Source organism: Trichoplusia ni, chromosome 4 (genome assembly GCF_003590095.1).
Source record: "Trichoplusia ni isolate ovarian cell line Hi5 chromosome 4, tn1, whole genome shotgun sequence".
Lineage (NCBI taxonomy): Eukaryota > Metazoa > Arthropoda > Insecta > Lepidoptera > Noctuidae > Trichoplusia > Trichoplusia ni.
In genome coordinates, this window is record NC_039481.1 from 4,320,821 (window position 1) to 4,464,999 (window position 144,179).

The window sequence follows — 144,179 nt, forward strand, 5'->3', positions numbered from 1 at the left end:
CCTAGGAGGTCATTCCGTGCTCCCTGGATGCAAACTGTAACAATATTAGCGAGGAATATTAACAATATTGCAAGTCCGGCACGACAGCGACGCCAGGTGAGCACTCGGCTATGCATATTACTGGAACCAACTACCCTTTGTAACTAAAACTAACTGTGAGCACAATTTGCTGAATTGCTACTAAGTTTGTGCACGAATTTCACAGACACCTAGGTTTCTTCGTTTCAGAGTATTCCGAAACATTAAATCTATTACTGCAGGGAGTGACTATACTATTGTGCTGTAACAATGTATTGTACGTGTCAGAGCTGTGTGAAATTCCAACGATAAAGCACTGGAGGCACCTACTAGAACACATTCATAGTACGTCTATCTGGTTTAAATTCATATAATGTTTTGACTTTTTCATTTCCTGTTTTTTGTTCGACATGTTTTAAGGACAGAAAATGATCTAGCATTGTTATAAAACAAATGCACATCATGTTTGGATTGCTTGCAGAATACTTTGCAGCGATAATTTCGAAGTGCAGAAAAAAGGTAAAAATATGCTAATTAATTGCGAACAGATATTCTTGCTGGTTCCTCTTCATGAGAATGGCTTTCGTTGTGTGGATATTATTTTTCAGCAAAAAGGTTTGAGTACTGTTTTATCATCGGAATATTGAAAATAAATTAATATACGAAGAAATGTACTGAAAGTTTTTCATTGTATTAAATTGTTTTTTTTTTTATATAAATTCTATAGTGGTCTGTCGACTGCTGGGTAAACAACATATCGGCTTTGCGAGTATCAATCATCGGTCTCGTGACACTCGATGTTTTCACGTCACACCTATGATTCATGCCGACATGACAGCTTGCCTATACGCCGCGTTTTACGACGTCACTTCGGCTTTTTACGATGATTATTTATATGTTCGCGCTTATATACTAGCAAGTAGTTAGAGTTCGTCAGAGTCTTATATTTATAAAACTCAATTAAATCTAGCTGTTAGATATACATAACTCTCCAAATTTATTACGTAATGCCCAAGTGGATTAAGGAGGTTAGATAATCAATCGCTTCTTGCAAAACACTGGCACAGAGCTGCATTCGGTTAAAAAATGCGAAAAAACTAGAAAGATGATGATGATCTTTAATTTCGCAGAGACAAACGTTATGTCACAGCTTCAAACTTTGATCGCTCGAGTATGTTGTTAACTGGCTTCTTAGCGGCCAGCCACTTTTATCTAAAGTAGTATTGCGGAAGCATCAACGGCAAAAAGTTCTTATTTTAGTGGTAGTCGCCTGCGCAAACAAAGTGCGGACTTACCATGAACAAGAAACATCAATATATTACAATCAACCTCCTTCCAAAAACGCACACAATTTGTAACCAGGCAGTTTCATATATTATAAGCAAACACGAACAATTATATACCGACTTTTTGATTAATATAAAAGTTGTTTGCGCGCCTCTGATCCAAACCAGGTGTCTCCCGCCAAATTAAATTTCTTTCAAAGGGGAACTTTACATTAATACGTTTTGTTTGCCTGCATATCTTGACATTTGCGTAAACATGCCTTTATGAGTAGAAAGGAAGACAACGCGAGTAATTTGAATGTGAAAAAGAATAATAATTTAAGGGTTTCTTACCAGAAGGTTAAAAACGAAATTAGGCTGTATCTTATCAACAGAGATAGCAAGGGAGTTCAAATTTTCACAGATTATGTATTTCTGTTGTCGCTATAACAACAATAATATTAAATACTGTTCTGTTTAAATAATGTTCTTTCGAAAACTTATATTTCCTTAGCCTTTCTATACGGACCCCTTAGTGTCACAAGACTGACTCGCTCAACACCGGTTATACTTTGTGTTATTTTTGGAAGAAATAGGTTTATAAATTACATAATATGTCATTTCTTATTTGCCTCCGGTACATTTATATGTTCAAAGTAAAAAGTCATGTACATATAATACCCACACAAAAATTAGTTCTTCATACACTCAATCTTTTATGTCACTATACTCAGACTTTAAGTGAAATTGATGAACTGAAATTCTGGGTACGAAATACCTCTGTCTTTATCTTCATTGTATAAATTAATACGGACTTTTTGATTATTGATACTTATATAAGAATTAAAAGAGAAATACATCTATATTTAACGTCATCCAAAATTGTTATCAAAAACAGCATATTCATTTAGAAAAAGTACAAAATCACATTTGTTGTAAAATGATTATCATGAAAATTTTTAAATACCTACCATATACACTATGACCAAAACATGCCAAGTTAACCTTAGTATAACCACATTACTATTATACACCACAATAAACAACACCGCAACTAGACAAATAACATTCAATACCAATCTTATACCCCAAATAAAGACACAACAAAACGCCACGCAACTGGAAACAATCCACGATCGGGGAATCGATCACAAAGTAGCACAAACGTAATTATTTCGAACAGAGAAATTGACCTCCAATCGGCTGTGCGGAAAAACAAAAGGAAGAAAAGCAAAAAAAAAATATTTTTTGAGAGAAAATGTCGATGTTAATGATCAATTTAGTCAGCCTACGCACTTTCCATAGCAATGTTGATGTTGGCTTTCAGTAGTATCACTAAAATCAATTGAAATACCGTCTTACATGTGAAGCTCCTGTCAATTTGTATTTCCAAAATCATTTTACTAGAATAACTCTATGAGTAGACACTAGAATTACAACTAGGCGCTAGGTAAAAGTAATACGAAATTAAATAATAAGTCCTTTTGTAATGTCTATCTTCTATACTAATAAAGCTGAAGAGTTTGTTTGTGTGTTTGAACGCGCTAACCTCAGAAATTACTAGCCCCGTATCAGTATTAGATAGTTATAGGAGCAGAGCAGTAAAAAACAAAATCAAAAAACGGGAAGAATCCGAATCCGATTTACAAAAATCCTACCGAAATTGTTCATAAATACGCTTTTGAATCCGCGCATACCAGCTAGTCGTATCATATTTTATTAATATAGCCTTCTGTCATACCTAATACAATGGGTAAAGGACGCTAAGATACCGAAGTTATTGTCAGCGTAAATTACCCACTAAATTCTATCTGGAACGTTTTACGTTCAAAACTTCATACGGAGGAAGCATTGTTTTGTAAATTGATGTTCCTTTCTACACCTACACGTATGCAATGTTCTATTGTTAAACAAATGAATATTATTGCTGCTTACGAAGCAGTTCTTATGAAGTTTTCCTTATAATACATGACTTGTGTCAATGGAACTTTTTTGAAAGTACCGAGTGGTTGTAATCATCACGCCCAACCCACTATGTGCGATGCTACGTTACGAATTCGATCATCGCATAGAACAAGCGTTTGTGCGGCTAACGAATATATTTTTTTTAACTTGACTAGTCATCCTGTTCTTTAAGCTTCCTTGGTAGGTATCTTTGTTGCTTAAAAAAAAATGTTTGTGAAACTCAACGGGACACATGTATAGCATTAGTGTGGGGGTCATTTAAAAAAATAATCTTGTATCATTAGAATATTTTAAGAACATACACGTGTCCCGATTATCTAAGATCAAAAGCATGACAAAGTAAAGCTTATGGATAACAAGATATCCCCTTAAATAGTTAATACAAATCCCTCTGTTACCGACAGTACCGTTTAGCAAAGAATCCTAAGTAATGAGAGCTATTCCAGTTGATTATCCGATTAGTAAGGGCAATTAGAAGTGATAAAGGAGGCAGAACACGAAGTTATCGTATGGTATCTCTCGAATTATGGTTATGTACCTCGCATTGTATGTAATAATATTTTCATTATGTGATCTCTCTCTTTTCCTGTACCAAATGTACGACGTGCTCTTAAAGCAGGACCCAAATTCTGCTATCTACAATGGCCGATGAATGAATGGCACTTGAATTAAATTTGAAATTATTAATTATTACTCTTTAATTAAGCATTTTGCCAATACAATAATGGGAAGTTGAGTGTACCGTCCCATACTGAATTTCCAATTATTGTGTAGAAAAATGCTTATGAGAATACGAAAATTGGCATTTAAAGCCAAATTTCATTCATTCATCGGGCATTATAAATAGCAGAATTGGGGCCCTGGACCATAGTTGTAGTGACAGCAAAAAACAATTATGTGTCTTTTAGCACTGTTTTGCTTCTTCATTTACGAACTTCAAATAAAAACTACTAGAACTAAATGATATTATTTAATTTTGGGAACAAATGTCGTACAAAAGAATGAAAAAGAAAAACGGTTTATCCAGAGTCCTGAGATAGCAAACCTAAAAGAAATACTGACAAATTGAGAACCTCCTCTTTTTTGGAGTCGGTTGATATAGAGCACGAATTAATATACCTAATTTTAATTCAAATATGCTGATAGCAGGCAATCTAAAGATTTTATTAACAGTTGAGCCACTAAAAAACTACTCCACAAATACGAAACTTGAAACCCGAACCCTTATCCACCATTAAATATTAGTTTTACATACATATCACTAACACAACGCCTTTTTTGTCTTACTTCAAACATTCACCGAGACCAACGATCTGAATCACCAATAAATTAAAACGGTATGAACAAGAAATCTAGAACGCGAACGGTCAGGGTAATAAATATGTGGAAAATGTGAGCGATTTTATCGAAGGATCCAGAATTTAGGACACAATAGTTTTCCGCCGGTCGAACTAGCTTTTCTGCTGTGCTCAGCACAGTAAAGCGAAATCATTTTCCTTTTACATTAATGATAAATGCTGAATAAAATAGATGCTGACTCGGAATCTGATAAAGCAATTTTGGTAGATATAAATATTTGATAGAAAGCTGTTTATGGAAATATTATTTGCTGTAAAGTCAAAACTGGTAAGAAGTTTCAATGAACATTGTACCTAGATTTTTCTGTGGCGAACGTAGACGTTTTATTTTGCTCCTTAATATGGTCACGGTACAAACATTATACAGCATCTCGACCCGACCGAAACTTCAGATAGGAAATAGCTATAAATCCTAAAATGACTAAACTCGAACTAGACTAGAACGCTTCATCCTACCCGTTAGAATTTAATAGTTTAATAATCTAGATTCAACTAAGCAGAAACCCTTAACTAAGGTCAATCTAGTCGACTAGACAACCTGGTTCGATAATAACATTGTAACAATAATACTGGCAACACGTAAATGTAGATACTTAATCTAGCTGCCACTACATTTCATATTTATAACTAGCTGTTGCCCGCGAGTTCGTCCCCGTGGGTAGAAGATATAAGTTATGATTTATACCTGCCCTGTTTTTTTCACATTTTCCATTGTATCTTCGCTCCTATTAGTCGCAGCGTGATGGTTTATAGCCTAAAGCCTTCCTCGATGAATGGTCTATTCCCCACAAAAAGATTTTTTCAATTTGACCAGTAGTTCCTGAGATTAGCGCGTTCAAACAAACTCTTCAGCTTTATATATTAGTATAGATTATCAAAATATATTTACACTTACATTTTGATATCCAAATGCTAGTACAAAGTAAAAAATGAATGGAACTGATAGTCAACAGAACCTTTATATTGCGTCAGTTTCAAAAAAAAAGAAGAAAAACAAATTCTAATTTTAAATGCCAAACTTGCCGGCCAGTGTGTATTTAAGAAAAATAAATACGCATTTTAAAATGTTTCAAATAAGCATCTAAATGGAAGGGCAGAATATAGAAGTCTATGTTTTATATTGTCTATGCGTGGGCGTTCACGAGGTGAGTGACAGGATAATGTCTCGCATACCTGCGATTCTTTAGATAAACAACTCGGGGACATAGTTGTATGCGTTAGATAGCTTTACAGATAGTTCTAGAAAGTTTGGCTTTAGTTTGTACCAGCTCAGAACGAACTGATTCAATCGATATACTTACAGTATGTTCAATCAGAGATAATCTAGATACAAATTCATGTATCTTTAATGAAACGTCATAGATGGCAACATTATTTTTTCTATCCTGAAATATATATTTTGAAGTATCATTATATGAATTATCTTACGGAGAACATGTATATACTTTCAAACATTTACTTCTTCAACCCTCAACTCAAAGCTCCCCTTCGATTTGTCCCCTCCGTCCAGTATATTGCTCGTTCCGTCCATTTTTTGTAGTTTACATCTCGATCGTCGCACCATCTTATTCAGGTACGTCGTCTCTTTACGTTGAACGGAACCCAATGGTTATTACTTTGGCCGGCCCATTCCCATTTCAAACCAACGTCAGCGAATTTGAGATTTGGAGCGCAGTAAACTGTTCCGTATTTATGTCTGCCAGTTTAATTCCTAATATTCTGCGCTCCATGTCCCGCTAGCAATCTCCAAAGAGTAGTCTTCTGACGTTTCGTCAAAAACTGTTTTATTACGCACCACGTTAGAAAAAGAAGAATACGTACGTTCATGAATAATATAATATTTTGCATACAGTAAGTTCCTGTCGACATAAATATAAGCAGTGTAAAATTTTCGCACGTCCCCGCAACCTTGCCGACCTTTTATCCTTTCCAACTTAAAGTAAAGGGTTTGGTATTCGATTGAATTTTACGAAGAATTTGTAGAAAGGTGTCCTGGACATTTCCATTAAAGTGATCCTTGAATACCAAGTAGGAGAATTAGAATTTTTAAACGCAATTCTGAATGATTGCTTTTTTTAGAAGAAAGTTTTGTTGATTTACGTTTTTATTCGAGGGTTTTAACAATACCTATCTTATAATAGTAGATATATACAAGTTGGCGTGTATTTGAGTTTGCCAATACTGCATCAATTTATATGTATATATATAAGTCATCGCTTTCCATTCAACGGGAAAACTTCATGGAAAAATACCCAGTCCTTCTTACAGGCGTACACGGGGACACAGGTCCAACATACGCAGGCATTGTTGAAAACTTTAATCTTAATTAAGATCCTATCCTATCCATCCTTGAAAGATAGAAGGCACACACAACTTACACTAATGAGCTTAATAATAACGCGCTTATCTAATCAACAATATATGTGGCAAATAACATATTTCCTTTTTACAACCAGTAATTATTATTAACAATTTTAATGCCCAGACGTCCAAAAAGTCATTCCAAATTATTTAATAAACCACTACTTCTTCATAATAAGCGGCGAGCCAGAATAAATTACGAACATAAATAAAAATATCAAAACTATAAAAGGTTTACTTTCTGGTGACATTAAACATCCAACAGTTTAATCTTTTTCAAACCGAAGCTGTCGTGTACAAAAGCTCTTCATTTTTTAAATGTTATTCTAGTACGAAAATTTAATTAAAACACGGAATGGGTCGTTTAAATAAGGCGAGCGGCAACAACAGGCTGAAACCACTTTGGATTATAATATCTTTATGCAAGTAGTGACACGTATTTTGTATTAAACTATTTATTTAGTCGGGAAGGGAATTTCATTGTGAATAAAGCAGGGATCTCACGAAACGTTGTGAGATGAAACATCTGCGAATTGCTGGGATGAATTACTGTTAAGCTTCTCTTCGTTTGATAAATGATTAATAGGATTAAGAAATGGGAAAATTTTGTTTTTCAATTAAGATCAGGAAATATGGTATACAGATTATCTAATATATAAAATTCCCGTGTCACGATGTTAGTTACCGTACTCCTCCGAAACGGTTCGACGGATTCTTATGAAATTTTGTATACATATTGGGTAGGTCTGAGAATAGAACAACATCTATTTTTCATACCCCTAAGAGTTAAGGGTTACTGACACTAAAAAAAAGATTTAATTTCTTGGACGAAATTTTTTACAAACACATACAGCTAGAAATAATTTATTAGGCAAAACAACGTTTGCTGGGTCAGCTAGTAATTTTATATTATTTGTAATGGATGTTTAACAATTTTACTGCTGACATGCGAGGAAGTACAGAGTTTTTGGAGCCATACAGTTGAAATATAAATTGCTTTCTTTTATTTAACTTAAAAACTACCTTTTCAAGACATAATCAATTTATAGTAATCCAACTCACCGGTATCAACTCCAAAGACCTCAAACCTACTAATGAGGTACTTTTAAATTCGTTCCAAACGTTGTCCATTATTTGAAACGACATTACGCTACGGAAAATCACAGAATGGACAGTAACTAGGAAAACAGCATGGCTGTGTTCCGGGAATTTATGAGCACGATGGCTAATTTGACCCTGAAACCACTGGTTGTAAATCGAAGCTGACCGGGGCATTAATCACGGGAGAGAATTTAAGCCCGGCTCTACGATTTAGCGTTGGTCATTGTGAATATCAATGCAGGAACTAGCGCTGCGTTTTATACGTATTAGCTGTGATTGACCGTTTCACTGCATTGCTTCAAATGTAGGTCATGTTTTTATTAGTGGTATAAGTAGTGCAATATTGCATAGTGTAATAGATCGGTGAGGTTTGTTTGCTATGTTTGTTAATATTTATTTTTCTATAAATTATAATAATATTCATTTATCTGCTGAATGCTGCCTTGAGTTTTTGAAATAAAAGTCGAGTATTTGAAAATAATTTGACAGCTTTGACGACTTCACAGACATATATTTGTACTAGCTTTTCGCCCGCGGCTTCGCCCGCGTCGAGGTCGGTTATATCGCGTTTCCAAGAGAACTCTTCAAAAGTCCGGGATAAAAACTATCCTATGTTCTTTCTTAAGCTCAACTCTATCTCTGTAGCAAATTTCATTAAAATTAGTTCAGTGGTTTAGACGTGAATGCGTAACAGACAGACAGACATTTACTTTCGCATTTATAATAATATTAATATAGTAGGGATGGGTCCGTACCCAAAGGTCTTTTCGTCTGTCTATAACCATTAATTTTCCATAAACCCTGCATTATGTACATTCCTGTTGGCACTATAAGAATAAACACAAAAATGGGGTTAAGCGTTGCTTATGATCATAAATAAATGGATGGTTCACTATTTTTTTTTTCAAATAACGTTTTCTATAGCCTATTTGTAGTGTGTTGTGTTGCGAGTTCATTTTATTATATATATTTTCATAATTTTTTTTTTGTTACTTACCAATGTCAATTATAATGATAGCCAAGTATTATTTATATTAGAATTATTTATTTTAAACAAAGTAACATGTTCATATGTACTTAATCTTCAGGGATTGCGATATTTATCGAAGAGTCTTCTAACGACTTCTAACAACTGTTCTTTTAGAGCTTCGTCATCCAGTTGTGATGATCGTCGTGTATGAGGCGCGGGGCCGAAAGGGTCCTCATCCAACAAATGCAGAGACTTGAACTGTGCCAGTTGCAGCATGAACACCAGAGCCATTCCCGTCTTATAGCATTTGTTTAGCGGCTGAATAGTTACGTCTGTGGAACAAAGATGTACAAATATGATCTTAATTATCCCGGGTATTAGTACCCTATCACAAGCTCTATCAAGAATAGAATAGAATAGAGTATTGAATGGAATTTGCGGATTTTATAGCGATTTAATTCCTGACGTTTCGACACCTTTGCAGGTATCATGGTCACGGATAGTGTGAGATGGCGTTCTACTTGACAGAAGATGTTGCTCGCCCTTGAAATTAGTAAGAATCTTTTTGAAAATTGCCTCTCGTGGTAGTATGATATCGCACGACACGTGTCTAGCTTGCACCATTGTAATGTATTATGGGATGGTGTTAGGCTCCCAGTAAATATTGTAAGGTAAAATGGTGACGCAACCAGCATACAAAGTAATATTTAAAGGGAGGTTTAAAAACTTTTTTGTACGTTAACCATGCGAAAATATAAAAAAACTTACTCAATCCAGTAGTACATGAGAACAAATCAATGTGACAATGGTTTATCATCATTCGATGCGAGGAGTCTGATTTAGATTGCCGATCCCAGATTTCAGCACAAGCAGGTTCATATGCGTCTGTGCAGAACGTGGGGCAGACGTGGTTGCAGGCTTGTATAGCACCCACGGTGCTGTGGTCGACTGCACGGCGGCCATTATACGACTCTAGTGCATCTTCTTTAACTTCTTCCAAACCGCAATAGTCATCCGATACTTGACTTATTTCTGTAAAGTAATGAGAGTAACAAGTAACGAAAAGAAAAGTGGCATAGCCGTGTGTAGCCGGTCACCACGACGCGCGACGCCTACTGTGCGTGACATGTCGCGGCTTCGATCTTCGCGCAAGACATGTATCTGTGAGATCCGTGAGTGCTTATTCTAAGTCTGGGTGTGCTTGTGGATATGAATAGATTTTTTGAAATGTATGAATATTTCGCGATGCAAGAATTAAATTCCTTCGGGGGTCGACTATTAAACAACGTATTTTTTTACTTTCCAGCTGAAGTCAAAAGCCAGCTTAAGGTTACTTTGAAATTACATATATTCAAACTAATCTGTGTACAATTGCCTTGCTGATTCTTACCTTTAAAACGAATTCTTATAGGAAGAACATGGAATAATTTAGTACTACAGACATTTAGCATTAGAAGTAATTAAAACAACAAACCGATTATGTATTTCTCTTCACACTCCTTCTTCCTCATATGACAGGTGTTATGAAACCTCATTGTAATCTTAACATTGAATACTGTAGTCGCCATTCCACAGACGCGGTCGAAAATATTCGAACATTTTATATGGTCACAGTTGTTTTTTTCTCCTAATGCGGAGTATAACCATAGCACTGAAATCAAGGAGAAAATCATTTCTACATCTACATTTTGTACTATAATCTGTGAGGTATATAGTCTGTCGGAATAGATATTAAGGAACAGAACATGCGCAAATAGGAATTTAATTTAGTCTAAGAGTTTGTTGCACTGAAAAGCCTGGTTCGTTTAAATGTTAGATTATATTTTTCATTAAATTTTACGCGTTTTTAATGCAAACCGTTTGTAGAGGATTTTCTGCATACTCAAGTTTTGTACAAAAAAAGAAATCTTGCTTTGCTCCTGGTTTCGTTAATCAACGGTAAATTACTAGTACTACAAACAAAGAATGGCTAAAGATTATGAATAAGTAAGCAGATATATCTTACCGTTCATACATGTTTAAGAAATAAGTAAAAGCACTTACTTGATAAGAAATATAAAAAAAACATGTTTTATTTCATTTATATTTGATCATTTTGAACATAAGCTATTTAAATACCTTTACGGTAATATGAACGTGGCTTAGAGTTACCGTTTTATTGAAATTACTTTTTTATGTGGGCACGAGAGATTTGCGTCAAAATTTAATTAAAATAGCAATTCGTCTGCGTGAACGCCATGATAACACATTTATTTGGCAATGAGAGATTTGGGGGACACGATTTTGTGTCGTTAGTGCGTCCGTATATATTTTGCGAGAGTTGGAAATTATTCGGTGATTCCGTCGTGTGGAGGCTCGCGATGGCCAAGGACGCGCTGATTTATGGCTGGACGTTAACTCCGAGGCCGGGACATTAGCGGGGAGTGATTGCCGTTCGCGTGTCGCCAGTGGCCGCTGCGCTGCCGACATGCCCGAACTCGAGCTTGCTAATTTCTGATACGTATTCATGTAATAGGTGGATTTTAAAATCTATTTAAAACTGATAGATAGTTTAGAAGTACAAAATCAAAGCTACCGTTTTGAAATGAGAACTTTTTGCGTGACGAGTAGTTTTTTTTTTAATTTAATGAAATATTTCATTTGATCTGTTGCTGAAGGTCGTTACAAAGATATTTAATTTCTACAGTTTTCCAAATTCAAAATGTGTATCATATAATAAATAACATGACATACATCCAAACGTCTTTATACCGAACAGTTTTTTAAGGCAAACATAAAACTGAATTACATGCAGACATTGCAATGGCTTGCTGCTCAAGTGGTGTCGCTAGGATGTATAACAGCCATTGTGTGGCCAACAAAAGTCTCTTCAACATTTTGTACTCTATAAACAATGTTACTAGAGTATAATTTTAACCAAACAAAAAGTCATATAAGAACAACATCAGTCGCTTTTAATACATGTATGTCATTATAACCCAGAGCTCGTTAAATTAGGGTACAAGATGAATACCACAAAATCTTAAAGTAACAATTTTCCATTTGCTAAAGAGAGACGCCGCTATACTCTCTAGTGCTCCATCTCGCTCCACATTATCAACAGTCTTACCTTAAAGACGTCGTCGTACAACCCTAGATTGTTTCAGTAATAGCGCTCATTTGCTCACAATTATTTACTTCACACCACAGCGGTCCATTCATAAACAGTACGAGATGAAAGTGTCAAGAAACTGTGTTCCGTCTACAAATAGAGTAGGTACATACGAGCACGTAAGTCATTAAGTTAATAAGCAAATAAGGCCACTTGGAGAATTAACTCGGAATGTTACCTTTGGAGCACTAAGAGCAATGTGCGCCAACACAGCGCGTTGCTTTTATGCCGACCGCTTTGAAACCTAACTGCTTCACCTAAGCTCTGGGAAATACGATGCAAAAATACTCTTAACACTGAGACTACGAATGCAAGTGGTCAGAAGTTTTTTTTTTTCAAGAAACTAAAGAGTTTCGTAATGTTCTTGAGGTTTGTAGGTATGAGAGGAAAATGTGTGTTATATTTATCTAACTGGAAAATATAATGTTACTCTCCACTTACTATATTTATCGGTAATAGTAAGTAATAAATAAATTGTGAATATCAAAAATGCCAGACTATATTTCTTAGAAAGCGTTCCCAATATTAATATTGTATAAAGTATTTTTACTCTGCGATATAGAGATTACTGTAAGATTCCATATTTTATTACAGATACTAGAGTGGACCCTTCAATATCATGTTATTGCTACCAAAATAATAGTTTGGAAACGTTCTCAATGGAAACTGATAGGCGTAGGTGGGTTCTCTGGCTGTCTGAAAATGACATTGACATTGACACTTCAATGGCAAGTCTGATGGGAAAAGTGCTGAGTGAGAGAACGTATTTATTTATAAAAGGACCGATAGTGATATTGATGTTTCGGTTTTGTTTTGACAGCTTTTCGTATATACATGTGTCTAGTATATTATACTGGTATCATCATCGGCCTAGCCTTATCCCACCTATGTTGGGGTCGGCTTCCAGTCTAACCGGTTTCAGCTGAGTAACAGTGTTTTACAACGGAGCGACTGCCTATCTGACCTCCTCAACCCAGTTACCTGGGCAACACTATGTCCCTCGGTTAGACTGGTTGTCAGACTTTTCCAAGCTTCTGACTACCTGTAACGACTGTTAAAGATGTAGGAGTAACAGCCGGGACCCACAATTTAACGTGCCTTCCGAAACACGTAGGAACTCGTTATGACAAAGATGGTCACCCATCTACGGACCAACCGCGTCAAGCATAGCTTAACCTGTGATCGATTCACTTATAGCTTGGCCACGAGCTCCTCTGGTATATAGTACTAAAATGCGATTTTGCTCTTCAGAAATAAAGACCAACAAATGGCAATGGTTCTATAAGAAAATCTTTTGAGCACTTTAATATTGACGATGAAAATCTATTTTTTAATGTCTGCCATTCAATGAATAAAAATCTTTACTTTTTTGTCATCTATGTTAAACTATGGTACGAAGAAGAATCAGCGTCCGCGAAAAAAAAAATACAAACATTTTCTTCGTCCAAAAGTTCTTGAAATACCGGCGTCATTATCCCCAGATGTTATTTTAATTCTGAACATTAACGCTGGGATGCCTCCAGCCTACTCATTAAGACATTAATAGAAATCTTAAATACCCAGTGGGAGTAATTAATTTTGATTCAGCAACCTTAAAGTATATTGGAAATGTAGCTTAACAATACATGAGTAGATTATAATAGGCATATATACTGCCATATCCCCAAGATATTAACGGCAAAACAAGGAAAAATATATAATAATTGGACCTTATTTCATGGACGTCCTACAGAAGTTGTAATTTTCCATGAGTGGAAGATTTAATGATCTCACTAGCAAAACGAATATCCCGTTGCCGCATTAGCTCATGATTATAGACTCCAGTCGGGTCCGAAGCTAGTCGGACAACTCAGTCAGTAAATCGTTACATCATTTAAATAAGATTTTATTACAATTACAGTTATTAAATTATGTAACGGTTTACTTACGCGTATTTATCGAGGGTGCCCGACTAGTTGCGGACCCAGCCGGAGTCCTTAATCATGAGCTAATGCGGCAACGGGTTCGTGAGATTTTTTTTTTGTCGTGAGTCAAACAATTACAGTTTCATAAAAATATTTTAGGCATCTTTAATTTCCTATACATCTAAGTAACTAGCAGCGAGTTCTTACAAATAGATTCGGGAAAATATAGACACAAATGTTATAGCACGTGTAAACATTCAAGGTTGTTGTTCAGAATTCCTGCCTCAGAGTGAACACAGAGGTTACCTCAACAAGTACATAGCTCTACACACTTCACGCCTTCGATTTATCCGTGCTATCTAAAAGCCACACCTCTCCTACTAGTTGATAAATAAACTTACATCACTGTTGCAAGCGCTTTTCATTTTATACAAATCCTGAAAATTATATAGAATGTTGACCTTTTGTGTAAAGACGTCTTTTTATTGTACTTAATTACTCTTTTTTTTCTTCTTATTTATTAAATTGGTTGACAGCTGTTAATCAAAATCCAGAAGCGAAAGTTACAAAAAACAGTAGGTTATATTATATTTATATTGACACATCGTTATTAGGAGATGCTTATTAGCAAGGAATATATATTAATTAAAAAATACAATGAATTTCTAACTTTTTCTAATATAATAACATTAAACAGAACTTGTAAAATAGTCTGGAAAGAAATAGATTATTTGCAAAAAGTTAAATCTCCTTTTATTAATTACCATTTAAATTTGGAACACATTTCGAGTGCCTGTGCCCCTCCAGTCTTCGGTGTAAATCTCAGTTAAAACGATGATACAAATATCCGTTACCACCAGCAAAAAACAGATAAAAAAAACCAGAAAGGACATTCTATCAAAACCGTTAACAAATACGGTTTGTTGGACAGGCTGACTTTGTAAACTTCGACGTTTGCTAGTAAATACTCCGCTGTGAGTGCGTTTACAGACATGCATTCTCACATGCACGAGCGTTCTGACTCGGAACAAATATTTTAAGGAGGCGAACACGCAGCTTTCAACTTCGCAAAAGCCGGCAGCAAACGTGGAATACTCAGTTCTGAAGTCGAAATAACATTCTAAAAGAAGGATTTGATTTTTGTGCTGATATTTTAAAAGGTTTTATTGTGACTGAGAATAAAAAGGACTTTGATTTGTAATTAATATATCAATATCAATCATATCTCATATAGTTGGTCTGCTGGTAGAGATTTCTTATGTAAAAAGCACCCTTGCACATCTTTTCTTTTATGTTGATGTTTTTTTTTCATTGTTCTTGTGTACATCAAATATTAATAAAAAAAGAAAGTCAAGTTTGAATTATATTAAAATTATTGTTCGATTTTATTTCAGAGTAGGCAAGTGAGTACTATAACAACAAATATTTAAAGCCTTAATTTTTCATACTTCAGTCGGAACTGCCAATCAAATTAAGAGGGGCAATTCCATCTTCAGGAGGCACGAGGCTTTAAACAAATAAATTCCATTCAGAGATCTTACGAACCTTTTTAGATCTACAAATTTAAAAAAACTCGTGGAAACATTAACACTGGCCGTAAAAGAAAAGAACAAGAAAACTTAAAAATATTACGGAGTCCGTTTGAAAGACGTATACTATAAATCGAAAGTAGGTCGACTTAAACCAAAGTGGAATTCCGTTCTTACTCGACGCTTGACGTTTGAAACATTCCTATTTTACGACGGTCATCTCCCATTAGCACTTAAAATATTACTTACTCATTCCCTCTGACTTTGTGAATTTGACTTGTTTGTTTCAATGTGCAATTCAAATGAGACAATTTAAAGGTTTTGATTTAAATCCACACTGGATGGCGGCTGTCACCACATCTTAACAAAGTACTGATGACAATGTACAAGCGAGACAACGCACTACTTTATGGTGTAGTGTTGTCTTTTTCAACAACTGCAATAAGATTAATCTGAGATGCGATGGTAGAGCTTCAGAATACACAAAGCTTTTAAGATACGTTATTATAATGAGAATTTATTGCTTAATGAACTGTTGATGATGAAAGAGACTTTACATATTCAGATTCATGTTTTAACAATGAATGCAATCAAGTAAATGTATTTGTTGACTGAGGATTTATGGTCTCTTATGCTCAGTAAATGTATAATCGTATTTTTCTAATAAACTGTATCTACTAACACTTTGTTTAACTAAATGTAATATATTTGTTTTGCTTATTATTGCTTTGTAGTGCTACGGTCATCATACCGGGATACGTGGGTCCGGTTCTTACCCAGGACATACCTATGTGTGTGTGATAAGCACGATCATTTGTTCTGTGTTTGGGTATAATAAATCTATAATATGTATGTATTTAGAAATTTTAAGTATGTCTATCAGCTGTCTAGTAATCATAATACAAGCTCTGCTTGGTTTGTCACTAGATGCCATTGCGTGTTGTAGAATATTATTATATAAAAACCAGCCAACAAACAAATTCCATAGAGAATCAATCATAATTCACGTGTTATTTTTTCTAGCACTAATAAATATTTTACATTTTGGTAAGAAGGAGTTCACATGATAAACAATTCGCATCACATAAAACAAGAGAACGCGAACCACGTCGTTACCGTTGTATACAATTAACATACCAGTGTTTCAGTCTGCTTGATTTCTGACTTAATTATTCCAATTTCGCCGCAAACGATGTCAACTGCAATCATTGAATTCATCATGTGCCATGGCGACCAGCGCGCTAGAACTGCAATTTTAATCGGATTTCAGTACTGATTCGTTCCGCCCGAGGATCTTAATAAGCTGGTCAATGCGGAGATGTGATTAAAACGTGACTATGAAACAATGCAATTAGTATGGAACACGTATACTCTATTAACTTTCACTATCAATTTATACCAGTAGTAAAGTTACCTATTATTCCCTTTTGGTTAAATGCAATTCATCATAAACTCACATTATTTCTTAATTTAAGCCATCAGTCAAAATAAAGATGTTTTCGGCTAGTATAATGGAATCTTATACGCATTCTGAGAAATTGGAATGAATGTTTATGGAGGCCATTACATGTAATTCCCATAACACAGTACCACAAGACAGAAGTAGGACAATATCCCAAGAGATCTACTTAGTTTGGGCGTTAATAACACGAGTGATATATCGGCCATATTATCTAAGTAGCCAAGATATTGTTCCGCTGAATGTTCCTCAAAGAAACTCTAATATTATTACTTCAATGCATTTGTAAGTTGAACTGTGAGCGAAGTTGTAAGCTGCACTCAAGACCGACATACATTATTAGTCGCCGGTGCAATGCTACTTCATAGTCAGACACCCAGCGAAATTGCATTTTGAGCAACGCTACATTTACAAGCGACTTGTCACCAAGCACAACGTTTTCAGGTGAAAACTTTAAATATGAATAAAGTTGCCGCGGAAAAGTACACCTTTGTAGTTTGCAGATACAAAATTGTTTGACTTAATGGAAACTGAAACAACGTAAAGTGGAAACGTCAACACTTTTGAATAAAAGTATATTTAAGACAAAGAGAATTTGCAAATGAACCAAAAGACAGACAATAGAATTTGGTTGAAAATCCACTCCCTCCTCGTGTTTCGAACAAAGTTTACCCGCTATAAATTGGTTGACATCCTATTTACAGTACATCGGCAGGGTAGCTTGTATAGGCGCAGAATGTAAACAAACTATCGACCTCAAATCCTCGAAGTGAAGCACGCCGGCTCACCTGTCCCCGGGATTATTCAAGTCCCGCATTTAGCTGGCTTTACGGGATTAGGGAACGACGCGGGATATCGCGAAAGTAAGCAGCCGGATGCTCGTTTATCCACTGACAGATCTTTACTTTGTTTTACTTTTCAAGTCACGAACCGCGGGAACACTGCTCCCTAGGTGACTGTTGTACAATACAACTCTACATTTGTAACTTTTGTCAAATTTCAAAGACTTGATATAGGAAATCGTGCAGATAGATATATTGATGAGATTCTACAGTCTTTAAATAACTTTCGTCGATAATTGATTTGTATTTTAATTGTTGAAAGTGGATTACAAAATAATCTTTCGGAAATAATCTAGTCCAATTTACTAGTCTGGTCTAATACTAGTACTAACAGACGAAGGTAAATGTTAACTCTACAATAATTCACATAGAGCTGAAAATTGTTGAAAGTCTTTAATACAACGGTGCGGTCGGAACTTTATTATGATTTAACAAATAATTGTGTATCTAACCCCCAACAATTTTCAGCTCCATGTATAATTATGGAAGGTATATTTTGAGTGTTCTGTCCCTTCCATATTTAAAGTCTCTTAAAATATAAAAATTCGATGTCTAATCTTGTGCCCTCCGTTGGTTTCACACTTGTCGTAAAGTGGCAGGAAAGGTGTCAGGAATCCTGCGACTTATCTGTAAATCGATACCGCCTCGCAAATGTTCGAAACATTTTAAAGGATTACACTACTTTTGAACGGATTTCTTATTTTGTGTCGTAAATAACTTAACAATGGTGACTTTGTTTCGACGGTTTATAAACCTAGATATTTGGAGTAAGAGCAAAACAAAAAAAAGGTTCGGTGACGATGACAACGGCAATGACGAATTTAATCCTTGTGGCGCTGAATTTCACAAATTTCTAATTCGCGTGTTAAAAGACACCCGAACTCAGAACAAGAATTTGGGATCAAACAAATGCTTGTTCTACGCGGGTACGAACTCGTGACACATCGCGAACAGCGGTTTTGACGTGGTGACTACCACTGTTATCTTTATTCATTGAACGAGGTAGCACATGGGAACACAGGAGAGCTCAATGCCATTGAATATTTGAAGCAATCAACGTCGGAGTCAACATCGACATGTAACTAGTTTTGACCTATTTCCATTTGAACAGATGTATTTGAGCCTGAAAAGTTTGCAAATAGCTACTCTCTTTATCAATACTTATTAGGAGCATAACGTAGAGGTAACTCTACAAAAACTCTACATGCCTAAAAAACTAACCTAACAGAAACACAAATGACAAATCCAGTTTGCTAGCTTCTCTTATTACAACTAAAGCACTTGGAAATCTTGAAAATAATACTTAAAATAGAGATTCTTATGAAAGTGCAATCCTTTAGCTTAATGCGGACGTTAATTACATTGTTTTTAAGACATAACTTGGGATTACCGCTGCAGATACGCTTTACCACAATGAACTGGTGGTCGGACTGTGGTCACATGAATAACGTAACCACCAAATGCTAGAGGACGATCGTTCGGTTTAGGACACTTAGAATGTATTTTTATTTCGTCATTTTAGTCGTTCTAGAGTATATTATTTGAAGGTATGTAATGGTAATAGGCAAAAAACTGATAACGTATACTTATAACCTAATTTATATTGCATTTCACTTTTCCAGCTCTATATTTTGCAAATGTGCTCAATCTTAAACTGAACTTAACATTCCACTTCTGATTTTCAGTTTAAAAATCATTTTTTCAAAAACAAAAGTGTCTAAGAGACACGGAGACACATAACACACAGACGCCATTTAAAATGAAAAGAAAAACAAAAGCATAAAGCCGACAACGGCTGTCAAACGCAGCAGTAAAATAAAGAGCATAAACAATATATTCATGCATACGAAAATACAATCTGTCTGTACGTCTTGCAAATTATTTATACATGCCGGTCGTTACCATTCCCGGCCCAATTTGCACTTGCCACGAATTCGTGTAGCATCTGCACCCAGTGACCATTAGTGGAGATCCGTAGATATCTTAATAACGACGTGAACTAAAACTGCTACGGTCCTACCAAACGGCCCCGCCACCACGTCTTAGAGTAATATCATTTCAGTTGTGAAAGAGAGATACCGCTGTACCAAGTGTAGTGCGCCGTCACGCTCCCACAACTACAATATTATCACTTTAAGACGTAGTGTTAGTCCCCAGAAACTGGTGAGCTTAATTAAATATCTCACTACATACAAAGTGTAGTTTTAGAAATGTTTTACAAAGGATTTTCATTAATTGTTACTTTAGTTTCAGTGTTTGTGCTCGTTCGCTCTACAATTACATTCAGTTGCCGTTTGAAGTACTGTTTTCAAGCATCAGTTAATGAGTAACATCACAGAAAGGTACCTAAACATTATTAATTGTTAAGGTGTTCAGGTGAACGACCATTTTAATGAAAAAGGCTTTCTAAATGTCACCAAGTCACATTGGCTAAATTGTGTGTGTGTAAAAAGCGTCTAAAATAATGTTAATAAAAACAAAAAACAGTCATAATTTAAAATTATTTTTCTTTTGTTCGAAACAAAAGATTGTTGAGGTATAAAACCGCGCCTGATAATAAATAGTTTAGAGTATGAAGGGTGGGTCACGGCGTCACCTGCAGCGGCCCGGTGCGCCTCGTCCGCGCCTCCGCCCGGCCGCGTCTCCACTTCAATTTGCGCCCAACCGCACTCCCAACAGAATTCAATTACGAGTACATGAATAAACATTCCTTTTTCCTTTGCACGCCGACTTCATTCGGGTACGTATCGAGTGTAAGTGGAAAACTGTAATTGAGTGAAAAACTGCTCTCGATTGAAATATCGTTCCTTTGTTGACGAAATGTTCAATATTCATTTTTACTGCGAGTCCTGTTATTACTTTTTACACATCGCTATAACATCGCAGAACACACTGCAAGCGGGAATATATATTCTGATAAAAGTACAATAGGAAATATAAGGTCGTTTATACCTCCATAAAAGCAACGATGCCATACATCAGGAAAACAATAACCCTGGTGTTTCACACTGAAGTAGACATATGGGAAATGGACAAAAAATATATTCGAACGGAACCGTTGGAATTCTAAAGCAATCCATTACATGAAGCAAAAGCAAATCCCGACGAACGATGCTCTATAAATCCACAGTCGATGACAGATCTGGCGGGCACGCAGCACCAGCGCAGCCTTAACACTTTATATGAAAATGTTAAATTGAACTGGATTTACAGCGGCCGTAAGTCATGTCCTCGTATTTGCATAACGTATGTATACGAGCACTCGGTATTTATGCTGAAGTTATTTTAATCCGAAATAAAGCGTACGGAATGTCTGAAACAAAGTATTGCGAAGTATGTGCTGGTATTAAGTGCAGTTCCATTATTGTAAAGCGTAGCGGACTTAACCTACATGTTAGTTTCAGGAAATGAAAATAATGTTACCACTTTTTTTCCTTTTAATGTCGTGAGAGCGATTAATGGAAGTATTATCTTGCTGTCACGTCGAGAACTACAGTTTATGATATCTTTGTTGTGAAGTATACTTAAGTATTTTTGCCACTTAATAATCCATTTATGTAATATGGTGATTCAGCAATGAATCCTCTTTGATAGTGATCAGTTTCTCATAGTGTTTTTTGTTATGCGGTATAGAAAGGAAGGCTTTTTAGAATAACTGAATATTTTCAAAAAGCTAAAACCTTCTTTCTTGTTTCTACTTGCGCTGACGAAGCAATGGGGAAACCTTGATAACCGATGCCAAGTCTGTACTTTTGAACCGGCTGAAATTTGAATTCACCGTTCTCAAGATGTCTATTCTGAAATGATTCAGCATTTTTGCCCCGATCTTTTTTACAAACTGCTTTATTGATACTTACCTACTCTTAACTTCAGTGTGTCTTTCAAATATTTCTGAGAATCCCGTCCATTTTTTAAACCCCGGCGCAAAAAGAGGGGTTATCAATTTTGCCGATAGGTATGTAGGTATGTGTGTATGCCTGTGCCACCATAGTACTTAAACTGATGAACCAAATTGGATGCGATAGTTTTTGGACATTTTCTGCCAAATCGGAACAGCCGTTTCTAGATCAGCTTTTTTATAAGAGTGTCATAAGATTGACTGTGATATACGAGTATGTCTATGTTTGACTTCCGCACTGTGACTCCTAAATTTGTAAACTGATTTATATGTGACACTATTACACGTAATTATATTGCTTACAAAGGTGCAGATGATCTTCTCATATTTTCCTCAATATTTTAGCCTTAACAACATTTGTAGACGGCCAGTCTCCAACGGCTATCACGCACTTAGCGTCGAAAATCGAAAACCAGCATCACCACTCCATCGTTACCAGTAGCTAATGGCATTCGGGCGCGGGTACTCAGTGCTCACTTAATTAAGTCACTAGCGAACGAGTTGCGAGCCACATGTTGCGAATACTCCTATGTCGCTCACACCACCGCTCACTAAGTGCGCTAATAAAGAACGTTCCACCTCAAATAGACTTAATTTGCTCAGTCGATAAACTTAATTAAAAGTTTTAGTGATTTTTCTTTTATGCGTTTCAACATATCATAGAACTATTGTTGTATAAGATCTTAATAGAACTTAGTCACTTTTGACATTAAAAAAACTAGCAAATTTTCTATACAATTGACATAGGCTGAAGCAATTTTGTTTAGGGCGACTTTTTTTCGAATCGGATTTTCTTAAGGAATATCATTTGCAAAATGCACTAAATTGAAATGCATTATTACATTATTGTATTCAAAATATGCCCATACGGCCCATACGGCCTCTATTTAAATTTGTTGTAAGAATCTGGTGTAATTGAAACAGATTCTTACCGCCATTTTATGACCCATTTCGTCAAACGCTAGAGTTCTATAAGAACCATGAAACCCGATTTCGGACCTCTGTTTTTATTTCCTTACAAATCAGTAAATCGATAGACGTGAACAACAAATCGCATTTTGTTAGTGTCAAAACCTGAAACACACGGGAAACATTTGACTTGATTTGTTAATTAAATCATTCAGTAACTAATTTCTAGTGATAATTTCTCGCGCTTTTTTAACTTCATTATTAAGAGACAACATTGAAATATTGCTTTACTACAAACACTAATCGGAAACACATAAAACTTTGTAACTCACAAAGGCAAAAATCAAATATACCAAACACGTATTGACTTGGCAACAAAGACAACTCTTAAAACAACTTCTCCACCATCCAGACATAGAGACAAGTACCTACCTAAGTATCCATTCCTAATAAAGGCCTGTCAATCTCATTAGTCTTCAGTGAAGCTCGTGTACATTTAGCCGGCAGTATTTGCAGCATACAAGCTACTAAGCCACAGAGAGCCACAGAGAGCCACGGTACTGTAGTGGCTTGCTCAGTGTCCTAATAAAACTCGCGTCAACCCTCCGAGGCAACGAGTTAATTTACTCCACTGATGATGTTTACCTTTTTACGGCTAGATGTTTTTTGAAGCCCCGTCAAGTGTGACTCGCTTTTTTAATTCCGCTTTAGTGAGCTGGTTAGGTAGTTGAGTTTAAAATAATTATATGCTGAGGAAATTATTTTTCTTATTTTAATTGGTGTGGATATAAAAAAAATTACTTGAAGTAATTCTAAATTTTACTTATACATTTTTTGGATGTTTCCTAAAACTACTTTTGTTATATTAATTTATGGACTCATTAAAGTCACAATCCTCATTAATGGACGAACTATTCAGAAAAGGAAACTGTTAAATATTATCAAAAGAGAAGAAACTAAGAAGGTAATTTTTTTACCTTGTTATGTTGCCATTTTGGGCGAAGGTTCATCAATTTACTAAAAAAAATGCATAGAGCTGAGATCATTCGTTACCAGTACAAAGAGAGGCTCATGGCGAAGTTATTGTTATACTTTTTCTAAAAAAACCATTGAAAAAATCCGCGCTATTGATCTCCTGCCCCAGCTCCAGTTTCCAGTACCTCAGCGGGTCTACAGGAGCGCCGACAGGTAGCAGTAAATCGTTCTCTTGATCAATCGGTACGTGAAACTATAAATCCTGTTCTATTTGAAGTGTTCATTTCTCATTGCCACATTAACGGTCCATTTTCTCATTTAAATCCCCCTTCCTCAGTAAATACATATCAAACCTACTTACGCAATCTTTTTCATCGTCTCTCACTTTAATTAGAAATGGGATCCAATTTAAATTCTTCTTTTATAGACTCTGGGTATTATCAATCTCTTAACTTTAGCTAATTTACTCAGGACTTACGGCTATTATTTGCTGTTTTGTTTTTACCAAGTTTGGAGAAGCTTAAGGATTTATATCGAAAAGTTAAGAAGCTTAACCTAATTTGATATTAAGGGAAAATATATGCTTAAGAATTTGTTGAAAATTTATTAAAAACCGGTCAAGTGCGAGTCAGTTATACGACACTGATGGTTTTACACAAATTCGCTAAGATATAAAATAAATGGTCACCTGGATGGGTGCCGACAATTGCTTTATTTAGATTTTTATCTTTGCACAGCTGTCTGTAAAAAAACCACTATCTAGTGGTTATCATATGTGCGGCCTGGTGATAGACAGACTGACAGACATTTTGGCCTTAGAAAGAGAGATCAATTTTGACCCTTTAAATACGGGATCATAACAAGGGAAATTATAATAATATTCTTAACGTTCATATACATTGAGCAGTTTATTTAAATTTTTGTAAAGGAAACATCGTATTAACAGGAAGCGTTGGGCTGGATATATTCGGACCCTTTCAGGAATCACATTAACTCGCGCACTCACTTACATCCTCACTTAACGAGAGCAATCTCTTCGTGGATGAGGAAGTACTTCTATTAGTTTTAGTTAAGTGTCAAAAGTGTTTACAAACATTTACCAACCAACCAATCAAATAGAAAGTAAACCAAGCTAAGACGTGGAAATTAAAATTTGGTGTCATGAACAACTTAAATAGAGTTCAATATTTGGTTACTTTTAGCCCTAAAATGAGTTCTAGACTGGTCCGCCGTCTGAGCGGCTATTCAACCGTCTGTCACTAAGCGTTATCTCATAAACCGTGACAACTTAACGGTAAAAATGTATTTTTCGTGTACATTATTCGCAAGTCCTATATTTTTTTAAATTGAGGTTAAGACATGATGGGCACAGTCATAAACTTGATGGGAGAGCTTTTTAGTGCAAAGTTTCTTTAGCCTATTTATACGAAATTCTCAGTGTTGCCAGTCTGTCTCAATTTTTTTTGATAGCCAGTTCTTACTAAGGAATTTTTATTTCCGATAGTATTGAAATTTGAATTACGTTCGCTTAAAAAGTTTGTCAACTTTGTATTTTTTTCTGCAAAAGGTTTTTGAAAAAGTTGTTTTCGTTTGTAGTCGATGGGTCTCGCGGGATGAATTTAAATAAGGCCATTTCGGTAACCCATGGACCACTTTTGAAAGCCTTAATGAAAATGGTACTTTTAAAAGCGGTTTATTACGGCTGAAAAAGTAAGAGCCAAAATACTCTCGAAACAAAGTAATAACGATAGTAATAAAAAAGAAAGATCGCCATAAATGATGGCAAGATGTTTTTAATTTATTGACTTGAAACAGGACTCCACTTTTTGAAAATAAATAACGTAGATATACTATATGTGAGGCAATAATGTATGTAATTTGGCAGATAACCTTCGTCCATTACGCAGGCCACTGTTGCTAATGTTGCAAAATGTTGTCTAAATAATGACTAGGGGTAATTGCGGCCCATTTACCTGCGTTCACAAATAATCAGGCTGCGAGGCCGACTATGCCTTCAAATATTTGCAGCAGCGTTATTCCACGCTACATGCATGGAGTAGAATTTTCCAAATTTGACTGAACGGACGTTGGTGGTTACCACGCCAAACCCGTCGCGGTTTCACAATTGTTTTGTCACAATTGACAATTATGTACGTAGATTATTATTTAATTCTTTTTCAAGGAAATCAAAACCAACAGTAGAATACTGAAAGTAGAATATGCCTCTGTATCCTTCTTCGAAAATATATAATGAGCAAACATTTTTTTCTAACGTTTTGAATGCATCAATAATCTGACGTTCTAAATTTGAAAAATACACACACGCAATCCAAACAACATGGAAATAAATAAAATACAACACATCTCAAACACTGGCATAAGTTCTTTGAGTACTAAAGTTTCTGGTTAATCTCAATAAGCCGCGATTCTTCGGCATCGCATAAAATCTCAGATGCGCCATTTGCATTTATGTCAGTCACATTCCTCGTGACCCCGTGACCTTTAACCGTTTCTGTTTTACGTGTTCCTCTGAAATTACGCAGAACTCTCGATCTCAGCTTTCTTTGCAGAAACGTACTCTTATTTAAATGTGGACAAATCCCCGGCGGAATACGACAGGAAATTAAATAGACCCAAACCTCTGTTGTTTTCGCGTTGAAGCAAGTCTTTGGCTGAAGCAGTTTCGTTCGACAATGCTATCTATGTAGTTGTAATTATTAACTTTAAATACTATTACCTGTGATTGTGAATATCGAAGATTCTTAAATTTCTGTTTTATCGCAAATCACGAAAAAAAGCGATAGTAGTTTTGTGCACGTACCCATTTAAGTGGACTTATGGGAAGAACCCTTCAAAATTATTCTGAAATAATTCTGCTATTTTAGTTAAAAGCCATACCCTTAACCCTCAACTATATGTATGTACCTCTCATATGGAAGTTCTGGCTCGGGCCCTACGAATATAGAAATGACGAGCGCCCCATATATTTGCATCTTAAAAGAGCAAAAGTTTACCCATACCCATGACTGAGTTTTATAAAGGCCGATAACGCCTGGTATACACTACCCAAAACGAGAACTTATGTTTGGGTAAAATCGGTCAAGCACGAGTCGAACTCGAACTGATATTCTCAAAAAAATAAAACAAATCGATAGTGTTTGAAATAAAATTTGAGGATGGTTAAAAAAATATTTGCCACCCTTTTCACTAATAACTTTGTTTAGGTAAGTAAGGTTTAAAGCATATCGCTTGCTATGCGCGTTATACACTGTCTTTGTAGCTTAGTAATATGCGAATGAAATTCTGAAGGAAGGATTAGTTCATCATTTTTAGTCTTACCCAAATTTCATTACTACAGAGAGGTTTTACTCTATGACACCCTATGATAGAATTTCGTCTGTATTTTATGAATAAGATTAATCAGCTGCAATTTAGTGAGTTCCAAACCTAAGGCCCAGTGGCGGGTTTGCCGAACGCAAAAAGTTACTCTGCAAGCTCCATCACGTTCGGTACCCGCGCGTCCGCACAAGTTATTATAATCTGACGACCCATTCAAATGAAAGCTGTGTCCGAAGGGGGACACGCATAAAGCTGTGAAGATCTTGCGGCCACCCGTGGGAGAACAATCAGGAGTATTCGCGACCCTGTCCCTCCTAAGATAGGCAGGTGTGTGTCGGCTTCATTGTACTACGTTATAAAAAGGTTCTTTTTGTGTATTATGAAAAACGCGAAGCCTTTTCCTGAAACGCTTAGGAGAAAGGCCCAAGAGCTTTTAGAGCGTGAATATCGGGTGGGAGATATTATATCATAGGTCTCACCTCTATCAATACGAGTCAAGAACAGATAGGTTAGTAGGTACAGCTATGTTTAAATTATAACGGCAATATACCTGGGTGGGATAGCTTGTCATGAAAATTTAATTACGCATTAATATCATGTCAATTATATTAGTAATGTGGTTAAGAAACGACAAAAAAATGTATCACTTGTAACTTAGTGAATTATGTACCTAAAGCCTAAAGGTAGGAAACATTAGTTGATAGGTTGTAAACAGTTTTGACGAGAGAGGGAATACATAAAAAGATTGTCAAAAAGAGCCAAAGTACCTTGTCAAAAACATTATTGATATCTAATATAAACGGTGAAATTTTGAAGTGATCTTTTAATTATGATGAAATCCTTTTCATTAGAAAAGCTTTTAGCAAGCGAAATTCATAAAAGTGTACGTAACTCTACAAAACTGAATGCAACTACAGTCTTTATTCAGTGTATAAGATCAAAACAGAGTTTATATTTCACCTCAATCGCGGAGGTGTCGCGTTGTGTCTGCCACAGGCGGCGTGAAAGCGCTCTCGACGTTTAAATAAAACAAAATCAAATGCCTGCACTTTTTAAAGGCTTCGACGCGGCTGGAGCGACGCGCGACGGAGTTGCCGCGGGCGTCACATTGTTGTCTATTTTTTTAAATATCCTCCTTTCAGGCTTTATACGCGTATTATCTCAAGTAGTTTTAGATATAACGAACAGAATAGAGTTTTGTGACCTACAATTTCATTTTATAAAAAGGAAATATGATGCCGCATTTTATGTGGTGGAGTAAAATGCTGGTGGAGGAATTTACACGAAATACCGCAGGGGAATGTCACCGGCAAGTTCTGATAGATATAATAAAATGTTAAAATCAATAAGGTATCATCATACCTTAGATTAATATAGAAACATCAATATCGTATGAGGTTAAATTGATTGTAATACATATCATGTCAACCGAAAGATATCGTCGCTGACAGGAAATTAATCCGCGGATCCCAAATACAATCGAACAACCAATGAATCGCTTATAAAACAAAATCTCGCAAAAAAAGTTTTTATTTCGTCGACTATTTTCTTACAAATAAAAAAGGCGACTTTGTACAGGTAAGAGAAACTACAAGTTTTCCTCTCGCGGTACCAGGGTGTCAGACAAACGACATGGTGATAGGAACTCGATCAATTGAATCCCCGGACAATGTTTCGGGGAAAAGGTATTTGTAAAGGTATCCATTTTATTGTTTGTTGTTTCTCCTTATTATCAACGTTTCATGGAAGAAACGAAACACATTGCTTTGACAGCCCTTTGTAGCTACGGCCGACACCTACGTATATTACATATGTATGTTCAGGTATGTATTATTAAAACGGAGGCTCCGTGTGGGTTTTCTTGGAAATTTTCATTTATTATCACAAATGCCTGAGGTAAATAACATGTGTTGATTTTTGGACCACGTAAATTATTTTCCAACTTAATAAAAACAGCCACTGAGGCGTACCGTTATAACGATTATTTAACTAACTAACTGACTATTTTATGAAATTTGCCCTTCTGGCAAGGGACAATTTGTAAATTAGATAATCATTTGTTCACGCAGATATAGAACCCGCAACACATCTCGCACGTGGCGTTGGCGTGGTGACCTCAGCCACTTCGCTATCCGTGCAGCCGAAACTCAGATTAAATACATTTTTTTTATCTGGCCCAAAGTGTCCCACTTCTGGGCAAAGGTCTCACCCAAATCCTGCCAATATAAAAATAAATATAATTAAGTAGTTGATAATCATTTCGTTAGTTAATAATTTGCTTACATAATATAGGTACGTTTTGCCTTACCCTTCAGTTATTTAACAATTCGTAATGTAAATAAGCTCAGACCCACAAATATTATGATTCTCAAGCCTTTTTAAAGAATCCTAAATACACATGTTTATTCATTGTCAAATAAACATGTGTTGATTGCATCGTACAGCTACAAGGGTTTCGCATACAATTAATTAGCGTCGCAAACATTGCTAAACATTATTGAATAATTATGAACCGTCATAAAAATAGAGATGTATGATTTTTAAGCACTTAATGACGTTTATATTCGTATAATATACTGTAATAACAATTTTAATTGTTATGTCACCATATTCTAGTAGTAATGCAGGATTGTTTTTGATAAAGTTTAAGTTGATATCTGCTAGATGCGGAGGCTTATCGCGGAAGTAAAATAAAATAAAAATCACAAAAATATTGACACATTCTACACAGTAAATTACGCTACAAAATACGTAATAGCATTTTTTTTAAGAATACATTTATCAATCCAATTATTAATTTTACATCCACCATCCACATAAAAAAAAACTTCATACGAACATAACGAATTCTACAGAAAATAAGATTGATTAAAGTGAGATTGAATTAATACCTGTGCCACACATGAATGCAATAACAATATTAAAATTTGATTTTTTTAAAAAGGTACTCCGGAACCCGCCATGTATTACATAAAATTGAGTACCAGTGACCCAGTGACTATCGATTTTTTATTATACAAAGTTCTGTTACAATCGCATAAATAAAACCCGAATTAATTCCATTAGTGTACCTTTTATGTTTTAATAGCGCCGAGCAAAATAAAATTACTCGCAAATGGAGAGCTAACTCAATATACATCTACCAGAACAAACACTAGCAGATTTCAGAGGCTTTTTTTACTTTTATATCGATGCTAAACTATTATTTTCATTGTATAAACTTTATTGGAGTATTTGATTTTGTTTTATTGTGACAATAAATTAGTAGTAGTAAGTATTCTTTTAAGTTTTGCTGGGTGGTTTCATAATTATTTATTTTATAACGGTTAGTTAACTCAAGAGTTTTTAATGGTATTATTCTTTAATGATACCGAGCAATTCGAATATTCGATAGCCAATTGGCTAAAGCCACAGAATAGAAAAGTTAACCTCATCCCCTGTTCCTGAACAAATGGTATTTACGGAGAGACAAACAGGCAGACAGTGGAAAAAAGAAATATTATAAGGACTCCTTTTAGGTAAGTATTCATTTTGTGGTAAGCCACCAACCCCTGTAGGAGTTTTTTTTTTATTTACCATTGACTCTCAACACAAATATTAAATGAACCGAATAAAAAAGAAACAAAACGCACTACAAACTCAGCAAGTCTAACCTGCCAACAAAAGTGAAGTACTAGGAATGCTGGCTCAACAATAGCCCTCCAACATTCGAACATGCACGTTTAGCACACGGCGTCGCCCGTCCTCTGATACAACGCGCACGTCTATGTATGGCAATCTTAGGAACGTGACGTTGTTGGAGTTGTACCAGGCTGGGTGAAATAGATCGGCCGTGACACGCTATCCTGGTGGCGGTTCAATGAAAACGTAGAACGGGTTCTTGGGTACTATCAATATTAACTTATTGGACTTTCATCATATATATGGGGATCGTGTGTGTGTTTGGTATCTGAAAGATAAGTAGGGCTACATTTTTTTTTGGTTTCTTGGAGTTTTCAACATTAGATCGGATTTCCATTTCTATCGACAACACAGATATGGAATTTCTGAAATTTCATAATAATTGTTATGTCACTTTTTTGTTCTGTTTTACTCTATATTCCTACTTAAAATGGTTGATTCGATTGCCGATGTTGCTAGAGCATAAATCTTTCACTTTACCGACTTTTATACTGATTTAAATATTCTCAAAAAGCTTCCTCTCTCTATGTTTCAGAGGAGGAAAAAGTTGACCTACTTATGAAGTTACCGCGGCAAGTGTAGCTTAACCTCGCGGAGTAGCCCTCAGCATATTAATCCGATAACAAGGTCAGAACAAAACCCGTAGATTGTGCAAAAAAGTGTAAAACTTTTTTATCCCTCAAAGTAGAAGACTATCTTACGATATTACGAAGAACACTTTCTTCGTAGAAAATATAAATATACGAAGGGATATGTAGGCATCGCGTCATTAACTTATAATGGGGTTAAGAAAAAAGATTATTTGGATATCGTATGTCTAAAAATTTTGGTAATTTTACTACCAATAATTAGTGTGAGAAGCTTAATTATGTAACGCACCTAACTTTGCCTTTTACAGAAACGCTCGAAGAGAAAGATTTCACTGACGAGACTTCTATTAGCAGAATTGCAAAATAATAAGTTATAATTTCATTTTGAAGGGAATCGTTGAAAAGACGGCTGCAGAGAAGTAATTAGTAAAAATCCTTCGGCTCAGAACCGCTTAGTGTGAATTCAGAAACTCAGTGAGAACCGTTAAAGTGTCTGTCTACTCGCAAAAATACTTGAAATCATTTTAATGTAAATTATTTATCTTCAAAGTCTTTTATTTAAGTAATTAAGGCTCAAGTCATGGCTTAGTGATCACTTCGCATAGCTATTGTGTTTAAATAATTAAATCAAAATGCATAAAATGTTAAAGAGGATCGTTATCAATACAAAAGCAAGCTTTTCTTCTTTTGTCGAACCTTTCACGGAAAAGAATATGCAAACCTTTATTTTGGAAATATTATTAATACCTGTTAAAAATACCAGAAGGAAGTAAGTAGGTCATTTTTAGGACGTTGATATTATATTATGAACTAGCTGCTGCCTGCGACTTCGTCCGCATGCTTATGAAGATAGAAGTAAAGATTTTTTTTCATCGGATTATATCCCTTTTTGTAACATTTCTCATTGTTTCTCTGTCCCTATTGTTGATAGCGTAATGTTACATATCCTTCCTCGAGAAATGGGCTACTTTACTATAAAAACTTATTTAAACCGTACCAGTAGTTCCTTAGACGAGCGCATTAAAACGAACAAACACCTTTAAACTTACTATAACAAATCTTTCTCGAATTTAAAGACTTTTGAAGTCTTTAAATTCAAGAAAGATCGGTAATCCAATTTAATAATGTTAGATAAACATCGTCCTAATCAAATAACGATTTTTGAGAAAATTTTACGAAGAAAATGTTCTGACCCATATAATGATGACTTGTAATTTTTGGTAAGGCGGAAAATCGTTACCGACAGAAAACACGAATTCCTTCCAATCTCAGCATTGGAAATCTATTTCCTTGAATTACACCATTTGTCATTCTGGAGACGGAATTAGTTTTTTTATTTCGTTCGGCTGATTGAAGCGCGTGACGTCACTCCTTTGTTTTCAGTGGATATCGACATTTCTACTTAGAATTCTCATTAACATTGAAAGTTTCGATTGATTGAAGACAAGTCACGCAAATACGGACGAATTTATTAGTTTCGGTGAGGTTTTTTGTCCCCGTGTTAAATTGGTTACAAAATTTATGAGAGTATTGCATGACATTATATAACCAGGATCTTCCCAGTAAATGGCTGTGTTGTGGACAGTCGACTTGGAACAGATAGTGACTCTTTGGTCTTATAACAATAAACTTATTTTGTGGAAACTTCAGTATCGCAGACGATCAACAATGAACACATTATTATTGTATTTAATACAAATAAAACATAATAATACCATTGAAACGTCTATATTTTTTTATTATATCACTTTATTTATAATAATTTGATGCAATGGTCCATTCATACGTCACTATCGGGATCGTCCCACTCTTATATTCTACCATCATATAACTAATATCATATCGTATAAAGATATTGATCATTCCAAAAACAGTGGGACGATCCAACTGTTTTTAAAATTTATTAACAAGGAATTCACTTCCAATTTTTTATTTATTGGTCAACTGTCTCCTTCTAAATGCAATTATCAAGAGTACATGTAGTCAAAATATTTGTTCACACAATCCCAGTACATTCAATCACACAAATCCCAGTCAAAAGAGTTAAGGTTAGCACGATGCAAACATCGGCGAGACCAACATTATGGTTCATCTATTGTCCATTCATAAACTCAAGATATAAACTAGTGCGGTCGCAATATAATTTAATCTAGAAATATTAAATTCTTTGTAGATCAAGAATTTTTCATTATAACAAAGAGATAAGAAGGGCTTGAATCGCATTTAGCGCACGCATAAATATATTAAACCCATTTTAAAGAGTCCTTTTCCACTTGAGAAAAATTTAAGAGGACTACGCAATGGTATTTATTGATGTTGAAGAAAAGGAGACAACATAGATACGTAATACGTAGAAAGAATTTAAACTAGGTTTTAGAACCCATACACACATTAAGGTACCTATCGAAAAAAGGTTGGTATTAGTTTTTGGCACAAACGTGCATAGATGAACACTCATGGATACACACACACGGATAGTGTCCATCTCGCTCTAGGCACTTTTACTTTTGCAACCGTAATGTTCTAAAAAAATATGCCTACTTACTGTAAAGCCTTCGACAAGTTTATGTGTTATCGTTCGGCCCCTTCAAACTTAACATTTTCGTTCGAGGGCCATCGAAACAGTCGCACACACACGCAAGTCCTACCCCAGCCAACATGGAAATTCCACCTCACTTTCTTCTTTGCTTTTTCATAGTATTTTTTCAATATCCAGTGAGCCCTGCTAAGTCAAGAGTTTTATCAAATGGTTTTATCCATTAAATATATTAGAGGTACAGGTAATTATCCTATAAATACCATTTTTATTTAGAAGACAAGACAAACGTGTGGAAAATTTGGATAGACATTTTGGCACCGTGCACTTACAAGGCACTAGTTCTGGAATCCAACGTTTCTTAAGCGCCTGTTGTAAGCCTACTAGAAATAAAAACGTTTTGATTTTGATGTTCAACCCCACTTCGCCTACCTACACGGAAAGGATGAATAATGATTTTACTTAGTATGTTTCATCAGTATAACTTAAACAAACGTTTCGTTATCGATCTCATTTAGCTGATTACTAATCTACAATCACGGAATGTTTTGATCAATGAGTACACTTATAACGATAACTACTGTTTAGAAAGAATAGTTTTGCTGTTCCAAGGTAGATCCCCTTGATATCACCTTTGAATGCAGCCAATTATCTACTTACTTTTTTCGCTCCTTCTTTTTAATTGAAAAGTTCTGATTAAAAAACTTGATCAAATCCCCCAAGCAGACGTTTTTTATCCAACTGAGTACAAGTTCTGAGTGCGAAGGTTTTCAACCCTATCTTGTTTTACTATAGGTACGTAGCTTCGGGCTTTCGTCTTTGCAATGTCGCTTTAATTGCTCAACTTACACGTCCAACAAATATACGGTACTAAGCAAACGCGAGATGTTGAAGTCAATGTCGAGTTGCCGTAAGTTGTCAAGTAATAAAGCTACTTTGATGAACTCTTGTCATAAGCGAGTTTTAAGGACAAAGTTTTAAAGCTTCAAACGTTTTCATCTGTAAATAATTTCTTAGAGATGTATTCTCATAACGAGGGTTTTAAAGTGTAATTCATCGAGAAAGAACGGGCTGGATGATAATTTAAGAAACTCATATTATTAAAAAAAGTTTAACGCCGGAAGGAATTTAATACTTTTGTCGCGGGCTTTCCACAAACATTCAAGTCTCATCCCATGCACAAAGACATCCAGGACAAGCATTCGTGGATCACGCAAACGCTTGTCTACTACTACTTAATTAATTCTTATAAATAGAAAGAAATCCAGTTTACAAAATGAATGGCTAATCTTATAACCAATAGACACGTGTGTAACACATTACCTCAACGCCATGACTCAGCTGAATGTGACTAAGTTTTCAGTTTCGTGACCGAGGGAACACCGCAAGACGCTGACAACCTGAGATCGCCCCGATAGAGCATGGCGCCCGTAGCGCCGCCGTGATGAAACGCGGAAAAACGCAAGTACCTACTTCACGAAAGAATACCTGCTTGTAAATTATATTACAGAAGGACTAGCTTATCCTTTACTGATGTATTAAGAACGTTGGGTGGGGGTTTTGATTTTCTTGCTATGTTTCTGAGTCTAAAGCGGTGATTTGGTGATGGAATAGCAATGTTTTTCTTAGAGATCAAAGTAAAAGATTTGTAGAAAGCATATGCTGAAGACTAGACTAATAGACTAAATAAATTGTTGCACTAACCTTCTTAGTTTTTCATAATTCAAAGAGACAAGACACTTCACCACTTGACACATATTTGATAGAATAGTTTTCAGAAATGTTTTACTTTTAATATTCGTATTAAAAACGAATATCAAATGCCCGTTCAATTGGCTTGCCATGGTTCTGACATGGCTACATATTATCAAAGTATTTTTAATAATAATATATATTCAATCAGTGTTGGTAAAGCTTACTACATCGTCGAATCCTCAAGACTGGAGAGTCATAGAAGCACTAGCAGAAGAGCACCCTTACGTGGTCGCCCTGTTAAGCAGCACCAAAGACTACATTTGCACGGGTAGCATCATCAGCAAAAAGTCAATACTCACTTCAGGCAGCTGTGTCTCTTACGAACCGAAATATGTGGTAATCAGTGCAGCCATGTACAACAAAAAGATCAATAACGAACTCGTATTTGATGTCGCCTACACCAAACTCCATGGAGATTACATATTCGATCTGAAAACTACGGATCCTAATGTCACTCGAATGCATAGCAATATAGGCCTAGTGTTTGTAAGCCGACCTGTCTTGGAGTTATTTGTTAATGCAGCGGATATAGGAAACTATTATGCTTCGGAATTAAAAGAAAAAAGGTTAGTAGCTGTTGGATATGGACGACTTGGTACTACAGATACGGTAGCACTACAACAACAAGCATACCATCAAACTCCTTGTACGAATCCCAAATGGTATTATTGTGTGTGTGGCATCGAGTACTCGACGTACACCAAGACATACACTTATGAATTTGGAATTGGAGCTCCAGTCTTATTCGGTTCGGAACTGGTCGGGATTACCGCCACACCCTGCGGCACTCTTTCAATGAAAAATTTGGGAATCAAATACAATATCTTCACAGTCATTGGCCCATACCTACCGTGGATAGACAAATCTCAAACAAATTCTACAATAGTTATCAAAATGCGCACTAACAGTAACGGCGTCGAGCGACTTACTATGAATGAACATTTTATTATATTATTAGTTATTAGTAAAGCACTTGGATGAAATAATGAATTGTTTTTTTAATCGAATTCACGTTCTTAAGAACTTAAGCAAATGAACTCTTGTTATAAAATTGACTCGCTAATATTCCGTCGGAAATGAGCATAAAGTAGTTACGGGTGGTGACTTTGGACAATACCAAGTGCATAAAAATGAAGCAAAGAATCGTCTGCAGCTCAAACTCAGATTGAACGAGAACGTGTAAGTACATTACTCCTAATACGGTACTGCACTCAGCCTTGTAGGTATAGGGTATAGATTTTATAGCTCCGCAATAATTATGTAATAACATTTATTATTGAGTTTCTTTGATCCGACAATATGTTAATTATTACATATATTATTATACCTCAGAATTCGGATTACCTATAGTGAACCTCTAAAATTGACATTTCTGACAGGTGATTGTTATCCATTAATTTTAAAGATTTCTCTAACCAAGCGATGTTACTTCGATTAGTATAATCATAAAATTAATAAAATGACGTTCTTAAAAATGTAGATGTTACCATAAATTTTAACCTCTGACTCTCGTCGGTACCGAAATGATAAGACACATTATTTTAGTCCGCTGTTAGTTATCTCAAACCGTCAAATGCTTTCGTGAACATCTTGACGTTTATTAGTATTTTATAAATATAACCAAAATGAATCTTTGTAGAGTAACTGTGCGAAAAATGAGTCAAGGAAAGAAATTGCAGCCACTACGAAAAGTTGGGATCATTGGTGTGCCGTTCGAGAAGGGTCAGAAGAAATATGGAGTGAGTGTGGCACCGGCCGCTCTCCGCGCTGCCGGCCTCATTTCAAAACTAAAGGAGATCGGTAAACAATCACTTTAAAACAGTAATAGTAGTGCATCTTAGAACAAATTTCTCACAGCAGAGGACTCCAGCTAGAATCAAAGTAAATAAAAATCATCATAATCCTCAAGACGTCACAAAATATCCCGGTGATGTACGAAATATTATTATGTCAAAATTATGACACGTGAAAATGATGTTCAATACCCAACAGAATAAATAATTTTGTTTTATGTGGGCAAACTCCTTGGTTCATCCTTAATACTCCTTTGGCCTTTTTGGTAGAGCATAAAGTATTTTTTTTTTTAATAGGTACTTGGAATAAATACCTTAGAATATTTGAGCTCACGCTATAAAATAGGCCTTTACATAACAGAGAGTAAACTTATTTGACGATATGAATATTTAGTTACATATATTATTAGCTACCTCACCCATATTCTTATTGTATCATACGTATTGTTTTATCGATTTGCTCCAGACTCTTTACCTACTTATCTCGGTCAGAACGCTTCACTGACTATGATATATTTTTATGTGAACAATAATGCGGCCCTTGATAATGTAAGTATGACCTTGACCAACAGACTCGGAGACTCCTCAAGTATATCAACGATTTGACATTGAACTACCATAAAGCTCTACAAAACGTTCTTATCCAACTTGTGTGACTATAATAGGATCATTCTAATGAACATGTCAATTTTGCGACTCATGTTTTTTTTGGTCACACTAACTTATGGCCAGGGTCCTTTAGTAACACAGTTGCCATAAGCCGTACGTATTGGATGTGACGTCACACCAATCATCTGCAGTCAAGCTCCTACAACTGCACCTGTCCTCCGGTTTTCTTTTAAGAGATGGTGGCAAGTCCGTGAAGGCTATTACCAGTAGCTAGGTACCATTTACCAGTAGGTAACTGGTAAATGGCCAAGCTTTACAATATTATAACTGCAGTTTTAACCTTCAGAGGGGCTCGACGTCAAAGACTATGGCGACATCGAAACACCGGATATTAAAGAAGTGAAGGTGGATAATATGGCCCACTTGGCTCTGGTCTCAGCATGCAACAAGAAACTATCTGAACGAGTCACACAAGTTCTCAAGGATGACAGGATCGTGGTCACTATTGGTGGTGATCACTCTATTGGTGTCGGTTAGTACTTATCGTTTTTTCCAAAACATTTGCGAAAACATTAGATATTTTCATCAAATGCTCTTAAAAGTAACTATGTGAGTTATTGCATCTTGAGCCTAATTCATTATATAAAAGATATGACTGTACCCCATCAAAAGACAAAATAGTTACTTACCTCATAATCAAATCAAAACGCCAAAATCTCAAATTGTTTAAATAATTTCAGGGACTGTCGACGGGCACTACAAAGTTAATGAAGATATGATCCTTGTTTGGGTGGACGCTCATGCAGACATTAACACTAACAAAACATCAGATTCGGGTTCAGTACACGGAATGCCAGTCGCTCTACTAGTCACGGAATTTCGCAATTACTGGCCATACCTACCCACAATGGACTGGCAAGATCCCGTGTAAGTAAACGATTATTTCAATGTTCCATATAAACATTCGGAATAATTTTCGCTAGCTATAATGTCCATGTTTCCGCAGATTCTCCATTAAGAGCTTGGGATACATTGGCCTTCGTTCCGTTGATAATTTTGAAAGGCTTGCCATAGAAAAGTATAAAGTGCCGACATTTGCGATGGAAGATGTGGAAGAGTGAGTATTGCTTAAATACTTTAAGCCTACGTTGTGTTTTAAGATATTTCTGGCCTATTTCTTCAGTAAACAGTTTAAACTAGTTTTGGTGTTAATAACATTTTTTTGCAGGCATGGTATCAAGAACTCCATACAGCATGTATTGCAAGCTCTGGATCCGACTAGCAGTAGACCAATCCACGTGAGTTTCGATATCGATGCACTGGACGCATTGGAGGCACCCAGCACTGGTACTCCAGGTTTGTATCCTCAAGTATTGATTAATTCTTAATTAGTTAGTAGGGTATGCTAAATATATTATGATATCCTGCTAAAAGTACATAAGAGGGTTCGCAAATCTTTATTCCTTGTTTTCATATCCTATTAAAAATTTATTTTTATTTTTTACTTTCAAATAGTATATATATTATCTGAAAATTAATTTAATATGTATTTAATTTCTTAGTTCGCGGAGGATTGACTCTTCGCGAGGCCATCTGTCTGATGGAGATAGTGCACGCGACTGGCCGCCTTCGTGCCGTGGACCTCGTTGAGGTTAACCCTGCCATTGGCAATGAAAAAGACAGAAATCAAACTATCGAAGCTGGCTTATGTATCCTGAAAGCAGCATTGGGTTTCTCAAGGCGAGGCACTGCGCCCCGTGGGGTATTGGATCTACCTATCCAGGATCCCAATAAGCCGGCTTCGTAATGACTGAGTAGCACGTAAATCTAAATTTCTCGATGTAAATAAATGAGTGGCTATGAAATTTAGACTTATTACCTGCATATATCTACTTGTAGTAAATGTTAAGTATAAAACAAATCTATCAAATGTGTATGTGTGTATGTGCCTATAATAGAGGGATAGGCAACTGCAAGGTGTAGATACCCACTATTATAACTGAGTACTTTTTATTTTATAGTGCTAATAACCGAAAGGTGTTCACATACCTACCTAAATAATTTTATATATTTACCTACCTTCAGTCTTACAATAAAGTATTAAAGTGAATGCCTTTTTTATTGCTATCAATCAGCATTCAAAGAGCCAAGTTTTAATCAGCGTGACGCACCTTACCTATGCATTGTAGCTGATCATAAAATTTATTTTACGAGTTTTTCTATTGAGTTTCCGAAGCATTTATATTATTCTACCCTTCATACTCCCTTATTTTTTTCCATGATGTTTTTTCTTTTGGTGAGTACATTTAAGTTGCCTAAAAACTTTACTAACTACTAGTTACTTTACCATCGTATTGCCTATTTTGTCCTTTCTGCTGTTTAGTGACTTTTGATAGAATGATGTTCAGCAACATTTGGATTGATGGTGTTCAGCGACTTTAGTAATACTAGTGCACAGATACTTTTGAAGTACTCGTGTTTAACGACTTTTGTAAATTCCTGGTGTACAGGCTATTTTGTTTCCTAGTTGCGACTGTAACTTATAGCATTTTATTGTGAACAGGTGTTTTGTAAAATTGATTCTGTTCATCGACTTTTGGCGCTGACTGTACATATTTACTCTTGACCTGATCACCATTTTTCTGCCACAAAATCAATAGATAATTGTCTTGCCTTATCGGTGCCTAAAAGAGCACGTGAAAGCATAGTGCCAAAAATTATTTAGCTTTAAATAACCTGAACCACCAAACTATGATTTACAGATGATAACGATGATCTCAGCAGTCAACTGTCTAGAACCCTTAGTAAAAACCGATATTAACGAGGAAATAAAGACCATAATCGGCAAGTACGTTCATAAGATACCAGATTTCCAATCCAAGTATGTTATAAACGAAGAACTATCGAAGATCATAAATCGGTATTTCAAAGGGAAGATGACAACATTCCCGTTGTACAAGATAAGTTTGTCTATAGATAGGAATCCTGTTAAAATTCCCTGGACTATAGACTCCATTGATGAGAACCAGGTTGAAGTGAGAAGTAAAGATGAGAAGGACGTGACTGATGGCAAGGAGAGGGTTTACAAGGTGTACGTGCCGCCGCAAGTCAGAGCTCGAAAAAGTACGACTGTGAAACCAACTAAACAAACCTCGACTGTTACAACAAGTCCGAAGGCCACCACAACTGACACAACAACCGCTGAAACAACCACTGTCACGAGTCTTACGACAACCACAGTGAAATAAAACAACAAATATTGTTTGGATCTTTTTATTTTGTATCTGTAATGCTATGACCTGGGAAGCGGGCAGGTATAAACAATTTAACTCATCTCTGCGCTTGTCGCTATGTGTGAGTAGCCCTAGTTTTACAGTGTCTTTCGATGTTAATAAACAATGGCTGTCACTCACACGCCTACACAGCACCATGTACACCGATGATTTAAACCGTCTTTGCTAAGTGAAAGCAAACATTCTTTAAACGCACCAAAGACACTACGATCCCAGATTCAAGCTGGTTAAAAGTCTTGCATAATGGATAGACTTTGTGATATATGCTTTTGTAAAATATAGACGTGCCAGTCAAACTTAACGGCTGTGGAGTAAACACCAAGAAATCGCCATGCCCTGTGTACTACCTATATGTATACAGTATATCTCTATACATTATGTAATGCCGAATATATAACATTAATATCAGTACGTAGTATCAGCTACGCATTTAGATACATCATGACATAAAAACTACACAACCAACATCGTGTTATCGTTATGGAACAAGACTATTTATAATAACAGATAAACTATGAAGTATTAATTTATTATCCGTCAGGAAAATAGTATGGTTAATTAACAATATATCATCGTATCAATTCACGTTTTGTGCGAATATTGCATAACAATTTAAAAATTATTTCTTGTAGAATTTTAGTATCTAGTTTCGTACTGGATGTGCTACTTCCCACTTGCCAAAGTAAGATGGATAGCAAGCAAAACTAAAAATTTCCATAACGAGTTAGGCATCTTATTGTCGTCACTAAATATGCAGTGTATGACTATGACATGACTTTTGTTAAATACGTATATGAAAGAGAGCCTAATATTACTCAGTTCTTATCCACTGCACTGCTGAAACAAGCAGACATGTGATTGATGATTGTCTATTTTGCAAGATCTAAGTGTTACTATTTCAAGACCATATACTTTATTGGAGCACAATCACAGCACAACAAATTTAATATTTATTCTACAATTGACAATAGTTTTTACGTATTAAAACACTTTAGAGCAATTTCGTGCCTACAGTTCCGTTATAACAGAAATTTATATTCCATAGATAAATATTGAAAAAAATAGTCAATTTTATTGATTTGGTACCCTTTATTACGAGATCGTAAAATCATCATTATTAAATAATAATAACTACAGACTGTTAAAAGGAAAGATTACGTTACGTTACATTGGATTCTTTATACCTGAAATAATGATAATAACTATTTCAAATAAAATGGAAGTTCTGACATACAATGAAAGTACAAGGATCTGTGTCGCTGTCATACTGTGTCATATTATTATAGCGGTTATTCACACAATTTACGTATGGAGAGAGTGGATTATTTAATAATGGTTATAGAAAAATCAAATCTTTACCGGTAACATGTACCTGACGCAAGACACATAATTTGTCCACGTTTGTACCCTGCTTAAGAGCCCCTCTACGACGAACACTAGTCACAAAGTATTCGTAACATGACAATTGGTACGGAGACTTAGTTCATAACACCGTTTCCGAATTCCGAATATTTTTTTAAAGAGTTCGTGGTTGGGGCTCTGATTATTTAAAAGTAACAACAGACATTAATGATTCTCTACTGGGTAATATTTATTACGATTTCAGGTAGCGTTAAGTCACATTTTTGTGAAAGCACCATGTGCAAAAACAGCGAAGATACGGTAAACATTAATTACCAAGTACGGCAATAAATGAGTTAGCAATATTGCTACAGTCCATTGTCATGTTTAAAAATAAATTATATGAGCTAAAAAAATGATTGAACTAAAGTAATGAAATTTATAACATTTCTAATATAACAACATTTCATAATAAAAGGTGAACTAGAAGTTGACTTGAGCTCGGTAATGTTTCTGGAACTTGTTTGCTTTAAGCGACAGCTTCATCTGCCACTTGGCTTGTACGCGTTTCATGAAGTGGATGTCACGGGCTTTCCTGTAAATATAAAGTGTCGTATAAGTAAAGATATAAAAAGTAACTTCTTTATAAACCACAACTTTCACACAACACCATTTAGTCTCAAACTAAGCAAAGCTTGTATGATGAGTACTAGGCAATTGGTATGATAAATAACACCCAGACACAGAAAAAACATTTGTCCTGGTTAGGAATCGAATCTACGACCTCCAATGCAGTTAGGGCCTCTAACCACTAGACCAACCAGCCAGTCAGCTAAGAATATAATGTATAAATGTGCTGAATTGAAGCCTAAACACACATAAAACAATAACATCCACACACAAAATATTTCATATGCCATCATTCTATGGGAAAGAAACATATGGCATATGATATCACAGTTATTCTAGGGATGATAATGGCCATATTGATTATATTATTGACATAAACAAAGCAACAAAATGGCGTGACTTTCAAATTCAAGGCCACATCGTGTGTAATCATTACATATTATAGTGATTATACAAAGTAAAATACGCCTTTGAATGCGTCAGCCAACTGTTGTCTACACAACGAATGTTCCATTGTTTTTAGGACTTGGTATTCTATATTAGAAAACGTTTTGTTTGAATTATCTGACTTACTTTGCTGCTAACGCTTGTTCTTTTGGCGCCCAGCCGAGAGCCCGGTATACACCGAGAAGCCTGTGTAGCTTGCGGTCTGATTTCTTTACTAAAGCTTGACTGTTTTGACTCAAATTTTGTTTGTAGTACCTGAAATTAAATAAAAAACTTGTTAGTATAAAAAAAATACATGACACTACATACGAACTGCGACTCTAAAGTCGACACTATTAAAGAGATCTCGGGACGATTGATGAAAAATTTAAAGGTTCTTTGCCAATGGACTTGACTGGAGCAATAAGCAAGGGATCGAAATTACTGGCAAAATGGTACACTGGTACGCAGTGTTTGGTCAACACTGGGACTGTCCAAGCTAATACACCAATGAATTTCATGCTAAAAGAAAAAACATCAAAAATTTAATAAATAAATTTATCTTCATGTCTGAATAAAACAAATTACTAACATAAGTACAACATAAACAGTGTAATATTGAGTTCTGGTGCAATCGATTTCCTTTAAGTAAACTTTCTGTACTGAAGGTTGCATAATTTAAGGTCATGCACACAATCCATTATGAACGAATGCAATTCACGTAAATTGTATAGTCATGTATCTTCCATGGTAATCTATACTAATATATAAAGCTGGAGAGTTTGTTTGTTTGAAAGCGCTAGTCTGAGGAACTACTGGTTCAAAAAAAAATTTTTTTTATTGAATAGACCATTCATCGAGGAAGGTTTTAGGCTATATACCATCACGCTGCGACTAATAGCAGCGAAGATACAATGGAAAGTGTGGAAAAAACAGGGAAAATTATTCATTTTCGAGGGCTTCCATTCAAAAATTCCTATCTCATATCTTCTTTAGCAAGCGGACGAAGTCGCGGGCAACAGCTAGTACATTATAAATTTCCAGTGCACTCATATCCCATGAGTCATATGTTGCTCATTATGTTAGGTTTTTTTTTATTTTATTTGACTTGATACTTCATGCTGCTATTATGTAAAAAATACTGTTTTTTTAACACGAAAAACAAATCTTATCTTCACATAAGCGGTTACAGCAACATTGAAAGAATACTACTTACTTCATAAGGGATCGGTGTCCAACGACAACACCAGAGGGAAGCACCAACTGATAGTCATCACTCTCCAGTGCTGACGGACCTTCTACTTCTTCATCAACCGACATTTCTTCATCACCATCCTTGTGATCAGGATATGATGTACTAAAAAATAAGTATAATTTCATGAATAAGTCGACATTACAGGTCTAAAATATCCTTTTATTCAATATTTTAAGTGTGTTGAATGACTTGTGACTTGAATTTTTGTGCAAGCATAGAACAGCTTAGGGCATGGCTTAGCAATTTAAAAATTTATATGAAAGTAATTTACTTTTTAACATTAAGATAAATGGCAGTGACAATAATATACACCGAAATTCACGAACAAAATAGCGAAACTGTTTTGTTCATATTAATTAACTGATAATTACAAACAAATGTCACCTGAGCACTTGTATTTATTACTCAAAAAACTGTATATTGCATAAAATAAATTGTATTATACCTGTAATCATAATAATCAGCATATTCAGCTAATGCCAGTCCTTCATGTAGCATTTTGCAGTGTCCTTTATCAACCATATGTCCTCGAACTGCTTCCATAGAATAAAATGTTTTACCGGTGTCATTGCACCATAAGCACATAAAACCACGTGAAATCTGCAAAATTAACATTAGGATTATAGAAAACTCTTTAAAGGTTGTCAATAAAATTGTCTATTGAGCTTTCCGATGCCATTTCGGTCACAAATGGGTCCTCCTAGAAGTTTCCTTGTTACTCAAAGTACAGCACCTACTTGTATCAGGTACAATTCAAGAATTAACCTTGAGCTACCCATTAACTTTTACAAATTATATTATTATATTTCAGTACCAAGATTATAAAGTCAACTGCCAGTCATCTATACATGACAAAGCAAAAAATAGACATTATTGTGGTGAAAAAGTTGTGATATGAACACAACTAACAAAACGCTGGGTACATGTTACATTAGTTGGATATCTCCTCTTGATAAAGATTTTAGAAGATACTATCAAATTGTATTACAGCCAACTTACATCATTGCTAAAATCAACTGTTGTGAACAATGGTTGTTATTGCTTTGAGTATGTTGAAAATCTATTTATTAAAATTGTTTAACTATACTAAATGGAATAAAAACAGAACAGATCTCACCTTTTCCCCTAAATACAAAAGAAGGTCTTTAATATTAACACAGTATTCTACATCTGGTATGAAGAATGAATGGGCCTCAGACATATGTTTGAGATTCTTGACCATGTTTTTGCTGTGGTGGCCGCAGAACAGACAGTCTTGAGGCTTGATAAGAGAATCACTACCCAAGATACGACATTCCTCCCACTCATCTGAATCAAGCTGAAAAAAACAACAGTTTTAATATAATTATTATCAATAACTTGTAATGATTTGTTTATATTGTCATTGCTATTGCACAATGTTAAAAAATGTTGAGAATATTAAAAAAAAACAGTTCTTAATTTATTCTATCTCATAAAAATCAAGATGAACATGAAATACCTCCTCAATTTCGGAATCAGTTTCAATTTCTTCGTCATCAGAATCATTAGCACTAACTACAACAAACTTGTTTGGTTCCTTTGAAGTGTTTGAACTTGGCTCAACCTTAACAAAACTATCAGTATCTGAATGGCCACTTTGCTCATCTTCTTTGTTTTCTACGTATTTCTCCTGCGATACTTTGTGCTTCTTACTGTTTAAGTGATTGTTATATGCGTTCTTTGTATTAAACATCTTAGAACAATACTTGCAGTATTCTGATTCATCACGATCGACATTCTGACTTTGTTCCCTGTGTTCCTTGGCCCGTAGTTCGAACTCTTCCAGAGTCACGGGGGGTATTGCTGCAACTTTCCTTTTCAAATTGTACCTGTGCCAGTCCTGTTTATAATGCTCACGTTGTAGTTCAGGCGTTTTAAACATCACCTGGCAGGTTATGCAAGTAAATGTGTCTGGCATCGTTTGGTTTGGTCACAACTCACGACTACAAATTATCACAGCTAAATGAACACTAGAATTGATTTAAAATATAATAATTGGTAGATTTTCTATCAATTGTACGGAACGGTGATAAGAAAAACTAAAATGAACAAGTACGATTTGCGCACGTTCGAATAGGCCCACTAGGGATGCAATAGCTGAAAACATTGGTTGTCATTGTCAGATTGATTAGTCGATATTTTAACCCAAAGTACCCAAACAGAAAATTACGTTAAAACAGAATTTGCTCGAATGAAAGTCGAAAGAAATTTATTTTTCTTGTGTCATGAATAGGTACTATAGTAATGTATTTCTTGTAATTATTATGTCAACAGAAATAGTACAAATTAAAAAAATATATATAATCATTGTAATAGTTCGACTAAATAATAAAATATTTAGTCGAATTGTAAACATTCTTCATCTCTCTCAGTATGATTCACTAGCGCCGGTTGTTTTGATGTCACTGATAACCAGAAATAGTTGTTCTGTTATTTTGACATTATGACTGTATAATATACTCGTCTTTGTGAAATATCAATTAAGCAATTTTAAAAATTAATTTTGTAATCACAGTGAAACATACACGATTGAATAAAGCTTTAGTGATCTTCAAACTCCTTGACGAACAATTTTACGCCTTTGAACCTTTTAAATACGTGAAAATGTTAGAAACCGAAGAAGTTGATGATGATTTTTTTACACCAGTAGCTGGGTAAATGCTATTACTTAAGCTAAATAATATTATTGTTGATGTCCAAAAAGCCTTATTTTATATCTACAAAGAAAACGCAACTGTCGTATTTCATTTTATTATTTATATGTACTTTATTTTAATTAATATTCTATACAATTAAAAAACTTGTTCTTGTTCATGTTAATCAGTTTAAAAAGGCTATCTTGTACTTATTTTCTCTTATTTTTACAAAATAAATTGTCTATTTCAGCACATCTCTAGCAAATATATTTGGAAATACTACAAAAAATATTGAAGAGCCAGTAAATGACACTTTAAAATATATACCTCCAAAGCCACAAAATATTCCACCAAAACCTAAGCCAGAACAAATGAAAACTACAGATGTTATATTTGCTTGTAGTCTCTTTGGACATGAGTGGTAATTAAATACACATACATAACAAAACATTATTATATTTAAACATGTACTTAATTGAACTTAATAATTCCAGGTCAAACAATGTATACACTGCAAGAGGCCAATTAGGATTTGCCATCGTCAAAATTCATAAAACTGGAGACCATAACATTATCCTATATGACTCTAATAAGACAACCTTATCCTGTGCCACAATTTCACCTAATTTGACAGTAACAATTAGAAACCTTGCCTATATATCATATTATGATAATCTCAGAAGGTACTGGAGTATATATGGCACTGAAGACAAAATAACAAAAGTAGCTGAACATTTAATGAACTTAGGACTGACTATTAAACATACAGCCAATGAAAATCAAGGGCCCCCTAATCCCAGTAACATGGAACCAAAAACAAATATGACATCTGAACTCTCTAAGACTGATAAAGAAAGTGACACAGATTCTTCAGTAAACAGAAAGACTAAGGCTTCTATCTTGAATAGAATGGCTAATATGGGTCACTCAGTGCTTCCAACTCGCGCCCAACATTCAGAAGTAACAAGTGACTCATCAGATACTATGGATACAGAAATTCAACCAAAAACTGTCAGACACAAACCAGTAAAATCGGTTTTGAAAAAATCTACTGCAGATAGTATAATATCACAGTCACAGCAATCATCTGATTCACCTGATTTAGTGGTTCTTCCCAAAACTGAGCCCATTGATAAGGTTTCAGTTTATACTTCTCATAGCAGTCAATTATTACCTGTAGCAAATTCAAGCATATTTACATGTCCCAGTAATGAGTTTGGTATGTTCATATCAGAACAAAGAATAAGTAATAGTGAGTTAAGAATAAATATGAATAGGATAAATGATAAAGTAGATTCTGTACTCAATAAAATGAGTAACTTAGAACAAGGAGGAAACACAAGTGCCCAAACTGATATACTTATGAAACTGCTTGCAGAATATGAACATAAAATAAAGATTTATGAAGACTTATTAAAATCAAGAAATGATAAGCTAAGCATAGATAACATTTTAGCCACAACAGCTATATCAAAAAATGATAAGGAGATAGAATTATTAAAAAACAAAATATCTGATCTAGAAAAGTTTAATGAGGACAAATGTATACAAGTATCAAATCTTCAAAAAGAACTTCAACTTTTGCAAAACAAGTGTGACACAGAAAAGATTGCCCAAACAAAGGAAAAACATGAGTTATGTAAAAAAATATCATGTTTCGATTCTATTGTGAATGCCAAGGATGTTGAGATAGCAGACTTAAATAAGAAATACCAAAGTGTATCAGAAGATACAAAATCAGTCAATGATCAAAATATTGGAGATAAAGTCAAAAATATTATGAATGATACATTCCAAACAATATCAGTTAATTTTGATGACAATCAAAATTACTCTGGTGATTCCGTAAAGAAAATTGTTGCAGCTGTTATAAAGAAGATAACTATTCAAACTTTAAATGACTTAAAATAAAAACATATCCTGTAACTAATGGATGACTAAACGAATATATTAATTTTAAAATGTATTAATAAAATGAGTGTAACTATTATTTTGATAATAAAGCATGCAAAAGTAATATCCTTTAAAATCATTAATGCACTGCATACTATTCTTTTTTTCTATTAATAGATCTATAGTTGTCTCATAGCCATTCACAGCGTGGCTAATATCGAGTGTTTAACACTCTTATAATATGTCCTTCTCAGCAATTTAGAAAAGAGAAGAAGAGTTTGCAAGAATTGTAGAAAACACTACCCTACCCCTTCATGAGATGAAGGGTAAATCTCCCAATTTATCCGACGACTCTGCTACAACTTTGAAAGCCCCGAGATGGTAGCAGGATATTTTATGATATATCTGTCGTGGCCCCTCGGTCCTCTGTATGGATTATTGCACGAAGTACATGATCGATCCCAGCGCAGGCAAATACCAATGTGACTTTTTCATACTTTCATATTTCGAAAGTAGAAACATTCCGGTGGCTTTAGTAGGTGAGAGCTCTACACAATCCTTGCCTTCCCCAGGGTGTAGAAAGTCCATAAAATAACACCGGATCACCAAAAGAACAGGATACATCAAATATGTCATAGAATCTGATTGACACTTGCAAGATTTGTAATCTGTGCTCTCACATTTTGTGATTGTGTCATGTCTAAAGCTGTCAAACATGAGCACAGAAGAGAAGCAGAAGTTAGGAAACTGAGCACATAATTTGAAATAATATAATTCGTCGTGCTGTCTGTTTTAACTATCTTAGTTATGTGCAGTTCTAATTTGTGAGAAAATATAACTAATTTACTTTCTGTGTACAACAATTCTCACAAGGCTTTCATACTTACTACCTATTATGTTTGCACTTGTTTAGAGTAAAGTAATTTCATAACTTTATCAAGAAATCAAACAACTATACAATAGCATTATGGAGGACTTGCAACTATCTCTAAACCAATATGAAGAGCAGGTACAATAAAAACGTGTGAGTGTATTTTGCTTATTTTTCATAATTGAATTAGTCAAAATAACTTTCGTTTAATTTTCAGCTAACTATGGTTAATACGACCCTTGAGTCTGTTACTGACGATGCAGAAAAAGAATCAATATTAACTTTACAGTCAGACTTGCAACAACTCATTCAATTAACTAAAGAGAACCTGGATGCAATGACTAAAGACAGTCAAAATGTTGACTCGGAGCCTTCTGAATCTAAGAATGAACTAGATGACGAATATGCACTCTTTATGGTAATATGAAGCTGGTACAAGTTTCAAATAATTCAAAAAAGCTTATATAAATTGTAATTTTTTCATAATATGACATGTTTCTTGCAGCAAGAGATGGAGCAAAGTGGAGCTTATGAACCTACTGATAGAGATAAGGCTGAACCAGGCCAGGGCGAAGAAGGCAATGACAGTGATATTGAGGTATGTTGATTAAGATCAAATAAACTAATGAGATATTACAGCTGATAATGCGGATATATCAAAACCTATTTCCTGATTGACAACTGCGATAATTGCTGGAATGGTTTTTACAAAACTATAGCCATGTTGTATTACTATTTAAAATCTCTGTGATTTTTGAGCAAAGTTTCTTTTCACTCTTGTAAGGCCATTATGACCATCTACTAAGAATGGTTGAACCAGCACTGTCCTGTAAAGTAGTAATTATTTATTTCATCAGCCTCATAAAATACATGTTACAAAAAACCTTATTTTTATGTTTATTGTTCTTATGGGTTAATTTTGTGTTTAGGATGAGTTGTCTACACTTTTGGGCATGAAGTGTGCTGTCTACCATACACACAAGTGGGGAGGTCAACCAGGCCTCTACAATGCCATGGTCAGTGCAATCATACCAAGACAAGATGATGACCAGTTCAAAGACCTTCAAGTTGGTAAACCCATATTATTAGATATAGATTAGAAGTAGACTATTATCAAGAATGAACTATTCTACTTTTCCATGTTGGATTAACAACCTAGCAACTACATTTTTATTACTAACTCTAGTAAAAAGAAACTACCATAAAACTCAGTGTACTTACTTTATATGAATTTGAAATACATGCATCGTAAATCTCTGTGGAAAATATATTTGATTAGAAATACATTTTGTGGTACAGGTCCGAGTTTTATTCACACATCCAACACATGCTGAGATGTTGCCTTGCCCGTTCTTCTTGGATGGTGAATGTAAATTCAGTGATGAACAATGTAGGTGAGTTTGTCACAGCTTTAGAAATACATAAATGCTCTATTTTTTTTTGCAAGTAGGTATAACTTCAAAGTAACCTAGTAATCCGTGGTAATGTAAATGAGTTGAGCTACCACAATGTTCCACATATACACATAATGTTTGTTTTTCTTATGTGGGTATTGAATTATTTTTATGTAACTTTCAGATACTCACATGGTGCTTTAGTAAGACTATCAGATTTAAAAGAAGCTATTGAACCTGATTTCAGTTGCCTTAAAGTTGGAAGTAGAATACTAATGAAATTGAAACCGCCTGATAATGAGGTAACCAGCCAGACAAACAATTTGAATATGTTTAATGTTTGATTGAATTATGAAGCTTCTATTAGTAATATTAACAATATAATCGTTATGTCTTGATTTCAGGATATAGGTAAAACAAAAAAATCAACAGAAAAATATCATTTGTGGCATAGAGGAGTAATAAGGAGCATGGATTCAGAAAAACAAACTTGTTCAGTTAAGCTGGAACAAGGAGTCCATGCTGGTGATAAACGTAAACAAGGGCCAGATGAACACATAGTTAAAATTGAAGAAATATGCCCATTGAATAGTAAGTTAAGTATTTTTATAATTGATAACCGCCGACAGACCTTAAAGGACCGTTTTTACAACATAAAAATAATGCCGAATCGGTTTAACCATTCTGGAGTTACGCGTTTACCAACATTCATTTTATTTATATAGATGTAATTACAACAAGACAACTTTTGCAACCTAATCATAACAATATCATATCACAAATAAAATAACATTTAAACATAATTTTAGCTGAAAATGAAGAAGACAGTGACTCAGATGACAGTCTAAGCGACACAGAATATCCTCAAAGTAAAATTAAATGTGAAAGCACTACAGAAGTCGACAACCGCGCACTTCTTGTGGAAAAAAGTCTCCTAAATGGAAACAATTCACGTATGGGAGAATGGGAGCGCCATACTAGAGTGAGTATGTATTAAACTTTATACATTATTGATCCTTGTGTATTTGGCCCAGATTCTGTTGAACGCAAATATAAAATATTTACAGTTTTTCATTTGGACAGAATAAAAAGAAAGATTATTTATCATCGTCATTATACGCGTGAGACCCACATGCTTTTATGCACATTTTAAACTTGATTTACTTTCTGAATCAAATAAAAGGGTAGTAAAAATGGGTTATGATTTACTGAAGTCGGCGCAGCACCCTCTCTTTCTAACGCTATAAATTAATACAGGATGGCAAGTTTTTTCAGTGACCAACAGAATCAGGGCCACTGTAATGGTCATTCTACAATTTCGTGTTTTACAGGGTATGGGTTCCAAATTAATGATGGCTATGGGCTATATTCCGGGGACTGGACTAGGAGCGGCGAGCGACGGACGGGTGCAGCCGGTTGAAGCCCGAGTGTTACCTGTTGGTAAAAGTCTTGACCAATGTATGGCCATTTCCGAAAAGAATGCAGCTCAAGATCCCTTGAAGGTAGCTTTTTTATGTTCAATTAACCTGAGATATTACAACGATCGCAAATGTTAAGTGATTGTAGTAAATTCTATAGTCTATATGTTTTTGTTGTTGTAGGTTGAGCAAAAGCTTAGAAGATTACAGAAAAGAGAAGAGGAACGTAACAAAAGAGCGTACGAGCGTGAAAAAGAGAGAGAGCGAAGAAATGTATTTAATTTCCTTAACAAAACTTTAGGAGATAAGGCAGACCAAGACAATGAGCCTGAATCAACCCTCGATGTGAAACAGTCCTCGAGTAAGGACTTAAACATCGAGCAATTTAAAATTACGGAAGATAAGAAGAGGATTGAGCGTGACATCATAAAACTTAACAGCTCTCTGGCAAAATACGCGCCTAATTCTAATGGCTACAGAAGTATTAACATGCAGATCATAGAGAAAAATAAAGAACTCGGCACCCTAACACAAAAAGAAAAGCAAATAACTAAGGAACAAGCACACAGAAAAGACAAACAAAAAATGACAGTTTTTTAACGAAGAAGTTTCTTTTAAAGTTAGGGCTATTTAAATGAATTAAAACAAATGTCGTTAATAAATTAAGTTTAAGTGTTAATGTGTTTTTATTTTAAACACTATTAAACGAGTAAGATTCATGCGAATGCTGTTCAGAGTCTGGGTGTCTGTGTGCGCGTGATTCGAATGTTTGTGAAAACCCCTGCAACACAAAGATTATATTCCTTACCTATACTACTGCGGGAGTCGTTTTAAAAGGAAAAACTGAAGACAAATAACTCGTAAAAGTAGTTACTGATTTTATATCCTTTGTCTACTAGTAGTTACTTACTATATCTTGATCATTGCAAAAAGGAGGCAAGGTCACATGGCGTCGGTGATGAGATATGTATTGCGCATTAAATAGTTGAGAGCACTCAAGCAGCAAAAGGTTATAATTGTACTTAACATACCAGACGAAAGAGTATCTTTTTAGTAGTGAAGGGTTTTCCATCACATCTTAATGACAACCAGCACGATATGTCGTCGGCCGTTGGTAATTGATGATACGCATACTACGTCCTTGATGTCAACAAAACAATTTCAGTACTTGACTGACCTACTTGTGGATGCCAATTGGCAATTATAATAAAACACTTCAATAATTACAAATTTCTATATTTACATATGATGTTTAGTTTAAAATAAGCGTACATGGCATAAAATTACAATTAATATATGACATATTTTTCTATAAATTAGATATTTGTACTATCAATCAATGTTAACAAAGTACTTAAAATGTTAATGGGCGTGTGACTAGCAAATATTATTTGCCGAATTTTATAATATGAATTAATTTTAGGTGACAGTGGGTCAAATACGTTTACCACTTACTACTCAATATAACATATAAGTATGTAGATTATACCTAAATTAGGTATGGAATTGTGGCTATAATAACCTAATTTCATAATTATTCGTTTGCAACCGTTAACACTAATGCATATTAGATATTTTTAGAAAGATACAATTTATTATAATAAAATGAGTATAAGATGTTAATTATTATAAAATTTAACTTTGCATTGCCATAATTCAAATAATAACTACTAAAACCTCTTAAAGTTGCTACGTGAGCAAGATATTTGTACTTTGCCTTTTACAGTTTTCTTAACTGATGACATCTACAGAAGCATTTGCCAATACAATAAAATTTAGTACTATCATGTTTATAATTGGCTAATAGACCCACTGTACGGACTTCCTAGGGCTAGTTGGGTGCTGAACCCACACCAGTGTCAGCCCAAGTGATGTATGATCAACGTAACGTTGTGAACAGACTTGTGCCGTCATTTTTCATTCTTAGTTGAAAGTCGAACTTCATTACAACACCCTTAACCTTGACTATTGAATAATTATACTCTCTTATATCATCAACTTGAAATGACGTTATATTCTCGAAAGTACAATCAATCTCAAAGATAAAGTTATTGTAATTAGTTATGTGTTTCACTTTCATATTCCATTGTTATTCGTTGCGTGTACCTTACGATATTATTTCTTTTACAACGTCTAACTCCTTCCTACCTGTACCTGCCTTTGCAACAATACTAATGTTATAGTTATCATCTAATTATATGCTTATGCATTGAAAGTTTACTATAAAATTTTCCTATACAAACATCACAGAGATTTGTTATATCCCATGAAGTAATTAGGAATGGAGTGATAATGTGCCAACGAAAGCCGCTTGCGACAAATTTTTATTTCAACTTAGTTTGGATTCCTATAGACATGACAAGACAAAAAGAAATTATTTATATTGTTCATGTTGTCTTTAAGGACTGAGAGTCATGGTTATTGTTAATATTTTGGTCCCCAATCTGGGTTTTTTTTTCTGGTAAACACACATAACATTCGCTCCGTTGTTTTAATAATAAGCATAAAATTACTCCACTCATGTTACTTCACGTTATACCCTCATCAAGATAACCTTATTACCGTCACCATCCATTCTCGCTCAATTATTCATTAAATTATATTTACTTTAATATCTAGATATTACATTAGACATAATGCAATAGAGAGTGATGAAGTAAAAGAGAGACATTCTTTGTACTAAACTAAACGTCTTGAAATTAATAAGTACACACTTATGAGACTTTTCGCCACGCAAGTAAAAATAATTACCCTATGATTATTTTATGATGAATTACATTTGTGATGTCTTTATTAAATGAGTTGTGATATTAGCCGCTTCTCTAAGCATTGCTGTGAAATTACGTATACGAAACGATCGCGAACAAAACGACAATGCTTTACATGAGATTCGCTTCAACTTTCGTAGTGTTCTACTAATATAAATTCGAAGCGGCGGACATTTTAACATATTGGACGTCTATCACTACCGGCTGTGAACTATCTCCGATATAGCGGTGACAAACGATATTCGAGTCCGCGTATTGTTTATCTATTTTTAACATCTACATATAATTAAGGTATAATTTAGTCCCGGTTTACTGGTGCTATAGCGTCATCCGCAGTCGGCTGACGACGCACGCCATCGTCGAGTCCACGTTATCGAAGACTGGGATGCCGGAGCGCTTCGCTAGGTCTGAGAGGTAGTGACGACCACGGTTGTAATCCTTGACGGCTGCTTCACTATACTGGAAGTCAAAGTACATAAAATTAGGTATATCGTCAAGCAGAGTGCAAAAAAATGGTTAGAATGTAAAATTTACGTTTTTTTTTTCACTAATTACTTGTTGAGTTTCACGTGTACTAGCTCTCGGGTAGCTTAAAAAAATTAGCAAAGTTTTGTCGGTGATTTACTTACATTAGGAGCTTTTTTGGGGTCCATGGGCTGCACGAGTAGTACGGTATTTGCGGGCCGCAGACCCATGTAATGTGCAGCTAGTACCATCGCCGAGAAGCACGGCGCGTCCGAGCTCATAGCGAAAACCAACACGCGCGACCCTAGTAATAAGTCCTCGTCGTATGTACCTGCAACAAATTGCCTTTGTTAATTCAGTTACAAAAAAAACGAAAACGCTAGGACGATGAGGATTCCTGCTTCCTAGGAATTTAATCCTTGTGTTTCGGGGAGTTTCACAAACATTCAAGTCATGCACAGACACAGTCAGACATGCACAAAGACACCCACCGCCCGACACCCACCATTCGTGGATCACCCAAACATTGGTCCTACGCGGGGATCGAACCCGCAACACGTCTCGCCCAGTGGGTTTGGCTTGGTGACCAACAGCTGCTGTTACAGTTAATACTATTGATAATAACGTTTGATTTCAATTATACGCAAAAATAATATTACCTTTAAAAGGCTGTGGCGTAACATCCTCAGTGACGGTATAGAAGTCGGAGGCGCTGAGGCGGTCGTTCCTGTCGTGTCGCTCGGCGTCGGGCGTGCGTTGACGCAGCTGCACGTCCTCGTACGTGTCGTGCGACTCTGGCGTTGTTTGTGGCTCCAGTAGTAAGCTAGCGGGCCGCGGCTTCTTGTCGCGTCGCGGTGACTCGGGGTGCGCGGGCGCCGCCCTCCGCGCTGGCGTTGAGAACATGCGCGTGTAGTCGTTGGCTCGTGGTATGACGTACGTGAAACCTTCTCGCCGCATTACGTCCTCCGGTCGCGTTGTATGACACTATGGAAAATAATTTGGTTGTATTTGCTGTTACTTTAAAGAAACGAAGATCGCATTTATTTTATTGTTGTATCGCGGGGTGTTTAACAAATATTAAATTGCATGCACAAAGACTACCAGAGTTAAAACAAGCATTTGTGGATCACATATTGTCTAGCGCAGGAAACTAACCCGTGCCACATTGTGTTCGGTGGTGACTAATCACTGGGCTATCAGTGCAGTGAACCTATCGTAACCTAACCTACCTAGTGAGTAAATAATTAGCCGTTTTGAGTTGTTAAGGTATTTTTTTGACTAATTTAAGAGTTGTTTCTGTCTAGAGTTATATACGTACGGGGAAGGTGCCGCCTAGATAGACGTCGTGCGTGGGCGCGCCCAGCATGGCGGGCAGGCGCTCGAGGCGGCGCTCCGTGCCCGGAGTGAACACCGAGTCCGCGCCCTCCGCCACCGGGCTGCCCACGCTGCCCACGCCCACGCCCAGTGGACTATCCGCAGCCGCGCGATGCCCACCATTCTGTCAAAAAGCACCAACATTCAGAAAAAAGTACATAAAAATAATAACGGGATACTATAATACAGAGTCTAGTTTTAAACTCGTTCAAGATGTCCATTCATGATACTCAGCTAGCATAATTCGATATTTTTCTGCAAAACGTTGCTACGCATAACTATACTTTCTTAACCACAAGCTAAATAAACAAAAACTAAAATTTATTTATATCTATCTATCTAGAATGGATATCTATCTACCAATCAGAAAACCTTTCCAAACTTTCTTCATATTCTTATAAACGGTAAAATTTACTGTTAAATGCATACCTTAGGAATGAATAAACCAAGCTTCCTCCCGTATGCCTTGAGGCGAGGGTTGACGAGTCGCAGGCCGTTGTCCCTCGCGGCGGGCTCGTGAGCGCGAGCCTCGCTGCGCGCCTCCCCTCCACTCGCCTCCGACTCCTGACCGCTACGACTGCGGAACTCTGCAAGTAAATACATTTATATTCTACATGTTATATGCTTATAATGTTAGTTATATAGAAATTTACATCTAGTAAATACGGGTTTAAAAGTGAATTGCATCCTTTTTTAGTCTGGGGGATAGGAGGCAGGGAAGCTTGTACCTACTAAGAAAGAAAAAGTTAAGATCGTCAAACGAAAGAACTGATACTTTGGAAAATGATAAAAAATAAACAATAGATTCTAAAATAAAAAGAGAGTATGTTATGAGTAAGCGAAGCTCGGCGTGGCTAATAATAAAGCCATTCACCATAAAAGCCTATGAAGTGATTTGCTGCAGCGACAGCGACATTGTTGCGGTTGGCATGATCATGATGATGTATAATATGAGCAGTGCGCACACGCACCGACAGCGGGCGGCGAGAGATAGTCGCGCAGCGAGCGGAACGCGCGCCGGACTCGCGACGCCACGCCCGCGTCCGCCGCCGCCGCGCGCGGGCTAGCGCTAGCGCTACACCGCCCTTCAACAAACACCACCCCTTACACACCCACCACCGACTCTCAAGCAACCACAAAAATACCGTCTAATATTCTGTATTAGTACTGTGCTTCTCTTATATTGTTTACGTAAATGCAACGATAAGTATACATGATCAAAATAAACAGCTGGCAGCACATAAAATATTGCTCACGGACGTACACAAATGCAGAAAACGACAGCATTTCATTGATTGTTATGGTCTTTAAAATAGAAGTACTGACCTGCGTCAGCAGCGAGTTCGGCAACTGCTGCGCAGAATGCTTCGAAGTCTATGTCAGGGGAGGGCGGCAGGCAGCGGTCAGCGAGATCACGGGGGACTCGCGTCATGTCCTTCAGAGCGTCGACGGCCTTGGCCCGCGGCAGGCGCGTGTTCCTGCCGCCCGCGGCGTCGTACGCGCGCTTCAGGCGCAGGATGGTGTGCCCGAGTGAGTGTCGCGGGTGTGTGCGCGCCCCGCGCAGTACTGCCCGCGCGCATCTTAATGCAGCAGGAATATCCGTGAAGGCGGGTAGGCCTCTCCTCTCCACTGCCTCTTGTAACGTCGCTCGAGCTCGAGATAACTCCACGTACTCACTGCAGTCATAATATTATACTTTAAAGCCAATTTCTTTGAGCAAGATACAAAAGGGATTCATTAAGGCTACGCGCGTGATTCAGTGTCTGGGCTACAGCATCTGACGTCAGTAGTTAACGAGATTGTCGTGTTTCAACCTTTATCGTCTATTACAAGCCATTTCTGTCGTGCAAATGTTTACAAAAATCGGTACTTAGCAAAGCGGAACGTGTTCAGTTACCGTGAAAAATCAATGCTCAATAGGTTTGCTATTAAGATCCATATGATGCTCTCGTTAGGTAAGTCTTTGACGTAGTTATACTGGACTACGTATACCTACCTAACAGATATTTGGTTAGATTGTAGTAGTCGTCTTACGAGGGAGATTCACGACAACGAAAATTAATAAGGTCATAAGTCAAACAAAAAATATCACTGAGCGATCAGTCACGCGTGACGCTATTGAAAAAAAAATCAAGCTAATATCCCTTACAGATTTATCATCACACATCGCTTACACCTAATGAGTCATGAGTAACAAAGGTGAAGCAGGCTGACATCAACCAGATGACTGTGAAGTGTGTAAGACATGCAAGGCATCCTAATTGTCATCACAGCTCTGATCGTAAACAGTATGTATGTAGCAACTGTGATTAGCGATCTACTATGTTAAGAACACCCTTAAGTTGCCAACTTGAATAACTTTCTTTAAGAATTAGGTGATGATTCAATTTATTACGTGTTGAAATTTCAATCAATTGTTTTCTGTACTTGCTAGGCAATGCCAAAACTCGCAGTGGCACAGAGAGTTTCAACGGCATTACATATTACAAATTTAGACAGGTTTCGGTTAAAGGGATGGGGTAAACTGTATATTTTTACAATCGAATCTGAAACAAGATGTTTTAATGTAATGTATGGTATAAATGGTATTGGCAAAAGTTACTGACTGGTCCGAGATAGCCTCGTGTCCGATGGTCTGATGGCGTGTGTAGGGTCGCAGCACCAGGAGCAGATCCCTCGGCGCTGCGGCGAGGTGCGCCGCCTCCACGCTGGCGGCCACGGCCCGCGTCTCGCTGTCCAACACGAATAACAGCGCACGCGCCGCGGCCTTCGCACGGTGCTCGACTTCCACTAGATCCGTGCTCCAATCGTCCACTTGCTACAACAATACAACAAACTATCAAATACCGTTTGTCAAGAACATATTCTCCCTCTATGTAGTCACAAACATTCGAGCATCTTACAAAAACTAGAACTTACCTAGAAGAGATATTTGCGGGGATCGAACCCGCTTCTCGTTGTGCGGTAGTTGTCGTGGAGAACTTTATGATTCAGCTACCCTTGCAGTCAAAATAGATTAATATAAAATAACATTGTCGATTGAGAGATTGATATACAGTAAGTATTTTTTGCATTTTCAGACTGCCTTATTACTTATATTAGGTATCTAAGTATGATTTATGCAATGAGTTTACCGTGGCACCATGATTGTAAATGGGTTGATTTTTACCGCTTACTAGTCACTTGTTTCTTAGAAATCGTTTATCATACACAAAACATGTCGCATAATATGGCAATTCGTACATCGCAAAAAGTAAAGAGATGGTACGTACAAAAAGTAAACATTTCATGTGTTTTTAAGTGGTTGCTCGAAGAGAGAAATGATGTTTGGTTTCGTAATAAGTTTGAATAGAACGTGTCATATCTAATTACCAAAATATGATATCTCAGGCACGTTCCATTCAGAGAAGCAGTTGATCCAACATGCGTTATCGTACACAATACATTATCTGTTATTTACGAACGATCTGGGAGAGTCTTATTGCGATATTTTAACGTCTGCACGTTTACAAAGTTAATTCCGTCTATCAACTCATTATCTGTAGCCTTTTCAAGATGTTATTGTAATCACAGCTAGCATTATAAAAATAAATGATTGCCAACACGTTGTTGTTGAAATTTTTGTACCTAGTGATCGCTACTTTGAACATTACGTCTAAATAAAGTAAACTAGTCAGAATTATCACTGTCTCTTTTCAATTTGCTAAATGATAATGTCTGTCTAAATATACAAATAATTTTCAAACAGATAAATAATACAGACATGTTGACGAACTACATCTTAGACCTTTCATTTTCTTTCACCATATACACGTGACACCATAACTTATTATTTTCAGATATTGACCACAATTTTTCTCTTTTATTGTCAATGGTATTTGTACGTTTATACTTCGTGTTGAATTTGTATAGAACCAGTATAAGGTTAACCATAAACATCGCAAGGATAAACATGTGATGAGGATGACAAATTGTCCAATTTATGAAGCTGCGTATTTCACTACCGCATATGACTAAGTCTCGGGGAAAAAATTATCTTTTTCTTCTACGTCGAACTTATCTATAAACATTCGACGTTCAATCACGCCACATACATTATATCATACAGGTTTTCAATTCCAGATTTGTTAAACAATTAATTGACTTCATATCACGTTGTAAATGGCGAACAATGTGCAATTGTTTACTGCATTTACATACACATCGCTGTAATCGTTAATTGTAGGTGACTTCGGTCTACGTATACTGAAACTGAACGTTCGAAAACACTTATCACATTATGTTCGCTATCAATGGCATACATCATCACTATTTAGTATTAATGACAATAGCTTTACAAAATTGTTTGAATTAAGTTATACGTATACTTTAGCAAGCGCAAAGAAAGTACTCACACCAACACTTGAAATACTAAGTCGTTCTTTCGAGTTATAGTTCCTGTTTATTCTTTCACTCACTTTCCATAGTAGTACAGGTTTAAGCTCAGACTTACCGGATTAAAATATGTGATGCCCATTTTCTTCAGCATCGGAATGGCTATGTCCGATCTCCAAGTTGTAGGGTTGCAGGACCCGCCCAGGAACACCTCGCAGGGCGGAGGTGGCGCCTCGCTGCCTGCGCAACACCATAGTCAGAATACGTCACATCACACTTGTTTATGGTTCAATTAATTTTAAAACAGACAGATTAATTAAGTCCGTTGTCATTTTATTTGATGAGGATTATAAGAAACACATTATTATTAGCCTAGTAAATACGACGCATCACAACATTATCGTAACCATATTTATTTTCGAAATCTATTCAGTGATTTATGTACCCGCATGCTTCGAATTGTTTCTCATCTATCAATCTATTCTAGTTGTGTACACATAATCTTATCACGTGGTTATGAGCCCACGCTTTTCATCTAACACCATGTCTAACGTGATGTCTACGTCAATAACATGAATAATTCCGTGGATATTCGTTTGAAGGACGTAATCATCAATCACTATGTGAACAGAATTTGATATGTTCTGTAGGACACAGCACATAATAGGATGAGTTGACCCTATTTCTAAGATGGGCTCGAGGCACGCAAAAGAACTACTGTTAATTGTTAACAATTGTAGTGCGGTTGAGCACGCAAGTCGCAACCAATGAGCTGAAACCGCAGTGGTTTGTTAGTTTGATGAGTGGCCTATACAAACCGGTATCTTATGTTTAAAACATGACGTCCGATAAATACGTAGGAAGAACTGCTATCTCAATAACAATTCACGAACCTTCACGTCGAGACTATTATCCGCGATACAAAGAACTAAGATGCATACCAAAAACGGTGATAACCAATTAATATGTAAATGTAATCCATCGACATGATAAATAATGGTGTGCTGTGTAGTTATGATGGTTGTCGGTATGGATACATACGGTTGGTATTAGAAAGCATCACGATATTCACGGCTAGGCGCATAGTGGCGGGTCCGTTCAGCCTCGCCAGCGGTACTCATCGTCAATGATTGATGAGTATCGACTGCGTGGGCTGCACATGTAGGCCGACTGCCGACCACCGTACTACTTAACACACCTACTTATATACTTGGCGATTAATGATTACCATAAAAGGTCGAGCATTAGGCTAAAAGGGATTGTAACTTTTTTACATATAAATATATTTCTTTAATGCTCAGAATAATTTAATCCGCCATCATTAATAATACCCTGTGTGGTATTATTCTCGATTGGATTACCTATTAGACATTACGCTTGATGATGGACATTATTCAAATGATTTTATTTACGTTCGTGTATTCGCACAAAACTTTATAACATAGAACCACACGCACAGGTAAGAATCCATTCATGTTTACACTGCAGTTTAAAAACCTGGCCAACAATCACATCAATCCAATTCGGGATCTTCGTTCAATGCCAAAACGAAAACGTAAACACAACGCCAGCAGCCAGATCAACAAACGCACTGAACATCAACTCCCTCCGCCCGCACATATTAGATTTGAATAGAATGTCCCTGAATTGTCACAACTTCCACGTGAACCTCTGAACACACATGTATCAAACTCCGTAACTATCCAACGATCCGAATTTTCTTTACGTCGCTCTTTTAAATAAGAGAAAACATCGGTGTTAATAATCACATAATATGATGGCAAATTTACAAGATATCGTTATGTGCCCAATGAGAAAAATATACAGTGGTATGGAGGGGACACTTTTTCATTTAGAAAAATAAAAGTAAAAAATGTAAACGCACAGGGCACTATCATTGTAGTCGGCGGCATGGTTGCGGATGTATCGTGCAGCAATGCCGTCGTGCACGCTGTCCACCCGCGAACGGTCGGCGGCCAACTGGCGTTCGTCCGCGTCTCACATCTACGCCCAAGTACTAGCCAATTCCGCATTTTAAAATATTCCGTTATTTCTATAGCACTACAAGTATACAAAGGCATAGCACAAAGACTTATGGTGTTAATGTTTGCCATAAGACATAAATCTCCCATAAAAATGAATTTTAATTTAATCTTATTCAGCAAAGGAATCGGGTGCACAATTTTAACACAGCTATTCATCTGCGATACTTCGAATTGCTATATCCCTACAAAACTATATAAAAACAAAATTGTAGCAAAAAAAAGAGTTGTAACAAATCATTATAGCTTTTTGAATGAAAAATAAAAAATGAAAACAAGCATAAAATCTTAGTATTTCAAAAAGATGTTAAAAAGAAAACTTTTTGTCTCTGTATTATATTTACAAAGTTGTATAAACACCATTCCATTCACGGTCGCAATTTTGTGTAAACAAAGTTTAAGTATTTACTTACAATGTCATTAATTTTACAGGTCCGTGTTAGTTAATTACTAATGGAGCTAAAGGAGCGGCTATAAAACGGTTTAAAACGATGATGTGCCGATTAAATATAAATTATTTATTTGTTTTATAGTAGTCGTATCTTGGCAAAAAAACTGTTCCGTGAGATAAGGAAGTTTACGCGGTATCGTTTGTTTACGTTCAGTTGTAGTTGTAGTCGTGCCGTGTCATCTGTATTATGTTTTCGCAGCGTTCAGCGGCCGAAATCGTGGGTGCGTAGTACACTGCGCATCGCGATCTTGCTTCCGTAGTCTGATTATAGTATGTGCGGAAGAGCCTGGAAGGCCGTGATTATAATTATTTACTTAGCGATCACTGTCTTTTACAAATTAATGTGCGAAAGCAGAACTTCTTTCTGAAGAATTATGAGACAGTCGTCTAAACACTCAATTTATTTCAATTAAACATCTGAAACGTTGTTTGTCACAAACGTTGGTTTGTGTTTTACATTAAAAATCTACAGGAGACTAATTTATGACTGTGTCTAATATTGTGGATTAGTCAGATGCACTGGGAGATTGACGCAAATTCGAGCATTACATCTATGTTTGCAGTAGGCGTAGTACATTGGTACGTACGATGACTGTTCGGCAATCGCATTAATAGCAGAACAATTAAAAACATAGATATACGTAATAAGTGATGACCACATGTCGTACGAATGTCAGTAGTTCCTATTTGTTATTATATTATAAACATGAACGTCATCTCTAACTGAGTACTTGGTTAAACAAATATGAAGACTGATAAGTCTTTGATTTATAATGATTTAGCTGTCTTAGCTGCCTTTGATGGACCACTGATCGCTGACTCTAACATATTTGATTTATAAAGGTTAACAAGTTCCTTTATAAGTGTGATAAATCAATCAACGAATGCAATATGCTGTAACGGAAAGTCGGAAGCTGTAATCTAGCAACTTATTCAGCTGAAAAGACTCGATTCTACTGAATAGAACCTAAAAAAATATTATTAATTGAAACGGTGTGAATAGTAGAGTTTTACGATTTGATAAGTTAGTTTAATGTCCGCGATCCCAATATCAGAGCCTGTCTAACATTCTGATAAGAGAAAGACAAGCGTGGGAAGAGGATGGCGACACTGAATTTATCGTGAATGAGATATTGTTGCGTAGCCATAGGGACTCCGACTACCAGTGTGTATTTCTGGATTGGTACCGTGCGGAAAGTTTAGTCACCATTTGTTTCATCACGGGACGATCGACCTTCTCTGACATGAAAGTTCGCGTCCTGCATCAAGGGTAGAAGCCTTCGGGCGTATCAAACTTACAACTTATTGTTGTTGCTTCGAAAGATAAACGTTAAATGAGTATTTCTTACCGTTTACATGTTTACAGATGTCTTTATCTCTGAGCTCCTTGTCTACACTCCATTGCGGCGACTCTGGCTTGTTCGAACTTCTGCGAACAAGATTTTGTAATTAGAAACAAAAGACGAATAATAAAACACTAAAGAGTCTGCATAGCATCCGGTTTCGAAACTCCTAATAAACAATATTTAGAGACAAATTCCCAAGGGTGAAATTTTAATAAGTTATTGTTGCAATTCACTGTATGACAAATGTCTTTTTGTTCGGCATTCAAGGGTCAATGCACGCGTCATACAAAGTCTGCAGTTCTCGGCTCAAGACCGAGGAAAAGGAGACTGATCATTTTTACGTCATCGGTAAAATTAACCTGAATGATGTGGTTACACGGACAATGAGGACATTACTCGGTGTACCTATGTAAGTGTATTTATATGAGCGAATGGGTTATATTCATTTTACCTTAACTAAGAAATCCCATGACAATTTTCTTGCGGTAGTAACTAACGAAAGATTATATAAATGGTATGAGATCAGTGAGGTTGTAACTAAACAATGTAAACTCAGTTTTTTTTCTAGACTTACTTGTCTACAAGTAGAGAACGTACTTCAGCAGTCTATAATGTTGGCATAAGAATACGTATAAATTTTAAGATACTATTAACAGCTAAACTGTGCAAAATAACATGATCTCCAATTCACCTAGTTATTTGCAGAAGTGGAAAATTTCGTGTATTTTCTTACACCAGTGAGAAAACAAAGATTCTGTGGGCGAAAGACCTAGAATAACCTGGAGCGGAAGGAAATATGGGTCGAAATGGATAATTGGCAGGAACTGACTAACGACTGACTAATTCTGTAACAAACATGTGCTTTGACGCGACTCAAGGGCTGTTTGTGTGACTAAAATTATTTTTCAACATAATTTTAACGAGTTACACAGAAAAGTTAAATATACATACATATTTGTGTGTTGTAGATATCTCAAATAGCAGTTGAACGCCCATATAATTGCGAATGTGTGCGTAAAGGGTTGTAAAGCATGCGGAAGGAAAGGAACATTAACGTTCTTAAGTCATATTTCAATAACTGGCTAACACTGAGTGTGATCAAAAGTGACCGGCGTATTGACATGAAAACAAATTGCAGCATAACTTTAAAATTACAAGTATGTATTAAAGTAAGGTTAAATATAATACTCACTGCCTGGCTTGCCTCGAACAGCGGCGCAGTTCAGCGGCGAACACGCAGAATTCTCCGAATGTGAGAGTAAGCGACTTGCGACGGGCACACTGCCGTGCACATACCAGCATCTCGAATACTAAAACAATAACAAACTAGTTTAAGAAATATTTACGCGCATATACATGACAATGAAAAAGAAATCTCAGTTATCATAAGTTGATTCTGATCAAACAAAAAAGTCATTGGTGTACATATTTCTATGCTTGATTAGTTTTGTATTTATCAATGATACTTTGGATAAGCTATCAAATATTAATGAATACTCCAATATACCCGTTCCTCGCGTACGCGGATGCTACGCAAACGTATTATGCAAATTTAATGTCCCAGAATGATAATACGGTAGTCATACAAAATTCTTGTTCTCAAGTTAACATTTCTAAGAAGGTTTAAATGAATCACATCGTGCTTCTAAATAATTGTTAATGAGAAGTCAAATTAGGATACATGGGTAAATATTTTGAGAGTGACATGTTTAAACTGCAGGTGATAGGAAATGAGGTCGGTGAGAGCCTACGCTCCGGAATACAGGTAGATACAGAGTAAGTGTTTATTATTTACACAACGATCCCACGTTAGACTCATTTCAAGCTTTAAACAACGCACTTAGAGCCATTCACGTCACCCTGCAAGCCGAAGTCCAAAATTTATTATTCATAGCTATAACCGTTACTTGGAAAAATGTGTCTTCTATTTACATATTCCCTTTAGGTATCGGTTGGGACGAAATTGTTTAACCCTGGCTTTACGCTATGACGAAGAATAAACTAGGTATTGCACAAACAATTGTTTGTAGAGCTTATACTTTTGTAATCAGTGGCACAATACTTAAATGATTGCGCGATTAGTATAAATATTGGCGTGGCCTACAGATAAGTAACTATTTGTTCAAAGATCAAGTGTTTATTTTTTTTGTACCGTCAAGCACTAATACTACTTAGAAAAGTGTGGGTGTCCGTCTATTGAAAAGTTACAAAACAATCTTCATTTATGTTACAGATTTTTTCTGACCGTAGTATATATAACTCATTATGTTAGCAAGTAATAATTTTCATAATATATGAATTAGGTATAACACTTTAAATATGACAGTGTGTGCAGTTAAAAACAATAGCATTTATTCAGGGAAACGTAAAGAGATCAGTGTAAATAATACATTTAACACGGAGCGAAGCATAACCGGTCGCTATTTATAAGAGTTTAAACACGAGGATAACAAAGACAATTGAAGTGATCCAATTATCGTGCAGTTATTTTAAAAGCAATTACATCTAAGTTAAGTGTAGTCTGAAATTGATTATAAACTATATATTTATGGAAAAGGGAGAGCTAATGTCGAGCTGTACTCCATATCTGTTCAACAAGGAGGTTTCAGCCGCAGCCTGTTTGTGTTAAAACAAATGCTTCTATACTTCCTACAGATGAACGTCAATCAATGTCACGGTCACGAATGATCTAAATATACAAGCCTTAAAGATTATTGCCTTTTAGGCAATAATCTTTAAGGCTTGTAAACAAGCATGACCCTCACAATGGGATGAAAGGACATTATCTGCGGTCCTTGTGAAGCATGTAATGCCAGTCCCCCGTCGGCAAATCAAACGTGGAGTCATGAACTCATTCGGCGGCTATTGGTCATCAGTGAGCAATAACGGTGAGATCATTGGACGCACGAGTACACCTGCCGCAATAACAATAGCGGATATCTACCGTAATTATACACGTAGTATCCTATAACGCGTAAAATAAACATTTACGTTATTAATTGTTATGATTGCCAATAAACCTTTGTGGTGTAAACAATATTTTCTCGAGTAGCTATACAATGATCTTTATGAAAGGTTTTAATGACGATCCTTAAGTGTTTGTTTTGTAAATTAAGAACAGCGGGCACACTGTCGTATCTAGAGATTGTATGGATATTTTTGTATCGAGGCGATATTCTACTTTACTTTACTCTAAAGTTGAAGTATCACACTGAATATTAATGTTTGGCCAGTAAGTGAGAACTAAAAAGCAAAAGCCAGACTGCTCAATTTTCAATCAATAAAATATTTGCATTTTTTGCACCTACGATGATACTTATTATATTGTCTTCACACTCGTACAAGTATGGTTATTAGCCTTTTATGTTTACATGAAAATTTGGCCATGCAATACCACTTCCAAAACAAGTATTGTGCGTGAAGAAAATGAAACAGCAGTCATTGGTTGATCGGCGGAGTCGCGTTATATTGCGTGACGCTGATTGGCTACAAGTACGGTGATAAATGCACTGTTTGTGTTGAGTGCAAACGTCCTTCGCTTCTTTCACCCGCTTGTTATTTATCACACAGTAATATTTGTTTCTTTAAAGCAAGTTCCAAAACATACGCTTTTGAATAGCAGAATTTCGACTGTAACGCTCACATTTGTAACTTATGGTGACTTTCAGATTCTAGATGTGATGATTTTATCTACAATCTTGTTCAAATTCAATAATGAAAACAAAACTGAAGAGGTGACCTCGTTCTACGATAACGACAATGACTGAACCAATTTTCTGTAAAATTAGTGAGTGAAAGTTTGGAAAGAGTGTCAAGCATGCCTAATTGAAGTTATTGTTACTCATCAGCACTCCGATACACGTCGCTCACAGCCTTGTATGAGGAGTAGGTACATACAGTATTTTAAAAAGTGTGAATTCAAGTTTTAAGCATATTCAATATTCTAACAAATAGAAGAGGATGCCACTTATCGAGTACGCGAGGAAGTTCAATAAAGATTGTAACAAAAGTTTTCATAGAAGACATAGTACAGTAAACAATGTTTTATGTTTGTTAGTGGTCATTAACTGTGTGACCTGTGTGTTGATTGCAGTTGTTAGATTTATGGACGATAAATATACAAAAGGGGCGAAGCTTAACGTGTCTGGCCCGTAAATTGTTTTATATGACAGATAGTAATCGTCGAATATAAATGCTCTGTGGAGATACCATCGCCGCCTTGTGAACATCATGAAATATAGGACAACATGCAAGTGTTAAAAAATAAATAATATATACTCATTACAAACTACCGTTAGTTATTGAAACAGAAATAAATTTCAATGTAAGGTTATCTGCTTGTTAGCCTCTCGATTAATAACATCCAAGTTTTTCCATACAGTTATTTATTCATGAAGACACCATTATGTTAACATTAAAAAATGAAAGGTTATTATGGAAATACATTCCATACATTCGTTGGGGTTACGATATTTTTTGGTCAAAATTATTAAGTTACTAAAAGTATTATTATTTGATTATGTCTTTTTAACTAAGAATGACACCTACAGGACCGGGCTTCTTACATCTTATTACGTTTAAGCTACTAGAATAAAAAATATATTTAAAGTGCGAGTACACATGCACGAATTGGAATATTAAGTGAAAACACAGTCTAAAGCAAAACCTTAAGTTACATTTTTACGAATTTCAGTACGTTTTACATCGATCTATTATCAGATAACTACAATCACCTATAATATCAGCTCATCGAAATTATCTCACACAAATATTCCTATTAAAGATTTGCTCGATGTTTCGAGGATTTTTTATAAATATCAAACTGCCATATTTTTTCTAACCGGACGTTATTTTAACATGACTAATAAATTTTTCGGTATGGATATATCTTAAATGTATTTACGGAACAGGTTGTGTATAGAAGATAACAAAGGAGACGATGAATCAAACGGTGTATCAGCATATTTAATTAGTATTTAAAACGCTTGGAGTTCTTTGATGGCAGATAAATTAATAAATGTAATGAATAGTATCTGATTATAATCTTTACAGCGTAAACTGACATCAAGATGATTGCAAACAACGTGTAATTTGCAACATGCGGAATGAACGTGTAATTTTTAGTTGGAGTGACTTGGAGACTGGCATGAGAATAAGCGGTTGAATAAGCCGTATGACGCCGTCCTTAGTACATTATCGCTCATCCAATAGTTTAGGCGTCATCATAGCGGGGTAATCAATTACAGTCGCTGAACATTACGTACATACACTAATCGCATTACATAAGGTCCTACGCAAAATTTTAAATTGCAATCTAGTGATGATTATTCATAACTAATCGATTCAAACCCGAACTTATTTTGGTGTTGTCAAGTAACAAACCATACACACTCGTATTTAAGCTATAAAATTAACATAACATAGTTAACTTTTATGTAAGTTTCCGCCGATTTTTCTTTATAGAAATCACATTTTGCAAAAAGAGATACGACTCTTTAGATTGAAAATGAAAATCTTAAAAGTTCAATTTTTGCAATTAACTTTTTAGATTTTACTTTTCACCCCATATTTTATGAACATACAAAAGCTCTAGACTATGAAATTGATTCCTAGTGTGTTGAACAACTTTCACTATTGAATAAATTGCTGTAAAACCGTAAGTGTCGTTCGAACTTTCTTCTGATGCAGAGATATCATAATCAATTCTTGATAATATATTTACGTCTAGTAGAATAAATTAAACTTACGGCTCTCTTTTGAAATCTACACCATGTTTCCCTAAGGTCACATTTTCTCAAGTTTAAGAGATTAAAAAATTTAATCAAAACTGTGTTTCATGAATACCTCATGAAACACAGTTTTGATTAAATTATTTATCTCTGACTTTTGAAGTAAAGGTAAAGAGGTATGGATTTTTCTATCTCTACAAACGTAAACGTATTGATAACTTTTCAAGTCTCATTCTTCGGAATCTTCCGAAAAACCTGATTAGAATGTATTCTTTCATCGAATACCAAATTTCCACTGAATCCGAGACATAAAAAGCTTTACACATAATCGGAAACGATAAAATTTATATTCAGATAAGCGAATTATACGTTTCCTAAACCTTTTCATTGTTAAGTAAAGGAGGTCAAAATCGCTTCAGGTGTTTCGTATTAAGCCCAGAACATCTTTTATTTTTGGTATTTTGCATACTTAATCATATGAGGGGCATGTGGACCTGAGCAATAGTCCACAGTATACTTATTAATGATATAAATTTGTTTGAAAATTTATTTTTTTGCCATTCTAACACGTTTTGAAAAGGAACAGAAGTTATGGTTCATGGTTAGTGACTCGTCTTGCTAAGACAGCGATAAGGATTTGTTTTATGTCATTAGTTTCGTATTAATCATATTGAATTAATTAGATAGATAGGTCAAAATAGAGACGTTTACGCAAATAGAATAGATAGTAAATTAATACGTCAAATGCGCTCATTAATAAGTCTAGAGTTGATAATAAAAGTAATGAAATACCTGTCCAATATCCAATAATGTACATTATTATTAAGTAAGTTATCTATTATTAGAAAGTATGTATCGAAGTATGGAGGGCTTATGACGTAAAAGAGCATCATATAGGCCCTTGATATACACTGTGGATAACATGTATAGCAATATAACCCAACACTTTTTCACGATAATTACTTAGATAGCGAATATGTAGGAAAATCGCACGGAGTGTAGAACCGGCAATGTTTAATTATACAAACAAATTGAAAAATAATTAGTTCCTGTATAGTCGATTTGTTATGCAAAATCTTTTGTCGTTACTGACCTCACCTAGATTCCTTATTGTGGATGACATCTGATATTATATTGGCTTATCTACTTCATCTAACCAGTCATCATGTGGACAGAACCTGACAGGTGTTCACTACGTATTATATTGAATCTCACGGCACATATTAGGTGTAACGTGTCCATTTAAGCATCACCAAATATGTCGATCACTGACAAAATAGTTCACGACAATGTTATCACATCCTGAATACAATTTATCGTCTCAGAACGATAAAGCTGAATCTTGTTAGTTATTCATTGGAAATAAATGTCAAAACAATAATACTTGTGTCGATGACGCTATCGGAGCGAACAGTACTTCCTATTTTCCGAAGTCCCGACTCTACGTAGTTATTAACATTGAGCAGTAGGAAGTTTTCATAAACAAGTATCATATAATTTTCCATGGTGACAGAGCAGCGAAAAGCTGTGTGTTAATGATAATGAGATAAAGATCTGTTTATAAAAATATTGTTCACAAATACGCACTAAAACATTCTTTAGATAAACGAGTGTAGATAAGCTTAATACATAAACCACATTTCATTACTCATAAATTATGATTTATTGCTAATAATGATATATATTTTTTGCTTTATTTAGACATTTGTTTTCGCGATTATAATAGATCGTGCTAATTTTAAGTTGCTGTATTGGAATTTGGCAAAAATATCGCAATTTTAATTCGTTTGTTGAAAGTAGAAAACAATAATATTTATTCTAAGTTACACGAAACGAGTCCTATGGCATGTCCGGTTAAATCACAGTTGCGTAACAAAAAAGGTTTAAAATAAATTAGCAAAAAGGTCGTATAACAAGTTGATAGCGCTATTTTATTGAGGTAAAGAGCTTTGTAATCTGAGCGCTAACTCTGCTGGTTAACGTTTAATAGGTTAATTGAATTGAATGACCGCACTTGTGTATTACAATGTTCTGGTAGGTCCGATGAGCCCATAACTTACGACAAAACTAGAAAATAAAATTTGGCAAGCTTTTTCATTGCAGTGTCATTCACGTAAACATACTATGGAAATGATACCCACGACTTCCCAAGACTATGTCACGACGAAAACAAACTAACAACCGTAGCACAAGCGATGACGTGTCCTAAATCACGCGACCAAGTTGTCACGGGAAGATCATACCTGGCATCGCCTATTATTATATCATGATGAAAACGATACACAACGTATAAATAAATCTTCTAACTGATTGCTATAATTTTCATATAAAATTGTGTCCTTACCCTGGGTCTTAGTAGGGTATAATTCGATGTCGTTGAAGAGGCTCTGCACGCGATCGGCTGAGGCCGGTTGGTCGGGCGGACCAACACGGCACTCCCATGCACTGGCTACCTCCCTGAAACAAAACAAAAGAACATTCAAACACACACACAACACTTGGTTGGCACTACCTACACTATTAACTAATACCACTAATTCACTGTACCTATTATGCCTTTTAAGTATCACCATATTTGCAAAGATTTCGAACAGGGATATTAAAAACTGAAACGTATAGGTATTAAACTATCATATTTATTATTGAGAAAATTTCGAAATATTTATTTAGTTTGAGAGTGCATGATAGTCAGTTACGTATTTCAAATATTGGTGGTAACTGAAGAACAAAGATAAGACGACAGAATAAATATTGTTAGATACCTAATCGGACGGGTAGTCATTCATGTGACGCCATGTATCACTATGTATCTACATACAACGTAGTGGTGAAACAGCGTGATTAATTTTAGTCAAATAAAAACAATTCCCATTGAAAGCAAAATCAACAAGTTTTAAAGGTATATAAGCTACTGTATTTGCACCACACTTTGTTTTACATAGAGACAGGGCAACATTCAATTTGTTGTAGTACGTAAATGGAAACGGCCTTCAATTCGGTATTGTGCTGTTTATATTAAACCTTACTAAAACCATGTGTACTTAATCAAATGTCAACGGACCTAACCGACATCATTATACCGCTTTAACGAACAACTAGATCACTCGACAGTCGATAGACGCACTGGCTAATAGCATATAGCTACTTGAATATGTATTAACCCATTTAGACCTACCGTACCATATACGGTACACTTGTTATATTTTTTTTTTTGCAGGTACTCGCATAATATTTTTAATATTATTTGGTATTTATGTCGAAAGAAGAATAGTGCTCATCGGAAAAATACGCCAGTGCAATTGAATGCTGATAATAGTGCAGATTTATTGAACAGTTTCGTAATTTATTTTTTCTGCGGAGACATGGCTTCCAACAGGTAAATATACTACAATTATATAATTTATACAAATATTTCCATCTTTTTATAAAACTAAAATACTTCTTGTTTCATTGTGACATTTGATATCCTAATTATTTATTTATTTTTTAGTTATTTAGACATGAATATGGTGTACCCTATTTGGTACGGTAGGACTATATGCCATTTCAATTAACTTTTTTTTGCTTTTCAGACCATTATCCCTGAATGACATCTTATCTTTATTGGAAGAGGGGGATGTTGAGACAACCGAAGGTGAAAATGATGTATTCATACTTCCGCCTGATAATGCGAATGCAGAACTGACAGACGAGGACTCTGGAGACGAAGATCAGGTCAATGTCAATAATCTACCTCCCAGCTTGCTCAGAGCGGACGCAGAGCTACGTCAACCCGCTACAGTTAGTTTGGACAACATTGGGGATCCGGACACGAATGATGAGCCCCTTCATAAAGTTTTAAAAAAATATAACTGGAGGAAACGGGATTACGAAGGCTCACTATCATTATGGCGACCTGATTACCACGTCCCTCAGGAAAAATCACCACTAGAATGGTTTTCTTTGTTTTTTTCGGAGGATGTTTTTGATTTATTGACCACTGAGACGAACAGGTACATAGGAAGAAAAAACCTTGCTGCTGATATAAAAATAGAAGAGATGAAGTGTATGATTGGTGTTCTGTTAGTAAGTGGCTATTCCTCGGTAAATAGAAGACGAATGTATTGGGAGAACTCGCCTGACGTGAAGAATGAGCTCATTGCTAGTGCTTTATCGAGAGACCGCTTTTCCTACATATTTTCAAATCTACATTGTATGGCAACCATCAGTTAGATTCTTCTGATAAATTTGCAAAAGTTCGGCCACTTATGAGCAAATTATCTGCCAAGTTTCTAGACCACTGTCCCCACAAAGAAAACCACAGTGTTGACGAAGCTATGGTGCCTTATTTTGGTCGACATGGATGTAAACAATTTATTCGTGGCAAACCCATACGGTATGGGTTCAAACTGTGGGTAGGAGCTACTGCGGGGGGCTATATAGCTTGGTTTGAGCCTTACCAAGGGGCCACTACAATTTTGAACGCCAGATATGCTGAATTAGGCCTTGGGGCTAGTGTAGTTTTGACATATTCAGATAAACTAATGAAACTTGAGCTTGGATCCAGATATCACTTATATATTGATAATTTTTTTACCGGGTTACCGTTGGTTGAAGAGTTAACAAAAAGGAATATGGGTGTAACGGACACTATAAGAGAAAATCGAACAGGAAAATGTCCTTTGATAGCTAATAAAGAAATGAAGAAGAAGGAAAGAGGAGAGTATGATTATCGTGTTAGTGACTCCATTATAATCTGTAAATGGCATGACAACAGCATTGTTACAGTTTGCTCAAATTCAACGGGGATATTACCGTGTCATAAGGCAGAGAGATACTCACAACAACTAAAAAGAAAATTAGTGTATCTCAGCCTCACTTGATTCAGAAGTATAACCAAAATATGGGTGGTGTCGACTTATCTGATCAAAATATTTCGTCAGTCAGAACTAGCATCCGGGGAAAAAAGTGGTACATGCCCCTTATTTTGCATTGTCTTGACATGTCAGTGCAAAATGCCTGGCTACTTTATAGATACAATGGTGGCAAACAAGATTTATTGTATTTTAGACGTCGCATAGCTATATCCATAATTGAATCGAATAAGTCTCGAAGCAAGCCTGGACCTAGCCGACAATCATCTCTAACTATGGATTCCCGATTTGATGACAAGGGTCATTATATAATAAAACAGCCCGATAATAAAAGAACGAGATGTGGACATTGCCACCGACAAAGCCCAGCAAGATGCATCAAATGTAATGTTGGATTGCATGTTGAATGCTTTCTTGCTTACCACACAAAATGCTAATTTAGTGTATGTTTTTCTTGTATTTTTAATAAGTTTTCATTTGCTGCGGTTTTTTTTATTCTGATTACATTTTTAAATAACTATGAACAATAAACAACTTTTTTCTCATTTTTACGGTATTTTTCTTACTCCAAATCCTACTGTACCATATGTGGTACGGCTATTTCCCAGACCCCTTTTATTTCAGGATTTTAATTTTTTAGGTTTTCCTAATATTTAGACCCCTATCAACCTATATACTAAGAAAAAAACAAACATTTTAGAAAAAAATAGTTTCAGGACTAAATGGGTTAACAATAAACACGAATTAGACTATATTTGTTGATGCTGGGCATAAACAGCCCGCACGTGAACGGTCGGGCGTTATTAATGAAAGTTCCCCACGGTTACCGAAGCATACTAAACGAACTGAACCTACGCATTAATGGCAGAGCTGTGGGAAGATGAAACAGCTAACAGTTCTGTTGCATCAGCACCAGACTTCTTCGATACGTCGAGTGTAATCGCAGCCGTAAACATGGTTTCCGGCGGTCGGCCGACAAAACATCGACTAAGGGCGTTAGGTTACCTATTACGATAGTGCCGACACTGCCGACAGTTATGTGACGTTCCCACGTGAAGCTAAACAACCGGTGACCACTTGATTAGGACCCTAGACAACTCACTTTACTGAGAAAAGCTTCGTAGTACACGATAGAAGTTAGACTAAGCGTTTCGGAACAAAATGCTAAGTTACTACGAGTTAGTTTTAGTAAATTGATGATAATAAATTTAAACACAAAATTCATATAAAACATGCAAACCAAGCTTTCAACTTACGAAAACTGTAACAATTCACATTTACAATCAATTTTAAAAGAAAATATCACTTTTGAATTTATGAAACAAATTAAAACAACACTATTAATAAATAACTTCATCATTTAAACATTGCGAACGACAAATAAGATAGGTCATGCGACACTGCACTGTATAATAAATGGCTTTATCAATGTGGCGAACAGTATTTCTGAAGTAAATATACGTATGTATGAATATTATCAGTACGCAGTTATATTAGCTAGAGTCTGTAACCTAGTGATGTCAGTATAAGAACGGGAGAAATATTCACATGACAGCCCAATAAATAGATTGCTGTATTTTTGAAGTAAATAATTATTGCATGCAAGTTTGTCTCCGCGCCTAATGCGCGCAATGCTTGGAAACGAAAGTTTGTAAACAATCTGTCCTGCTTAGCACTGAAATATGGATGCTAGTAGGGCTACTCCACAAACTTGAAGGCACTCGGCGTCAGCGACCTATGTTCAGAGTTCCTTTAGAATTATTTCAAGGATCAGAAATGAGGATATCCTTATATCCTCATTTCTGATCGAAGGAGAAGAACTGGAGTGGCCGGAATGGTTAGAAGAGTTAGCAAGGTGAAGTGGCATTAGGCTGGTCATTTCTGTCGAAGTACTGATAGCTGTTGGCGCAAAGGAGTCCTTGAGTGGAAACTACAAATATGCAAAAGCTTTAGAGCAGCTCCCCCTAGCCTGATAGACCGATAGACTGAAAAAATGTGGCACGGACTGGATGCGAAAGACAGAGGATCGGGTGTTGTGGTGCAGCTTCGGGGAGGCGTCCGTCCAGCAGAGGATTTCGATAGGCTCAATTGATTGGTTTGTGTATGAGTTAATTTTTCCCACAAGAAAAGAGAGACTTTGCCTATAGAATAGAATATATTTAGAGGAATATTGTTACAATAGGCGTTATAAATATACTCACTTATTTTGCAAAAAGAACAAAGCTAACGATGGCATTTTAAAATTTTTGGGTCAAAGTGTTGTTTCAAACTTTAGTCAGCTTGTTGAAAACTTGATGGTTGCTGTCAGTTTTTGACCTCAGTAAACTTACTACACTCGTGCGATTTTTCTATTGACATTGATTACTCATAACAGTCCTACTAATAAATATTTCTTATCACTTTGATGGGCATTTGACACATTCAGTCGCAAACTTGTTGCCTCTACTTCACTTTACAATATGAGTAATAAATAGTAGGCAGTTATTGATCGTAAAGATTGCTATTAGGGTGCGTTCAAACAACAAACATAGACAAAAGAGTATATTGTATTGATTTTTCTTTAAAAATATTATTATCATCTAGGCTATGTTTCGCATGGAGCACTATAAATGAAATTAAATCGAATAAAATTAATTTAAGTATTACATGTCTAGTTTAAGTTTCATTTGCACTGATTACTTTAAATTTCCTAACCGCTTTCAACATATTTTTATGTATATTGCTAAATATTTGGCAAATAATCGTACTTAGCTGAATCCGGTTAGACTGGGAGCCGACCCCAAAATAGCTGGGAAAAGGCTAGAATGATAATTTTGCAAATATTTGTAATACTGTCTTATTCCTATTTGTAGAGAATCTTCTAGACTTTCGTCGTATGTTTTTCCTCTAAACGCACCCTATTATTAGTCATAATGACATTTCATTGTCAGTCCCTTCAAATGAATCGGTTAGGTGTATGACTAAACCATAATCATTCAATTTGATGTTCCGAGAAGACAAGTAGGTTAAAATGCTGGTAATTTTATGATAAGTTCAATGATAAGAAATTAATATGTATATAGATGACTTCCTTTTGCATAGCCTCTGTCTATTGGTCATGATTGCAGGTTATTTAGTATACATAAAAGTGAAGAGTTCCTGACGCTTATTGGTAACTTTTCACCAGGACGTTTTTTTTTGCACTGCTGCGAAAAGGCTAAATCTGTCAACGAACCATATCCCGCGCCGCTCGAACAACCCTTGCGTATTCGGTATCAGTTTTATGTTTATTTTTCTTGATTTAGGAAAACAAACGCGATATTACAAAACGATATTACATTATATTTTAGGAAGTTATTCAGTAATGATAAAGAATGCAAATCAATGTAAATCAATCAGTTGGTTTGCTTAACAGTAATCTATTTAGTAATTGCAAGCTAGCTTAAACTAAAGCCCAAAAACATATTCTGCCAGCAACATTTCCGTAAAAAAAAATGTATTAAGCACGAATTATCCGATCTACCGCCGGAAGTTTTTAAAGCTTGCGTGATAAATCGACAAAGTAATGGAGGGAATTAGACCGCATTGCCGCATGTAAAGAGAAATGTTTTATTTACGACAATGCTAACTCACAGGACAATTGCTTTGCCCAGTCGAGGTGCGCCTACCTAATTTTGCTTAAAAAGCTGACGCATAATCATGTAATTGGTGTCTGCTTTGTGGTCAGGACTTTGATGTCATGTAATTGCGTGAATTAAAAATGAATAAGGAATTAAGTTTGTGGTTTGTATATTGTGTTACTGGAGTATTTATTATGTATAGGTTTTGTTAACCTTTTATAATAAAATCTGTCATTTTTGTAATGGGATCAGGGACCGGACAACCCCACTTTAGAGTTAAGCCGTTTGACAGGGTAACCCGTACACGGGGTAACTCATATCGCAGTGTTACCTTTTGTTCGAGTTACATCCTCGAAACCCAGCGAAATGGTTAACACCTTCATTATGGTAACCACGTGAAGGGGTTAACCCCTTCAATAACTTAACCCTTTGAAGTGGTTACCTCCACGAAAGGCTTTTATTCGTGTTACCCTGAATTACCCACTAAACTTGAGCTGCATACTTGCACCCTAGCGGCCCCTCATTGCTTTACTAAGACTACAGCTGATTTTCTTCTATCGCCGACGCGTCGCGCCGCGACTCGCGCCTCTCGGACAAACTACCTACGCGCGAAACGTCATATAGGTAACTAGCTGTTGCCCGCGACTTCGTCCGCGTGGTTAGAAGATATAAGTTAGGAATTTTTGAACGAAAGCCCTCGAAGATTAATATTTTTCCCCGTATTTGCCACATTTTCCATTAAATCTTCGCTCCTATTAGTTGCAGCGTAATTTTATATACCTAGCCTAAAACCTTCCTCGATTATTGGTCTATTGAACAAAAAATGAGATCAAATTTTTTAGATGAAATTATTTATAATAATTAAAAAAAAAATCGAATACAAGTTTTTTTTCATTTTTTGCATTTTCTGAGAAGATTTGACGGGTGAATCTTCGATTGAAAATTAGAGTGTTTTTTTATATTAATTCAAAATAAGGTGAAAAAATAAATATTTTTAATCACATAAATTACAGCGTATTTGGGACACAAAAAAGTAAGTTTTCACCAAATTTCGTTACAAAAATAAATTTTTGTAAAAGATAAAAATAAAAAACCACAATCTTGGTTTTTTAGATTTTTCACATAAATTTTGAGGTTATGTGAAAAAAATGTAAACACAAAAGTTTTAGATCTTTTTCTTTTAGAACTTTGCCATTTGACTTTTTTCGATACGAATTTTAGTTTTGCCGGAAATCGATAAAAACCGTTTTTTACTCTTCAAACGTCACTCCCACCCCCTTCCCGACCTCAGATCACCCGTAAATTATTTTTCCTTTCATTTTTATAATATTCCCCTCCTTTTCTAATGGGTTTCATCCTACTATTTTTTTTTTTGGTTTTAAAAATTATCGACCCTGGTCTACAAGTATAGATACGAAAAATATATATCACAACGTTTGAAAAGTGCGACAAGCAAAATTAAACTGTAAGATCATATCCACAATGATTTTTATTCCATGTTTACAAGTCGCTCGGTAAATGCAACAATGGCGCCGCTGGGCGGTAAGATGTCACGTACGCTCGTGGTTATACTATTTTCAAACTAATGTCTATGATAAAGAGTGCATATTGCATTGTCTTAGGTTGGAGTGGGTTACCCTGTTACAGTGTTACAGGGTAGTAAAGGGTAACATGTTCGGAACAGGGTTACAGTAATCCGTTCGAAGGTGTAACATATGTCATAGGGTTTTTTCTTGAAGCGCTTAAAAAAACCCCTTCAAAAACCCTTTCAATGAGTATCCGGCCGGTCCCTGAATGGGATACACTAACTGAAACCAATGTAACTGCAGGTCAATTGGTTTAGGTGCTTTACGTAGGTTTGTCCACGAATTGTGTTATCAAAGCTTAGACCTAATTAAATCAACAATACATCAACATACACCTTTTACACCAAGTCTTAAGTAGCTAACTAAACAACAGGAGTATTTCTGAGTTTCAACTGATATAGTTTAATTATAAAGATTAAACTATTGTAATCACTGATTTTGTTGAAACTAATACAAATAGATCTTGAACTATCCTGACATTTTGAACAATGCATACATTGTAGTAATATGTTTTGTCTAGACCTCGATTGTATTTGTATACATTACACATGCATGTTAGTACTCGTACTTAACACCTATTTTAATATTACTGTATGAATGTATTAATGCGATGCCTAATTTTAATACAATGGTGCGGAAAACTTAACGCGCTTAAATTTCTATTTACATTTAATTCCATTTTTAACGAATTATTTATAGATTTTTTACGAAAAGATGATTTTTTTAAAGTTGATAGTAATTTTCCATAGTCTTATTGTCTCGTCCCTTCTTAACTTAGATCTCTGGTTGATAAAAATATGTTTACAGTAGATACATGCAAAATTATCTGCAAGATATCTCAAAGTATCTTTAAGTCAAATTTTACGCAATAAATATGTAAAATACTGAGAATCGTAATCCTTATCTTATTAAGGTTAAGATCTTTTCTGAAAACAACAATGAAATTATTGTATTAATCTATATATATTATACCGTTGTTTGGAATAAAGATATAACACATTGGTTCATTGCTGCGCTTATAAAGTAAAATACAACGAAATTGTTTTTTCTTTTACATCACTACTTGAAACGGAAAAGTATAATGACATTAAACAATACCGATACCGATAGTAAAACTACAAACGAAAAGCGCGTGCGACCGAGTTGAGTGCTTACAAAAATATACCATGACATCATGGTGTGTGAACGAGACGGCTTGCCTTCTCGCTCGCACTGGCACGCTTATAAATACACGAGTGCATTTACTCCATTCGTGTTCGATTATGTATGTAGGTACGTTCGATTTGGCAGCCGACATCAAATAACGATTAAGAGATGGCTTAACAAAACAAGGTCGATGAAAATGACTGAAGTTATTTACAACATTAAAGTAGTCGTAGCTACATAACATAAATGGTCATGCCCCATTTCCGGACGGATAGCGGTGTTTACGACTCCTTGTTGTTTTGTTCAGCTATGAAGTGTGAGATCATATATGCCAAATTAGACATTATATTATAATGAATGACTTAAAAAATTGCGTTGTTTGTTACTGCGCCGCAAAATTACTTTTTATGATGTTCTTGTTTTGACAAAGACCACATTAGGAGGTTCAGTCACTTAATAAGTACTTACAGGTATGACACAAAGTAATTTTATTTCATATGAAAAACTGGAAATACCTGTAAGTAAAATAAACGTCCCTTAATATATAATCAGTTAATTTAAAGTTTGAAAGGAAACAACACATACAAAAATCAGTATAACTCGATGGCGAAGATTGCTAACAAAAAACTAGTCAAAATGAAAACATAAAAAGCTGACTAAACAGAGCTATGGCGTCTGACGTCATTCTAAGTTGATGACCTGGGTTAATAATGTCAGGAGTTCATACACGTGTTTGAATAAAATATATTAGGAGTTACTTACAACCAGCAACACAATTATGTAATTCTAACTAAGTCTGTTTTTCCTAATAAATAAATTTATTTAATTACAATAATAAAGAGCGTTTCTCTTACGTCATAGGCACCCAAAAGGGGAATAATATTATTTCCCTTTAGGTCACGATTATTTAATATTGTTAAGAAATACATGACAAATGGCGATGATCTCATGCCTAAATTCTGTGTTTATATTTCCATTAAGTATACGTACTGCAGCCAAAAATATCAAACTAGAAATGCTAATGAGATTTTTATTGAGTTTTTATCATTGAAGAATAAGATTAAAATTGAACGAAGCAAAATATTAAAGTGGGACATGTGCATGAAACAGAATTAAATAAAAGAGTCTCTAGCATGACAATGGAGCTAAAACAAAAAGCTCTCACTGCTCAAGGATGACGACACACAAATAAAAATGTCATTGTCGGCATATCCATCACTTCGCAAGAACATCTGTGTGTTCACAAAAAATAATACATAATCAGCGTCTAAATCAACAATTGGTGTAGAAGCGTAATTAACGACATCACCTCAACCCCACAACCTGGGCAAACAAGTTACCATGATGTCATTCTGATGTTGTTGACCTAACTAAAAGACGAGTCTGTTTCTCTGCGGTGCGGCATGATTTGTAGCTACAAATTTTTCAAAAGCTAATGAAGTGCGTGATTTTATCGCAAAAACAATGAGGCACAATATTTATGACATAATTTTATAAACGATTAGTATTGTTGTTACATCTGCCGCATGGCGGTTTATTTGTCCAGATGTTTTACTATTAACTTTTAAGTACGGTTAAGTACCCAAGTCAATTTTAGAGTATAGTTGCTTACCTGGCTACTGTTCCCTTCCATTTGATAAGGGTGTTAGATCTGTTTGTAGCTTGATCCTCGATGACGTCATGTTTTATCTGTTGGGGTGGCTCGAAGGCTTTAGGATGCAGAGTTGGGGTGCAGGCGAGCGGTAAAGGCTCCATTCGGCAGGCGATAGCTGCCCGTTTAGGCGGCGTGGCGCGTGGATAAGTGTGGTGCCGAGCACTGCTGACCGCGGCTGGCTCGCCTCGCCTTTGCTTCGGTAGTGTCCCGGCACATAACGCACTAGCTGCATTTTTCAGATGTGATCGGAATCTGTTATTATTGCTCGTAACACTCAACACTCCACCCTCCATCTTCATCTCTTTCACCACACAAATTTCACAACACTGAATGTATGTTTGAATCCATGTTGACTTTTTACCACTGTTTCTTTTTTGACAATATCACCTTATAGTAAAAATTAGTTTTAATCTTGCTAAAAATGTTTCTTTACTAGGTTCAGTCCAATCCATTCCTTTGATTTTTTTATTATAAATCTGCAGATCAGACCGGTCAGGAATTAAAATACTATATTATACGGGCAAATAATTGGGTATAATTTATTGGCTTGTCATAAACTCCTAGAAATAATTTGTTATGGTGGTACAAGTTACTATTTTTTAAGATATTATTCATTGTCGAAACATTTAAACTAGGTTTTGTATGACATTTCGAGGTTTTATTGCGTATTGTATGTAAATGTAGAATTCTTCGGAATAAAACAGTAACAGAATTTCTAAAGCACGTTTTCTGTCCTTTGTCAAAATTCGTACGTGTGGCATAAACAATAAATCACGCAAGGTGTATAAATAAACTGATCAAGTTAACATTTCTCACGCGGACGATCAGGTGCGAAGCTCTTATTTAAATTTAAAATAATAGAGGTGAATATCTATTTTTGCAAGTCATCTGAGGACTACGTCATCTTAGTTCATTACCTTGTAAATCTTGACCTTAATCTATTAAAGCTAAAAGGTACTGCAATTAAGTCTATTCCGATGACTAAATATGATTTTATTTATGTTCCTAACCACCTACAACTAGAGAATGGTAGAGCGAATTAATTTTCTAGCAAAATTAGTAGCGTTGTTGCGGTCTACTTGGCGAGATGCATGCTTGACTGCATTGCGACATTTACGGCATTGGCTTAGTATAACAAGCGCTGCAAATCTTTTCTGGCACTTGTAAATATATTTACGATCAAGGAAACCAACGTTAAATTGTATTGTTTGTAAAGAATTTACGGTGTTTTCTTCCGCTATTATAATATGTGTAGGTACTTGCCAAGAATGATTTGACTGCAAGAATTTTCTGCGGTAAGGTCAGAACCTTTTTAAGTTATGAAAGGAACGCGGTGTTGCGGAAGGCTTTGTCGTCGGTCCGTTGTGCCGCAGGGAGGGGGAGCGGGGCAAGTCGTGGGCGCGCTGACATCACCGCCGGAGCCAGCCGATCTTACATCACCGTCGACTGCCTCCCACCGGGGACCGCCTGCGCGCCCGCACACCTCCCCTCCATAATTCCTTTAAACTTATTGAAAATCGATCGTCGCATGCGCATACGAACTGTACTTTTATTTTCGACTGCACCAATTGAATATCAAGTACAAAAGGATTGCATAATTATTTTTTCTAAAAAGAATCCCAGAGATTTTTTTAATTCAACGAACATTCCTAAATGTATGTTTCTATACTTTTCTAACCGCTTTAAATAAAGCAGCTTCAGGGGGTAAAGCGGCCCCTATATAGATATCCATAGATGGTAATATGAATAAAGTCCTCATTATGGATATAAAACACTTGCATCACTCTTTATACTACAATAAATAGCAAGAAAAAATATCAGCTGATATTGATTCGAACAGTAGTAAACATCTTACAAGGAGAGCTAACAAGATTAAATTTAAGCCACAGAAACTCAAAAGAAATAAACGCATTATTTCTAACTAATATTAATTATAAAATATCAGTAGGTATCGTGTAACACTACCAGACAAAAAAAAACAACTACTCTATGAATCACCAACAAATATACAGAGGCAAACAAGGAAGATCTACTGGCCTATTAAAAAATTACAGCGTAAAATCGATTAATATTGCTCTAAGACTCGAGATCAAGGCTAACATCGCCCACGATTATTAATTAATAATTAATTGTACAGCATTTTCAATTTGACTCAGTTATAACCTTTATTAGTCAATGCTCATTCAATAACTGAGTTAAAACAATAGAGCGATTAGATTACGTAATGTTGCATTTCACAGAAATTATTGAAATTATAGAAATAATACTTTCTAATTTAATTGTATGTGTTCCAAAGCAGTTTTTTATTTTAATTTAATCCTTGATTTGGGAAGCGATCAGATTTTCTGGCTTTATAAGATAATGTCTCATAATCAAAAGAGTCTTAAGAAATGCTTTTGAACGAAGCAATAATAATGTTTTAACGACATCATCAAAGGAGTATCAACGTTAAAAAAATAATAAAATAGAACGAAATAAACCTGCATTGTATGTATGTGAACCCTAATCATTATTTACGAGCATGTATTAACAGTGTAGTGAGCTAATCGTACACTATTAGAGGTGATACGATTACTACTATGATCGTATCGGAATCAATGTATCCTTTGATCACGGATGTAAACGAATGCTTTGTGACAATTTGTTATATTGTAAAGGTCCGTTGAAACGTAAAGCGCTACGCATCCGACATTTCCCACGGCAATGATGTCAAATTGGTTTATCAATCACTGCGGGACGGATGCGGTGCGGAGCGGGCTGGCCGCCGTACGTGGGTGGTGTGTTTTGTAGTGCGTACAAGCTGTTGAATTCATGACGCGATGTTAATCGACCGGCGGCGGTGGGATGCGCACAGCCATTTGATACAGACGAAAAGATACTCACTTTTTACTTAACCTCTTTCCAAGTATAAGAAACTTAACATCAACAATTAATTGCATCATTAATCAAATACATCGCACGAGCTTAATATTTGAAGTCATTTCTAAACCGTTAGGTGTTAACAATTGTTATAATAGCTTAAACAGGTTTAACGGCATCTTGTGGTGCGCACACGGACGTGGCTACAGTAATTTGAGAACGTTGTGCCGACTTGTTGCGGAAGAGGCTAAGTATTGTCCATTGATCGCTAACAATAGAGGCCCGAGGTCAGACTTTAGTGGCACATCGATTGTGTTCTCATCTAGAGAACGGGTTCAGAACATCCTCGCAGTCTTTGTACAATAATAGCTGCTAACAAGCGGATGAAAAGTCCGTGTATCTCAATTCGTACTACTAAGGATATAATAAAATACTAGGCTGAACGAATCACAAACCGGATTAAGGCAGTTAAAACAAAAGTGCAATCTATTATTCTCACCCTCAACGTATGCAGCGTGACCGAAAGCTTTTGGCTTAAGTATTAAAACACTGTAAATATCCAACCAAACATGATCAACCGACTGAACCCTATCGTTACTGTATCTATTTTATTTAGAACGTTGCAACAAAGTCTGAAGCCTTCCTAAATGTTCCTGATGACAGCCAACATGCGTTAACCACGTGGATGAGGAGTGTGCATAGGTGTGAACCAAAATGTAGCGGTACTTGGAATACTCACTAGCGCAATAGACGCCATACATTTACAAATACCACTGAATCTCACTCTATCTAAGTAAATGTATTATACTTTTGAATTATAAAAACTTTGAAAGAAGTGATAAAATTGGTCAAGAGCTCCGAACAAATAGGCTAAAGAAAAAGAAATCGGTTGGGAGACAAGAAAAAAATCCTTTTCCATTTTTAAGCGTTATATGTAAGCTTTAATGCAAGCTATTCATTTAAAATCGTAGGCTCTATTGCTTAGTCGAGAATTTGCCAGTATAATGTTTTTGTTAGTCTCTATGAGATTGAAAACAAGATGACCAACCCAAGCGAGAAACCTTTTATAGATCAAAATCAATAACTTTCACTGGCAGTTTCTGAAGACGACTCATTCAGATGTTTATTACCTCAGCGTTCAGTTTTAGGTGTTCGACCTCTGCATGGCAAATAGAGAGCGTATCTCACACGGTGCTTCTCAAAATAGAATGCTCAGTATTCCGGATTCTATAGCCATATGAGGTATTCCTATTAGTCATGAACATAATTATGTGGTTCGACTTAATTATTTTATTCTAAGCAAAAAATTAGCTTTCTAGTGCCTATTGCATAATTTTTATTGCTATGATTTTTTAAGTCCTCCATTTACTACTTAATAAAAAAAATAAGTAGGAAACCGCTGAGTAGACGCGGGACTGTAATCATATTAAAATTCATAGCAATTTGGTGATCCTGATACTGTTAGGACTCGTGAAGAACTAATTAATAATTATCTTATCTTATAAACGTGTTTTGCGTATTAAGGATTGAAAGTTTCTAATTCAAAATGATTTCAAGGTGACAAATGTGACAATATGATATAATATTTATGTACCTACATCAATTAATAAGTTTATACGCTTTCAGTATTATATAGTCGCTTGAATAGAGTTTTAAATCAAAGTAGCCATTTTATATTTTAATATTACAAACCAGTACATGAGCAATGTTAACAAAAAACAGCCACATGACCAATGAAGTCATCGTTGCCAACACTCGTCATCAAAGCGACCAACTTAGAAATGACCGTTGTAAATCAAAATTTATGAAGTTATACTGATTTTTTTTCTGTCTATTATTAAATAATTTTATTATTCTTCTAGCCGCAATGCGTTAGAATTATATTTGTTCAACATCACCTGAGAAAAGTATGTCATCGTTGTTAATAAATTAAATAACATTAATAGTACTACAAGAATAAACTGTCCAGGCTTGCTATAAAAAAAGGAAATGTACACTTCAGAATGTCAAGTGATATAGTACGGCTATTTTTTTTATCCAAATTAATAACATTTTACAGAAAAAGAACACCAAGTTGTAAAAGAGATCTTTGGCGAAACTAGCGCTTTTATATCGAACCTAGCTTTTCGCCCGCGGCTTCGCCCGCGTCGCGGTTGGTTATATCGCGTTTCCAAGAGAACTCTTCAAAAGACCGGGATAAAAACTATCCTATGTTCTTTCTCAAGGTCAACTCTATCTCTGTACCAAATATCTTTAAAATCAGTTCAGTGGCTTAGACGTGAAAGCGTAACAGACAGACAGATAGACAGAGTTACTTTCGCCTTTATAATATTAGTAGGGAAGTAAGGATTACGATACATGTTTCAATTTAGTGATGATGAGTTAATAAATATTTTTTTAAAGAAAAAACGCTTATTTTTATGGATTGTCAGAATATAGAAATTATTATAGTAGGTCAGCATAAATTCCGCGAAATTTACAGGTCAATCAACTCACGCGAGTTCTATGATAAAACGTAATTAGATCATTCGCTCGTTATATCACATTGTACAACGAAATAAATGGCCTCTAAATTGTTATAAATTATATTAAACTTGTGGCGTTCTTCAACAAACATTAATTTTGCAATGTTAAATATTTGTGTAATAATAAATGGCTTGGTACTTAGGATAACGACCATCTGAAGATATGTTAACAAAAATTTTGATTGACTTGAGCAATCCAACATCATACTGTATGGGCTACATGTGCCAACAATTTATGTATGTACATATAACATACCTATATGTATTGTTGGGTATATACGAGGCAAAACGTCTTGTCATTGTACTTATTTACTTATTGAGTATGTGTACAGATATATTTACTGTAAACGCTTCTAATGATGTTTCTAGTAGCAATATACAATTACATACAACGATACTTCAGGGTAAAAATAATTAAGTTTTTGCTATCCAGTAAAATGCAATAATATAAAGGCATTTTTTATTTTTTTATGAGGTTACGTAATTTAGATTTGAAATAATATTTGAACCGCGAAATAAACGTCATCTAATAAACGCTAGTCATAAAGTAATAAAATTAGTACTTCGTATTCGCGTCAATAGTTTTATTATAATTATGTACTAACATAATGCATTATGTAATATATAATGATATATAGAAAACAACATTACTAACAATACTATTAAAATAAAAACAATGCCGCAGTGTTACTTTAGATCAGCAACAAATAATAGGAAACAATTTCAAACTAATTAAAGACATGAAGCATTATAGACTTTGGTGCTTTGCCAAACTTCAGTAAGCGGAAGTGGAAAGTTGAAACTAAGCATTGCAACAATAAGGTGCTTTATACATATTTATATTTATACCTACACACATTATAAGGGACCAGCTTCACTTGCACCACCTAATTCTCAGACAAGCCCAACATATTATACCTCAACACAAATCGACAGCGCTCATAATACATGAATCGGTAAGTATGCAGTATGCGATACATTACTGACATACATAACACAAGTATGTATCTCGCATTATTTACCCGTATAAACTAACAGCGATGGCAATTCTCCACCCGTATTAAATTATGTTCATAAATCAGTTTTACACAACATCACTGTAAATAAACTGACATGGTATGTTGAATAACTAGCGAAGTAAAAACTTGTACGTGATCTAACCGCGTATGTACCACGCGCCGAAGCTGATCGCGCAGCACTGGTGACCGGCGAACGATAGCGACACTCCGACCCTACACCCGGTACCACGAGACCGGCGACGACACACAATAACGTAACAAAATCGTGCACACAGAGTACGGCAGCGTACGCGGCCCCATCGCGACTACAACTGATGATACGAGCGACGCTAAACACGCTAAACAGCAGAAGGAACGGGCATTGTTGCCCCGACACCAGACGCTGATAACAACGCCGTGTACGTACTACTTTTTCCGCATTCATCTAAATAAAGTTACTGTTCAACCAAATTTTATTGTAATAGAAAAATGCATTACTGTTATATTACAAAATACTAAAATGTATATTTTGAAATAGCGAAAACGACTGCCGCAAGGCTAAGTTCAGTAAGCGACTGTTCTACAGTATCGTCCCCGCACTTGGCAACAGTTTTTATCGACTGAAATCGATGCGTGGCTTCAAACGTACAGTTAATCAGCCTTAAAAACAAACCTACAAGCTATAGCATCTCACGAAGCTAAAAATTAAGCTTTCATTTCAGAGTACACTTCCATCCTACTTCTCCTAGTAATTTTAATTTACTACAAGAAATAAATTAGACAGTAAATAAATCCTGACGTAAACCGTTAAAAGAAAATAATAATAATATTCTGCAAATACATCAAGCAGATACGTTACGTAGGTGCGGCAGGGGTTTCGCTAGGCTCTATCCTGGGACCTTTGAACTTAAAGTATAAAAATATTTTTACCAAGTAGTAACAGCGCATGAACTGATAAAAAAACAGAGATCACTATTTCTCGAAAAGGTGGTAATTGGGTGCCATCACGTATTTACGACGCCATGTATTTATTTGAGTGTTTTAAACTCCAGTAACATTATGATAATCTCTGCCAAATTTTACACGGATAGATCAAGTAAAAAATAGAGGCCACGCCTATGGCAGGCGACAGGAGTAACGTGCTTCGTGTTTACACACATGGTTGGGTGTTTACGAAATCAATAAATTCGTTACCATTGATTCATATTATTTCATGATTGAGATTTAATGAAATACTCAATTTAAGCTTACACAAAGCAACCGATTGTGTTATTAGGAAATTATGGCAGTGTCAGGATTAGTTTATATCTAAAGTAACTTTTACTTCTAAGTGTTGAATGTGATTTATTATAAAGTTAACTTGGATTTCACCCGCTTTTTTCATTCGTCCCGTTAAATAACTATTAAGAAAACATAAATACTAAGTTGAATACTAAGTTGTTTTATAATTTTCATAATTCTTTAGTCAGACACGTGAGTTTTATTTTGAGCATGTTTTTTTGCAGAAGAAGTAAACATCAATCATGGCTGTCTGCAGAATGCTGATGCATTGCGTGAGGCACCAACACAACATCCGTCGTCGGACAATGACCAAAATAAAGTTGATCGGTTCGCGGCACATCGCGTGGAGCATGCTGCTATATTTTGGCAAGTCGACCGGTGCGTGTCGCGGGCGCCCGATGGCATCATCGCTGTGGAGGATCGTGACGTCACCTCGCCTTTTCCAAACGTGGCCGCCAGACGAAAATAGTCCCCGCCCCGCTGCCGACCGCGGCCCCTCGCCTCGTCACCGACCGAATTAGCGAGCGAAGCGGTCGGCGTTCGACAACGGCACCAACCAGCTATGCGGAGCCAACAAAGACAATCCACTAACAAGTTCAGATGGTTACCTGTTGAATGTACAAGCAGGTGCGCATACAGTCCACTACTCTTAGAGTTCACAAAGCTTGTATAGAAAATATATTTTCGAAATGGAAAGCACTGTACGGTATTCATAGCACTACGAAATTATTACGCACAACATCAGAAAGATGCGCATAAAGGTTTATTTACAAATACTTTAAATCCCGCAGCAAAAAATAATATTCAGCTGAAGCTCTTTTTGATAATAAGGCAGTGAATAAAAATGTTTATCGTAAGATGTCGTGACTAGTCGATATAGAACTAATTATTGACATTTTCGAAGCCTTGGCTTTATATTACCATTACAAATAGGTGTTGGTAATATTATAAAGGCTTCCTACATCAGAAACTTGTAACATTCATAAAACGTCCTAAGATAATATTACACTTCTTTTTGTTTTTAAATTCATGAGATAGACAGACATCAGCGACAATTTAAATTAAAATATTATTTAATAACGGGGCTTTGAAGATATCATTTCATTGGTTTTCTCACCGAATGTCGTAATTAAAAACAAATTAAGGTGTTAAAATTATTTAACACTCTATTTTAACAGTCAGAGGTACAGATTTAAGATCAGATAAGAAGTTACAGATCGGTAACACTAAATGAATAGTGTTATTAATAGATTTAGAAGTTATACAGACAAACATATGATCATTATTTATGTATTAAGTTATTTTTTCTGAAAGCCTTCCTGCCTTCCAATGAATATTTTATTGTCAACTTTAAGATTGACATAAACAAGCATAGATATATTACTAGCTGTTGCCCGCGACTTCGTCCGCGTGGTTAGAAGATATAAGTTATAATTTATACCTGCCTTCTATCTATCTTGTAGGATTCAGTCAGCGTTTGCAATGTAAGCGCAAAAAATGTGTTTTTTTACGACCTCACATTAGAAACCTCAAAAATTGTAGCCTATGTGTTATTCTGATGTATAAGCTATATTGTGGTAAAGTTTCATTCAAATCCATTCAGTAGTTTTTACGTGAAAGAGTAACAAACATCCATACATCCATACTTACAAACTTTCGCCTTTATAATAGAAGTAGGATGTACATAATTTAAAGCAAATGAAGCAAAGACACAAAATTGTAATTATTCTAATGTGTCAAGTTTTGTGTATGGATGTATCTTTCACGCTAAAACCACAGAACAGATTTGGTACACAGATAGTTTATAACCTGGATTTACACATAGGATAGTTTTTATCCCGATTTTACGTTTTTGTGGTTTCAATTTCGCTTTGTAGTGGGCGGGCTCGCAGGCATCGGCTAGTTGATAATAATAATATTAAGCATGCAATATGCTTCAGATGAAATTATTTCTGTGAACGAGACCAAACTCATTTCACTCTAAACAATTAATTGATTATTAGTCACTATATCCATCACCTAAGGTCAAATATCTTCGTTTCATCTAACAAGTTGGACAACAGAGCCCCAATTCTGCTATTTACAATGACCGATGAATGAATGAAAATTGGTTAAAATTCCAACTCACTCTTGCTATAATGCAAGTATTTTCCAACACAATAATTAGAAAGTCAATACGGCGCGAAACACTCACGGTCAATACAATGAATTACCAATTATTGTGTTGGCAAAATGCTTAAGAAAATAGGAATATTTTCAAATTTAATCCATTAAATTGCCAGTCAATCGTTGGCCATTGTAAATAGCAGAATCGGGGCCCAGGATGACTGTCAACGGAAACTACTCAAACATACACTCACATTGAAGAGGCAAAGGGAGTCACGTTTCAGCCATGTGCATTTCGCTTCTATAATGGTGGCTCTGGTCACCATTTCATTCCGTAACGTGTAAGTACGTCGCTGACAGCTGTGGCATGGCACGTGCTAAGTATGTACAATAAATTTTAACGTCCGCTTAATGGGTGCCAAGACAAAGTTTTATTGCACAGGTAATGTCATAAAATAGGTTGTGATTATAAACTCCTTTTATTCTTAAAAAGCTAAACGTGTGAATGAAGAACTTGGGAGTGACCGTTATATCATACAGTTCACCTGGTACAGGATCACAGTTGAGAGGCTCAATACTGTAATAATGTTATTAATTATTATAATATCCCACAAAAGTCGTCTCCAGGATTTTTAACTGGCTAGAAAAGAAGAGATGAATGAAGGAGGCTAGTTCTTGAAAGTTCTGAATCATATTAACTGATAATGTTATATGCGACGGTAGAATCAGAAACCAATAGCAATTAAAATGCGCCAATTAAATAATGCCCAAAGAAAAACAGTGGCATATACTTAATTGGCTTAGCCTTTGATATAATTAACATAGTTGAAATGAGATCGGCAGCTAGATGCCACGTTAATTGATATCATAATAAATAAGCCTACATTTGTGACAATTAATATCGAATTAATAAAAGCGTGTCATATTTAAGCATTGTGTCAAGGTAGCGCGACTCCCTCTAGCTAGTTGCACGCACGTAATTTGCAATTACAATTAAAACGTCTAATGGACTTACTGCCTATTTTAAAATCGATTATCGACAAACACAATATCGATTAATAACAGAACATAAAGACCTAACTGCTTATTTCATTCTTTTTATGGCATTAATTTAAAAACGACTAAGTAAGTATTCCGGAGAACTATTATACTGTTTAAAATTGACTTTATTAAAACTGCGCAATTCATCGTATTCGTCATAAGTCATAACGGTTTCTGTTTTTTTTTTTTGGAAATTATTTTGTGCACTTTTTTTTCTTTATTAATTTGCATTATTTAACGACTGTTTCAAGTCGATAACTTGATACCCAGTTCACCAAATATAAAGCATACAAAATTAGCGCATAATTATTAATAGACTGACAGTGACATGGTATCTGCATCAGCCAGTAAAGAATGAGGCCGTGTATAACGATAAGATAGTGCTTGTGTCGTTGTGTTAGTAACAGCTTTTTAAAAATAAAACGTAAATACGTAAAGACGGCTTCGTAAGCCATTCGTTGCATTATTGCTGAAAACGCGCGACAGTGAATCAGTTCCGAGAAACCTACTCGCGTTTCCTGGAAGCGCTACTATGTACACACACATTCGCATATCGCTGCGCAGTCAATATAGCACACATCGTCGCCCACGGCCCTGATAACGCGCTGCCGTGACGACTTGACGAGACGTATCGGTGCTCTCATTAACCAACCAACTCGTATTGCGTGCCCAGCTCGACTTACACCCAATCAAATAATTTATTTCACAGGAGGTAGCTCCAACGCAATCCTGAACCGTGCCAACGTAAAAAATACAGCATACGGATGCAATGTCATCGTCTCCAAAATGTGACTGATGGCAATAGTCATTACGGGCAAAACAATGAAACATTTATAGTGCGCTAATTATATGAGACGTAAAAAGAAGTATGGCACGTCATAATGCTAGCGCCGAAACAGATGTGATCATTATTAAATGATGTAACGGTTTACTCACGCGTATTTATCGGGGTAGCCCGACTAGTTTCGGACCCAACCGGAGTCCTTAATCATGAGCAGACGCGGCGGGATCGCGAGTCGAACTGACGTCAGCGGCCGCGCATCTCGCTGCGTAGCGCCGCGCTCGCGCCGTGAGCGGCGGAGGGGTCGGCGACGCCGGTGTCGCGGGTGGGGGGTCCGCCGTCGTCATCGTCATCATCCGTGCTCCCGTACTGGCTGAGTCGGTGCATACCGTGCTGACCGCGTCGCACTCCAGACTTAGCGTCGTTTGAAATGACTCCAAATTGACGGAGTGGCCATGGGCTCGCCTCTCGCGCCCGTTGTAGCAAACATTTTTATGGAGTGGTTCGAAGAAAAAGCACTGGAGTCCGCCAGTGTTAAACCGCGATACTGGTGGCGATATGTTGATGACGTTTTTGCTGTCGTCACCCGGGACGGATTGAAGGATCTGACGTCACACCTTAACCAAGTGCATGCGAAGATAGAGGTCACCATGGAGGAGGAGAGCGAAGGGAAGTTACCGTTCCTGGATGTGCTGGTCATCCGAGAGCCGAACGGACGCGTGACTCACACCGTCTACCGGAAACCGACGCACACAGACCGGTACCTACGAGCCGATTCTCATCACCACCACTCACACCTATCTTCGGTGCCTCGTACGCTGCTGAACCGAGCACTTGCTCTATGCGACCACAAATACGTTGATGCGGAACTAAGGCATGTGCGTGACGTATTAGAGCGCAACGGTTATCAGTGGCGCCAGTGCAGACGTCTTCTGGGAATTGCGGGTGAAGTTCGCAAGCGTCCGGCGGAGGCTCAACGCACTCCTGCGTACTTACCATACGTACAAGGAGTCACTGACAAGATAGGTCGCTTGTTACGCCGAAGATATAGCATCAAGACGATCTATCGACCGCCAGGACAACTGCGACAGATGGTCCGCACTCCCAAGGACAAGGATCCTTTGGGCGTTCCGGGAGTATACAAAATACCGTGCGACTGCGGCCTGAGCTACATTGGGGAAACCCGGCGCAATGTAGCAACCAGACTTGGCGAACACATACGCAGCATGAAGAGTATGGACACCGAGAAGTCGGCAGTGGCTGAACACGTCTGTAATGCGGGGACGGCTCACTACATAAGATTCGACAAAGCCTCCGTACTAGCGAGGGAAAAATACTTCGTGCCGCGGAAAGTACGGGAGGCTATAGAAATCAGCCGTCACCCGAATTTTAACAGAGATCGTGGATGGACACTGCCACCAGCGTGGAAACCAGCACTGAATGCTGCGTCATTTCAAACGACGCTAAGTCTGGAGTGCGACGCGGTCAGCACGGTATGCACCGACTCAGCCAGTACGGGAGCACGGATGATGACGATGACGACGGCGGACCCCCCACCCGCGACACCGGCGTCGCCGACCCCTCCGCCGCTCACGGCGCGAGCGCGGCGCTACGCAGCGAGATGCGCGGCCGCTGACGTCAGTTCGACTCGCGATCCCGCCGCGTCTGCTCATGATTAAGGACTCCGGTTGGGTCCGAAACTAGTCGGGCTACCCCGATAAATACGCGTGAGTAAACCGTTACATCATTTAATAATGAATCATTCTCACGACAGTTACTATCAAAATATAGATGTGATCATAATTAGCAACGTACTATAAAGGAACTCAAATACCGAGATCTAGTTATAAGTTATTGACAGTCATTGCCAATAATGCAAGTTCAATAAAGTGATCGCAGAGCATCGGGGTCAGCGGCGGGATGCCAACGGTCAATAATGATGGCTCGACATACGAACTGAATAGCAATCAATCAATTAAACTCTTATTTTAATGCCAAGTACATTTTGTCTGTGTCAGGCGGACAATCGTACCCCGTAGGAATGTTTAAGGACGTTTATTTATCTTTTCCTACATTCTCAAGATCTAAAGCGGTTAAAATAAGCTATCATTAGAAAACATAGAAACAGTAAAAAAATGGTGTAGTGTTTAAGCTAACCTGTAAGTGTCAAATTCATGTCCCATTGTACTGTTATCGGATTGAAGCGATTGACAGGTGTAACGACGTCAAAATTCTGTTTTACTATGCGTACTTAACTCAAAGTTGGTTTATGCAGGTCTTCATATTAATATTATTCTCTTAATAAAAAGGTAGTTCTAATTGGAAGAACCACACTTGTCTTACTTTGCCGGCAAATATCAAATCGACGGCTGTTATGGCAAAAACCAGGTTTTAAATAAGGGATTGATCACTTTGTACCCGTGAGGTCAAAATTTTGTTCTCCTTTCCAATGACTTCATTTTGCTCTATTGATATATTCCATCACGGAGAATTTACGTACAAAGATTTTCCAGTATTAAAAATGTACTTTGCCACTAAAAGTACTTTAAATAAGTCGAAGCGATATCAAAACAATTAGCCGTTAAAACATTATGTTAATCTGATGTGCAAACTTTAAATAACATGCCTTGCAAAACAACCTTGTTAAAAAAAGTTGAGTCCGGTCATTCACCGCGCCTTAAATTAAAGCTCTAGGGCAAATATTTCATGGAAAAAACTTCATAATGGTTTCTGTGTCCTGTTTCCATTTCATTTAGCGTAATTGTCAAATGAACTACGGGAACTATCGTAATGTTAGTTTACCGATTTGGTTGCTATTTTGATGACATGTCACATAGGTCATCGTTAAATTTTGTTAGTAATTAATAACTACATGAGAATCTATGTATTAGTATGCATAACTTACTTGGTGAGGCTGGAGGTAGCATCGCAGCGCGCGGCGGCGGCGGCGGCCCGGCGCTCCGCAGCCGCGTCTACCATGCCTCTGCATCACCGCGATGGGCATCACTCGCGAGTCGCGCCACCTCGCCACCTCGCCCCGTCACCTCACCACCACCCACCACACCGTCACTACCACACTGACATCACAATGTACGTACGAAACCCTCGCAACCTGCACGCCCGATACCTGATCACTTGAGGTTGCTACTCAACACGATTATATCGTTTGTGGTTTCTGTTATACTTCATACACATAAAGGACCTGGAACAAAACAAAACATACACATTATACAAGGATACATTTGCTTTATTTTCATTTTAGTAAAAAGCACTCTCTTCTTTCTACTAAGAGTTCTCAGTCCGAAAATAATGCGGATTTAACCCTTAAATCGTTGTTTCAAATTATTGAGTCATAAGCGTATGATGAATATTTGTCAATGGTTCTTAGAAATGTTGAGTTATCATGATCGAACTGCGATAGTCACTGAATCATATTTTAAAATCTTTATGTTCTTCCCCATCGATCGATTACGAATATGTAGAGGTCAGGCAAATTACTTATCCCAGTCGGTGGTATAACGGATGACTTGAAAATTAGGTCAGAGAGAAGCACTAACAAAGGACTGGAAAGAACCAGAAGTAAAATAGGGCCGGTATTGAAAATAAATGGAATGGGAAAACGAGAAACTAAAAGGTTTCTTCTTAATAAAAAATGTTTACGTAACCGTACTGCTCAATGTCAACGCACTTAGCTCTGAATATCATGACATTTGTCATTGTTATAAGACAGAGGGACTAACATTAAGGTGATTACTTAGAACTGAAGTTACATGACCTATCCCAAAATCACACCATACTGAGGTTTCACTTTGATTTCAAGTGGTAATGAATTAATGACGTATTGCTATCTATTAGCACATTGGAAGTAGCAAGTGCGTCTTACAAACTGAAATTGATAGTTCGCAGATTTTTTAGACAATCAAATGGCAAGAAAGGTTATTACCAAGTTTAGGACAAAGTCATGTACTACCGGACAATGCTGAATAAACTTAGGCTCCTGCAAGAGGAAATTAAAAAATCGCCTTTATCGCATATCAGGATTTAACTTACCGCGGGAGTCGTAATAAATAAACAATCCCGTTGAAAATAAAAACAAAAACGCGATTTTCTACCTTGAATGAGACATTTTTGCACTATTTGTTTCGTACCTAATGCACTTCGCAAAAGAACAACCGATGCAATACGATAAGAAAAGAAAGACTTCAATCATGACAAGTACTGCAGACACGGCCCTTGAGCGAGTTTTGAGTTCTTGACAAATTTAATGATGGCTAAGCACTGTTTTTAGGCAAAATGAACATTATCAAGTACAAATGGACTTCGGGTCATGAGAATAGGTTGAGTTGGCGACCTAAGCGCTACTAGAAAAATCGCCTTTGCCAGGTATCTGACGAGATAGTATCAGTACTTCTTTATATCGTTACGCCGGTTATTTATGATCTACTATGGTCATTGATATGCTAAACAGCGAGAGCGACAACAATTTTGTAGAAAGATTCTATTTAGGATTCTGTTTTAATACCTTTAATTCACTAGAAATACTATCAACTCCGGTTTCTGTATTGAGTAGTAAATGGGTATTGCTGGAGAATCTATTGTAAAGTAGCAACTTTTCGAACTCGTGCTGTATTTTTCTCAGCTATCACTTTTTTTTAGATTTTAGCTAACTAATCACTAGGTTGTGCAGGCATTCATTACATTTTTTTAAACTATTGTTCGTTTATTTATTAAAATATGGTTCAGCTACTAATACACAACTAAATTTTTTTTTATGTTTTACTCTGTACTATAGTATTTTAAAAGAAAATGTAACAATCACAAAGACATCAACAGGATTTTTAGGTTATGTTTACATTATTCGAATACAGATTACCTATCGGTGGGTAATATTTTTGGGAGTAAAGTAAATGAGGGGCTTGTAAAATCGATACAAGCTTACATAAATCACGCATGACTTTTATAATAATTGATTTAACAGAAACGTTACTAAGATTATTTTGATGACAGTCCTTGAATTACCTAACTCACTAACTGTTTATTTGTAACTGTCGTAGAAAAAGTATTAATTTTACAGCCAAGTCCCCAATAGTAGAAAACAAACATTTTCCTTTGCTAGTAATAAGCGAATACACAAGACAATACAGGAGTTTATTGTATCATGTCATTAACCACTTACGAAATAGGTACCTACTTTTAATTTAATTGCAATAACGGTAAACACTAAAACCTTTTACAATGCCTTCACACATAGGTACATACACATTAAGATAAATTATAAATTACCTACAATAGCGTTGTTATTAATTTAAGTACACTAACGATTTTGGTTATTAAAATCATGATTTTAGCAACTCTATTTTCGACTCCATATAATAAATATTGCCTTACATGGATAATATTTCTAAATTATTTGCTATTACCTACGACGAACAGGCAATGGCACATCGATGTTGGCAAAACATAATAAGCATAGCAATGAAGTGTACAAGCCAGTATTACAATTTTATGTATGAGATCATCGATATGTATATACAGCAAATGTAATAAATATAAATATGACTCACTCGTTATGTACTCTGCTGCTACAGAAAGACCGTGTAGGTTATCATTATCACTATTGATGAACGTCACACACAATACATACAACACACACGTCGTCACAAATCGCTCACACTTTAACATTTCCAAGTTTTCAATGAATCTTAAACAATGTTACCAAATAACAACATTTTGTTATAAAATAATGTAACTTATTTCCAGAAGCATATCGTACTAACATTTGATGAGTGAAAGAGAAGCAAAGCAGAAAGCCCATCACACAAAATCTTTGTGTAGGTATTGAATTTTCAGTAAATTTTACAAGTGCTGCCATCTCTGATTTCACAGCGATAATACTTGGTAAACGAAATAGAAAACACCGCCATTTGACGTTTGCTATTATGCTTGTAAGGAGGTTAACAACATGAACGTTTTTAAAACAATACGGAGATCCGTTTTTTCTATTAATTTGTACACTGTATTAGAAAGCTTCTAAAAATCACTAATTGAACTAAAAAATGTGTTAATAGTGATTTGCTTGAGAGCAAAGGATTTGTATTGGGCATTAACACTTTGCGTTACAAGAAAACGTCAATCCAAGGTTACTGCGTTCAAACAAGTACAACTTTTTGTGACAATGTCTGCATCTGTTGATTAATATTTGAAACATAATAAGCTTCTAACAAGGTCAACAGTTTTCATCAACTCATAGTGGACAAAAATAATTAAAAATTCGTGTGTATTATGTCCATACTTTCAAATATCGTATATTTTATGTGTCATCACCAAATATTCAAGTGCAAGTGTCCGCGAAATGATCTGTACTTTGTTTTTCGCAATCGCAACGTTACATGAACATGGATGACCTAAAATGCGAATATGTGAAGAAAAAAAGATGTTTGTGATCGAAAATAATGACTAGGTTACATAAAGTGCAGCTTTAATTTAATTTAATTTAATTTATTTATTAAGATAACATAATCCACTTGTTAGTAATACATGAATAATATGGTTAGTAAGTCACAATCACAATATAAACATATAAAAATACAGCAACATACAGAATAGATTAGACATGAAGTCTTATAACATTATTCATGTACGGGGAATCTACCCTATAAGCTATCATGTTCAGGATGCTGTTGGTGCTGGCGCGTACTCTGCTGACCATTGAAGCGATGCGTTTTCGCATTATCGCGCTAAAACCGTCAACATGCGCGTCCGCGAACATGCCGGAGGCACTACAATAACGCGGCAACCCCAACAGCATCCTGAACGCATTATTATACTGGATCCGAAGGGATTCGTACGATCTTCGAGTATATGTAATCCATAGGCTGCACGTGTAGAATGTTGTGCAATACGCTCTAAACAAGGTTGTTTTAGCACCAGTGGAGCAACGTACAAACCTACGAGATACCATATTAGCTCTTACCGATAAAGCCCTTCGTTCCCGTTCCATGTCCATGTCGTCACGTAAATCTGAGGCAACCACATGACCTAGGTATTTAAAACTATCTACTCTTTCTAAGGAGGTTCCATTTATTTTTAGCGGGGGAATATTGGTGGGATATTTAGTTCCGGATTTAAAGACCATAACCTGGCTCTTTTTTTCATTATATTTAAGTCCATGGGTTTGTGCATACCCCTCACATAAACAAAGCAGCCTCCTTAGACCACAGACTGAGGCGCTCACAGCACCATATCGTCAGCATAGCTGAGATTATTGACGCATACGTCATCAATATGGCATCCGACATGTTCGTTGCTGAGCGTGACAATCAGTGCATTAATATATAAATTAAAGAGTACAGGAGAGGTCAACCCTCCCTGCCTCACACCACACTCCATTTTATACGAATCAGACAGTTGCCCTGCCCACCTTACATTGTTGACCTGGTTTCCATACCAATACCTAAAGATATTTATGACTTCTGGAGGCGTATTCTCCTCTTTTAACTTTTTCCAGAGTATGTCGTAGGAAACCAGGTCAAAAGCCTTAGAAAGGTCTAAAAAACACGCATATATTGGCGTTCCCCGATCTGTATAATATCTGACAGTTTGCTTGAGACACATAATTGCACATTCGGTTGAGAGTTTGGGCCTAAACCCAAACTGATTGTCATGTATTTGAAGATGTTTATTTAACTGTATCTCAAGCAATCTATCAAGTACTTTAGCTATAATGGTGGCCAAGGATATCGGCCTATAGTTGCCCAGATCCGACATGTCCCCAGATTTATTTTTAACAACTGGTATCACTATGGTTTTTATTAAATCGGGTGGTAAATAACTATGACTCATACATAGGTTACAGAATAGTGATAACACTCGCGAAATATGAGCACCACCGTACTGAAGGTGCTCAATGCTCAGACCATCATGGCCAGGGGACTTACCTCGCGACATGTGTCTGATCACGTTCTCCACGTCCTTGGCCCTAAAACGTAAGCCCACCTTTCCTTCAGGTTTCTCAGCATTGAGCATCTCCCCCGATGGTCCCAACTGTGAACGCACATAGAAGTGATCCTTGAATAAATTAGCAATATCTCTCGTATCACTGCAGCCATTGACACTCACAGGCAGACCAGGCCCACTATTCAATTTACTTGTGGATTTCCAGAAGCCACGAAAATCTTTCGATGCATGTTTATCGGCAATGATATCCATTTTTATTTGGTGCTGATTATTTTGGCACCATTTTAAACGGGATTTGAATATCTTCCTACTAGCACACATTTTTTCATATTCACGACCACAATACGGTTTTCCACTTAAGACCCAGCACTGAAAGTTTAACCTGGCCTCCCTGTGAGCATCTCTGACATGCCTATTCCACCCTATTAATACACATTTTTTTTTGTTTCCTACTTTGTTTACTTAATATTGCCGCATCTGTGAGGGCCACTTTGACCATTATTTTATGTATGGATTTACCTATGTATATTTTTTAATAAATTGCGCCGCCATGTAGCCTTAATAAATAGTATGGCTATATAAGACAATAATAGCTTTGTTTTGGTTGACTGGTACTTATTGTTTTTGTTATTTTGTAGGAAGCAATTCACTTCCTACAAAATTACTAATTAGTATTATAGTTATGTTTCCCATACCATGTAATAAAATTTTATGGAAGTTATCAATTTCTTTAATATAATTTAATATTATAATTTAAATTGTAAAATTGATAGGCAAGTTCCATTAACTTCTTGTGAGCAACTAGTATACAACTATTATATTAACTATTTTACCATTCATTATAAATATGTCAATTTTATACTAACACATTTTTATATTATGATCTTAGTATTCCAATGTACCTCTAGTTTTTCCAATTCAGATTATCCCACCCTACATAGAATTATTAGACTCTTGATGTGTGGGATGCTCCTTACCAGAAATGGCAAAATATTACTAACAACATTTCAAATCTTTACTTTCTCATAATGTTAATAAGATCATTAGGGCCAAGATATTTTCTTATGTTCAAAACTTTGAGACACTCAAAAAAGAAAAGCATATTAATCTATAAATTATGTGTAAGCATGAGATAAGTTACAATAAGTTTAAGTTATTTTAATTTCGTTATCTGTAATATGCATTGGAAGATTTTATATTTGAGAAGCTATAGGAGGCCATATTGAATTCTTTCCACCTTCTCATCTTTCCAGCATCATAGGGTTTCATAAACCTTTTATAACTTTATTGTACAAACTATATTTTCTTGCACTCTTATATTTTATGTCACTATAAATTTACTGGAATGCAAAACTACATTTATAAGTATTATAGTGTAGTTAGTATAGGAGACATTTGTGTTATCAGTGTGTTAAATTGCATGATAAATAGCTGTGACAATGTTCTTCAAACTCTAAGCTTTCTATTGTATTTATGTGTTCCTAGTTGCCTCAATATATAATTATTTCTATATTCCAGTTCATTAATTTGCAAATCTTTATGAAATTTTCATAATAAAACTTTTTTTAGTAGATCCTCAATCAACAAAGTATCCTGGATTGGGATGGTTTTCATTCTTAGTGATTTTAGCCGTACTTTGTACTTCAAAATATGTAGTCACTGCCTATCTCCACAAACCATCAAAGAGGGTAACAAAAAGCTTTGTAATAATCATTATTTTGTTCTGTGTCTGAAAGATTTAATTCAGTTTCTCATACAATTTTTTGAAAGGCAGTTTGCAGTTTATTATGAATATATGCAAGTTTATTAGTTTTTTCTTTTCAAACAATACAATTACATTTTTTATGTTGCTGTAGCTAATCTTGTGATACCATAACTTTGTTGTCAAATTTAGTTTGTGTCTTGTACTTGTTTCTAAAGTAGAGATTTATTAAATAATGAAAACGAAATTTAGAGTTCATGTTTACCCACAGAGTAAGTAAGCAAATGGAGTAATAATGTGTGGGCGACTGGCCGCTAAAGATATCCACACAAAAACAACGTTTACAACTGCAACAATCGCCAATCAGAAACGTGCTGTTTGTCAAGAGGTCAGCGATCGTCCAATGACAGACGTTTCTTTTCCCTGCGCACCTCACAAATTCGGTGAGTGGGATTAGTTGGAGAAAATGCATATGAGCCTCCATTTACTTACTCCTCATTAGTTGATATTGAATTGAATCAAAACAAGTTCGTGATGGGAAAATGCAGAAGCTGCCTAATAAATTAATTCACCCATTAACAAAGCAAACAGGGTTCTAAACTCGAGAAAAAAACATTTTCATTGTTTTTAAATAACAATCATTACTTAAATGTATGTTTGCTTGTATAAGGTCAAGATTTTGGCAAGGTTCATTGAAATTTACTAAAATGTACAAATTTACTTCTTTAGGTCCTATAGGTTTCCTATATTTCACATAATGATTGATCTTTTATTAATGTGCAGTAAATATGATAAACTTGCAATAAATCTTATAGCATAATAGGTTCGCAACTTTCAAATAATATAAAACTTAATTTATAATTGTTATGAAGCATTGCAATAATTTTATATATGGATTAAAATACTTACTATCCATAATTTATTATTTAAGCAGGCTTAAGTAAGAAAATCATATAAACTACTAATAAGTAGTCTTTGTTTATTAAAATAAATTAAAAGGTTATTAAATGTTAAACATTATGTCATAATTGTAAGTTGTAGCAATGTGTCTCAAAGCCAAAACATCCATCAATTTAACAATACGGCCATTTGTTTATGCTCTTCTTGTTGTATGAGTGACCTAAACCGTATTTTGAATAGGGACACTGTATTTACGTAATCTAACAATGGCAAGAATCTTCTATGGCTAATATAGAAAGTGCAAGAAAAAAGGTTTTTTTTTTGTGTTACAAAATACGAATTTGTCAATAATTAACTTTAATTTGCATTTAGAAGTCTGTCAGTTGTTTAGAGATCGCATTATAAAAGTACATATAATCTTCGATGTTCGTGAACGCAGTTTTTTTAAAGAAGCAATTTTTATCTAATACTGATATTTATTGACTGTTGTTTATTAACTCCCAAGTAAATAATATTTTTAAGGATAGAAAGAAGTAGAATGGGACTTAGTAAGATCAAGTACCTTATTATCATTTGATATTGTGATTTAGCAACATTTTTTAGGCTATTTGATTGCCAAACGAGGACGACCAGACAGAGCGACCTTAGACCTCCTTGTAGAAGTTCGAACGAAATAAATTTGTTCAATACGTTGGCCACATTATAGGTTTCCACGTCTAAGCACGCATGTTTTGTTTTGTAAATATTGGAAAAGTCTATAAATTATTTTATATTGCCCATAGAATCCAAATGCTAAAGTTAACAAATCGTAAATGAATTACTAGGAGTATTTGTACACGCGTGTACATAATGTATGCATGTAACGTTGTATTCTAAAAACTTCTCGATGTCACAAACACATATCTTAAACAATAAATTAACGACAATCTTTTTTAAGTTGATATAATTCAAACATTTTTTTTGTAATACAATATTTGACCAATACCGTTTCTAAAAATATTATTGTTTTTCCGAAGGTTGATAAGGGTTAACAATGGCAAAGAGTAATCAAGTCATTTATTGTGCAATTTTGTATTAAGACCGTTTGAAATAGAAATAGTTGGAAATAGAGACGATAATCTATAATAAGAAGGTTTTCTCTACATTTTTTTTAACGGTTTCCGCACCACTTATGTGGGATTTCAGAGAGAGAGAGAGAGAGACATTCTGTAATATTGAAGATGGACAAATACACTTAATCGGAGAAGTGTTCGATTCCTTTAATTTGTGTAATCAGTATTTTTATGTTGAATAACACAATGATTAGTTGATGAGGGATCATTAGAGTGCATTAGTTTTAATGGATAGATTACTTGTCTCAGGTGGTGTAACCATTCATTGTGATGCCGGTGGATGCTGACCTCAACCGCACAGACGTGGTGTCGCCTGGTTGTGAGCTGAAGGGCCTGCGCACTTGGAAAGACATTTGTTTGGTACGAAATTCACTCCAACATCAGGTATGCATTCCCCTTAACCCCAGCTTCGTATAGGTTTATGTTCGTGAAGAGAAAGCTTTGTTTTCCGTTCGCTCACGTTTTGAATCCGATTCACTTACGATTGAGTAGCATCAAGGGTTTATTATTTGCTGCGTCATCTATTTGTTCTTTCTTTATTTTTCGTTAGCGATTAAAGGGGTTTGTAAAAGTCATTTTGTAGAGAAATAAAACACTCCTAAGATGATGATACATCAAGCCTTCAAACTTAAGGCTTTTCTTTAGAGAAATTATGTCAAGCAAGCTTTGTTTGAGCATAACCACTCCTAATAATAGATGTTTGGAATTGGCCGGTTACTTTGGTTGAATCAGTGAATGTACTAGTATATTTATTTACCCACCTATTGTAGGTGCCAAATCTCCTGCTAAACCGTTTCTCGAAACACGTGATGATGAGATACTGCGCCATCCTCCTCAGTATGAATAAGGTGTCGAGATGCACGTGCTCTCATTTCATTGACCTTCCTAAAGCCCGTATACGATCTTTGTGTCTTTGTTAGTTTTCGATACAGGATTTAAGAAAATTTTTGAGTCTTTGTTAGTGTATATGAAAAGTGAGAATAATCTTGTAAGGAGTGCTTGCTTTACGAGGGATGGACAAAATGCGTGTCGGGCCGCAAGGCGATAATTTGTGGCGGTGCGGTGGCGCGACGGCGGCGTCGATGGGCGCGTGTGGCCCGCTGAGGTCACCGCCCCGGCCAGGACTAATTCGGGGGAGATCGACGACTCGCTCCGTCGCGGCTTTGTCTGCGTCCGTCGCCTTCACTACCGTTCTGACCACTCCGCACGCATGGCTTTGTTTGTATACGCGATCGTTTCACACGACCTTTTAGGTATTATAAAACGTCTTGTCATTGACAATAAGTGCGCAGAATCGTTGAAGTAAATACGCATTTACTTTATAGTTATTGTAATGAAATGTTACGACAAATAATTTGGACTCGATGCAGCCGCATCTTTGTTGTTGTTAGGTTTCGAAAGTATTTTTTTATTACAGAATGTAGAAAACAAAATTATGGAGTGTAACAACAACTTTCAAAGAGCTAATGTAGTTTTTAAAAACTTAAAATATGATGTTTTATTGTAAAACATCAGTTAATGCTTAACATACTAATAACTCAGCTATGCATATCCAGATAACTGCAGGTCGTCGTTACTTTTACGTTGTTTTTATCGATCTTGGCGAACATGCTGCGTAAACAATATAAAACATCTCTCACCTCTGTCCATCTTCCAATATTATTGTCTTGTCTTCAGAATAAAATGCTGTTTTTTTTTTAAATTTTCTAATAAGATACAGCTGTTATTTAACCCGTGTCTGCTGAACTGGCAGATTTTACACTACTGCACTGTTACACTAATTAATAGCGGACATTATTTTAAAAGTTTGTTTATTTTTTTTTACTACAGACAAATTCAAGTCAGAATTAACTTATCTAAAATTTTGTTAACATAAAATGTAATACTTATTATTAATGAGGTTACTTTGTGATTTCTGGATGTTCTGCGTACTTACTCTCGTAGTTTAAATATTTTTTCATAACTGGTCAATAGTCAGTAGGAATGCTTTGTTTCTTTACTAAGCTTTTATTGTACATTTAGTAAAAGCAAACGTCAAGGGTATCGTCTGGGTAACACCATACGTCCTATTTAAAGTAGACTAAAATCTATCCTATTTAATCTACATGAAAATAATTCTCGCCCGAACGATCTACCTAGTACAATGCATAAAGTTTAAATTGCATCAAGAAGTTGTAGCTAGGACAAGATAGGTGATCGTGATCTCGTCGGATCGGACATGTGTATGTCAGCGCTCGCCTAGTGGCTTGTTTGTATTGGTGAGTGCGTGCGCGTGTAGAATGGAATGACGCGAATATATAGTTGCAAGAGACTGCGGGCGGCGCGACCGCTACCGCTCCTCGCTCCAGTTCTCGCCAGCTCGCCGAGCGCGTCGGAGCTCGTCCCCGCGTGGCCGATACACTCGTTAATTGTTACAAATACAGTTTTAAACATTGGGTGCTGCTATTGCCTTATCTTGGAAGATAATTGTGCGAATTAGTGGCCCGAGTTCTTTTGACAAAGTTTGTGTTAGTGATATCATTTTTGTGAGTTTAAAGCGCTTTCGAGCGTAGTTTCTACGTGGCCATGGGCTTGTGTTCCCACTCGAAGGTAATATAGTTAAGTGTGCGTTGTTTTTGTGTGCGTCTGTGTTTCGAGATGTCTCAAAGTGGAGCCTGTGGGCCAGCTAGACGAGGCTGTTTGAAGGCCGTCGCCCCGACCTTGGTGTCAGAAGGTCAACGTCCTCACGTGTTCTAAAGTTTATGCCATTTGTGACGTATTAATTGTTTTCCAAATTCATTGTCTAGAAAACTAATTTGTACAGTTAACACGATAACTCGAGCCAAGTTCTACTGTTTGCAGCTGCTGTAGGCTGGCTAGGTGTGTAGTCGTTTTCTGTGTGCTCGACTGCAATATAATTAATGAATGTATAATTGTGTGTTTATACATAATCAATGTCGTATGGGACCAATATCGCTCGCATTCAGTGAAGGTTGGATTATAATACAGTCATAACTATTCGTCTATAGTCCACTTATCTAATAAACATAAAATAATAAATAAAGTTTTCCTTTAACTGGTTGAACTAGAATTGATTACAACGGAAATAATAAAATTGATCTTTTACACTTATTGAAGTTTTCGCAAGTGTATATTTTTAATTCTGAACTGAGGTAAATATTGTTTTCACTGATTGAAAATAGTTTTTCGTTTCTTAAAATATGATGCGCGTTAAGCTAATTCCTGTTATCATTAAATTGATACTGCGCATTATTGTTTTTCAAGATTATGTAGGTATATCGTAGTATAATCAGGTACAAATTTAAGTATTTTACAATTATTGGCTTGTTCAAGCAAATTTTGCAATCCTGTAAAGAAATAAATAGCAAGTTAAAAGTAAAACAACTTATATTATCATGAATTCTACCTGTCGATTGTACGTTTGGGTGGCGCAAGTATTTAAATAATGTACATTATGTTACTAGCTTCTAGTAGCAAAGTTGTAGTGAGCATTGTGTTTCAAACAATGACTGAGCGCGTCCATTGTGTATCAGCGGGGATGAAAGAGAGAGCGATATGTTCACGTTGATATGAGCGCGGAGCTCACTGAGTGTCACAGCTGCGCTGCGTGTGCGCGATCAGCTGACGCCGCGGCGGCCATCTTGCCGTGCGTGTTCATAGCGGGCGCGTCATTGTGCTGTTGATGACGCAAAATTCTTTCTTTAAATGCTCATGTCATTGTCCTTCCCATCCTGGCTGTATAGCATTGTCAATCGAATAAACCAATTCAATGAAAGAATAGGTTCCCTGCACTGGATTCTTGTTTCTTTGTTGCGTAATCATGCGGAAGGCGTTTCAAGACCCTGGTTATTCTATTTTTGGTCAAAACGTTTCCGCTAAGATATATACACCACACACACTTAGATTTGCTTCATTATAAGCTGTTACTAATGTTTTAATAATCTACATTATTTCTAAGAACGTGTGCCAGGAAAATTCTTTGACCTCGATTAGCGCATCATGGCGTAGTTTCCGTATTTTGGTAAATTTGTTTTTGTTTGATAACAGCCGTTTTCTAAATATTTTTTTACAAATCAATTTATGACTTGCAAGTTTATATTAGCATATTTTCATAGCTAGAATATAACTATGAAAGTAATAGGACTACTAGATAAAGAAAAATCAGATAAAAATGAGGACTTATTGATAAAATAACAGTGCGTTTTGAATGTTTTTTTTGTGTCTAGTCCACATCTACATTTTAATCATTAGCATTTTAACCATGCTTTTTATAGCATTAAAGAGATACAAGTGATAATTTCAAGTCAAATAGACTGTTGCTTTCGAAGCTAAGTAGATGTAAAAGCCAATGATGCTGAGTTTTCGTAGGATTTTTCTTTGCGCTGCACGATTTTTGTAGCTGGTACCGTTACTGTTACCGTTGATCAAGTGGTCAGACCTGTATCTTGTCCCGAGCAGACGTAAATTCGAGCAGTGTACCTATGTATAGAACTGTCTGTAGCTTTCATGCGTGTTATGGGGTTCATAACGACCTATATACATATTTGTTTGTGGTACTGGTAGCCTCAAGGTATTAGTAGATGGGCTTATTTTTTCTTTTATATTATTTATATTTTCAGATTTTTTTACAATTTATAACTATCATGGGAATTGAATACAGCCCACAATAACCCTTTTTCTCAGTCTCTAATCAATCTCGTATTTATTCTTCGTATTGTCATTGGACTAATACACCGCAAGTCGCAATGAAATCCATATATTTTTTGAATTTAATAATTCGCAATAATTAATGTAACCTTTGATTAAGACCTAAATAAGAATGTTAGAATCCTAAATAGAATCCTACGATAATATAAGATAATAAACACTGACAGAAATACACACCTAGTCTCACATTTGCCAATAGCCTCTTTGTATTGTAATAAATAATACGGAATTATATACGAAATACGGAATCATTTAATGGATGAAATTAAATATACCAAAAGTAACTTGTGAACCTACCTACTGAAACAGTTATAAGATTCTGTTCCATCTGCTCGTGGGTTGTAATTTGACGCTCGACTGGTGGTATCTGTTACTGTGTAGGACGTAGGGGTGGTAGATATACGAACACATGTGTCACTAAGGTGTGCAATGCTATCGGTGGGTTGTCTCGTCATGTGGCCGGTGTGTTTGTGTGTGTGGCGGTGCACCGTGAAGCGGGTCGCGCTCGAATTGCGTAGTGAACACTCGGCAAGTGGGTCAGCGGGGCACGGCTCTGCGCGGCCCGACCGACGCTGTCGTCGCGACGGAGATACGTCCTACACACACAAACACACACTCGCGCACCACAAATATACACAGATAGACACACAAAAGAGCACATTTTATAGCTTTGTTTATTTTAATTCTACCGTAGTCCTAATAAGAATACTTACTTGTCACAGTCACTATAATAGGTATTTAATAATATAATGAAATGACATTGTAACGTCGTTGCCGTTATTGATAAATTTCTAAAATTGAATATCACGATTCCGTCTAGTAGAATGAGTTGCCTTGGCATACTTATTTGGTATCAATATTGCTGAGTTATTTTACCAGCATTAATTGCTACATGCAATCCGTCTCTATTTTACGAAGTTATTCTTTGTGCAAATTACTATAATATGTTCATGATATGTTGATGAAATAATACAATTTGTGTTACTGAGTAGTCGGTTGTGATGAATGCAAGGCATCAAATTCCTTCAAATAATTTAGCCAAATTACCAGTTCGTGCTTAGTTTGTAATGTCATCGATTTTGTCACGTTTATAATTATTTGGACTTTAGAAAAACATGCGGACTGCACAGAATTTGATCTTCTGCGATGCGCAGTAGATATAATAAAAGCGGTGCGGGCGTGCGCGAGCGCCGACGCTTTGCACCCCTGCGTGCAGCCCGGTCGATGACTCCCCAAGTCCCCGGCCCCGGCTAATGACCTTACCGCACACTCTCGACTTTAACAGTATTCATTGCAATTATTGTTGAACATTTTACAATTACTGGCGTTGGTGACTGGTGATCTTATAGAATATATTATATTTATACTGTTTAAAACGCGGCGTACGCCATTGTGACAGAAAAAAAAATACGATTTAAACGACGAATGACGGTTGTTTTTCTGCATATTTTAAAATGATATCTTTGTTTGCTATGTTTATCATTAACACTCACATACATTACAATTAAATATGCTTCATTTGCTGATAAAAGTAATAGCTGGCGTACTAGGTAATTCTGTAAGTTCTTGGATTACTTTTGAGGTTGATGCAAGAGTTCACCGCAATATCGATTATCTTTTTATCGATACCGTGTTGACAAGAGATATGCAAGTGTTGTTGGTTTAGCGACCTTGGGGTGGGGCGCGGGGCACGCGGGTGATCCGTTTCGCGGGCGCGTTCCACTTTAGCGTTAGCTCTCTCTTGTTACGCAAACCTGTCGTTATGCATATTATGTTTGCTTCTACAAAATCATATGCTACGCCTAATACCACTTTCTATGACTATCATCATGTTTTGTATGCGAAAGGCTTTGAATCGCAATTGTTGGTATGACTTAGGCTTTATTTTGCGTTTATCTTATTATAAATACATTTGTCACATCTTGTAAATAGGCATTTATTGTACGATTGTTTGTTCCAGGGCCCGCTTCGATCCTGACATACAAGGAATAATCACAGCTCATTGGCAAGGAAAGCCACTAACCGCGGACCCTGCAAACCAGAGATAATCAAGTCTAAATTGAAACGTTACTAAGTGCAGCATTCTTGCCGTTATTATTGTAGAACATTGTGTGTTACGACAAACAAGTGCAATATACAATTAGTGCAATCGTACATTATATTACAAACTCGAGTGAAGTGACTTTGTTGTATTAAAAGTGAAATTATATTGTGGAACAATGGAGCGTGAATCAAATCCGATGGAGACGTTGTGCCGCTCGGGGTGCGGATTCTACGGAAACCCCTCAACAGACGGACTCTGCTCAGTATGCTTTAAGGTACTTCATTCAGTCCAAGGAACCTAAAATCAGTAGTAGTAGTAGTCGCAAATATCATCAATATGTACCCACCAAATAAATATTACCTACGTTTGGAAACGTACTTTACTAGTTTTAAGAGAGGACGCTGGTCGCAAGATAAATCTTACAAATTAAACTGGAGACACAACAGGCCATTTATGCTTGGTATATTGAATTATTGTTTATTATTATGTTTGGAGTAATCTTCCGATCTTCGATTGAGGATTTTTACATGTGACAGTCAGAATTGTGCCCACATGCCCTCGGTGTGGTTTGAGCTCTTTATCCCTTGTAGTAAAAAGGTTCCACTTGGTTCCAAGGTTGTAACTTGTTGATTAACACTTTATAACTTCCTTTTTCTCACTTTAGTAACTTGGTAAAGAGTTTAATAAAGTCTTTTGCCGCATACATGACGCATAATACGTCTTATCCAACTAGATTATAATGTTGGAGGTTGTTGTTAACCTTGTGTTAACTGATTTCAGGAGGCTTTAAAGAAGAAGCAACAGCCGCCGGCATCGTCACCTTCGCCGGTTTCGGCCCCCTTCGTTGCGACACCATCTACTCCGCTGGCCGCGGCCGCGCCTACTGTGCCCAGCCTGCCCGTGCAGGCACAGACCCACACAGACGTGAGGCCACACTTCTTTTATCTTAACTCATCACTTAACAGATTGGTTTATAATTGTTCATTTAATAGTCACGTTTCTTAAACAATTTTACAATGTTCGAACGTGTCCAAGTGAAAATATTAAGAGTCACGCAATTTCTTTCTAAGAACAGTAATCAGGCAATAACATATTATAAGTCATATTAATATTATTTTTCAACTAATGTATATGAATAATGCGTGTTACCTGTATGAGTAACTATCGTAAACAACAGTTTAGTTATTGTTATTATAATAATTATGAACGTTGAGGTTCAACATTTTATCTTTTCCCATTTTTGTAATGTTCTCCTCAACAAGCTCCATAGCTCCATACTGCCGCGCCATGTTAAAGTAGCTTATTGTTAGAGAATAAAATAACTTCTGGCACCTTAACAATGCCTTTATTTGTAATAGTCACAAAGAATGACTACGTGTTAGAATGTCATTATTCCATTCTACGTCACATCTTAATTTATTTATAGATTATTGAACAAAGAAACTTTACTGACATTATTATTAATCTCACACTATTATTTTGTAATTTAAATGGTGGCGTTGGATTTAACTGTCAATAATATAGCAGGTAAGATGAGTGCTAGTGTCATCTGTTCCTAAATTTCCATTTTTAAAAAGGGTTACTGTATTTAGGCATATAATTATTATTGATAACTTACAAATAATACTTTGTAGTGACGCTATTTCGATGCATACCGATGTTATTGAAATTTGTTATTGACTATAAAAATTATAGGGAATTCATAAATGAAGTATAAAGGGCAAAGTCTAGGTTGATATTGAAAACTCAAGGATTACCATGTTTTGGAGTCTTTTTATTTTATGGTACAAAAAAGTACATAACTGTCTACTTTAAATTTAATAACGTGAACAAGGCAACCGTTATTATCGCCCGATTACAAACTCTCAGTTCCTAACAATAAATCTATGTCTAGTGACTATTGCAACTTAATGAAGTGTTTAAGTTCAAACATATGTACGTGTGATATTATGTTTTTGATAGGTACAATGACGCCGTGTTTTGATAAGCAGTTTCTGAGATATGGTAGACCAATCAAATAAGAGCTTCCGCTGATATGAATCTATTTATTTCTCCAAAATTACTCATAGTTATGAATGCGTGTTAATTTACTTTAGACTCGAATGATAAAATTAAACACATTAAATTCATTATGACCATACTCTCCGTACTCACTTGCCGATTTTGTGTAGTGACAGAATCTGTGCGCGTAAAAAAATATCTGACGACCTGTTTGTAGTTAAGTACATCTATTTATAACAAGATCGTGACAGTATTGTCTACATTACAGTTAAACGCAATTAGTAATGAATCATACACAAAAAAATAAATAACATTCTGCATTTTCTGCTCTCGTTATAGTCGTTACCGATTGTATGGTTTTATAAACAAACAACTCATTAAAAACTTTCTTTGTCAAATCACTGCTGGCAGCAAAACATATTTTTTAAAACAAAACCTTTTACGTCAAGTTGACATTGCGTTTACAGCAAGGAAAACCAAAAAATATTGCTTCGATTTACTTATACACAATAAATTCAATTTATATTTAATATTTTTGTAGCCAAACTGTTGTTTGTTGTTCCGTGGCTTTTAAAATGTAATATTTTTTATTTGTTTTGTCCCCCCAAGTCATTGACTTGAGATGAGGGGCACCTTTACATCGTAACTGGTAAAGTGTTTACTGCTCCGAACGATTAATACAACTAGATATCATAATTATCTTTATTTATATCAGTACATTGGAATTAAAAAAATCAAACAAACCAAATTATTGCGCGTAAAATCAGGTGCTGACGGAACAATGTTGATTTGCAATCAAAATGCCCAACCTGAAGTTTATAAAAAATTTGAATAATGGAAAATGACCCTAGCAAAAAAGAGTCGAAGGGGAAAAGGATATTCAAAAAAGCTATACGCCGCAATAGTAAATCTAACAATAGCAGCCAGAACTCATCCATAGAGCAAGGCACGGGCGTGTCACGATCCAAGAGCTTCGAGAACAAACATCTGTCCATCGATATTAACGACAGCACGCCGCTGCCGACACCCGACGGCACCAAGGAAAAGGCTGATCACGCTGGACAGAAAATAAAACTAGACGATAAAACACAGAACCAGGAATGTGACCTTGCGACCCAGGATACCTCCGCAGATCTGGTCAAGAACAAAAAAAACGTGGACATTCAGGAGAATCTAAACGAGGTGTACAGCGAGACACCTTCTGGGTCTAATAAGGGTGCCAAATTTACTTCTCCGAAACTTGAGATAAAAGAGCAGCGCCCTTCGGAATCAGACGGTGCTAAAAAGAATCTTAAAAGGGTTGGTTAATGATTAAAACGTTTGTAAAGTGGCAAAAGTTATTTCTATCAGGAGTCATTAAATTGACAATACACAGTCTCTAATTAACTATTCGGGCTGTGGTGATTTTTATATATACTCCACTTGTACGAAAACGGCAGCCATGCGTGTATTGATTGTCTATCAGTACAAAACAGAGTCACATTAACGGTCTTTGAGCGGTTTAAATTTAATTTTATAGTCGATGTGTCTCAACGTGTAGAGTGTTATCAATAAAATTTTGTTTAAAACCCAGAATAGAAACGAAAAAATTACAGAAAATAAATAAAATGAAGCGGAAGAACTTACACATAATTAACTCAATATTTTCACTTTGTTTCTTTTCTAAGTGACTTTTCAATAAATGAATGTTATCATTTATTCTAATGTTTTAAAAATTATTTTCAGAAATTGGAAGAAGAAAGCGGAGCGGGAACGAGCGGGGCGAGTACTGGCACGTCGGACACTGACGCCGACGACAAAGATCCCAGCAAGGACAAAAAGAAAAAGAATAGGTGCGCCGTTTGCCGCAAGAAGGTTGGACTCACAGGTAAACGAGAAACTTTATTGCTGGTCTTGCTTACTATTTCAGTAAATAAGTTAAGAACACAAAAAAAGATAAACCAACTATTAACCAGATAGTTCCTCAGTTCGTAAATAATGAAAACCACATACATTTCATACACATTTATGGCCTTGCTGTCTAAATTGACTTGGAAGTGTCGCAATATATACTTCATTTCGGAAATATGCAAGTACCGTACCGATAGTGGATGTGCGTGCAGGCTCCAATTTTATGGTTAGTCGATTGGTAAAAATCGATAAAATTCATGAAAAATTGTTGGCTTATGTCTACATTTCTACTAAAAGTAAAAAATAATAACAATACATTTATGTCATGCTATGAATACTCCGCTTATAAATTGCAATGTATGAGTACGTATGCGTACCCGTCGGTCTCTTGTATACGGTATCAGATACATTATATCCTGTTGATCACCTTTTACAATGTAGTAAACAATTATCTGATATATATTTTCAATAGATGCCCACATTGCTTTTTTTTGTGTTTAAATTTGCTTCACATAACCTTCATGCTCAAGTATTTCACGATGTTTGAATCGCTGATAGTGAACATATTTTAACCATTGTGTGTTAAACATATTCACGCACACGAGTTAACTGAATCAACATTGTATGCATACACCAAATAGCAACAACAATAGCACACAAGTGAACCTCCAAATCATATCTACTGTGAAACTAATGTCAATTGATACTTGTGGATGCAGATTCATAAAATGAATTTATATTTGTTGTTGTTATATTTGTTTTGTCTATTGGCACGAGGTCAATAGCGTTATTTAAATTTTAACTAATGGAATATTATAAAGCTAGGTATGTATAAATGAGTATTGTATATTAGCATTGAAAGCATGTGTGAGTATATAGTTGTGTTGCGTGGTGTTGGCTCAGGGTTCGAGTGCCGCTGCGGAGGGCTGTTCTGCGCGGTGCACCGGTACAGCGACAAGCACGAGTGCTCGTTCGACTACCGGGAGCTGGGCGCGCAGGAGATCCGCCGCAACAACCCCGTCGTGGTCTCGCAGAAGATCCACAAGATATGAGCCTGTGGGCCCGGGAGTCACCACCCTCACCGCACCGCATTACATACGTTTTATGATTTTCTCTAAATAAATATTCGATCGAGTTTGTGTTTCTTATTTGCGTTTTGTATGTAGGTATTTTTGACTGCAGGCCGGCGGCGCCGCGCCGTCGCTCGTTCGGTTTCCGTTTCTTTTCATTTTCTGTCTGTCCGAGCGCCTTTGCCTCGCGACTTACTCAACTATAAGAACGACGCGACCGCGTAGGAAACACAGACTCGATCTATACTGTATTTAGATTTATTTGTGGCGAGAGTTTTACTTTTAAATTTTTATTAAAAGTTGTAGATAATGTTCGTTTCGGGTAGGAATTCAGGATTAATTTTTGAGATAATAAGTAGAGTTTGAATATTGTCCGTTCACCTCCATTGTAAATATTAGATATAATTAATTATAGAAACAAATCCTATATATTGTAAAAAATTAAAACTCCCAAAAAAAGCTACATTGTTATGATTCCAACGGAGAGCGTAGCGCGCTTGACTATACGTAACAATGGTATGCTGGGGCCGCACTGACGGCTGGACAGCGGCTCTCCATGTCGATCGCCTAGTTGTACATTGTTCAGGAGTTCGCTGCCGCCGACATGACTCGTGTTTGTGACAAACATTCGATACGTGATATGAGTAGCGGAGCTCCGTGAAGCCGCATCTGTGCTAGACAACGATTAGTGCGAGTGTGCACACCGCGGCGACGAGCACGTCTTGGACTGTGAATTAACATCATCTTCAAATTGTTAGTAATGTTATTTTGGTTTGGGAAGTCGTCGCTTTCTTATTTGTCTAACATTCGGCATAAGTGACCTAGTGTTTAGCGAGATTGTGGTGTGTATCGGCTAAGGTGAGCGCGCGGCGGCGAGGGCGTGCGGCGGCCGGCGTGTGCAAGCGCTTGCAGTTCTCGGGAACGCTGTTTTGTGATCATTTACTTTGATTTCGTGCGTCGCTGTCGCACGCGCCGCTACCACGCCGCTCCGCTCTTTGTGTGAAAATTTAAAGTAAGCATATGGATAGTTATAAATATTATAAGTAGTCGACACTTTATATTATTACACATATAAGTAGAAAAGAATTATTTAGCTTTTTTCTTTTAATCACAATATTATTCAAAATTGTAAGTTGTATTATGTAACTTGTTCATTTTAGTGGTGAAGTTGAACCAATAATAACTATGTATCGCTTCGGTCGTTGTCCACGGTAGACTAACTGATTGGTTGGACTTAATTATTTAATGACTTTTGTTGTATATTTTGTTAGGTCATTGATTAATTTTGGTCTTTTAGCTTGAACATAATCAGATAAAGATGATGTTAATGAATGATTTTCCTTCTATCTTTGCTGTTTTAATTTAGTTATTCTCTTATTAAAGTCATTAAATTTTCAGGAACATACAATGTTTTTCATTTTACCTACTAGTAACCTTTCTAAACAAATAAATAAGGAGCGAAGAACTAAGCCTTCTTGAACACAAGTTGAGATTAGTAAACATTTATATTAATGTAAATAGCGACCCCCAGAAGAAGCGATCGGTGATAATAACAACCCTTTAATATAAAATCATCATCAACCTACAAGTGTATAAAAAATGCGACGTCAAAGTATTCTTACAGTAGTATGGTATCGGATTGTCCAATATTATACTGTGTTTAGTTACGTCCTTATCATTGTCATTGTATTTTATTGCTTTATCGCTTAAATTTGTGGACGTATTTTTTTATATTTTTCCACTCCTAGCTACCCGGTACCAAGTAGCCGATTTAAAATTTGGTAATGCTTCTTAGGGTTCGACAGCATCGATCGATGATGAAGTGGATTAATTGACTAAAAGACAATTGATGGTCTAGTGCAGTTACTCCTGTAAACATCTAAACAGTTAAGGCTAAAAATGAAAAAAAAAAAGAATGAAAAAGCAATAAAATTCACCTATTATTATTATTATATAAACGTTTTTTATTTAAACTATGGAAAAAAATAGGTACATTGCCAACAATTATGCTAAATAGTATAATTTCCTTTCAAAATAACTGTTTAATCACAACCAAGGGAGCTTAATCAATTGTATCTTTGTACTTAATTATATTTTCCATAAAATGCTAAGTAACAAATAGTCTACCCTAACAATTTGTCATGGTAATATTAAATACGTGTAATTTAAATACAAATTTAATATTTGCGGATATCACATGTTACCTACCTAACAAATTCTTTGGAAGAATTACTTGACTAGTCAACATGTTAACATTGATCTAATTCTATAAACAACAAATTCTATGTACGTATAAAATGTTTGGTAAAGTAACATTAGATATTGGTAACTTGTCTGATCCATTCGCGTGCGCTGGAGACCCTTGAAAATATGACTAGGGCGCCGTTGGAGCATGACCGAGCATCATTCTGTACCCAAGATGCAATACCGACCAGGCGACCAGTCTCGTCAACCAGACCGCTGCCGCTGTCGCCCTGAGAATAATAGTTGCTGGTTATACATAGAAAAATACACCGACCTGCTTGTAACATAATTCAGTGCTATTCCATATTTTTTTTAATGTTGTTTGTAAAGTGCTACACTAATTGATTGTCACGAAAATTGAACGCGCAGCCTTTTATGTCGCGTATATCTTAGACGTAACTTAGATAACATTTACTCAGATAATATACTTACACTGCAAGCAGAATCAAACCGCGGCGGGCGTCCTTTCACGCACACCATATCTTTCGATCGATATTCAGGTAATGCTGACTTGCATACTTCTTCAGGCTGTACCGCCATTTCCATTTTGTGCATATCACTACGCATGTAGCCCTAAAAAATACGATTAGATATGAAAAAAAACTTTCACACAATTATTACATTTCTTTTGACCAGGGAATATACCTACCCAATGGGGGAACATATAATATACTAGCTGATCCAGCAAACGTTGTTTTGCCGATTTTTTTTTTCTAGTTGTATGTATTTTTAATGCCACATTATAAAAAAAAAACAATTTCGTCCAAAAAATAAAATCGTGTTTTTAGTGTGAGCAACCCTTATCAAAAAAATAGATGTTGTTCTATTCTCAGACCTACCCAATATGTATACAAAATTTCATAAAAATCGGTTAAGCCGTTTCGGAGGAGTACGGTAACTAACATCGTGACACGGGAATTTTATATATTAGAAGATGTACGATCCAAAATATATGTAGAACGATTATAAAGACATACATACAGAATAAGAAAGTTTTGAAAGTGAAAGATTGATTGAAGTGTCTGGAAAATCAGGACACCTGCTTTCACGTATTTTTCGTTGTTGATTCGTGGTTCAAGAAAAGTGCTACCTATAACTTTGCCACGATTGGCAGGAGTTAGGTAACACGTGAGTTACTAGAGGCGAAAAATAGTTTTCTCGTTTCAAAATAGATATTGTCTATGTAGGCTACTTACACCAAAGTGGTCCGTGCCGTAGCCCGCGTACCCAACGTTGAGACCCTCGGGGAGGGATGGTTGGTCATCCAATTTAGCGGCAACCATAGTCTTGCCGTCCAGAGGCAGGGGCTCACTTAACTCTGCCAACAGGAAGTCCCACCGGGCGGCCACCTACATCGCAATGTCATTAAGTTATTTCTTGCATAAATATATTTGACCATTAACAGTTTGTATTTATAGTTATTTATTCACGATTCAATACAATCCAGTCTAGCGCTACAGCACTCACTGACAGACGGTCTTCCAATAACATGGCGGTAACATTCCTGTACCACCATATTATCGGAAGACTGGCACCCTCTCGCGCACATAACTACGCTATCCCATAATTGCGTAAAAAAAATGAAAGTATACGATCATATTATTAGTGTATACTTTCAGGTAGTTCTGTAAATTACCTGTTTTATGTTAAATTCTGTAGCGTCGAGCCAGTAGGGTCCCACGGTAAAGAGTGGGTGGATGATGAGGCGCTTTACATGGCGCGTGACGCCGCTGCCGTCGTCAGTGTTGTTGGTACCGGCCAGTACGTACCGTCCGCCTGAGAACAGCGTGCTGTGGGCAGACCATGATTAAACACTTTAGAAACAATATGTAAAACTTCAGCGTGTAGACGTGCGTGTAGGCACCTTCGTGTATTATTTTGCACTAAATATTTTGTATGTTTCGGGTTTGTTGGGAATCAAACCCAAAATAGATGCGCGGTAGTACATCAGACTACATTATCTTTAAAAGTTTGGCAAGTTTATTTTTCATTTGAATTTGTAAATGCTTAACACAATTTTTTGGCTTGCCATAAGCTACGGAAAATGCTTATTTCCGTGGTTTATTCCCATCCATATAGCCAATACACAATAAAGTTATTTGCATGACTTTGGAAAAGCGATAAAGAGAAGAAGAAACATAAATAACTTAACTTAGTCTGCATACTTGCTAATTTATTTATGGACTTGTCTTTTGAGATCATTATCTTTGTTCTAAGAACCCCACCGTAATAAAGTATTAAAATTGGAGACGGTATAAATTAATGAAGGTATCAGTAAATAATGTACTAAAAATCTTAAAAATACAATAACATAAGTCAATGTCGCAAGTCCACGTGTCTAGGGCACCGGGGTTATCTTTGGTCACGGTTGTACGATTAATATTGTAAATTGAGAGCCAATCGCAGTGTTATTGGAACATAATAACGCCCGAAACGCTTCAATCTAAAAACAATTTTATTGCTTTTATAAATTATAAATATCTTTATTATCTGTATTATTTCTTAATGCATTAAATGTAACACTGAAATTCAAAAGTGGCAGTCGAGAAGGACAGCTTAATTTGAATACTGTAAGGGCTGTGGATATATTGACAAAACCTGGAAGGTGTCATCGTTTATTAAAAACATTTTCTTTTTGAAATGTCTTAGATCGATCAATAATCATTCAGTGTATACAATATATTGCGATATTTACTAATGAACTAAAGATCTTTAAATAGATTGGGCGTGTAGCACATGTAGCATATAACCATTTTCTCACTTTTTCAATATCCGATTTTGGTTTGGCTTCCGTGGTTTGGAAGCGGAGTTTAACTCCGCGGAGTCAAAAAGTCACTATAAGTAAATTCCTAGTGTTTCAACCGATAAAACTGGTTATATTACTCGTTGTGAACGATATGCGCACCTTAGTGACGAACAAGGAAAACCCAGATTGCTTCTTTATGTATGCGCTTACTCCGACCTGCGTCTCGGTCGTTTTACGAGCTGTACTTAATCAGATTCGGACCAGTACAAAAGCGAATTGTGCCAGTTAGTTAGATTTATTAATATTTTACTAAGTACCATTTTTTAACAACTCCATCATCTTGCTTAGTTTGTTTAGCCCTGCTTTATTATAACATTCTTATCATGCCGTATCATCAGTGCACTGCGAAGTAAGATATTTGTACTGACTGACATTTTATTATTTTTCAGCCGTATGTAGTCGTGATACATTTTTATGTACTTAACCCTCACACGAAACTTAGATTAGGTGTAATTGTTTTTCATTGAAGATATCATGGCCTCGATGGCCATGAACATGGTTAGTTAAACTTAAAAAAGGATGAATATAATATTTCTATGTGCATGCGTACAATTTGCGGCAAATTGGTCACGATCTTTTTCGTGTGCTTCCTATATATATATATATATATAAAGTATCTTCGATATACGAGTTGCAGTTACGATTTTATACATTATAAGGAAAATTAATTCATATTTACTTATTTTCCAAAGACGCGCAACGCAAGAGTTTATAAAGAAAGAATATGTTTTTAAATGCAATGGATACATTCTAGAATAGCCTACTTTTTTATTGTAATGTATAAAGTGTACAGCATATTATAGAATGCTTGCAAAGAATATATATTATTACCTGTTGAATCAAATGATGTATTTAAGCCATTAGTGTTAGGGGTACAGAAATACCTGATAGCTGAGTAATAAGAAGTGTTTACTGCACACCAGTGACAGCCATTACGTTGCGGAAATGTCGTTGATTGAATACACTTTTTCATTACATTATTACTTTTACCTAATTGTTACGTATCGGACACTTTCTATTTTGCAGACCAACGTTCGGAAGGCATTTAAACGGTTAAGACCCCAGATTTATCCTAACTTATAAACATAGATGTTTTTTTGATCGGATTAATAGTTTTAGAGTGTAACATCTTTCATCACGGCCTTGCTCCTATTAATCATAGCGTGATGTTAGAAATTAAATAACTTTCTTCGATCCTTTTCAAATCCAAGCAGTTGTTCCTGAGATTAGCGCGTTCCAATAAACTATTCAGCTTACAATATTGCGTATAGATTTTAGGGTCAAGGAGATTGCCGCTGGTTTCGATGGCGGAACTGTTTTAATTAAGGAAACTAACCAGATATTTGGCCATAATTATTTTTTCAAGATGATTGCCTTAGTGATTAGTTTATTACATGCCTACTTACTTAATTAGTTGAAATTTGGTAGAAATGTCGTAACGGACAATTATTACTAGACTGTTAATCGTTTATAATATCAGATCAAATTATGTTAAAACTTTTGTAATAACGGAAGATACTTTTACCGTTTGTATCGTAAGAAACTCATTGTCATTTTTCAAAACTCCTTATCCTACTTGTGCCTACATGGTACAGTATAGCATTTGTTTAATTCTTAGAAAAAAATGCCTTTTTAATGGTTAATTAATGATTTTTAACATCACTAAGGACATTAATATCTCTGGTCTAGCTTATAATCTCCCATATATAATAAAATAATGAATTCTCCCATTGTAACACAAAGGTGATGGGTACGAACCAGTGTCCAGCTGTGAGGACCCATGTGGGGCTGATGATGGTGCCGCCGCAGGTGCCTCCGAACAGCAAGGCGTGTGGGTACTGCTCGTTGACTGGCTTCGCTACCACCACATTCTCTTCTATTTTAGCTGGGGCATTAGCTGAAAACACAAATATTAAAATTATAAGTATAGTATAGATAATCAAGCGGAAGACTATGTTATATAATTGTCTGTGTTGGTCATACATTCATTTGTGGCCTATTTTCTGGGTTTTACCTGATAATTTAAAACACTCATTTGGCACTACTTAGGTACTTTACTACAATTTTAAACTATCACAAAGCCTGTTTAAACAATTTTTAAAGGCCCTTTCCATTTGGGTATTTTACTATTTTCCAAAAGATAATTTGGTGGCCTTAAATTAAATTTACATTAGAGTAGCATTCGCTGTGTTATAGGTCAGCGATTAGTAGAACTATAATTCTCAATTGCTTTACTCTTTATGATTATAATGATAGGATAGGATTTCCCATATTATCACTTTAACCTCGCGAAACTATAGTGTTTCGGGTACACGATCGACTCCAACATATTTATCATCATTTGCGTCTCGCTCTTAAATTTATTAACATAACTACACAGATAGCAAGGAAATAGGCAGGTACCTATTAGTTGCAAAAAATGTCATGACAATGAAAACAATCAGGTGAATAATTATAACAAAAACTATGTAAGTACAGAGTAGTGGAATCTTATCTAAGAAAAAATAAGTCGCGCATTTTTCCTATAGGTTAATTACCTGCTGACGCAGATACGCTGTTTGTAACGAATGGGAGACCAACTATGGAGCACTGCATGTGTGAGGCCAATTATGTAACAATGGTGGCTATCTGAATTAGATTTACTCTGATTTACAACTCATGGGTAACTATCACATGCCCTTTGATGACTCGGACTTCTATAAAACACATAGCTCCCTCGATGCATTATTTTAAGTTTGTATCAGAAAGTGAGTCTTGCCTGAATAATTTGGTGACCTCACAATGTTTCCACGTTGATTCGTACCTAATAAAAACTAAAAAATATGGATTTTTTACTTAAAACCCTGAAATATCGGTTTGGGCGCACATCAATCCGGATAAAGTATTAGTATTTGTCACCTCCAATAAATTGGAGAATGTACGATTACAAATGTATTGTTACAAGTTTTACAAGACGCAATAACACAAAAACGCTCATGATTCATATTAAAAATTCAAGTCGTGAACTTGAACCAGTAACCTCATCATAGAAACTGTCCGGGTTATTAGTGATAGTGGCATAAATTCTCTAGACAGTAAACATAATTTAAATAAATAGGTCAAGTTTTATTTAGTTCAAAATAACACAATTTAAAAATTTGCCACATAGGGCTACAATGGTTTGTTTATCGGTTTTTGAATCCTTATCCAGATTTATTCAGTGATATTAAGAAAAAAAAGGTAAAAAAGGTATTTTAGTCTGTTTACTCGTTGATTTTCACTGCTTCATTGAAAAATTTACCCACAGATGCACTTACAATGTGACTGTGACGAAGTAGATATGCTATTCGTATTCATAAGTTCAAATTTCGTTCGAAGTAGCCGTTTTAAGAGGTGGTTAAACCAAGCTCAAGATATTTGCGTGAAGGCAAAATAGTAGTCATACAAACAGAAGATACTTAGCATAATAACATTCTGGGTTCGCGCCGCCGCACCGCGGAGTTAGATTTATTCTACTAGGGCCCCGATTCTGCTATTAAACAATGACCGATGAATGAATGGCAATTTAATTAAATTTGAAGTTATTCCTATTCTCTTAAGCATTTTTCCAATACAATAATTGGAAGTTAATTGTATTGACATTGAGTGTACCGGCCCGTATTGAATTTCCGATTATTGTGTAGAAAAATGCTTAAGACAATACGCAAATTGACATTTTAAGCCAAATTTCATTCATTCATCGGCCATTGTAAATAGCAGAATTGGGGCCCTGTGCTGTGTAATGAGTTCAGAATACGGGTATTAAATTCACTTCCATTCATACCTGTAGTCACAGGAGTTATCTAAATCTGCAGGATGCAGGAATTATAAAATACTAATTGATCATTGGTCTGCCATTCCAGGACCCATCTATTCAAGAATCCATATCTGTTGTTGGAAATATGTGTATTTACATATTTTATTTATTAACACAACTAGAAGTTGATGGAAAATTTTGAAACTATAACAACTCTATTTGTAATAATGTAGGTGTTACATATTCCGCATTAATAATTTTGTTATGGTCATACATATCGCGTAGCCGTCAATAACATGTTACTCATTGTTACACCTTAACCTTATTCTAAAATATCTTTGTCAATATTTTTAGACATATCAGCAAATAACGACATTATATAATTTAATATATAATACTGTATTTTTATTACTTACTGGGTTTAATGGACTCACAAATGATGAGTAAAACCAAGTAAAGTAGCTTGATTGAAGGAAAGTAGAACCTTAAACCCAAATATTTGCTTATGGTCATGGCAGGTAAATCATTAAAAATGTTATTATTCGTATGGACTGCTTTAATATCACCTTAGTATATTACAACACTAAATAAACTGGATAATAATATCAAAGCGTGTTTTATGATTGCAGATTATCATGTTTTATCGCGCTATCGTTTTCTTTTAGCTAATTAAACACCTTCTTTAATTTATAGATAAATGGGTTTTGCCTATCAGTCCGAATGAAAAAAAAAAAAAAATACCTCACCTTCGCAGCACAAAAAACCTTACATTTAAATGGATCTAAACACCAAATATTTGTACTTTTCACATAAGTATTTGTACACAATTAGACTAGTAATTGAGAAGACTGAGTAGTAACATTTCACTCACGTGCTTTTGTCACTTGTTGTATGTCGTTGGCTCCCGGGGCCGCGGAAACACAAGCCAGTATCGCGAGCGCGCACACACAGGACCAGACGGCGTGCATGATGGAGGATGGATGCGCTACCGCCGCCCGCCGCCGACTTTATATTCCTACTTAATTACATCATGGCCTCATCAAGCCGCAACTTACGGTGGCGCTATCATTATTGTGGAAATAATCATTATTATTGGTGGTGATACTGGTAGGAGATCTCGCTTTTGCGGAATGATTTAAAAAAATACTTAGTTTTTAATAGTCTTCAAAAATATTAAATTCCTATTTAAGGATTTAGCTGTTCTATTAAAATGTGTATGTGAAGTACATCATATGTGTACATAATAATATATGTATACGTGGTTTGCTTTTAAACCGACAATCATCACTGCAATTCGGAATCGGCCACTTTGAGTAAGGGTAGTCTTCCCCATTTCCCTTTTTTTTTTTTTGGAAATCGTGATTATATTTTAACAATATTAATCATGACTATTGTACGTTTACTTACAGTACCTACGTATGTTTTATAGTTTTCTGATCCAGTCAATCAATTTTGAAATACCTTCAGTCACTTGAGATTTCAACGACCTATTTATTACTGTTTTTTTATGTATGTTTGGTTTATAGACAAAAACGGTATTAAAATAAACATAAAACTAGTAATAAAATTGAATCTTTGCATTTTACACGTAAGGTACGTGTTAAATACAAAGAACGTTATGCCTGAGTAAATAATTCCCTTAACATTTTTCTTATGAAACTAACTCAATGTAAATTCAGAAATATACAATACTAGCTTATTTTTCCGTCTCCATCCCCTTGGATGTAGCCTAAAGCTGTCAACTCATTATTTTCCTTCTGTAGTCGGATAAAATGTGTCGGGTGGGTACAAATGTGACTTGTCTATACAGAACGTCAGCTTTATCTAGTTTTATCAAATTGAACCAGCCTTTTAGGCCAGAAGGGATACAGGCATCTTTATAATATTAATGTAATGATTACATCGTCATTAATAAAACAATAACGTAACGATGGCGTCATTTAACTTTAACCAAATTAAGAAGTACCTTCTCATTTAGTAAATTCGATTCGGACATTCGTTGTATAATGAATCATATTTATCAAATGCAAAAGATATCTAACAATTTTTAAAATATAACACTAAGGACAAACTAAGGTTTTGGCTAGAATTACTTATATAGCGAACTAAAAACTATGACGGTATAGATACCAGCTACATTTAGCTGTATCTAATAATAATGAAACGTAAAGATTCAACATCCTTACATATTAGTTCAAACTGGCGATCTGAATAGAAACAGGTTCTGACAGTACGATGATATCAGAGTATGATTTGTTTGTATTGTATGGTCCTATTGGCATTTGAATGCAGCACTATAATCAAACCGGTAATGTTATAGATAAAGTTTATTATACCTAAGTTCCTACTGGCTCCGGAATTACAGGAATTCTAGGGAGGCTTTCTTGTAAGTTTCAAGAGTGTTGTGTGTTTTGGGATCATTAAGTAGATGTTATTATGATCATATTACCAACTGTATGTATTTTTCAATAAATTATTACTTAAAATTTTCTGCAGGAAATACCTAATGTTTAGATAATAAAGGGCTGTTGACGTCAATAAACTGACGAAAATCTTCACCTTGCCATTGTGCATTTGTTTGAATAGATAAGGCTTAAGTAGATGCGGGTCCAATCGGTTCGATTCGAGAAGGGATATTTTTACCTACGTCAAATATACTTATATTCTTCGTATCTTTGTTGCATCTGGCTACAGCAGGGAAGAAGAGCGCATCGCGGTAGTTTGCATTGCGTCCCCGTGGTCTCAGTTACAAGGGAAGGGTGAAGCACTCCGGTGGTTTTAGCCGGTAGGAGTCCGGCACACCTCTCCGCCTTCCCCAGGGCGGAGAAAGTCCATGAGGATTTCCCCGGAAAAAAAAAAAAAAAAAAGGGAAGAAGAGCGCGGAGGAAATACAGCAAGAAGTATGACAAACATTTCTCTGTTCCCGCTATTCATTGGCCATTGTAAATAGCGGCAATGGGCCCCTGGTAACAAATTTTGTGAACAAGCAAGTAGTTTTACTAAGGGTGTAAAGAGAGAAGGTAGAAAGAGTGAAGAGAAGGCAAATATCGGCGTCATTGTTCCGGAACCATCTCAGCCATCTTGGCTGGATACGTATAACGGATAACGATAAATCCTGCAGGCGTTTGAGTTTTTTGTGGACGTCATTGTTGACCTGCACAAAAAGAAACATTTTTTCTTTTCGTGTGTAGTAATATGGTTTGGGTAAAAGACAGCTTGCAAAGCCGTTAGGGTGGGAATACAGGTTTAGAATACCTGTTTTCGAAACAACTCATTTCTTGTTTCCTTGTGTTGCTATTAGATAAAAAAATATTATTTCTTGAAAGCGATTAAATAAAACATTCACAGTAAACATCGTTATGTCTAAAAAATTTATGACAAATGGATGCACAGTTAATTATTTCTCAGTAATCAGATAAAAAACAAAGATTTGTTTTTCATTGTCTTCAATTCGATAGCCTTTCAATAGTGAATATTCATAAATCTTGTGTAAAATGTTATAAGATTATTTCCTATATTACTTCTGGTTTATCCCTTGCCGATGCGGGCTGTTGACGTCTGCTTTTTCCGATATTATCTCGTGACGTAAGTAAGTACCCTTCTCTTCGAATTTACAAATTTACGATGACACATAATAAGTGGTATATGAAGGGCGACTGCGTACCTACGTACATAGTTTTTAATTAAACCTCAGGTGTTAAAATCGATCTTATTTCAAAGTATATAAAACTTTTTGAAATTGCATGGACTTCGCCCTTCATGAATTTGTAAAAGAGGTATCAAGAAAAACATAGAATAATCGAGAAAAGTGCTTGATTTCTAATTTTAATGTTAAACTTAGATTATTTTAGGGGATACCCAGGGCTAAGGACTTTGCCCATTTGACGGCTGCTAACTATTCCCGTCTCATGTTATTCCAGCTGTAATGTTAACTTAACCAAACGAGACTTGCTCTCTCCACGAACGCCTGCGGTGGATTGATGTCCGCTACTTTTAAGTTTCTTAAGGATTTTTTTTTGCGAAATATCACACAAAAAAGTTAATAAAAAAATTGATAATGACTTCGTTGCATTTTTTTGTGTTATTTAAATATCTAATGAGCTGTTTTCTAGAGAAAATCGGTTTATACATATTATGAAAAGATAGGTACCTACTTTTATTGAGATTTATTATTTTATTTTGGGTGATACCTACGTTCACACAACCGTACAACCAAATTTAAATAAGATAACCTATTCATAATGAACTGGTAAACGATCAAACGTTTTCTTCAACAAATTAGTTTAAAGTATTGTTATTTTTGCTATTTGACCGATGCAACCCCCGAGCAGTACGGATAATATTATTAAGTAAGGCGGCATCTCGCTTCCCCAAGTGCAAAGTCTTACGCATAAGGTTATGATAGCCGTTGAATTGGATAATCCCAAAAATGTATACAAATATGGAATGATTGATAAGTTGATAATGAGGTCATGCGCTTAATGCAGTAGTTTATATCAGCCGGATTCCTGGTAAGGAAAAAACATTTTAATGCTTTTGTTTTCGCAGATGCCTTGAACTTACGTCAATTCTTACCGGGTAAGCCCCAAACCTTAAATATCACGCAATATGTCGTCGTCTCATTACTATAAAATTGACTATAGTTTAAAACTGCAAACCATAGCGATTACGATTTGAGTCATCGAGTGTATAATAATTACACATTACAAGTATCATTGTTGCATGCGTCTCCATTTTCCGCCTCATGAAAGTTGTTATACCTAATAATTTTACACACTGCTTCTGAATAGGTATAGTAGGGGTTAGGTAAAATAAAAGCCAAGCCATGAATTCAAATAAACTTTAATAATCTCTTCAACGTCTACAGCTTGAGGATTTTGTTCAATAATATAATCGTCAATTACTATGAATACTTTCAAGATAAGTGCAAATACGCGTAATACGACGGTTTCCCGAAGTCAATTCGTAAACAATTATAACAGATACTTTATGTAGTATTAAATACTGTCATATTGCTCATCATTATATCCTACTGACGATAACTCTTACAAATTATAGTGAAACTTTATTACTCCTCTTAATTGCTTACAAAACCAGGAATGTTCAACGTCTTGACACACTAAGTACGACTACAAATAAAGTAATAACTTAATTAAGGTGTCATATATTATTGCAGGTTTATTATTTTTCTAAATGTATTATAATGACACTGGTGATGGGTGCCAATCGAGGCTACAGTTGTAAAGCTTTGTATTTACTTGTCCATTTCACTAGTCGGTAACCGTGCAATCACTACCAACGTCTATTTTCAGCACTGACGTGTTTTATTATAATGTATAATTTCTTAATTAACCCCTACACAGTTAACTTGAGGGTGACACTTTGACTCGTCGACCTAAATAACTTTATATAAAAGTGGTTCCAGTAATCTATATACTCAATGTAAATAATTGATATCGCGGAAAGTAGGATGTCACAGATGTTTTAACTAGCAGTTCAATAAACAAATTTGACCGACAAAACAAAATCGCGTATGTTCGCAATTGCTGATGTAATTTTACAGAAAAATAACCTATGTGATATTGTAAATATTTGCCTAGTTGAAATATCGTTTTCCAAAAATATAAATGAAAGTCCCGAGTTTATTGAATTGATGTTGTTCTGAAGGGCAGAGGGAGCGCGCATCGCGGGCCAGGCCCTGCCCGGAGCCCGCCCTCCAGCCGCTTGCGCGCGCTCGGCGCTCGCGAGACATCGACAACCACTAGTAAAAAACCTCAAGTACACTTCGTTTTCTTCTAAAACACTACTTCGTTTAATAAATAATTAATTAAAACAATAGAAGTTTGACAAAAGTAGAACACTAAAGCCATCAAAAAGATGCGTTAAAAATATTCTTCAACAATTATTATTGTGTAAATTTGTATGCAATCGTTTTGTGTTAAAAGTAAATTTGACTACTTTTGTCAAATTTCGTAACAATTGTCGTCTATTTATTGCTCGTAAACTACCTAACTACAGTTGCTACAATTACCACTAGTTAAGTAAAACTATCAAACAGACTAAGAGAGGTCGTGTAAGAAAGAGATAGAATCCCATTTTCACTTGCAATGCATTGTATATAAGCTGCGAAGCACACAACACCGAGAATATAAAAATATACCAACGATTGGTTACTGATAACCACTTGGTTATTGTAAGTAAAACATTCTATATCAATGCGATATTTTCGGTTGACATTTTGGTTCGAGAAGTGTTAGGAAGTAACGCTAAGCTTCAAGGTTTTTAAAAGCAGAAAGCAATGTGGATATCGCAAATCGTTACGCCTAAACGCCTAGCTTAGTTTTTCATGTCAAATTTTGTACCTCTAATTGGTTTTGCCGACCATGCATTGCTTACCAAATGTATTCAACATTTAAAGGCATAATCCTTACAACAAATGTATAATTAATATTATCGAAAATGATATGTTTACAAAATAAATTGACAAATAGAAGCTTTTAAAGTATTTAAAATAGATAATTACTATGATTAATCAAAGAACAAAAATTATCTTAGAAAGATTTGAAAATAAATGTAAATAGATAATTATTAAATGCGACTAGAAGTTACTGAAAAAGTTCAGAATATTTTATTTAATAAAATATAGCTCAGTCAAGAGGTTAATCCGAAAGAAACGAATTTTAAAAAATGAGTTCATTTGCTCGGTATATTTTTATCCGTAGGTATGGGATGTAGAGCCAAAAAGTGTGACGGGATGTTCTTGGTTAAGAATAAATATAGCAGAGTACTTAATATAAAAGTTTAAATAAAATGTCGGTGACGGTAGCCCTCGCATAATATATATCAAGCCCTCCTATTTCTTGACGTTTCCATGACGCATTCAAAAGCCAGTATGCAAAGTCAACTCCTTATTTTCCTATTCTATAAAAAATGTGTGTAATATTCCAATACCATAATTAAACTATTCTTTAAGCTTAATAAGATTTGAAGTGTTCGTTTCATTAAAAATAACCGCTATTACATTCGTTAACTTATCGCGCTAATTATTATAACTATTAAGTAAGTGATCTAGTGTAGTTAACTAGTTATTGTTTAATGACTTCACTTCCATATTGTGGTAAGAAGGATCCAATCTTAATGGCGACCCGTTATTAATTTAATACTATTATAATATTGTATAGGCCGCGATATTGTCAACTAACAATTTAATTTCTCACGAAACGACATGTAGATTTTCCGTCATAATGTAAAGAAGACAGCAAAGTATGTGTCAGTTATCTGAATAAATGACTGACCCTATTTAAAGCAAGGATTAAATGCGAGTTACATCATGCGTCTCTATTACAAGAAGTATTTATTATCTTTGCTATTTTTGATTTTAATGTAAATGTGTCTTGTCATTTTTACATAATAACGGATAGTAGCGCAAGTTTAATTTAGCTTTATGCGTCGTCCACTGGATAACATTAAAATAGATATTTATTCTGACATTTGGAATGTTGATATTAGTATAAGTAGTTAAATGCTTTTTGATAGTACTCAGGGTTCCGTTATGCCCTAACGGAACCCTGAGTACTGAGACTCTTCAAATAGTTTTGACAGTTGAGAAAAAAATCAGTATGTATGACTCACAACACCGCTTAAGCCTCGTCTTGAATTCAATTCTTAAAAATAGACATTATCGATTTTATTACTTTTTAAATTGTTTGTTTATTAGGCGGAACTAGTCAGGATGTTGACAGTATTGTATCGTATGACTGCAAGACTCACGTTGCTAGTCATGGCTTTTGACATCAGTTGGAATTAAATTCAAGAGTGGACTTGCAGGTCGTTTACATAGATTGCTATTTCATTACATTGCGTCTATTTCATTACAATGTTTATTATTGACACCAGGTATGTGATATAGGTACGGCAGCTAGATCTCTGCAATACGGTGTGGAGACGCTAAGAACCTACTTTATCGTCTAAGCTACAGCCATTTCCATAAGACCAAATGATAAACTATCTTATTAGGAAGAGTTTTTGCACATCTAACTTTATCATCTAATCATCTGTCAGACGTCCAAGTTTCTAAAGCTAACGTGCTCCTCAGAAGACACCGTTTCCCATTCAGGATAATGTATTTATCCTACGAAGACTTTTTTGGAGGTTTTCTTACGATATCTTTATAATCGACCTTAGCTCAAAAGTTGGGAAGACTGTTCGCTTTCCAAACAACACTACAGTTTCGTCATTTCTATTTTAAGATTTACTCTTTTAGACATTCCAGACAAGTTGTAGTAAGTTGAAAAGCAAAGTTGATTTACATTAGGCGCGTCAAAAAGCAGACGATTTACAATCATATAGAATGTCGAAATACTTATTTAATTAGATTTAAAGATACTAATACGTATCCGATAGTAAAAAGTTTTGATTCAGCGAAGGTTGTTTTCTGATGTACTCTTTGTGACTTATTTGTGAAGTCGCACAAATATGAGCTTGATTATTTTTGATAATTTGAAATATGATAGTAGGTATAGGATAATACTTGAATAGGTACAAACAAGTATTTTTCTAGTTGCATGTGCAGATTAAACTAATCAAGTCTTTTTTCAATTATATTCGATTTCCAACCAGATATTCTATAGTCCACTCGTTTGGTCTTACGGTTCTACAATCATAGCTGTCCAAGTCCAAAACCGCGACTTAGGAAGCCTTAACATAGCGTGCGTGAGTTCAGTAGAAGTGAATAAAGTTGAATAGACGGAGGCGATGAGCGGACGCGTCTAGACGCGGCGAGGAGCGACAAGTCGCGGGAAATGGCGCGCGCTCTGCGTCAGAGGTGGCGCAGCGGCGCGCGGCAGTCCACGCGAGACATCCACTCTATGTCGCGCGTTGTCACCTGGAAACACAACGCAATGTGTTACGAAATTAAGAAAACTGTTTTAGCCATCGTAGTTGGACTAGTTAGAAAAATACAATTGGAAGAAGTTGCAAGTTGTAGAACAGAGAAAATTTATTCTAAATGCATAATATTATTCCACACTGAGCAGAGTCCGCAACGCGAATTCAGTATTCACCAATAATATTCTTAGCACGTGTTATTAATGATGTAGAGTTTACGTAGCGAATACTTCGTATTACGTTAATAGAGTAGATGATCGAACCTGGTGCATGGAGTAGACAGCGAGCACGACCAGCACGTGCATGATGTTGTGCGAGTTGAGGCAGCGGTCCACGGTGCCAGGGAACCATTTCTCAGGTATATGCATGGCGCCGATCACGCCGCCTCCCAGGGACACTGCATCCTGGAGCAGAAAGAAAAATATTCATTAAATCAAGAAGTATGCTGTAGCTGTCGACACGAGAGCGCGCACCGCTCAGCAAGTAGCGGCGTCTTTCTTCCACAGCTGCAATACTTTTACGTTGAGAAGCGATGGTGGATCGTCAAAGCAAAGTTTAAGCAAAACTGTCGATCGTGAGATGTCCAGAAATTCGAGTTATTAATAAAGTTTTGAGACCAGTGAGGCTTAGTTATTTAAGGTATTTTTTTATAATGCACAGTTCCTCAAACATTACTAATAATTTATTGTATCGTAACATCTACTATCAAAATAATTTACTCGCGTGCACTTCAAGAATGTAAAAGAATAAAAAGAAAAACATTTTTAAACTGCATTTTCTTATTATTATAAGCATATTTGTATACCCATACATTTTGATATATAAATTTATGATTAATCACGTCGTGATCGTGATCGTCGTGAATCATAATACTTATAGTAAGCACAATATACCAGGAAAATAATGAATAGTGCAAACGTAGTGCAGACTAAGATTTATAAATATTAATACGATGGTTGATGTATATTTCTATACAGGTAACAGATGGTTCAGTGACGTAATTGGAAATATACATTATTTATTTATGTAGCGGGATAAACATTAAAAGCGATGAATGCCTTTTAGCGATCAAATTACCTGTACAAAATATTCATCCAGGTACGCCGAGGGTGACATGGGCAGACGACATCAAATCGATGATAAATATCGTATAAAAGTAAAGGAAACATAATTAGAAGTTGAAAGATATGTGTTTTATAGGGTTCTAGACCAAAAGGGTAAAACGGAATCCCTTCACAAGTGACTAGGATGCTGCTATAATAGCAAAAAAGTCGGGATTGAGCAACGTTACGACGGCAATGAATTTAATAGGTGACCATTTGATTTTTTCTTTGGTTATTAGTAGGTACGAATCCCGCAGTGTTGCGGGTCCTACTCGCACTTGACCGGTTTTTGTTTTGGATTTCATAACTAACCAGCTTCTGTATTCGCAGTTGATAACCAGCGTCCGTTAATTGTGCTTTTCATAACCGAAGCCATAGAGTGGAGCGGTCTCATTTGTAGCTAACGAACTGTGTAATCGCTTTACGCACTGCGATCCAATTATACATTAGCCTGCGTCGGATTATTCTGTGTTTATTATTATTTCAAATGTTCATTTTCCCGAACAGAAATAACCTCAATTTGTCTAGTCTCGACTGGAATACAAATAGTAAGTTTAAATTTATCAGTAACCTAGTTATGATTTCAGCTTTATTTTCAGTTAAGTTATTTTTGTTACTTTTCAGCATGTTAGGTAAATTGTCTTCAAACTAGTCCACTAGAACCATGATAGATGCGGAGACCATCTGCCTCCTCTGTGTGCCAGAAACTCGTCGTAACATGAAGGAGCTGGCTTCACGCCAGAGAATATAACGCTTGAGCAGTTCCTTCAAACCAAGTAAACCATCCCTACGGAACAACGGAACAACCATCCTTACAATATTCTGGATCATCGCCTATACTGGACCTAAGTACCTCATTACATGGATGGAGGTACAGTTTCCTTTTATGTTTCCCGGTAATGTTTATTGTGGACATTACAAGTGTGACTGCTATTATGTACGATAAGGTAAATACCTGAAGTAATAACAACGCCTGCAGGATACATTCAGCTTTATCTTATCGTGTATATGGCTAAATACCAAGCATTCAAAATAAGGAAATTCCAATCACTATTGTCGTAATTTTGCATTTATAAACACCTGTAAATTTATATATTTCAATGTACTTAAAGATAGCTGGTTTAACATAGAGTTAATAAGTTGAATCACGTATCAGTATAATTATTTTTGCTTTATCTCAAAAAGTAATAATAAATAAGTTCCTAAGCACTAAATAAATATTATCTACGACACCAAGTAAGACACTTACTTCGCTGTTAAATCTACTCATATTCGAATTATATTTTCTATATACATTGCTATACGATTTAATCTCGGTACACAAAGAAATGTTCAAGATTTTTATTATTCGCTTTCGTACTGAGCCGGGTACCTATAACCATATATCTGTAGAATACGAACACTTGAAAAGATAATGGGAAAACACGCCGGTTCCGCCTGTTTCAATGGCATCTCCTTTTGTAATATTATCAACGCTACGTACTCAAGCCTTGGTGTTTTGTTTATACATACACTCGTTACACTCTGTCGCTTGTTTTGTAGGATTATTTGAACAGTTTCATGGATACTATTGCGAATTTCAAACGTAGAGTTAAATAAAAGATTATAGAGACAGTGTATGGTGTCTACAACCAGTAAGGGAGACGTAATTTCCCTAGCCTTTACTTTCTTGTATTTAAAGCGAATAATAGTGATATAACATATTGTTGTTTTTAAGTAGCAATGATCAAGGCGTTCACCCGTAGATATTTAATATGTTTCAAAACTCGCCCTAAAAGTGGGTTCAGTGGAAAAAGGGCAAGTTCTAAAAACGTTCTGGAAGAATGATTATCTTGCTTGAAGCCATTTATATTGGCCCTGTGTGCGGAACCCAACCGGAGTCATTTGGCAGCGCGCCAGCCCCATTGTGTGCGTATTGAAAGGGATGCTACGAATCCCGGGATTGTTCCACCAACTAACTTATAACTACGTAACAACAGTATTAATTATTTTGTTGTTTCTCCGCCATTACGGTTAATGGAACTACAATGTTGGGGATTTTATTCATCTTAATGTTTGGAGTATCTATCGTATCCCTTCGTTTGTCGGGTAAAAGATTTTTCTATAATAACGATTTTCAAATGATACTGTTTTATACATGGGTGTTCTAAAATAATTAATTAAAAATATTTTGTGTGAACTGGAGTTATTACTGGCTCATCCAAAAAATTGTTTCATTTTATTTCTTAATATAAATAACGAGAACGGCAATACAAACATATTGTAAATTTTCGACAAATTATCGTCTTGTCTTATTAAGTCTGTAGCGGGTAACCTAGCATTTTGTCCCTGGAGTCACACTAAACTTCATTACTTCAGTGGTTTTCAACCTCAGCCTTAACTGTAAATCCGAGTTTCTAAGACACTTATTTGTGGCCTACTCGCGCTTCCTAAGATTTCCTTTTATACTTTCTAAACAGCAAGTTGTCTTATGAAAAGCTTTTCATCGGTGTTAATAACTTTAAGTTCATTTCAATCACTGCAAGTAATCAATTATAAATTATTAAAAGAAATATTGGCACATTTCTCATATATGCATTTTTTTTACTGCTTATGCAAAATAATTCAACATATTTCCTTACATTCCACCCCTAACATCAGCGCGTTTCATGTTTGCCCCGCATAGCCCGGACACTCAACCCCTATAACTAAGCCCACAACAGTTGCTCAACAGCGGGCGCGGGGCGTGAGTCAGCGTGCTCCGTGCTCGCGTGTTACACATTACCCATTTACCCACTGCCTGCTCGCCCACTGAGCAATCAATAAACAATTATAATAACATCACTAAACAAACATTAATGTCAATAAACAAACCGTGGAAAAGTTCTTTTTAATGTTATTGGAAGGAAACAATTTTTCTTCTATTAGAAAGTAGTCATTCGAGAACTACAGTCTTTAATCACGTTGACTTGTGTTATTTTTGTTGTACATTAATGTAGACAATTTAAGTTCATTTTGCAGTCAATAATATTCGGTTATATATATGTTAACCCGGTTAACTCCGAAATTTTAGCATGGATATATAATGCTGTGTCGTAAACCGAACTGAAACAACATGAGGTAATTATTTAGGCGAGAGCTAACAGAACTTTGCTCCTCACACTCTTCATCTTGTGTTATTGTCAACTAATCCATGTTTTGAAATATCTATACACAAATGAGTTACCTACTAAAAAGAGTATAATGCCGTTTACTGGCAAAGTTCAATACATTATAATGGACATTAGTATGAGTTTAAATAATTGAATATTAAAACTGAACATTAAGTACTTTTAAGAGGGTGTACTAGCTGAACATACAGCTTCAATGTTTGTTACGGCCGGCGTTGGCCATGGTAGGTTGATGACGTCACCGCTGCAATCCAAGTGGACAATAAATACCAGCTGTCAGCGCAGGTCCACTGGAGCCGCGCCAGTTCGCTACCATGCCGACATTACGCGGGCTCTGATAATTGCACTCTACATCAGCGTCTAAGAAATTTTATGGTTGATCCAAATAGGTTCGGTAATAAACGATATTTTCGAACTTTTAGAGAGACCGTCCATTACCATATTCGGATTTAAAGGTGTCAGGTTTAATTACTTTTTACGTTTTTATATTATAAAATAATATTGTTGCATACCTGCAAAAAAACATGCAGTATAGCGTGGGGGTCACCGCCGCCTAGGCGGGCTGCGCGCGCGCCGGCCAGCAGCACGCGCATGCAGAAGGGCGCCGCGAAGCATAGCCGCCGCTCCCACGGGGACCACGCGCGCATCGCCTGATGACAATACTCATTATTTATCGAATATTTTCCCTCCTACATAGAATATCCTGTTCCACTGTTGTTGAGCCGACGCTTTCAATCTTCGTACCTATACATTTACATATATCGTTTTACCCTAGCGGGATCCTAGTCATCCAAGCGAATGTTTCTGTATTAATTAATTGACATATAAGCTTTATGGGAAAATACTCAAACGCCTGCTTTAATTTTACCACGTCTGTCTATCCAATGTTATCGCATGCTCCTGAGTATTTTAGGGTTCATTTATTTTCCTCTATATGAACATTACCATAGGGTAATTTTTTACCTTGTAAAGCCCCAGCAGACTGCCGAGACTGTAGACGGCGAGCGCGAGGTTCCGCAGCGGCGCCGGCGCGCAGTACACTGTGGCCGTCACCATCGGGATGGCGCCTGTGGACAACGAACGTGATTTTATTACAATGTGATCTTGCAGTATAGACAAAGGGACAGTATCAAGACTATAAATCCTCAACTTCAAAATGACTTCTCCGAATGACAAATTAAAATGGACCCAAACTTTAAACAACATTCAATTGACTAGTGAATTTAATCAAAAGTGACCTACGGAGAACTAAAAGTTAAAGAAAATAACATTAAAATTGTGTTTTCAAGACACTTATCATATTTTTTTGTTATCCGGGCATCTTGCCAAAGCCCAAGAGCTCTTCATGAAATTTTTAATAAACGCCCTTACTCGTTACACAATTTTCGAACGTTGTTGGCAAGTAGTATGTAGGGCACGTAAAAATGTGCATTTCTAAATTGTATTTGAAAACATGAATCGAATGTTTTACAAAAGCGAGTATTTGTTCAAATGTTAGTCGTTTATTCGACCATCTTTACTTAAAATTTATCCTTGACACACTACGGGGACTTAAATTAGGAGTGCCTTAACTTGCAAGTCAGTAAAACCGTAAAAGTTGATTACATGTACGCGACGTTATATAAATAAGGCTGGCAGCCGATCCAGTGATGGATGCGTTTTTAATGACGGTCTGTCGGTCCTTCCGCGCAGGTTTTATTGCCGACCGTAAAGCCTGCGGTTAGCGGACAAGATATTTCGCCGGTTTCGCCCCAAAAGCTTAGGAAACAATATTTTCTAAGCCCTGTTAGTAGGCCTCTTGGGAAAATTGTTGTTATTATAGTATAAGCTCGGATCGTAACGAAACCATTCCGAAATAGGTCAAAACAAAACTAGAGGGATGTTAAAATTTATCACGCGCAACAAAATTGCGATAGTAAATAGAGTACAAAAACTGTACCCGTATGTTATAACAGCAAACACGTAAATGGATATAAAACGTTTACTACGTAACATGAGTTTGTAGTTTTGTCCGACGAATAGTAGGAATGTTTCACATTATCAAAAGGTTATCCCGAGTTCTGGTTATAGAGGAAAAAATGATTGTCTTTTGAATCACTCTTTTCGTTTTTCTTTTCTTTCTGATACATAAGTATTAGGACGTGATCCGATCGAAAATACTATGAGCTTGACTTGACTTAAAATAGGTCACGCTTAGGCGGCATTTTACAAAACAATATTAGATTTTGTGGAGATCAGATTCTTTTTAAGGTTCCGTACCCAAAGAGTAAAATCTAAACCATATTACTGAGTAATATCTAGACAGTTAAAAGTTAAAAGTTCTGTAGCCGCTCTTAAAACAAATGTTAATAAAGGATAACAAATAAATTTAGTCACATTAAATTTACTTGTAATCGACTCGCACTTGAGTTGTTATTATTTCTCTTAGTCATTTTCATACCTAGTTCTACCGCTATTGTTACAGCGATCGTCGCAATACACTAAATATAAAACATAGTGAAGTATCCAGAACAACTGAGATCACACTCTAATTAATAAATATAATGAAAAACAACCTGTGATTTTAATGAAAAGTCGATTTATGTCATTCCTTGCCTTACAGTATTTTGTAATTCAGTATGAGGGTCGATATTCTAAGTAAATATTCTCCACTTTCCCTTCGCCGAGTAT

At 36.0% G+C, this 144,179-nt stretch overlaps 10 protein-coding genes across 25 annotated transcripts in view; 6 read left to right on the forward strand and 4 right to left on the reverse strand.

Moving 5' to 3' along the window:
• Window positions 1-35,076: 35,076 nt before the first annotated feature.
• On the forward strand, window positions 35,077-36,593 carry LOC113492622. Its single transcript, XM_026870171.1, has one exon. The coding sequence runs from the start codon at window positions 35,694-35,696 to the stop codon at window positions 36,585-36,587; it is 894 nt and encodes a 297-aa protein (XP_026725972.1). The 5' UTR covers window positions 35,077-35,693; the 3' UTR covers window positions 36,588-36,593.
• Window positions 36,594-36,635: 42 nt separating this feature from the next.
• LOC113492621 (arginase, hepatic) lies at window positions 36,636-40,118 on the forward strand. Of its 3 annotated transcripts, none has more exons than XM_026870168.1 (7): window positions 36,636-36,785; window positions 37,246-37,406; window positions 38,355-38,540; window positions 38,749-38,935; window positions 39,015-39,125; window positions 39,237-39,364; window positions 39,571-40,118. In XM_026870168.1, the coding sequence occupies exons 2-7, from the start codon at window positions 37,262-37,264 to the stop codon at window positions 39,813-39,815; spliced, it is 1,002 nt and encodes a 333-aa protein (XP_026725969.1). In that variant the 5' UTR covers window positions 36,636-36,785; window positions 37,246-37,261; the 3' UTR covers window positions 39,816-40,118. The 3 variants fall into 3 exon arrangements, with proteins under 3 accessions (XP_026725969.1, XP_026725970.1, XP_026725968.1); XM_026870169.1 differs by lacking the exon at window positions 36,636-36,785 and adding an exon at window positions 37,007-37,157; XM_026870167.1 differs by lacking the exon at window positions 36,636-36,785 and having other exon boundaries at window positions 37,164-37,406.
• A 73-nt stretch (window positions 40,119-40,191) lies between these two features.
• On the forward strand, window positions 40,192-41,270 carry LOC113492623. Its single transcript, XM_026870172.1, has 2 exons — window positions 40,192-40,304; window positions 40,771-41,270. The coding sequence occupies exons 1-2, from the start codon at window positions 40,287-40,289 to the stop codon at window positions 41,254-41,256; spliced, it is 504 nt and encodes a 167-aa protein (XP_026725973.1). The 5' UTR covers window positions 40,192-40,286; the 3' UTR covers window positions 41,257-41,270.
• On the reverse strand, window positions 41,268-47,068 carry LOC113492620 (zinc finger protein 622). Its single transcript, XM_026870166.1, has 6 exons — window positions 46,434-47,068; window positions 46,071-46,271; window positions 45,399-45,553; window positions 44,915-45,055; window positions 43,846-43,974; window positions 41,268-43,237 (listed from the first exon to the last, which is right to left on the reverse strand). Exons 1-6 carry the CDS (start codon window positions 46,890-46,892, stop codon window positions 43,126-43,128), a joined length of 1,197 nt encoding a protein of 398 aa, XP_026725967.1. The 5' UTR covers window positions 46,893-47,068; the 3' UTR covers window positions 41,268-43,125.
• Window positions 47,069-47,357: 289 nt separating this feature from the next.
• Window positions 47,358-49,624, forward strand: LOC113492617 (FK506-binding protein 5-like). The gene is made up of 3 exons (XM_026870164.1): window positions 47,358-47,628; window positions 47,861-48,031; window positions 48,105-49,624. Exons 1-3 carry the CDS (start codon window positions 47,579-47,581, stop codon window positions 49,519-49,521), a joined length of 1,638 nt encoding a protein of 545 aa, XP_026725965.1. The 5' UTR covers window positions 47,358-47,578; the 3' UTR covers window positions 49,522-49,624.
• A 104-nt stretch (window positions 49,625-49,728) lies between these two features.
• On the forward strand, window positions 49,729-53,865 carry LOC113492618 (zinc finger CCCH-type with G patch domain-containing protein). The gene is made up of 10 exons (XM_026870165.1): window positions 49,729-50,512; window positions 50,592-50,792; window positions 50,880-50,972; window positions 51,304-51,441; window positions 51,674-51,768; window positions 51,953-52,070; window positions 52,173-52,359; window positions 52,578-52,750; window positions 53,100-53,270; window positions 53,370-53,865. The coding sequence occupies exons 1-10, from the start codon at window positions 50,471-50,473 to the stop codon at window positions 53,784-53,786; spliced, it is 1,635 nt and encodes a 544-aa protein (XP_026725966.1). The 5' UTR covers window positions 49,729-50,470; the 3' UTR covers window positions 53,787-53,865.
• Window positions 53,866-55,180: 1,315 nt separating this feature from the next.
• Window positions 55,181-101,973, reverse strand: LOC113492616. 6 transcript variants are annotated; one of them, XM_026870162.1, is made up of 13 exons: window positions 101,729-101,973; window positions 99,070-99,366; window positions 74,080-74,192; window positions 67,199-67,316; window positions 66,010-66,089; window positions 62,286-62,407; window positions 60,400-60,611; window positions 59,120-59,469; window positions 58,223-58,380; window positions 57,738-57,917; window positions 57,079-57,403; window positions 56,584-56,750; window positions 55,181-56,413 (listed from the first exon to the last, which is right to left on the reverse strand). In XM_026870162.1, the coding sequence occupies exons 2-13, from the start codon at window positions 99,141-99,143 to the stop codon at window positions 56,273-56,275; spliced, it is 2,040 nt and encodes a 679-aa protein (XP_026725963.1). In that variant the 5' UTR covers window positions 99,144-99,366; window positions 101,729-101,973; the 3' UTR covers window positions 55,181-56,272. The 6 variants fall into 6 exon arrangements, with proteins under 6 accessions (XP_026725963.1, XP_026725959.1, XP_026725961.1 ...); XM_026870158.1 differs by lacking the exons at window positions 99,070-99,366; window positions 101,729-101,973 and adding exons at window positions 84,532-85,049; window positions 90,980-91,299; XM_026870160.1 differs by lacking the exons at window positions 99,070-99,366; window positions 101,729-101,973 and adding exons at window positions 84,532-85,049; window positions 90,980-91,063 and having other exon boundaries at window positions 66,010-66,086.
• A 4,158-nt stretch (window positions 101,974-106,131) lies between these two features.
• On the forward strand, window positions 106,132-120,949 carry LOC113492625 (AN1-type zinc finger protein 6-like). Of its 8 annotated transcripts, none has more exons than XM_026870177.1 (6): window positions 106,132-106,265; window positions 108,084-108,218; window positions 114,502-114,859; window positions 115,366-115,509; window positions 118,312-118,453; window positions 119,374-120,949. In XM_026870177.1, the coding sequence occupies exons 3-6, from the start codon at window positions 114,761-114,763 to the stop codon at window positions 119,526-119,528; spliced, it is 540 nt and encodes a 179-aa protein (XP_026725978.1). In that variant the 5' UTR covers window positions 106,132-106,265; window positions 108,084-108,218; window positions 114,502-114,760; the 3' UTR covers window positions 119,529-120,949. The 8 variants fall into 8 exon arrangements, with proteins under 8 accessions (XP_026725978.1, XP_026725984.1, XP_026725979.1 ...); XM_026870183.1 differs by having other exon boundaries at window positions 119,380-120,949; XM_026870178.1 differs by having other exon boundaries at window positions 108,084-108,194.
• Window positions 120,950-121,477: 528 nt separating this feature from the next.
• Window positions 121,478-129,376, reverse strand: LOC113492624 (scolexin B-like). Of its 2 annotated transcripts, none has more exons than XM_026870173.1 (6): window positions 129,243-129,376; window positions 126,355-126,493; window positions 123,427-123,580; window positions 122,987-123,139; window positions 122,223-122,363; window positions 121,478-122,020 (listed from the first exon to the last, which is right to left on the reverse strand). In XM_026870173.1, exons 1-6 carry the CDS (start codon window positions 129,337-129,339, stop codon window positions 121,862-121,864), a joined length of 843 nt encoding a protein of 280 aa, XP_026725974.1. In that variant the 5' UTR covers window positions 129,340-129,376; the 3' UTR covers window positions 121,478-121,861. The 2 variants fall into 2 exon arrangements, with proteins under 2 accessions (XP_026725974.1, XP_026725975.1); XM_026870174.1 differs by lacking the exon at window positions 129,243-129,376 and adding an exon at window positions 128,788-128,958.
• A 3,821-nt stretch (window positions 129,377-133,197) lies between these two features.
• The window catches only part of LOC113492626 (progestin and adipoQ receptor family member 4), a 67,208-nt gene continuing 56,226 nt past the window's right edge, over window positions 133,198-144,179 (reverse strand). Inside the window, exons 3-6 of the mRNA XM_026870184.1 lie at window positions 142,473-142,576; window positions 142,022-142,159; window positions 137,521-137,661; window positions 133,198-137,255 (exon numbers count right to left, since the gene is read on the reverse strand). Of these exons, the coding sequence (XP_026725985.1) occupies window positions 137,190-137,255; window positions 137,521-137,661; window positions 142,022-142,159; window positions 142,473-142,576 (449 nt within the window). The 3' untranslated portion in view covers window positions 133,198-137,189. The remainder of the gene's footprint in view (window positions 137,256-137,520; window positions 137,662-142,021; window positions 142,160-142,472; window positions 142,577-144,179) is intronic.

What these genes read in the sequence shown, in the direction of transcription:
- LOC113492622 (XM_026870171.1), top strand. Translation starts at nt 35,694, where the DNA reads ATGGTTCTGACATGGCTACATATTATCAAAGTATTTTTAATAATAATA.
- LOC113492621 (XM_026870167.1), top strand. Translation starts at nt 37,232, where the DNA reads ATGAATCTTTGTAGAGTAACTGTGCGAAAAATGAGTCAAGGAAAGAAA. An exon ending in TTCAAAACTAAAGGAGATCG is followed by an intron (nt 37,407 to 38,354) that starts GTAAACAATCAC and finishes TTTAACCTTCAG; the next exon opens with AGGGGCTCGACGTCAAAGAC. An exon ending in TGATCACTCTATTGGTGTCG is followed by an intron (nt 38,541 to 38,748) that starts GTTAGTACTTAT and finishes AAATAATTTCAG; the next exon opens with GGACTGTCGACGGGCACTAC.
- LOC113492620 (XM_026870166.1), bottom strand. Translation starts at nt 46,892, where the DNA reads ATGCCAGACACATTTACTTGCATAACCTGCCAGGTGATGTTTAAAACG. An exon ending in TTTTGTATTTAGGGGAAAAG is followed by an intron (nt 45,554 to 46,070) that starts GTGAGATCTGTT and finishes TTAATTTTGCAG; the next exon opens with ATTTCACGTGGTTTTATGTG. An exon ending in GAACAAGCGTTAGCAGCAAA is followed by an intron (nt 43,238 to 43,845) that starts GTAAGTCAGATA and finishes TTATATTTACAG; the next exon opens with GAAAGCCCGTGACATCCACT.
- LOC113492617 (XM_026870164.1), top strand. Translation starts at nt 47,579, where the DNA reads ATGTTAGAAACCGAAGAAGTTGATGATGATTTTTTTACACCAGTAGCT. An exon ending in TTTTTTACACCAGTAGCTGG is followed by an intron (nt 47,629 to 47,860) that starts GTAAATGCTATT and finishes TGTCTATTTCAG; the next exon opens with CACATCTCTAGCAAATATAT. An exon ending in AGTCTCTTTGGACATGAGTG is followed by an intron (nt 48,032 to 48,104) that starts GTAATTAAATAC and finishes TAATAATTCCAG; the next exon opens with GTCAAACAATGTATACACTG.
- LOC113492618 (XM_026870165.1), top strand. Translation starts at nt 50,471, where the DNA reads ATGGAGGACTTGCAACTATCTCTAAACCAATATGAAGAGCAG. An exon ending in TAAACCAATATGAAGAGCAG is followed by an intron (nt 50,513 to 50,591) that starts GTACAATAAAAA and finishes TTTAATTTTCAG; the next exon opens with CTAACTATGGTTAATACGAC. An exon ending in TTCAGTGATGAACAATGTAG is followed by an intron (nt 51,769 to 51,952) that starts GTGAGTTTGTCA and finishes TGTAACTTTCAG; the next exon opens with ATACTCACATGGTGCTTTAG.
- LOC113492616 (XM_026870158.1), bottom strand. Translation starts at nt 84,872, where the DNA reads ATGAAGATGGAGGGTGGAGTGTTGAGTGTTACGAGCAATAATAACAGA. An exon ending in CATCTGTAAACATGTAAACG is followed by an intron (nt 62,408 to 66,009) that starts GTAAGAAATACT and finishes GGTGTTGCGCAG; the next exon opens with GCAGCGAGGCGCCACCTCCG. An exon ending in TACGCCACAGCCTTTTAAAG is followed by an intron (nt 56,751 to 57,078) that starts GTAATATTATTT and finishes AATTTGTTGCAG; the next exon opens with GTACATACGACGAGGACTTA.
- LOC113492625 (XM_026870175.1), top strand. Translation starts at nt 117,421, where the DNA reads ATGGAAAATGACCCTAGCAAAAAAGAGTCGAAGGGGAAAAGGATATTC. An exon ending in CTAAAAAGAATCTTAAAAGG is followed by an intron (nt 117,886 to 118,311) that starts GTTGGTTAATGA and finishes AATTATTTTCAG; the next exon opens with AAATTGGAAGAAGAAAGCGG. An exon ending in CAAGAAGGTTGGACTCACAG is followed by an intron (nt 118,454 to 119,373) that starts GTAAACGAGAAA and finishes TGCGTGGTGTTG; the next exon opens with GCTCAGGGTTCGAGTGCCGC.
- LOC113492624 (XM_026870173.1), bottom strand. Translation starts at nt 129,339, where the DNA reads ATGCACGCCGTCTGGTCCTGTGTGTGCGCGCTCGCGATACTGGCTTGT. An exon ending in ACAACAAGTGACAAAAGCAC is followed by an intron (nt 126,494 to 129,242) that starts GTGAGTGAAATG and finishes TTGTGTTTTCAG; the next exon opens with CTAATGCCCCAGCTAAAATA. An exon ending in GTCCTCACAGCTGGACACTG is followed by an intron (nt 123,581 to 126,354) that starts GTTCGTACCCAT and finishes GTCTGCCCACAG; the next exon opens with CACGCTGTTCTCAGGCGGAC.